Source organism: Echiichthys vipera (genome assembly GCF_963691815.1).
Source record: "Echiichthys vipera genome assembly, chromosome: 2".
Taxonomy (NCBI): Eukaryota; Metazoa; Chordata; class Actinopteri; order Perciformes; family Trachinidae; genus Echiichthys; species Echiichthys vipera.
The window spans coordinates 12,414,348-12,551,477 of NC_139827.1; the positions used below are offsets into that span (position 1 = coordinate 12,414,348).

The following is a 137,130-nucleotide window of genomic DNA, read 5'->3' on the forward strand; positions in this document are numbered from 1 at the left end:
ATTTAAACCCTCAACTGTTCAACTCACGTGTCCTCCCCATATCTACGTTTTATCAGAGGGATTTAACAGAAATGCTTAAGTTTGGAGAATGAAAAAATTACATAATACAAAAACCTAAAACATTTTGCCGATCAAGCAACACAGTCCCAATTCAAATAATTTACTGTTACGTTTTTTGTCCTCCCGCGTTTTATACATATGGTGTGACCTGATTTATTAAGAAGAGTAGGTTTAAAGATGTAAAAACTGTGTAGCCCATTTTCACATTAAACTAGTTTAATAAATTGCTAGTGAATATGCTTTATATTTCATCAGTGCATCAGTGAAAATGTCTACCAACACTGTCCTTCTGTCTGCGTGTGTAACTCTCCTCTGAAAAGACACACAGGACACAGCAGGAGGGAGTTGAAATGCTCTCTCTCTTTATTGACTGACACGGCTGATGAGGGCCCATCCTGCACTTTGGCAGGAGGGTAGGCAAGCATGCAGAGGTGGCGCCCACCAGGATGCGAGGAGGGGACGACATGGTCGTCCTTCATAGATATTCCATGCGTGGCTTTACCCTCAGCTGCCCTGTCAAGGTCTATGTTTGCCCCTCCAAGGGGGCTGAGACAGGGTCATGGATGACACCGGCCTCTTTGCCAGACGTGACAGCACAGCTGGGCCGCTTAATGACAGAGGGGTCTGGCCCAGCACACACCTGCCCATCCTGGGCAGGGCAGGGGACCTCACGGGGAGAAAGAGGAGCCGCTGCCATGTTCGATGGGCAGATGTTCTGGAGAGGAGACAGAGGAGACAGCTGCACTACAGGGACCCCTCCATTTCTCTCCTTTCTCCAGTAATTGAAAATCATGTAAAAGGTCAATTGTGTGGTACAGGCTGTCCCTCTCTGCAAGTTGTTCCTTTAAGCCAGAACATGACAAAAACAACACTGATTGGATGACAGCTTTTGAAGCAATTACTGCCTATTTAACTTTGGATGTTCATGTAATGACGATATCTGTAAACATTCCCACTGAATAAATCTGCATATACAAAGAGTTGTGGGCCATCTGTTGGAGGCCATGGATAGGGGTCCCTGCGAGAAACCCAATCATTGGGTACATTACACAGACACTGTTATGACATTTGGACTCTAAACGAAGGAGGATTGTAAGGGAGGATGTAAATAAATCTAATTCCAAACTCTATCAACATTTGCTGAATAGCCGGACAACAGCACCTGTGTGAAGAGTCCACTGTGGTACAGGGGGTCAGTGCCTGTCCTGATTACTGACAGAGTGACCCTCTTTCTGGATTTCACTCTGATGAGAAGTGGCAAGGTTATAACCTCCACAGAATTGCTCTCTGTTTGTGGTTGTCTTAAACAGAACCATGTACAGAACTGTCACACACTATCAGCCTCTGGAGTTCAGCAGAGATTTTTAGATCTTCGTAGACAGATTAACGGTCAAAATAGACAATGTGGACTCATCAAGTAACACCAAACAGGGAAATTAGATAAACTTTTACAAGAAATATGGTGTTTGACCTTGAAGTACTAGAATGCTTGACATACATAAATGCAAGTTTTTTGACAACTGGAGAAGGTACAAAACGTTTAGATTCTCAGACTGTGGGTTACAGTATTTAAACAGTGAGTGTGTCAGTGTTGGACAAAGAAGTGTCTATTTAAATATGACTCCCCCAACATTTATTTCAATTCAAAAGCTTGAAAAAGTTGTTACTTTTAATGAGAAACATGTTAGGGCTCACCCACAAACATGTGGTTTTAAGGGAACTCTTTAACATTTTAACAAAAACAAGTGCTGTGACTATAGTACCAGCACAAACAGGAAGGAAACAATATATTCCATAAACTCCCCCAAATGAGAATGTTATCAATAACACTTGTGTCTGGAGGAAAAACAAAATGAAGCTCTTCAAGATGCATGTTTCTGGTCTGACTGACTGTAGCCTTTTGCCAATAACAATGTTACCCGCAATCAGGATCCAAACCACACACTCTTGGCACGGCACACTGTCACAAATTATGTTTTGATTCTGACCAAATGCTACGGCTTCCTGTCTGGTGCTGTTTTCTCTTACTGTCTTATTTATCATCTTAAACCAAATGCACACTAAGGGATGTTGTGTTTTTCACTGCAGAAGTGACACTGATGGGGCTCTTTCATTTGCAATAGTCAAACTATGCCGCATTGATTTGCATTTTCTTTACCACTTTTAGTGCACTGGCTGAAGCCAACCTGCGATGACGTCCCCTCAAAGAAAGCTTTGCTGCTAGACTCAACTTATGTTTGTGCAGCAGGAAAGCAGAGAGAAAGATGTTTTTTTTTTTTTGTGTTCAGCTCCAAGTTTAGTTTCTCTCCTGTTTGTACTTTCAGTTATCTGTTTTATTTTACTTTCATGTTTCGCATTCCGCCGTATCGGAGTTGTGTTAAGTTACTGCTGATAAAAACTAATTTCTTGCTTTGGCTGCTTCACAATAAAAAGTTTAAATACCAATATAACAAGGGGAATTTTAGGTTTAGAACTTATAGGAAATTAAATGTGTTTATCCACAGCTTTACAATCATCGGCTTCTAAATCGAAAAAGCAGTCATTGGGAAGAAAGAACAGGAACGTCTGTAGTAAAATCCTACGTCTGGGAATTCAGGTTCATGGTTCAGGTTCAGGTTCAGGTTTATGAAACTAAAAATACTAACTACTAAAAAACAAAGACAGCCACAATTAGAACTATAGAGCCATAGTCCCGAAATCCACACAACTGGAGCCACACTTTCAGGTAGCCGTGTTGTAACAGAAACATAAATCCCTGCCATGCTGGGCCGACGGGCCGAGTCAAATCAAGCTGTGCCGAGCCAGTCCATGTGTATGAAAAGACTGCATGAGTAACATATTTGTTTTGTTGGATTTTGCAAACTCTCATCCAAGAAACATGAAGAATGAAAGAAACCAACACTATCTGCGCTCATTAAACCCAATGTAATTCTGTTTTACACATTGTTGTTTCATCATTGACTTCACTCCTAATGGTCTTCTATATCTTGAAAACAAATATATAACCATTATTTCGTGTCGAACATTGGTGTCCTCGTTGACTGCCGGCAAGTAAGATGGAATACAGCAATTGCATTGGCCGATTTATCTGTTGTGTCACATCAATTTTGCACTGGCTTAATGCTGTGTTGATTATTTGAGGTCGGACTCGAACAACATTTGCTAGCATACACTATGCTGCTACTGCAGCTGCTGATTCCGAGAAGAAGCCACTGACTGGACATGACTCGACATGACGTAAGACGGCAACGGGTGCAGTGCGCACGTGTGGTTTGCTTACAAATAAAAGTGAAAGAAAATGTTTGCCGTGTGGGAGTATAACACTGTCTCTGAGAAAGATCAGCGACAAGAGTGAAAAATGAAAAACACAAGAGGTGAAAGATACATAGTATATTTGTTTCTAATCCATTTTACATTTAATTATATATAATCTATGTTTCACAAAAATAATGCATTTGTAAATACTGAAAAAATGTTTTAACTGAGTGGGTACTAGTTATATTGCAGGCTAAAAAGGCTTTTTAAGCAGTTATTATTCACACAAAGTATCTTCATGTGAAAGAAGGTTATAAAAAGGCCGCTTTATAAATGTGTATGATTTAATTTGTGCTTATTCACAGATAAAGTGATTAAATGTTGAATGAGTTTATCTTTTATATAGAATATTTCTTTGTTTCCCTGGTGCAAAATGGGAAATAAATAGCAACAAAAAAAACAACATCAATAACAAAATAAACATGGGTAACGACAATCGACCCAATTGTTATTTTATACATCTGTACTGGCGTATCTCTGATTATCTCTAATCACTCCTTAAACCACTCGGCCCCTAAATTTAAGTATGCGAGTGTGTTTGTGTGTATGCCATTTGTATGAGAGTGTAACTGTGCAAGTGCATGTGTGAAGCACACCAGAATGCACATTTCAAAGGCAAGACAGCTCCTGGGCTTGCTGAACTTTTGCTTGTTATCAGGAGCTGAGGGTGAAATGGAGAGAATTGATCTTTTGTCTACTGGAGGTGCACTCCCTTGGGCTGGGCCGCTCGCTTGCTCACTCGCTTGGCTGCCATGCAGAGGGCTCTCTTTCTCATCCTCCCTCCTCACCAACCTCACCCCCCTCGTTCACTCACTCTCTCTCTTTCCCTCTCTCTGCATGGCGGCTGCCTCTCCTCCAGCTGACACTTGTCCTGCCGTTACTGGGAGAGATGTGCGCTGAGCTGCTGACACCAGGATTGATCTTCCTTCTTTTACCCATAAGCTCCATATCAAGCTCCTGGAGACTCTGGAGGAGACAAAGAATTGGCGGAGGGGTGGGGATAAGGAGTAGGGGAGGCGGCCGAAGAGGAGGGGAAAGGAGGGAGAATATTGTCAACTCATATCACCTCTTCAAACTAACAATGTTTGGTGCAGCGAAGGAATAGAGAACACAAAGTTGACAGTTTTATTGGTGTTGGTAGAAGGAAGTTCACTTTTCTTGCTAAATTGTTGCTCAAAGTGACACCACAAAACCAATTACTCGGTCTGCAAATACTGCTAACAGTAGTTATTTTTCATGAACAAGTCTCAATGTTAAGCTATTCACTAAAGTGAACAAGAAGTAGTAGTATTAAAAACAATGTAGCGGCATCAGTCTGTCAAAAAGACCTCAAAACTTGCCAATAAGTTAAATTAGAAGATTGCTGTGCTCACAAGATGATTTTGAAGTTATGACTTATGCCAAAGGTACTTTCAGCTATGTTTGCTTACCTCAATTATATTTATTTTGTTTTGACGATTATTAATAATAAGTTTATTATGCTGATGGAATAGATTTTTAAGACATGGTAACTTAATCATTTGCTGCATCTTTTCTTTTGCTGTGAATGTGGATAGAGCGAAACATAATACAGAACACATTACAGTTAACTCTGTAGTCCTGTTTAATTCATGTGTTGCTTTATATATATATATATATATATATATATATATATATATATATATATATATATATATATATTGGGAAGTTTTCCAAGCCTTTACTATAAAAGACAGACAGGAAATGGGGTGAGAGAGAGATGGGGAGACATGCAGCAAAAGGCCATAGGTCAAAGTCGACCTGTGGTCGCTGCCTCAAGGACCTCCAGCCTCTTTACATGGGGCGACTGCTCTAACCACTCAGCCACCGGCCGCCCCTGTGCTTATATTTTTTATATATCTGGTGCTTACACATCTCACATGCAACGATTATGAGAGGAAAAGGAAAAGAAAGCTTTTTATTGGCAACAGAACCAAGTTAAAAGGTAAATAACATTTGATTGAAACTCGGGCCTTTTAAATGATATGACACTGTCTGTGACAATGAGCGTTAAATTGTATAGAACGCCTCTTATTAAGGTATTTAATATAATAGTTAATTATTTAATCTACATATGTCAAATTTGAGGACTAACATTTCAAAAAGTGTCTAAATCGATTGATCAATTTCAGGGCTGCCAGATCCTTGTGATTGGCAAAGGAGCTGCTGCTGCTTTATACTCGTAGTTAGGTAAAAAAAATGTACTTCAATATTTGAATTTATTCAATATTTTTGTGTTATCAATGTTATGAAATATGACACTTTTCTAATAGCATGCTGCAAACAATGGTCTGAACTAAAATTATAAAATAGTTGACAAAGTTTTGATTATTATTATTATTATTATTAGTAGTAGTAGTAGTAGTAGTAGTAGTAGTAGTAGTAGTAGTATTATAAAGCACAGGCGGTAATTATGTCTGATCTTTCCCTAAACCAAAAATAAAACCTGGCCTACACTGGTCTAGTTTCAGGATATAAAGGAAGTTTAAAGCATCAAAATAAATAATCAAAACGAAACACTAATGTTAACAACATGCAGACACGTGGTCGGTTTTTATCTATTATATAAAATGCTGTTTGTGGTGTTAAGTTGTATGTTACAAAAACCCCTTTGTGCAAGGTAATAATTTCTTAAGAGACAAAACAAAATCCAAATTTCATTGATATCCGTTGATAGTTTTTTTATAGTACCCCACTAACTGACAGACAAATAAACCACAGAGCAGTAAATACAATCACAAACGCAACACAATCTGCTTGGCAGATGTAACAAAATAAAAATACCGTGTCTACAACTGAAAGGTTTAAAATCGTATTGGGCTCATAATTAGACTGAAAATAAAAACTGTATAATCATAAAGAACAGGATCAAACATTAAAAGACTGTATGACGCCGCAGAGTAAAGGAGGTATTCTCAGTGGCTCTTGTGGACTTCTGTTGTGATTGTAAGTCCAGGCATCTGAGTGGATTTGACTGGGGATCTTTACAGTTATTACTGTGTGTTATTGGCACCGCGAGGAGAGCAGACCTGGGAGGAAGAGTTCAGGGTGGAGGGCGGGGGAAGTCTAGCAGCAAACATGATAATTTGCAGGTTAGCCAATTTCAGGAGGCTGGATGGCCCGATACCCTTGGTAAGCATCCGAGAGCAGCGGAGACCACAGTAAAGCAGGGAAGGGCCGTGCAGGAGAAGATGAATCAAGTTTAATAACAAAGGGTTCTAATTGCCCCTCCCCACCCCCCACAACCCCGCTGCCCCACCTCGGAGCTGAACTCTAATTACGGTGAGAACACAGTGCACTGTCACCCAATATTAAGTTGTTGAAGAGCGGGACGAGATAATCGATAAACACTTTAGTTGTGGAGGGGGGTGAGAGAGAGGAGGGGAATAGAGAGAAGAGAGAGAATGAAAAAAGTAAGATGCCCCTTCCATTCAGTGGGAACCAGCAGCACCCAAAGCCCTCCTGGCTCATGAGAACACCATTGGGATGGTCCAAGAATGATTGCAGAGCAATAATCCTGAGCGTACCGCCCCTCTTCAACATCCTCATACAAACACACATACCCTAAACACTAACTCAAACGCACAAACACACACATGCACGTTCATGTGAGCATACAGCACAATGTAGAGCCCCACCTTCCCCACGGGCTGCCTGAGCACCCGTGCATCTGAGAGGAAAGGTGAACACGGTCACCCTAATTACAGGGGCCCCAGCTCTCTCACACACTAACACACACTCACCAGGCATAACTAAAGACAGGCCAATTAGGGCGAGGGGGAGATAAGGGAAGTTTTATTTGTATACTAATTAAGCCCCTGATGAAATTCAAAAGGGAGGTGGTGAAGGGGATTGGGGGAGGGAGCGGACGGGTAATTGTGTGTTTGAGAAAAGGTTGCTTTAGGTGCGGTTATCTGAGAAGCACAGCCTTGAGATAGTTGCCCCCTAATCCCATGCTGAGCCCCGGCACGGCACTGCAAGGTCTCTCATAATTTGATCTGTTACATATGAAATGGCAGGCTCTGACAGCGAGATCATCATCAGCGTTTATTGTCTATTTGGTCGTCGTTTCAGCTAAACATAAAAGAAAGTTGTCATGCCAAAGAGATTTTTTTTGTTCTACTTTGAGCTAAAAAAAAAACAAAAAAACATCCTCAAGACAATGTGGATGAAATGCCAGCTTATTTGTTAAACAAATCCAGCATTGAGAATATTAAGCAATGTGCACATATGCTAAGTAACATTTGAGTTTATAACCAGTGAACCATCATGCACAACACCAGGAAACATCTTGGGATAGTCTCACCTAAATGGAATGAAGCCATCATAGAGGTTAGTATTTACACCTTTGGGTTTCCTGCTATGAATAAAGAAAATCTAATCGCACAAACGATATTTCACCCAGCAGATAGACTGAAGTAGTGAACGTCAGTAATCAAGTATTTCAGCAGCATCGTGTGACGCTTTAAAGCAAATCATGTGTGTGGGTCTGTGTGTTTCCATGTCACATTGCTTCATTTGAAGAGTTGTGTGGGGCCTGTTGGGAATCATTTGAGACACATTTAAAATCCTGTACAGAACAACATTTTTTTAGTGCTTAGTTCTTTTTATGAATTCCTCATATCTCAGACGGATATACACTAAGTTGCCAGTTTATTAGGTACATCTAGCAAAAACCAATGCAGTCCATAACAACAACTCTGCAACAAAGCCTGCATTCGAGAAGGTCATAACGTTCAGTATTTGTTAAAGCTGCTAAAGAGCATTTTGGATGACAGAGAAGTGTTTCTAATATTTAGCCTTTCGTCACTGTTATAAATGGGGTGGACAAAATAGTAGTCAGTGTAGCGTAATACAATTCAACAGCAACACAAACAACCGTCATATAGTTGAATCAACACAAATGAAACTGAACTTAGCAAACATTCACAATGGTAGGATTTACTGACTGTTGTATTAGACTACATTAGGGACTTATATATACTATACAGTTGATGTCCTGATAAGTTTGGGACTAGCCATCAGTCAAACAATGCCAGTCCTAGAAGATAAACTACAACAGGGGTCTTCAACATTTTTTAGGCCAAGGACCCCTTAGCGAAGCAGGGACCCCCTACTTCAAGTATTGTATCAAACTGAGTTGCAAATTAATCTGGGCCTAAAGCTGCGATCAGACCCTTAATTGCAAGAAATGCAAGCAACACAACGCTTGATCTTATTTGGATCATGGCTCCAATCGCGTGTTTGGAGCGTTAGAAACCTAGGCAGCAGAGTCAGTTAGCTAGCAGCTACCCTTAGCAAGACTGTGGTGGCTAGACCGGAGATACACTTCACTCTGCAATAGCGGCGGCTTTGGTAATCCCCTGGACGTTATCAAGGACAACGTTAGCGCCTCATTTACCACAATCTCAATGCTGATTGGCTGACGCACCACGGTGTCACACACATCGCCTGAAAAGTTCAATATTTTCAACTCGCTTAATGGGCGCAATGGACGCGCTGGACACAATTGACACAATGTCGCCTGTAACTGGGTCTGTACATTGACTTTGTATGTAATCTTGTCGCAACCGTCACAAGCCTACACACACGGCTTTTTATGGTGCATATAATACTAAGATATTACAAGATCATTATTCCTATTCATATATATTTAAACATCATATGTAAATGTTGAACTGGAATTAATTTAAATTTGTAAGGCATATTGAATCCTTTAGCTCAATTGGCTACCTTAGAGGCTACCTTGCCTATCCGGCTGTTAAGTCTGACGTCGCATCCTTTCAAAATACGTTTTCGGGTCCAAATGCTCCGTTGAAACAAAACAGACACAACGGCCGAACATATGAACAATTATGATCAACTCTCTCTTCAGTTAGACACCTTTTTCATCCATAAGAAAAAGGGTAAAATTACAATTACATTGGATCTGTTCAAACAACAGATAACACGGCACTGCAGTGCTGTAGAAATATAGGCATACCTTGAATAGCCGGATAAGCCAGTAAGCCTATCATCAAGGTAGTGTAAATATATTTATTTATTTATTCACAAATGTATCTTTGTTATGAATACATTGCAGTCATGTTAATGGATAGTTCAGACATATTTTTGGAAAAAAAGAAAGATTATCAGACTATTTTTTGGACCCCATGCAGTAACTCTGAGGACCCCCTGGGGGCCCCGGACCACATGTTGAAGACTTCTGAACTACTAGTCTGTACAAGGTCAGCAACAACAGATTTCAAGCTTTCCACCAAACTGACGCAAGTGAGGTGGTGCAGTACTACTGGGATCAAATCTAAAGGTAGCATAGCTTCCTCTGTGTAACCTAAAGTGACAGGTGGTTTACATAAGGCACAGTTAAAGTTTTGTTAACGTACATGCATTTAGAAAACACTTTAGCAAGCTAACGTTTTATGAACAGCATGTTTGTGCATTACGTTACTTAACGTTACCTGTCCGGCAAATATAACTCCGTGTCAGTAGGTCCAAAGCTGCCTCCGCCTTTCAAGTGTCACACCAAAGTTCACTGGTGCAATAAAACCGAATTTGTGACTTAATTAAGTTCCAAGTAAAATGTTTATTGTTGCTGAACGTTATCCTGCCGTTAATCACCAGGGGGATCCCCAAAGATGGTGGTCAACGTGAGCGTCAGTTTGTATGACGTAAGAGCGATAATGTCATGACGTCATTCATCTCGCAGATTAAAAATATGCTTCTGAAATTATTGCACAGATGTTATCCTGTTAATTCTGTTATTAGATTTATGTTACATTTTGATCTGCTCCTTTCGTCACATCACAGATGAAACAACACAACATATTTTAGTCAAACACACAATTACCCTCTTTTTAAACAGAGAGTTAGGTATATATATATATATATATATTTATATATATATATTTATATATATATATGTATATATTTATATTTGTATAACTCAAACTCAAAATTGATTTTCTTTTCTTTTTGGTATATATTTCCTGTCAAAAAGTTGTTTGTTATTAATCTTTCTTTTATTATTCGCTAAATTGTTTACACACACCACCAAACTTGCAAACCAGAAATCCAATTTTATTGTTTTCATGTCTTACTTTAACTCCTATCTGGACACACTTATTGCACCAACTGCAAAGCATTTGTAATGAATTTGATCTGTAATGATTTATGTAATTCAATCTTTTGTTTTATATATGCACTACCTCAAGCTATATTGTTATTGTTACTATTGCAATATTGTTTGAAGATTGAACGGTAATCACTGTTGTAAGTATATTTGTGTAATAAAGATTCAAAAAAAGGTTAATTTCTTGTTTTTACTAGATAAATGAAAATGTGTCTATATTGCAAGACTACAATGTATTGCTTGTAGATTTCGGATTAGAGCCCCAAAGTGCTCAGTGTCAAATAGAGGAGCACGCTATTATCGAATACATATATAATATTGAACAGTTTGTTTATTGTCAAATATAGGCCTAACCGTAAAATGAGAAACATTCTCATAATATTGAAATTATAGGTCTTAATTTTACAGCAACAGGCCTAAGCAAGTCTAGTTACAAAGTAGATTTATTTAATACTGTCATACAATTATCTTATCTTTTTGTAAGAAAATATTAAATACATGATTAACTTGGTTTCCATGTTGCGTCTAATAATCAAGGCTTATTGTATTAATATTATGAGAATATTTCTGATGAATATGACACTAGGCTTAAATTTGTGTAAATTAAGTGTTTCATAAAACAAAAAATATAAAACACAGATGGATAAATAAATAATTACAGTGTCTCAGTAAACAGGAGCACTTCCAAGAGTGGAGGTCCATCATTAACTCTTCTACTTCAACCATCTCAAGACATTGTCATTAACAGTTAATCTTAAAGCAGTTCTTCAAAGATCAACCTGGCATTCAGCCGCTTCATCAGAAGCAGCGTTTCATCCCTTATTAGAGATTAGCTTCACAGAGACCCCCTGTGATGTGTTGTCACAGTAAGCCATGTTGGGTTGGGTATCAAAGTGGGTGCCCCACCGAGCTTTTGCAGAGCTCCCTCTTTATTGGCCTCAAAAAGCAGACCACATGTGGCAAGATCTTCAAAAAGTCAAGCAATCTGGATGATTTGACAGTTCGCAGCAGGCGGCTGTGTTGCTCGTTTCTGAGACCAATTCTTCACTGTTTCTCCACCGTTTTGCATAGCTTCAAATTGAATTTGCCAACCAGCATATAAAAATATTAATGATGTAATAATTCAAGACCAAATTCTTGCGATGCACGATATACTGTCTGATGTTGAGTGATAAAGGGAATGAGATATGACCCTAATCAGTGAATAAAGACACATTCATTCATATAAATGCGGTATCTTTTACACTTATAAAACACAAGTGTAAAGTTTTGATGTATTGTCTCAACACGGATTAAACTCAACCGTGAATGCCTTTTAAGACAGACTTTAATGATGATTTAAATATTCTTACTGTCACATCCTACCATCAAGTCGAGTAGACTTTTAATTTCAAGACGTCATTGAGATTCAATATCACAGTCCAGCAAGGAAATTATTTTCCAACTCTCTGGATTTCTGTTGACAATCCACTTAGTTTTAGAAAATCTGGATCAACTTTCACAAGACAGATTGTGCTGAAAAATGACTATTGAAGATTTAGACAAGTGATAACATTTAGCAATGACCATTTGTGAATCGTGGATTCACTTGACAGAGAGAGGGATTGGGGGGAGATTTGAATAATTCATCCAAGTTAAACCCATTAAGAATATCCGTGTGGACACTTTTTTGATGTTGAAGACAGTGTATGATCTTAGGGTGCTTTCAGACTACTCTAGCTTTACTTATGGTGTCTGTTTTCCCCTGAAGCGACAAAGATCAGCTGGCTCTTGTGTTAATTCTGTAGAAGTGTACAGTACAGAGGTCTTTGCTACAGACTTTGCAGTTAAGCTCCCGTATCAGCATTTTGCAGCTCTCCACGCAGCCTGAATAACAGCCTGAATAATGTCAGAGAATGACAAATTACTTAAATAAATTACTTGGTAAATCTTTCACAAAGTGTATTTAATAAAAATAAATGGGCATGAAGAAGCTCCTACTGTCAAATGACTGAGTCATCAGCTCAAAACTTTGATTAATATCCTACTTATACCTCAAAAGTTTATCAGCTTCATAAGAGTATCACTTGAAAAAAAAAAAAAAGCCCATGTGAGAATTGCCACTTCCTACTCTCTTATTAATTCATATGAAATTAATGTTGTTTACTGATTTTCTGCAAACACATCCATCCAATCTCCATCCATCTGATAGGTTTCCCCTCTTGAATTTCACACAAATATTTGGAGGTGATGCAAACCCCAGCAACAACCACAGGGTCAAAACAGGGTTGTGATCTCTCAGAGAAACATAAATCATCAAAAATCTCTCAGAGTACTCCACTGTGAGTACCAGACAAAGAGCGTGCATGGGAGCATTTGAATGAAAGGTAATTCAACACGGTGCTTGTCATGGATCGCAAAGAAAAACAACATCCAGCAATCGCCTCCTACAGCATAAGAGCTGTCAGAGCCTTTGCGTTTTTGCCCAGTGGTCACTCACACTTTTCAAGGCAGAGCTCTCGACTAGGCCCCCCCACAGTGAGAGTGAGAATCCGAGAGTAGGTGGTTTGGCGTGTGAAGCAGGTGAGGCAGAGGCTCACCCTTGGGCCCTGACTGTTTCACCCAACATTGACATTGTGCTTTGCTCTCAGGCAGGACCTCTGCAGGCCTAAGGCATATTTAGAGTGTACATTTTAGATGTCCATCATCCAATGTGAGCCTCAACAAACTCTCAAAAAGCGTATGAGCTACAAATGACTGCTTGTCAAGCATGCAAGAAAAATGGTAGAATCAGTCTTTGCTCACATATTCAATCCAACAGGGATTAAAACACGACACTTGTGACCTCCTAGTGATTCCTTCCTCCTTCGTTATTAGCCAGAGACCACTAAGGAGAGCACTGGAAAGCTTCCCACACTAGAGCCAGCGACAGGCCCTGCACAGAAAAACTGCCAGGGAAGCACAATAAAGATAATTAGCAATGAGACCACTAGCCGCCTGTAGCCCCACCACCAGCAGCCCCGTATCCCCTGGATATCTCACCCCCTTCATCCTCAAACTGTGCTTAACTCACCCCCACCATCTCCTCTCATCCATTTAACCATGTTCAGTATCTGTCAGTCCAATACGCATCTCATACATGGAGTGTGTTAATGTCTTCAGCGAGTGGAGCACTGTTGACTGGTTTACTGTTAAAGGAATATCGTGACATTTTAGGGAAATAGCTTATTTGCCTTCTTGCCAAAAGTAAGATGAGAGGATTGACATATGTTTATTTTTCTAATTTCTTATTTCATTGTTGGTTTTTTTTGTATTTTAGAATCAAATAGTTCTTTTTCTGTTTTCATACCTCTTCAGCTGTGGAATCACTAAATGGTGCGTGAATAATACACCAGTTTCTTAAGTTGTTTTGTGCGTTATCAAAGCAGATGTTTTCCTTCGTGTGTATGTGGGTCATTGCACGCTTTACAGTGACTTATATTGTTACATAGTATAAAGAGCGAGAAAGTCTGCATGGGGAGGAGGACAGAGTGGATGGATGGGTGTGAAACCAAAAGTCAACACTGACTTTTTCGTTGACTTCTTACTGTAACTTACATAATAAACTTAATTGACAAAACAAAGTAAGACATGGCAATGCCTATTTTAACTCAAACCATGATATTTTCCTTAACCTAACTGAGTTGTGCTGTTTAAATTCATGTTAACCACATGTCCACAGATGAGCTGGGGGAAAGTACAGGGCATTAAAGGATATGTAAAACATTTCAAATACGTTGACATGACACACAACATGTCATAAAAGTGAAGTGCTATAGAAACGCCTTCCCATGAGATCATGCTGACCTCTTATATTGTCTCTGTGTCTAATGACGAAGCTAGCTATAACTTCTTAAATATGAAGTCATAGCTACCAGCCAGTTAGCTTGACATAAAGACAGGAAAATTACAACTTGCGTGCAGTGAGCGTTAGAGGTGCTGGTAGGTGGATTAGTTGCCTTTGGATAGTCAGGCTAGCTGTTTTTGTCTGTATGTGAAGCTAAGCTAACTTCATACTTTTTGACAGACACTGTAGAGCTATATCATTCTTATTTGGCTCTCAGCAATTAAGAAAATAAGTGAGTTTCCCTCAATGTACCACTTTAATTCCATGCTTCAACAATGGACTCTCTGTCTCGGCTTTATAAGAAAGCGCAGAGAAAAAATCAGTTAAAAAAAAAGAAGCAAGGTCGTCTGGTGTTTAGCAACCCATTACTGGACCCACGACACTCCACCATAATCGCAGCCCTTTAGCCATGTTACCTCTGTCTGAAAACAAGGTAGTGTAATTTAGAATGCATTTCAGAGCAATTAAAATTTCTCAGGCACAATTACTTATTCCCCCAGTGGGGCTGCCTCAATCAGTCTATGTGTGTAATGGGTTTACGGCCTTGACGCGGCAAACATGTCCTGCCTATCTGCCTCGTGCTCTTCTCAAGGCTGTGGTTATTAATTGTGGCTAAAGTTGATAAATAAAATCACCAGTGCTCTTAATGCTAATTAGTGTTTGAGATAATATTTATGATTTCATAAGCACATATTTCTCCAAAGGCACAGGCATTGTGCCCCCTATCCATCGGTCATAGGCTGTCTTGGATGTAATCTATCTTTGGGGAAAGGAGAGGCCGAAAGAGGGGCCAGAGGAAACACAGGCAGTAAATACTAATAGTACTTAGTGGGTACTTTGGGAGCAGGCGTATTTCAGGCTATTTATTGAGCTGGGCTACTAAAGCAAAGATACAGGTTTTTATAGAGAGAAGTAGATGATAAATGGATTATCCTTAGACATGGGAAACATGCAAACATTCAAATATTTAAAGAAGCATTTATATTAAGAACGGACTGCTTGACTACTGGTATGTGGAGGGGTCCGCTCATATTGAAAATCCAAAAGAGAGTTATCACCTGCAGTTCCCCCGAGGTCTATGGAGCGTCTTTGTTTTGGTCTACTCTCACTGATGTCTTCAGTGTTATTTCCAGGCAGCTGTTTTCAGCCAAAAAAGCTCTGCAAACTTATTGTATGTTACCTGTCCAGCACCAAACAACAGACAAACAACGTTAGTGACTATAGCTGGGGAAGATAGTGAAGCTTTTAGCAGCTAAAGACCCAGATATTTCCCTCAGGAGTTAGCAGAGACCAAAACAGATCTTAAAGGAGAATGAATATTGGACACACATTTCTCTGGAGGGCTGAAACACAACTCCATATAGAGAAAGTGAAACAGAAAGAAAGAAAGAAAGAAAGGAAGAAAGAAAGAGTCATTTAAAATCCCACAAACATTTGTATCAATGCTTATAATTAAAAAAAAACAGCGTCTGAAAGATTTCATTTCTTGACAGTAGGCTGTTGTGTTGTTTAGATAAGGATGGTGTCTAATATTCTTATGTGACTTTAAAATAGAGAGTTGGTGAATATTATGGATTTTAAGTAAGTACCTGCGCTGTAATATTTTCATGGGATCTGTATTTTTTCTAAGCTCTCACAGTAGACTGAGGATGGTTGTTAAACTTAGTCACTAAGGTTTAATTTCAAAAAGCAAGTGCTGTGGTGGCTGCAAATTAGTCTTCGAGTATGTGAATATAGTCCTGGAAACATGGTTTATTTGTTTCAGAAAGACAGAGAAGACAGAAAAAGGAAATGTTCTATGAGAGATTGTATTGAGTTACAAAAGCTAATGGGAAAGAGACTAAAATGGACATTATGTCATGACTTTGGCTCTTTATTAACACAAATGTTGCTTGTATCTGCTGTATGTGTACATTTTTGGCATACTTGCAAATGTTTCAGTGTTGTGTTTACAGCCTGTTTCTCTTGCTGCAAATGTCCAAACAATGTATCTGTTTTTGTAGGTTTAAAGTAGCTGTATTTGAAATACTGGGACTGGGATTGCTTCCAAATTGCTCTCACCCCAAAACACAGCCACATGCACTACAATGCATCGCTGGACAATCTCCTAAAACAAACAACAGAGAAGCTCTGATTTGTAAATGAATGTTCTGAATATTGAATAAACTGCACTGAAGGATTAATCATGGTATATATCATGTAGATTTTGGCTTTTAACAATTGTAGAGTAAAGGTATCAGTAGATTTCTTCTACTTCCAAAAATGTACTGATGTGACTTAACGTTATTTTTCTCTGTTTTGTTTCCAGTTACAGAGCAGCTTTGTATGGCTTGATCCATTGTGGCTTTCCCAGTACTTTGTAGCCTGCAGTGTGCTGCTGAGATAATCTTGACAGGAACCACTTCCTCTCACTTGCCCGGTGCACAGACATTGAGAAGCACTTCAGCTACTTTTTAACATCACAACATGTTAGTGCCAGTGGCTCACTGGTCTGACTATTGATCCAAGTCACCACATCAAGGTGAGCATCAGTGCTGCAGAGTCCATTGTGGGACCTCATCCTGAAAGAGCAGAGCTGTCCACAGCTCTAGGCGATGCCCGGAAGAGTGACAAGTGCTGAAACCACTTCAAGGGGGCTAACAGTGCCCTCAGCCCTTTCTAGTCCCAGCTTCAAAGCCGAGAGCAGCCTCTGGCAGTTCACCCCCTCCTCTCTCTCCCTCTCTATGGTCCTCTGGGGTACCTGGTCCTCTTCTCCTCTCCCAGGGCCGTCAATGTCAAAGCATGAGTGAGTCCAGTCAAAGCTAGTCGCCCCCCTTCAACACACACAATTGTTTTTTTTTCTTTCTCCCTTTAAGTTTCCTCTTTCCCTCTGATGCACAGGTTCCATCCCCTCTGCATGACTGGCCCTCACTGACAAGTGGAAATCAGAGAGATCCTACTGGCAAAAGATGGAGAGTGAAGAAGACTTCAGAAATGTGTACCCTACAGCTATCAATGTCCTGAACTCCAGAATGAAGACACCAAGCACATCTTTTCTGCTATAAACTATAAAAACTAGTGAGAACATGTTCACAAAAAATTTAAAGGGAGGTTAGAAAAAAGGGTTTGCTGCATGGTGATGTTTTTTTTTTGTGGACTTTCTAAGATAAATAAGTGATAGAAAAGAGAGAAGAGAGGGAGCTTTACTTTGCCAAAAGGGACCTTGGGTTTTGCCCTGTGGGCATGGCAGCATTCATTTTCCTCTTTCCTCCGTTCATATTCCCAGCCGGTTTCCGGAGTTATGATTGAGTTTCACATATTGGAGTTATATCTGGCAGACAGACTTGTTTATCTGCTGGGGCTGATAACTGCACTGGCCTGAGTATGAAGCAGAAAGCAGGGGGAGGGAGAAAGAGAGTGGGAGGGAGAAACAGACAGACAGACCACTCATATATTCTCATCTCTTCCGGTCTTTTCTCATTGATTTAGTATGTCTTCATCAACAGTCTGAACCAGGTACAGCTGTTTTTCTTTATCTCACACTCCAGCTTAGACCTCTGGTATGGACTTGATGGGAGCACCCACCGAGTGTCAGTCAAAGCAGCTGGAAGTGGACTAAACAAGGCCGAGTACATCATTTATTGGGACGTATGGGTGCCATATTAAAATGTTTCGATAGATTGTTAAAAAAAAGAGCCGCATTTCTTTTGTCTATTGTTTCTAAGATTGAAATGTTAGAGTTTATAATGTAGTGTCAAATATCAAAGTATTCAGTACAAACATTACTTAAGTTGAGCTGGATGAAATCAGAAGTGCAACCAGGTTTTCACTGCAAAGACACTAACTGGGAAATAGAAGGAACTGGTGACAGAGGGCAACACACAATTTGGCTCAGTTATAATCTCTCTAAACCTTTGGTGTCACAACATTTTCAAGACAGAGTCTGTCAAGGACTGGCTGCTGATTCCAGTTGAAAGGAAAGTGAGAGAAGGACACTTGGGGAAGGTTGAGAGAGGGAAAGAAAGAAAAAAGAGGACTGAGGGAAAGCGAAAAAGAGAGGGCAAGCAGTGCTTGCTGGACCCTGACTGCGTGCGAGGCCTCAATTATTCATGCGGCAGTGCACATGTCAAGAGCCCACAGACAAGCACAACAGCAAGGCCGAGCGCAAATCAAACAGCGCATCCGTGGGCAATGCCCACAATGCACCTGGAGGAACACAGCTCGGCGCATTTCTCTGTTGTTCTCGGATAAACAGAGAACAAGGCTACCTGAGCACTGCCTGATTCTCCTCAAGAGCCAAGAGCTGCTGGAGTAGTCTTTGTTTTTGTTTTTTCCCCCCACTTTATTTACTCACTACTTTTTTTGGCAGAGCTGTTGGTGCCAGTGGGTCCCATCTTTTCATGGCTCATTAGCCCACTGTTTCGTTCACACTATTTCTCTGAACTAGCTATCATGCCCTTAGTGTTGTTTTAGTCCACTGCCTCTCTTTGCTGGTCCCCAACATGTCTACATTAACTAGCGGAGGTTTGTCTCCTCAATTGCTGGAGGTTAACAGATGGCTCGAGACATTCATTCTCATCTTGCCTCACTGTCAATTCTATTTTTTCTCTCCATATACTCTCAAGCCTGCTCCCAACACACACATACAGACTTTTTTTTTCAATATTATTATTGTATTGTTCAAGGCTAACATGCAGCAGCAGAAATGTAAGCTAATCATTCAGAAAATACTCCAAATATTCCACTCTACTGTAAATATTATGTAACTTTATACTTCTACTTTTTAATGCACTACATTTGTCTGTGTGAAAACAGGGCTGTTTTATGACTCACAAAAGGTTGACGTTTGGTTCCCACTGGACAGTGACACTGCAAACATATGATGGTCTTTGATGCATTACTGTACAGTAAACCACCCAACACCTGAAATATTAATCCCCAAAGATCATATACAGTATATTTTAAGTATATGGCTAAAGTAATTTTATTTTGGATATTTTAAGTACTTTTCTGATAAATGACATACTTTAACTTAAATAAAAGTATGAAAGCAGGTCTTTGTAGTACTAGTGCATTGCCTGTTCAGATAAGGCCGATTGCATGGCTTTGGATATTGCTGCTTGCAGTGTTGTTGTTGTTGTTGGGGGGGGGGGGGGGGGGGGGGTGCCTGTTCTGAGTATTTGACCACTCAGAGTGTGTGCCTGTCCAGAGCAGGCTGATTGCTTGGCCCCTGCCACTCCGGAGTCTGAGACAGTTGCCCACATCCTTGGGAAGACTGTCACACATGTGACCATGTTTTTACATTTTTAAATAATGAATTACCATAGAAAGATATTATAATAAATATATACAATTGCACATTTATTCATTTGCTATTCTGCCATAAAGTCTACTTTTACTGGTGGTGTTGTACTGGACCGCATAATATTAAGAGCTCCTCTGTTTTCAGCTCAAACACTGCTGACTGCAGATTTCAACAATGCTTAAAATATATTATTGGCCAAATCCCTCTGTGTTTGGATCCTGAACTTAATTTTCACTGGCCTGACAGACATGATATGTGCATGGCACAGGTTTAAGGAGCACAGTGCTCTGGGAGAAAAAAAAAATCACTTTCTTGAGACATCATTTTACCGGTCAGTGAATCCCATTTCTTCCTTCGTAGGGGATTCTAACCTGCAGTAAAGGCAATAATGTTTCCTCTGGACCTGCACTGCTCAACATCAATTTAGACTTATTTTCCAGGGAGGGCACACAAGCTCTTTAGGCCATTTTAATTTTACTGTGAATTTCCCTTCCCCTTCCCACCCGTGTTTGCTTGGTCATGCAACATTAATATATTTTTTATTGGTGAAAATAGCTTTTTGTTTTTGGAGGTTCAACTTGAAGCAGCACCAAAAGGACACTTGCAAAGGGGACTGTGAGGATGCAAACACATTTTCTTCTTTCTTTTATATTGAATGTCCATATACAGTGAGACAAGCTTCACAGGAAATTAACTGCAATAGCATGGCTTCCATGTGTGTCTAATAAACCCACAAAGCAACACTGCCACAATGTTTCCGGTGTGGATTGCTGTGTTTGAGTTTGTGTTAGCTGAAGGCCCTCTTATTGTTCTAATAAAGGGTTTGGGAATCATTCTTGTTCACTGTCCAAGATATGCTTCTGCTTGTGTAGGTGAGTGTCTCTATGTACACAAATACAGATGAAGTACATAACTCACACTTTCTATCCACCTGCAGTTTGTTCTCATACTCTTGAGAGGAAAGTGAGAAAAATACCAATATCAGCACTAATACTCTCTGGATTGTGTACCATATCATGGTACAACATTTCTAAATGGGATCATAAAATGATTTGTCTCTCGCAGTTCACTCACTCACTCACTCACTCACTCACTCATCTTCAGCCGCTTATCTGGGGTCTGGTCGCGAGGGCAGCAGCTCTAGCAGGGGACCCCAAACTTCCCTTTCCCGGGCCACATTTATCAGCTTTATCTGGTATAATCTCTCCACCTAGTCCTGGGTCTTCCCAGCTGGACGTGCCTGGAACATCTCCCTAGGGAGGTGCCCAGATGGCATCCTTACTAGATGCCCGAACCACCTCAACTGGCTCCTTTCAATGCAAAGGAGCAGCAGCTCTACTCCGAGTTCCTCACGGATGGCTGAACTTCTCACCCTATCTCTAAGGGAGACTCCAGCCACCCGCTTGTACCCACGACCTCGTTCTTTCAATCATGACCCAGCTTTCATGACCATAGGTGAGGATAGGAAAGAAGATTGACCGGTAGATTGAGAGCTTTGCCTTCCAGCTCAGCTCTCTTTTCGTCACAACAGTGCGGTAGAGCATCTGCAATACCACCCCCGCCGGGAACCAAGACTGTGCGTGGAGGTAAGCCCCACCAGATCTGGCTGGTAGCGCTCCACCTCCCGGACAAGCTCTGGCTCCTTCCCCCACAGAGCCAGCCTCTGCTGCCCGACTGGGCTCCGTGGCACTCATCGGCAAGCCCTCCGTCTGGGCCTGGCTCCAGACGGGGGCCCCGGGCTTCCTCCGGACAGGGTCTCTCTTCCTCTTTCTTGTTCTTCCATAGAGTCTTTGTGAACCATTCTTAGTCCGGCCCCTCGCCTGAGACCACTCTGCCATGGGAGACCCTACCAGGAGCACCAGGCTCCAGACAACACAGCCCTCAGGTTCACAGGGACACACAAAACTCTCCACCACGATAAAGTTCCCGGAGGGGTTCACTCTCGCAGATCAGTGTTATCTTAAATGAGTATGATCATGAGTCACAACTTCGGCAATTAAAATCTGTTTTAATGTGCATATGGGCATGTGAATGTTTTAACAATGGGTTGAAACATGTGAGAGGGTTCTTTAATATTACCCAATAAACTGTAAATAAAGTGCATGAAGAGCTTCTGGGGAAGATATGATGTGATTGAACATTATTTTGCACTGTATTGTAGCCTATATCTTGTTTGTGTAAACTACTAGACTAGTTTTTATTTTATTCTACAGGGAATGTTATGTACCAGACTATTTCTTTGCCAGTCGCAGTTACTTCCTGGAGTTTTGTCGTCACCATTAGGTTGCCAGGAAGTCACTGCATTCGGCCAAAGAGTCACATTACATCACATTATAGTAACGGACAGACATGACAGTGGTGTCCGTGTCTCATATAGCACACACATAAAGCAATTGAGCATATTTCCCAAAATGTTGTAGTATTTCTTTAAAAACGGTCTAAATTACAAGACAAGAAATGTCTGCCTTCTGTATTGCCTTCATATTCAAAAGTGATTACTACTATTCTTTATTGCGTAGTGTAAATACATGTTTAGAATGAGAAACTGAGGGTAGAAGGATGCAGTGAAATTATTTAAAATGTGTGGAGTAGTAATTAGTACAGCCTCTGTGAACTGCTAGACTTGAGTTAATCACACCCTCACTGAGGTGGCATTGACCAGATAAAGATGAACACACACGCACACACACACACACACACACACACACACACACACACACACACACATACATATCTCTGCATGCAATCAAAACAGACTCACTCTACCAAGTAAACACAGTCGGCCACGTCGGTCTGCTGTGTGGACAGTGAAAGCCAGCACAGCGGCGTGCTGCCCTGTGATGGCACCAGTGACTGCTTTATCAGCATCCCATCATTTATGTTGTGTTAATTAGGTCCCTGTGGCTGGCTTGTAGCAGTGGCTGGTCCCGTGAAGGGAGAAAAAGGATGGAGGCGAGTAAGAAAAGGAAGGGGTGGTCCTCACAGACACAGTCACATTAACATGCCCTCAGCAAAGGCACCAAACTGAGATACAGGCATGTCATAATTAATGTTAGTGAATTATTAATGCAGCTGTACTCAATATGTTTGTGTGTGCAAGCTGTTGTGATTTTTGCATGTTTCCCCCTTCGCCTCCTGTGATTTACAGAGTGAAACATTCACTCTGAACTGCCTCCTTCGCATTCTTTCAGCGATAAGGACGAATGTCATCATCTGGAACTCAGGAGGTGAGCTCAGCTGCCGCAAGGCCCCAAGCTCCGCCATACCTGCTCATTAGCTCAGGCCGAGGTCAGCGGGTCAGGCAGGGGAGAACTGCAGCAAGCCGGCGCCACGGTGCACAGGGGCCGACACAAAGGCGGCCATGCAGGCCCTGCTGCTGTGTTGTTAGCACACAGTCATGCTGCAGAGGGCCGGTGCAGGTCGCACACTATGGTCCACTGCGGCTCCTATGAGGATCCTACACGCACGCAAGCACACAAACATACACGCGCGCTAAGCTGTGAACAGTAGAATACAAAATAGAGTACACTTATAGAGAGTACTTCACAAAGGGGGGGGGGGCTTGCACACATACGTAGTCACGCACACATAAAATGGAAGGCTGAGTGGTGTTAAGATCCATATTGACAGAGTGGAATCTCATAAGCAGCCCAGATCTCTCCATATGTCAAATATTCCTCTCTGTGCGGATCATTCAGTTTTATTAACTTGCTTTAAAATTCAATTGCACAAGAGATTTAACTCTTTTGTGGACACACACACACACACACACACACACACACACACACACACACACACACACACACACACACACACACACACACACACAGGAGGTATTATTACTGACAGAGTGAAATACAGATTAAAGGACCAATCTTACATTTTTGTGACCACATAAATTTGAGTTAAATCCACTCATATATTTGAGGAGTTTGATCTACGGATGAAAATTATAAGGTACTTAACTTGAGCATTTCTATTTCATGCCACGTTATACCTCTACTCCGCTATATACTAAGGGAAATATTGTACTTTTTATTCCACTACATTTATTTAACAGCCAGTCAATTTACAAATAAAGACATTAAAAAGATAAGTTGCATTATTATTATTATTATACATTTATTTGCATATTTACAGATGTATTAGTAATATTCACCCAGAAATATAATATATAATGATATAACATTTTCTATATTGAGTGATTTCATGTTTGATAGTTTAAAGGAGCAGTGTGTAGTACTTAGTGGCATTTAGCTGTAAGGTTGCAGATTGCAAGTAACTGAATACCCTTCCCCTCATCACTCCCTATCCAAGAGTGAAGTTAGTAGAACCTACCGTATGCTGGCCTTCAGGTAACATACGCAAAAGGCGCTCTCTTGAGGCGGTGCTTGGTTTGTCCATTCTGGGCTAGTATAGAAAAATGGCAGTGCAACATGGCAGCCCCCAAAAAATGTTAGTTTCATGGGATTATACACATTATACAAGACATAATAATGAATATCACAAAAACAGTCACTACTATTGGGATTTCACATGTAATTTCATGTGATCTTGCATTGAGTGTTGCATCACTTGTGATACATTTCAGAAAATAAAACATGCAGTCAACAACATAATTTATGCATCTGAAGCAATGAGCAAATAGATATGCCTTTTGAACACACATTACAGAGGCATGGCCTGACAAGTAGCAGTTTTATTTTTTCTTTTACATACCCTATATAGCACGTAATAAATCCCCCCCTCAAGACATTTAAATTGCTAATCACCACATAGCTTTAATATCATACAGACAATAAATAATTTAGACAAATGTCCAGTCGGCATAATTCATTAACCCTCGCTCAAATCCCTCTTTATTTCCAATATGTCCAACCTTGAAACACTTTAATCCAGCGATGTTAAATGAGATGAAATCATAATTATGTCAACAGTGGCTGTTATTTAAACCAGATCAAGGACGAGAAGGACTGCAGGGATGGAGGGATATAACATGGATAGGCCATGTAGTAGGCGAAGGAGGAGGAAAGGGCTGTAAATGGGCCAAATCCTCCTAGACCCTTGGCACTTTGAGGAGGGTGTATTTTAAACCCATAGACCAGGGATGTCTTTATGAACTTAAAACTAACCTTTAAATGAGCAGAGAAAATATAAAACAGAATCTAGGCTTCGAGAGAGAGACCCTTTAAAGCAAGTTGAAACAGATACAGACCATTCATACTGGCAGGCTAGAAGCTTTTTGTGTTTAACTGTAACACCAACATTCATACAATTTGTCTGATAGTACCGCTGGAGCCGAACGCAACCCAACGCAACAATGTTTACCATTTGTGCATTGGTATTTGGCATTGTCCAAGCACTGGAGAATTTTGCAGCACCCTTGCATCAGTGAGCTTCTGATAAAGAATTAAAGTTTAGCTTTTCTCCTGCTACAAGTGTAAGCAAGATGTAGGTAAAGTGTTCAGACCATAAACAATGTGCCTTGGAGTATCTATAACTATGCGGACAGGAGTGGAGGAGTCATTGATGGAGAGAAAATTGTTATTTGATAGCAGTCTAAGTGTAAATCCAGATGACTTTGGCTGGGTGTGGAGGGGGTGTGTGTGTGTGTGTGTGTGTGTGTGTGTGTGTGTGTGTGTGTGTGTGTGTGTGTGTGTGTGTGTGTGTGTGTGTGTGTGTGTGCGTGCGTGCGTGCGTGCGTGCGTGCGTGCGTGCGTGCGTGTGTGTGTGTGTGTGCATAATGGCCAGAATCGCTGCCGTCTGTGTTTGTGCAGCAGCGGGCCAAGAGGAGCACGTCTGCGTCGTAGCCACAACCTTCAGTGCCCTGCCCATGCATAGCCACCTTAGCCTGACTGCAGAAGTACAGGAAAACCACGGCAGGAATAACAAGTCCAAGATGTTGGATACCATCAAGTCTCTATCCACAAAAGTCAAGAATCAAACTGAAGAATGTCAATGTTTGTGTAGTGAGAGAGAGAGAGAGAAAGAAAGAGAGAGAGAGAGAGAGAGAGAGAGAGAGCGAGAGAGAGAGAGAGAGAGAGAGAGATGGAGAAGACATCTTCAAATATACATTTATTCAGAGGCTGTGCAAGATCAAACAGCTAAATTGATCTGCTCTTCCTTCAGCCCTTGCTCTGCACTCTTCCCTCAAATCCCCCTTCTCACCAAGTATTGACTTTCCACGTGGGCCATCGCCACGACGACTCCACTGGCCTGCTGTCACCTCTCCTCAGGGCAGAATCCTGACTATTATGGGATAGGGTTCATTTGACTGCCTTGGGGCAAAGATGTGTTCGGAGGAGATCACAGAGCCCCATTCACATACACATTCTCTCTCATCCACACACTGTTTGCCGGGGCCCCCTTCAGACTACAATCTACAGTCTAATTAAGAGTATGAATGCGAGCCAAACAAATGCTACAATCTTCCAGGATCCTCTTGCCAAGAGGAAATCGGACCTCTCACCGTGACCCATCAGATTTAATTAATCAGTCAGTTTCTTTAAATTGCTTCTTTAGGCACTTTTAGGAGACTTCCAAAATGTTAAATGAAATTAACAATTTAAAGGTAGGAAATTTGAGGTGGCACCCTATCCAGCAGTAAGTAATTCAGTTGGTTTGAATTTGTATGAAAGGTTTTGATAAATTATTGTCAAAGAAAATTGTATATACAGTATACACATGTGTACATACAGTATATACATACATATACATATATCTTTATATATATATATATATATATATATACAGAAATCCGTCAGTAAGATATCTGTATATCTGTATATGGTTTTGTGTCATATAACTTATAACTTGTGACTATATCAGCAGTGAAATGCGAAGCCACTATATTGCTCTTTCACAGTTTTAATGCTCACATAATGCAACATGATTGGAAGTGCATTTTATTCTGCAGTTGGTTAGAGACTACGAAACACAATTCATTTGATGCCATAAGTGAAGGAGTGCTGTTGTGGTTGGATGGACGCTGGGTTTGGTCCAGTGGTGCAGATATGGATGCAACAGCTCCTGTGGAGGCAGATCTCAAATTGGTCAGAGAGGAGGATCAATACCACCAGGAACAGATAGAGAGAATGATGGGCATCCCAGGAATCTCACTGAAGTAAATTACATTAGAAACTCAGACACTGATTCATGGTGAAAAAAAAGTAGAGGAAGAAGGACAAAACTGCCAGAGGGAGTTTTTTCATGATAAGTCAGCCTTTAAATGTATGGACTGAGGATTTGCTGGTTTAGGATTTAGTTTTGGGAGTGTGATTATTGAGACAATTGTATTGAAACAAAGTTGAAAATGTTATAATAATCTGAGAAACAGTTTATGATTGTTCATATTACTTATATAAAACTTTTAAATAATATGTTTACAGGAAGTGTGGAAGAAGTATTTAGGTCATTTGCTTAAGTAAATAGCAAGTAATGGTATTAACAGTACTCATAATGCAGAAAAATGCCCCTGTGAATGCTAGTTTATGTTATTGGATTATCAAACATGATGCATTAATGTTTAAGTGTCATAAGCTCATCGTATACTGTGGAAGCTAAATTCTGCAAGTAACTAGTATCTAAAGCCGAGTTAAAGTATAAAGGCACATAAAATGGAAAGCTGAGTTCAAGAACCTCAGATTTGTTCTACAGTACTTGAGTAACTGTACTTACATTACATTTCACCACTGGCAAGAAGTGAGTAAGGTTCTCACATTTGTGTCAGAGTCGTTTGTCGAATATAGGCCACAAATTTAATTTTTTTTTAAAAGTCCGGAGTAGAGTGTGTCTGTGCTCCAATTCCTTGACCTAAAGCTCCTCCTCTGGTCAGATTTCTTTTTAGACGGCCGTCTGCTGGTGATCATGATCTCTGCTTCTCTGTAGTCCCTCATGTTTGGTATCCACCCCCAGCCTCTCATGTGATGTGACAGTGTAGAAGGAGGTGACCAATGGGTGGCCCCTGTGAGAGCCGGCTCAGAGGTCGGCCGGTCACTGTCCCTACGAGGCAGCCCTGTGGCGGGTCACCTGCTGCCCGCTTTCCACTCGTTATTTATCTCTCCTTGACAGTTCATTCCTCTTCCTGTCAAAACCCCTCCTCTTCCATCTCCCCCATTTTCTCCTCTCCTCTGCTGAGTTTGGCACCAGCCCTCCGATCCTTTCGCCAATACCGGCTACCCGGGCCAAGGCGTGCTGTGTCGACCCCTTCGCATCACTCCCATCCGGGTCATATGACATCCAGCTTCAGGGGCCTCCCTAACGATGGGGGCCGGGCCACGGGCCCATAAGTGAAAGTCCAAAGTGTGTGAGTTGCTCTGGCCGGCTGGAGGGGCTCCTCTCAACGGTCCACCAGAGGGGTAATTACTTCCCCAAGTTGGGCTTGGAACTAGACTTCTTGCCCCCTGAAGTCTCCGTGGACTGACCGGGACGCAGTACCCCCTTTCATTAGGAGAGCAGCTTATGGTGGGAGAGCTGCAAAACCAGACAAAGTGAAGGCCCTCCTTTGGCCGGTGATAAATTGGTTTGCCTCGCAGACAGGGAGGGGTGGAGAATGACACTCAGAGGACATGAAGGGGATGAGGAAGTCACAAATACAGTGCAGGAGAAGAGGGATTTTACAGATAAAAATATCTTAAGATGAAGGTACAGAAGAGATGAGACACTAGATCTGTGCAGTTTGGCCTCTATTCCAGGTGTACTAGCTGGGGAGCACACATCAAGGACAGAGCCCGAAGTGTGAGCAAGTGGTGGGCATTAACATCAATGTAGCACATGGTAATAACAGGAAAATAATTGGTATCATGTTCGCTCAGTCACTTAGCCATGATTATCCCGGTTACAGGTTTCTATACCTTCCACTGCCTCCCAGTGATCATAGCCGGTATAAAGTGACATGGTAAGAAGAAAAGGAGCCAAGTGAACATGTAATTAGCAAGTGGTTTCATGTAAGTGCTCTTTGATTTATAATTCAGCATAGAGAGAACCCCTGCTACCCAAGGCTAGTGCTCTTCTGAATTAGCCCTGCGACTGGGAAAGGCTGCAGCAGGGGGAAAACCTGACTAATTTGTGCTCTGTTTGAGGTGGGTTTAAAAAGGGAAGGAGACGTGAGGTCCATACCTGGACCTGCTAGGCCTCAGATCATAAAATATGGCATTGGGAGGTTTACGGATTAACTTTTATGTAGGCATCTTTCTCTCTCTGATAAGACGGAATGATGGTCAGAGTTGTAAATGACTTTGCAACTGAACTTTGGAGAGAAAAGTTTGATAAGATGAAAGCTGCTCATTTGTAGTGTGACTCACAAGCAAAGCACACAGTGGCATTTGATTTGTTTGTAAGTGGAAATGTACTGAAAGATGGTGTTTTCAAGCAGAACCTGTGTTTAAAGTCATTTTCAATGGGAGTTGAGCAGCATTATTCCTACTCTAACGGCATCTTTGATAAGGGAGGCTTTTCTGTCAGCAGTGGCCTCATTTTTCCTCCGCTCAGCTTGGTACATATACTGGATTCTCTTTGGTCCCCCATGGGTCCAGTGATCCCCTGATCATCCTATATTCTGACGCCCTTATAAAGCTAATGTGCTGATTTTACGTTTTCAACCTGCCATGATCCCCCACAATCCCCTCAGTTCCCTCCGGTTCCGCTTTCAAACTCAAGTGAGGATCCGCTGCCGCTTTGATCACAGTCCCCCGTTAAAGGTTTAAAACGTCTCAATTCCTGACGATTGTTGGGGCCTCTGTGATTTACGTTAAGCATTTCCCCATGCCCCCTGTCCAAATTCACCACTCCTAAATGAGGTACCCACTCTCCCAGCTTCCCATCCCAGCGCTGCTTTCAAGTTCCCCCGATTGGGTGCCGCAGCTGTAAGCCCTAGATTTTGTCTCCTCCATCTTTGTCAAGCCCATTTGCCAAATACAAAAAAGACCCAATAAGCTAGGTCTTCATTGCTGCTTTCCAAAGTAATCCCCAGATCTCCCACTCTCTCAAAAATCAATGCAAAGGTTGGGATGAGGTGAAAACTCCCTTCTTAACTCATCGAGCTGGGAAGTGATAGTCTGAGGATGACTTTTTTTTGTAATCATTGTGGCTCCATGATGAAACTAATTGTCCTATTTCATGCAGCTTTTCAGCTTTTCAAAATGTCCTTTATCAACACACTTAGAAAACATTAGAAGAAGGTGTTGATACTGTGCTGGGAGTCGTAAAATAAGCTGGTAAGCTGAGGTAAGAAGAAGAAACACTCCAAAATAAACTTAGAGCAACATAGTTAAGTGCTATTGGGTGATGTGACAGCAAATAGTTACTTAACTTAGAATAACACCCTACTGGAGTCCTCTTTCTCACCACCTGTCGAATATCGGCCCAATAGTCACTCACTTTTTAGCTCCTGAAAATAAGATTTGGGTCACTCTGGCTCTTTGATGTTCGACTTTCTACACCAGATTTGTTTTGGCTCTCTGCCATTTCATGCAGGGCAGGTATCATACAGTTGGCTTGTGTGAGCTTGTTTGCTGGAACAGGTTCCCACAATTTATGTGGAGGGTTCAGTGAAACCCCTTGGAATTGGACTAAAGACTAAAGACTTTGGAAAGTGGGTAAAAAAAAAAAAAAAGGTAGATCTGGTTGCTGTTTTTTGTTCGATCTGCAACTTTTTGATTTGATCTGAGTCAATTTGATAATTAACATCACAGATATTATATAAACCTGCAATCGTTTTTATTTGCAACTTGGAAGCAACATAAACACAATATTGACATTTTAACAATATATTATATGAAGTAGTTCTGGTAATCATGTTAGCTTACATCACTTTATTTGACATATTTCTGGCCTCCTGATGGAATAAAATCCAGTATTTACCGTCCTTTTAGCTCCTTTTTTGGTCTCTACCAACTCCCAAGGGAAACATCTGGCTTTTTTCAGCTAATACTATGTTCACCTGATAGAGTCGCAAACTTCATCTGGTTGTGTTTGGTGCAGATGTGGTTTGTATTTTTTTTCTGAAAACAGCTGATGACAGTGCTGATAGTAAACTAAACTAAAACATCAAAGTTTCTGTAAAATCAAAAAAATAGCCATGTTTCCACATATTGTTATGCACATTCTTAAGTATTACCTTATGCAATCAAGCTTCCTTAATTGTGTTCACATTCGCTTGAGGCGTTTTTGCCTTTTGTGTAAAAGAGTTGATGCCCTTCATGGGATATGGACACACCTTAGTAGTAGCGAACATTTAATTCACATGCCTAATCAGCTGTTTCCTCTGTCAGGTCAGCGTCTTCTCAGATATTCCCATGTCTTCGTCTGCGGACACTATGAAACATGGCCAACAGCTGACATGAAAGAACAATTCAAACTTGCCTGAAGCTCTCTCTCCATCTTTCTCTTGTTTATGCGGTTAAATGTCTAACGAGACTTGTTTTGTTTCTGATCAGTAACCTCTACTTCTTATTATAGCCTATAGCGCCAACTTTAGACGAAACTACACTGTAGACTCGTTTATTTGCTTCAAACCAGTTGATGGAAATGTTTTTAATCTTATCTTACCAACGAAAAGTTGGAGTGGAAACATGGCTACTGAAACACTTTGAAAACTTGGAGCTGAGAGGAACTGAGTCAGGTGATAGGTCTCTGTAGTAGTAACCCCATTCACATTACACATAGTCATTTGATTCCTTGATGGAATTACAATATTGATTAGGAGCTTTAATGGTGTTTTTTATGCAAATAAACTGTTTCTTTTGGATTTCACCTCAGAAACAACAGTTAGCCATTTGTGATTAAACCGATCCAAACTGCTACCTCTGCCTCAGTGAGGTCTGGTTGAAAAAGAGGGCTAGTGCTGGGACAGCAGTAAATCTGCCAGCCAGCCTTGGCTAGTGTCAGCCTGATGGAGGCTCCAAACCAGTGGGGTGGGATGTTCCGTTACAACCCTCTGCCCTATGGTCTACCGTCATAATTAATATGTTGTTGTATCAAAGTTGAAGTATTTGCCTCCAAAGTGTCCCGCGCCCAGCCCCCTTATTAAAGACCTGACCTCCAAGCAGCTGAAGGTTGCTCTGCAAACTTGGCACACCCCCGAGTGAAAACATCTGCTTTCCTCACAGGCAGGACCGCCACGGACCCCATGTCTCAGCTTGTTCCCACAGCTCAGAGAGAGAGCCCTTCCCCTGTCCTCACGCACTGACCCCCACATTTATAACCCCACCCCCACCGCTGTTGAGACCTCCTCAAGCCTTGGGCCGAGGCCTGGACCTCTCCATCACCTCACCCTCTCCCCCGTCCATGTAGTACCGTGCCAGTGTGGTCACTTCACTGCTGAGAGGACTGCTCCTGTCTTGTTATCCCCACATCACAGCCTGTCGAGAGGGAAGGGAGGGATGGAGGGGGGAGGAAGGAAGGAAGGCATGGAGGGAGAGGGGAAGGAGGCATCTGCGCTGCTCCCACAAAGCGGCGACTGTTGGAACGCTGACAGAAGCATCTGTCATCCCCTGCCTTCACACACTCACCTGCTGTCCGAGGGCCTGACTCTTTCTGTCTTCCTCCTTTGCTCCCTCTCACTCTCTCCCTGCTCGCTCCTGCTTTTTTGGTGATTGTGTGAAGCTCTTCGACACCTCCTTTAGAAATCCTAACTCCCTAATGAATCAGAGCCCTCAGGCAAGTCTACGTAAGCGAACAGAGTTTTATTAAATATGTTTCGAAACTTTCCAACATGCATAGGCGTAGGTTTTAGGGGGGACACAGAAGACACGGGTAACAAGTACCATAAGATTTCATGCAGAAAAGGCATGACCTCAGACCTGAACAGTGGTTTAATATGTGTCCCCCGAAATGTTTAAAAAAAAAAAAACCTACACCCTTGCCATTATGTACTGGAAGAGGATGGCCTCTGTACGACAACTCTGCAGAAGTAGGTGAGATTCTGCTCTGCCAAGTCCTTGCCAAATTAAGCAGTATTTATGAACAAATATTGCTTTGGTGCTAATGAATGTACTGACCTGTCTTGCGACTACTTTATCATTCTCCAGTGGCACCCCTGTTCATTCCCATAACATGCTGAAGGGTTGCCAGCAATAAGGGGAAAGATGCCAATCCATGTGTATGACACACACACACACACACACACACACACACACACACACACACACACACACACACACACACACACACACACACACACACACACACACACTCAAGGACACAATCACTCATTCAAGACCAGGGAAGGTGCCCTTCTCATAATGTCACGTAGGAAAGATATAAAAACCCAGAATCAATGATTGTGCACAAAGTTTGAAGCAGAAAACCCTTACTACATGTCCCTCAGTATTGATAATTAGACTTAGGACCGAGGACTTAGAGTGAGCTCTCTTTTTCCCTGTTAAAGTGTTTTTGAGTTTTTCCTAGACAAAAAGAAGGTTTTCCCAAAAAGAAGGCTTATGTTGTATGCTGTATATATTGTAACGCCTTTTAAGGGCAAATTTGAATTGTCTTAACAGCATAACTGGATATTGTCATTCTAATAAATGTTTAAAATTGTAAATTAAAATTGCAGTCGTTATGGCTAAGATTGCAGCTTTATCGTTGGGACACTTTTTGTTGACCAATATGCACATTTGCATTAAATGGATTTTAAGTAATTATTCCCAATTTATGTAAATCAGAGAGTTAAATTGATATGTAAAATTGACATATAGTTACCATTAGGTATAGAATATATATATATTTTAGCATCAATGTGTTGGATTTTAAGGTTGAATTAGTTACTTGGGGCCATTAGAGGTCAAAGAGAAATCAGAACCACGGATAGTGCTCCGAAGGTCAAAGTGCTGAAATGTAAAAACACCAGCGAATAGGAGCTGTCTAATCCACTGTGGTGCTGAAATTACCGCTGGCTTTACCAAAAACAAAAAATTTGTGCAATAACCTCACAAGACCCGCTCTCTCTATGCAACAGTCTATTGAATCCCCTGTATGGACACAGTGATGTCCCAGATAGTTCTGTAAAGCCATCCAATATCCAGAAATGTTAGAAACCAACTGCTAATAGCGCCTTGTTATATCCTTAAGTTTGATGTACTGTGGAGTAATATTTAATTTAAAGTATCTTGTACTTATTACAATATGTATTATCTTATGCAACTTGCACTCTAATAATAAAATAGAGTATTCATGACAGAGCCAAACATTGTTAAGGCCTGCCTAGTGATAGATTGATTTTGTTTTTAAGTGTGTGGCCTATCCAGCTCCACTTTCTTCTCCTTTTTAAAGTTCTTGTTATTGATTCCCGTGACTTTTGTTGTTTGATGTGTTGATCCTGAGCCCAAGTGTAGCAGCATTTCTTTCTTTTTTTTAATGTCATGTCTCTTGAATCTGTTGGTGAGTGTGTGTAAGTAGCTAATTTATATTTATTATTTAAAACATCCATTTGTTTTTATCATTTATTCAGCAGCTCATGATCCGGTACATGTCACTCTGATATTAGAGACTCAGAGGTCAGTTGAGGGCCTGCAGCTCATCTGCCTGTGTGTCTATTCTGTAGATCTAAGCTAAATGTTGTAGAACATGAAATCTGACTGTTCTTTTTCTGAGTTGTCTTATCGGCACGATGATCAGAGGGCAGCACTGAAGTACAGGGAGGTGATTTTGAATGGCACTGGTCATATATAAAGTAGCGTCTCCCAGCAGGTGAGTGAGGACGCTGAAAGAAGAGAGGCAGGTTAACAAATGAGCGAGGAAGGATAGCAGGACTTTGTGGCCCTCGGAGACAGAGTGGGTCGGGATGTTCTGCCAACACCTCGTCTGCCAGGGTGAAGGATACACACACACTGTCATCTCTCTATCGCTCTATCCCCGGCCTCTGTTACGACCATGTGTCTGAGCAGGAACCCCACTAAGCTGGCTGGGGTCCAACACCAAGGTCTCTCACCTCGCAGGCTGGGCAGGGGGCCTGGTAGCGCCTGTGAGTTATTCCTGGGCATCGACCTGCAGGTTCAACCTCGCTCGTCTCCTTTTGTCTCATCCACTCGCCTCTGGCCCATCCTGGCCCAGCCTGGCCTCCTCTTCTCCCTTATCCCCCTCTCTGGGTCCCTGTGGCTGATGAGCCTGTCCTTCAACTATCAGCATCTTCTATTGTCTTTAAGATACACACACACACACACACACACACACACACACACACACACACACAAATTGAGCTTGTATAGACGTGTGGCCACAAAGGTCACCTTCATATACTTTCACCATCTGCAGTGTTTTATTAATATAAAGCACTTCAGAGCTTGGTGGCTGACCTCTATAAAGATGTTCTCGATTATTTCTTAAATATGCCCTAAAGTGTTTTTTTTTTAGCCTAGATAGCATACCTTAGGAAAACGAATAAACAGACATGTATTAAGGGAAAGTTTTGGATTGTAATCAACTGTTTTTGAAAATCCGTCAAATCCGACCCGGGGCCCTTTCATGTCTGCTGTATCTATCATAAAGACAAACAGATCCACCAAAATTAGTCTTTTTAAGAAATACATTTTGTAGTGTCTGACATTTAATAGATTTATTCAAGGAAATGATCAGATTAACTGATAAATAAAACAAATATTAGCTGCAGCTCAACTATAACAGTTTAAATCTTGTGAAGATGGACCCAGAGTTTTGACAATCGATCAGCTGTGCAAAGAGCTGTTACAGATGCATTACAGGATATGCAGAGTAAACAAAAGTTCCAACTGGTAGTTTAGTGAGATGCACGGCAGTAAAATCACAGTGATATATATTCAAATGAGTTTTTATTGAGCATTTAATTAAATTCAAAGGGGCTTCATTTGCATGGAAAACACACGTTTACATTGACGAAACAAGTGTGACACCACGTCAGTAAATTATAATTAGTCACATCAGACTCCACCAAAAAAAAAAAAGTTGAGTTTAGTTTACTATACACTCTTGATTTTATGTAGCAAAAAAAAAAACCCTGACATCAATGCATCACTTCTGCTTTGCTGCACTGTGTTGTGCCTCATCTCGCCACTGGAGGTCACTGAATACCAATCAAAATGGTATAATTTAAAGACGTTCATATTTTCTCCATAACTTTGTCTATCAATCTAACACTTGTACATAACATATTTCTTTTAATTTTGTAATTAAGCATTTAAGATTGATTTTATGAATATATGGAAAAAAATATATAGAAAGATATATAGATATATACAATAAAATAAAATAAAATACAAATAGAATAAGCCTACATTAGCTGTGAACCAAAGTTGTTATTAAAGTTGGATCCTGTTTTCCATGCTGACCTCTAGCAGGTTCCGCAGCATCTACAGTGGGACGTCTAGGTTCAGAGACAGTTTCTTCCCCCTGGACATAAGACTGTTGAACACTCACAGACAATAAATAAACTCATCTATGGAAAGTCCCCCACACCCCCTACCCCCCAGAGAATCCTCTTCCTCATCTTCATTAGTTCTGATTGTGTAATATCATCACTGTGGCACTTTACCCCTGTATCATTGTACTTTTCATGCATATAATATTTTAACCTTTCTTAATTTATGTCATCTTTTTATATTCTGTATTTTCTCATCTCATCTCATCTCATCTCATCTCATCTCATCTTCATCCGCTTATCCGGGGTCGGGTCGCGGGGGCAGCAGCTTTAGCAGGGGACCCCAAACTTCCCTTTCCCGGGCCACTTTAACCAGCTCTAACTGGGGGATCCCGAGGCGTTCCCAGGCCAGTGTGGAGATATAATCTCTCCACCTAGTCCATGGTCTTCCCCGAGGCCTCCTCCCAGCTGGATGTGCCTGGAACACCTCCCTAGGGAGCAGGGCCGGAGTGGGACTCATTTTCAGCCCTGGAGTTTCATACCTCAGACCGGCCCACTTTAGATCACGACCTATTATATTAAAATAATGTAATTATAACTTTACATGTTAAGCAAACAATAGCGCACTGTTCTCTAAAGCCTTGTAATTCCTACTGTAATTCTTACTATTACTTATGATCAAAAGTATAACTGGCCACTACTATCATTGGGGCAAAGAAAGTGGTTTTATGGGAACTGATGCTTGCTTGTTCACACACTAGCTCACCTGTTTCTTCCTCACCACTGGCTCCTGGCTCTGCCTCTGACTCTAAATCATAAAAATGTTCATAAATCTCGTCACAAATCTCCCCTTTTTCAAGTCAAAAATTCAAGTCAGTTTCATTATTGTAGTGCTGAATCCTCTATCATCATCAATTGCAATCTGGGTCCAATCAGCTCTCGTTTACATCTTCATGCAGTGTTTGTTTACAGCCTGCGCGCAACGTGATTCCCGGCCAAACGTTAGCGATTGGTTATGGCAGATCCAGAGTGGCACTGGGCAGATCCAATAGTTTTAAATTTCAACAGACACCTGCCTTCCAAGTTAGTTAAAGTCTATCAATTGAGTAGGTCCAGACTCTCTGTGCAAAAGAAATGAAGTACGAGTCTGGTAGGACCAGGCTAGGTCTAAACCATACTCTTCATTATCTCATCTCATCTCATCTCATCCTCATCCGCTTATCCTGGATCAGGTCTCAGGGGCAGCAGCTTTAGCAGGGGACCCCAAACTTCCCTTTCCCGGGCCACATTAACCAGCTCTAACTGGGGGATCCTGAGGTGTTCCCAGGCCAGTGTGGAGATCTAATCTCTCCACCTGGTCCTGGGTCTTCCCCGAGGCCTCCTCCCAGCTGGACGTGCCTGGAACACCTCCCAAGGGAGGCGCCCAGGGTTCATCCTTACCAGATGATCCTGAACCACCTCAATATTCACTTAATGAGCAATCCTACCTGCACACTCTGGACCTGTGGGCTGATGGCTGGTGCTTGGTGATGCATCTTGTATCTGAGGGGCTACAAATCCCCTAAAGTTTGTGGCCAGTTATGTGGCGTTGCATCATAATATTATTTAAATTATGTAACGTTAGGTTAGACAGGCCATAAGAAATTATTATGCCAATTATTAGTAACATTCAGGGTTGCCACGGTATGCGGTATTACCAGTGGTTGAGGCCAACACCGAGTTATTTTGTATTATTTTTTTCCAGTAATAAAAAAAAAAATCCGGTCTTGTGTGGAACGCGGAAGACCGGTTCCACACAGCAACGCCGGTAAACAAACCCCGCGAAGCCCAATCCCTACGAGAGCTCCCCGTGCTACGGCCATCCGGAGGCGCACAGAGCTTTTGGCCGTGATATTATACTATTATATGATCGTTATAAGACGCTGTCACCGAGAATTTGCGCGCTGCCAGACGCTGTCACCGAGTGTGAGAGGAGAGTTGCCGATTTTTGCACATTTGGCTGCGTCTGTCTCCAGAGCTTTTCTCTTTTTAATCCTCGCTTTTTCTGCGCCACCCTTGCTCTTTTTATTTTCCATTTTGGGTTTTTATTTTCCTTGTACATCTGTGGTTGGAGCTAGGCAAACACCACTGAAGTGTGCGGACTAGTGCACGACACGTACGTTACATCAGGCTGCGTCTGCGTCAGTGCCTTGTTGGTGGCCGTGCCCTTAACCTGCGTCCGCGTCCCAGTTTCATTGGCATGATCTAACAGACCGCCAGCTCCCTGATATGACCAGCGACAGCGGTAACAGCATACACGTGATCCCCACTCCACTCAGTGCCATGACTGAACACCGGCACAAAATAAATAAAAATAATAATTGAACACCGGCCCTCGCGGCCCAAAAGTCAGACCGGCCCACCGGGAATTGTCCCGGTCCTCCCGATTAGCCACTCCGGGCCTGCTAGGGAGGCGCCCAGGGGGCATCCTTACTAGATGCCCGAACCACCTCAACTGGCTCCTTTCAACGCTAAGGAGCAGCGGCTCTACTCCGAGTTCCTCACGGATGGCTGAACCTTCTCACCCAATCTCTAAGAGAGACTCCAGCCACCCTCCTGAGAAACCCCATTTCGGCCGGTTGTACCCGGGACCTCGTTCTTTCGGTCATGACATTCTGTATTTTATATTCTGTAAATATTGGGATATTAGATATGTTTATGTGTCCACTCTTCCGTCAGCCAAATTATGTAAATTTCATCTAATATGTGCATAATGTGAATTGAATAACAATAAGCAAGTCTAAGTCTGCAGCATCAGTACCAAGCAGCAGAGAGGCGCAGCTGTGGAGCTCCCACTCTGACTATTTTCAGGTACCAAGAATATCGATGATTTAAACAAAACCGCCAATTCACAAACCTAAACTCACATTTTATGAGTAGCACACTTCTAGAAAGGGAATGTCATTGTAACTTTGCCCAAACTAGTTTCTTAAGTCAACGACGTTTAGGGTGGCTCTATCTATTTGCAAGTGACGTTGTGAGAGCGCATGCGTGGAAGTTAACGCCCACCTTTTCCCCAGCACGTTCGTGATGACACAGTCTGTGGGTGAAACCAACCCAGCGCTGATGTAGACGATCTTCGTGGTGTCGAGATGCCGAGCACGGTTACTTTCACAAATGCTTGCACCTAGAAAATCCCATTTGACCTAATTATGACTCACACTTTACCTTCACAAGCATTTAGTCTCTTTCTAAAAAACATTAAAGCTGTTGTTTCTGCTTTATAAAAATCAACAAAACAGGTAAACGCTAGTAGTTAATGTAGACTCCCCCCGGTCCTGCCATATAATGGTACAGTCTGTCGACGTCCTGCGCGGGAGCGGAAAACGTGCATCCGACTGTGCTGTGTTGGAAAGGCAGTGTTGTGTTTTCCTGGTAAGAATTAAACATCCTTTCTTATAGACTTATGTACAAACTACGGGTCGGTGGAGGGGATTGTTGTAGTGTCAGTAGCAGCTGCAAGGTAGCAATCATGCGGAAATGTTGCTGATGAGACGCTCTGCTCTGCTTACATCTTGTTCACGCGTGTTAACTTAGCTTTTTAGGGATTACCAAATGTCACTACGATGCAGTTGAGTACAATTAGTGTATGTGTGTAATACAGGACTATTTGAATGAGGCTGAACACGACTGTCATGTTTGAATGAAGTGTGACTCCAGAGGATGTTGGTGGTGGTGGTGGTGGTGGTGGTTAGAGGGAGGGGCACTGAGTGGATGTGAACACGTTTTACATGCCTAAATAGATGATGGATGCATCTCAATATTGATTAATTGCATAGCAAATATATCATCCACATTTTGTCTCCAGCTTGCTAATACGTGTAGCTCAGCATGACTCGAGATTGGAAACCTGGTGATCTGATCTTTGCTAAGATGAAGGGTTATCCACACTGGCCTGCAAGAGTAAGTATGGAGCTTCATCATCGTCAAATGTGTTAATAAAGAACATGTCCTCACAATAAGACTAAATATGCTTTGCATTAAAATGTATGTGCAAACACACATCCAACCAAAAGACAGCTATAAACCCCCATCCACTCCCACAGACATAGACCACAAACGGTAACCAAGCACACACCTGAGACAACAGACACACTTTCATATTGAATGTGGATTTTGTAATACAATAGTTACACGGCTATAACTCCATGTGCTTTTTCCAATTTTTCTCTGCCAGATTGATGAAGTTCCTGACGGTGCTGTGAAGCCATCCAATATCAAGTTGCCCATCTTCTTCTTTGGCACCCATGAAACGTTAGTAAACCCACTTCTAGCCATCTTTGTTATTATTATAGATAGATAGATGTACATTTACTTTATTTATCCCAAATTGGGACATTATTTTGCTCCAGCAATAGGCTAAAATAATTTTCCCCTGGGATTATTAAAGTATTTCTGATTCTGATAGGTTATATAGAACCTGACTCTCGCCAGGTAAATTTCGTTCCGCCTTGTTTCACTCATCCATCTGGGATCGCTTGACTGGGAAGCGTTTTCAGGAGGCTGGGCCTTATCAAAAATCCTTGCATATGATTGGATAAACCACTAGTCCGTCATCCATATTGAAGTGCTACTTCAACCACTCGCATCAAAACCAATCTGTGACGCTGATGAGAGCGACGGGCGAAAACATAGTTTCCACAAACACGCTACGTCACATCTGTGAAACCCCGTCAGGCAGTGCTGATTGGCCTGACCATTTTTTGCGGACCCTGAAATCCTTCTGCAATGGTGCGATCCCAGATGGTCGAGTGGAGCAAGGCGGAGTCAAGACGGAAGCAAGGCGGCAGCAAGGCAGAACGAAAGTCCTCTGGCGATAGTCAGGTTAGGTTATATATGCACTCCACAGAGAAAAGAGAAATGTATATCACTAGGAAATAAACTAAAATAATTAATTTTAAAGAAAACACGAGAAGATATAGGAACAAAACTATGTTGTGATTGAAAAAGTCAATTTCATACTAAATTCTGTGGTGTCAAGTTGGAAGATTAGACAACATAAGAATTGTTTATGCAAAATAATCGTACCCTTAATGCGAACATTTCAGTGTATTTATGAATCTTAATGGGAATGGCAGTGAAGAAGAAGAAGAATTACTTTATTTATCCCGCAACAGGGAAATTTAATTTTTTCACTCTTATTATTAATCATGTTACACACACACAGGCCCGAAATACACACATGCACAGACAGGACCTACACATGCAATTAACGAGAGATGTTAGAGCGAGGGGGCTGCCAGTGACCGGCGCCCCGAGCAGTTGGGGGTTCAGTTTTGAATTAAATGCCCTTATACAGTAAGTTCACAACATATGTCAGTGTTAAATGGCTTCATTTATGTCGCCCTTTTATCCTGTTTTATTTATTAGGTTGTCATTGGTGTTCTGTTGAAGGTGTTTCTCTAAATATGTAAATGTTTGATGAGTGGCTCAATAGAGTTACCTGTGTCTGTGCTGCTCCATCTCACCGTAAACACACGCTACATTTTTAATAGTTTAAAACATATTTATTAGACAGACATTGTGGATTATTTTCTTTCAAACAGCGCATTTCTGGGCCCAAAAGATATCTTTCCGTACCAGCCCAACAAAGAGAAGTACGCCAAGCCCAACAAGAGGAAAGGTTTCAATGAAGGATTGTGGGAGATTGAGAACAACCCAAAAGTTGAGCTCACTGCACCAAAGGTATATCGTTCTCCTCGGTCTCCTTCAAAGACATTTTTCAGTATTGATGTAAGGATTGACTGCACTTCAGATTCTAATCTATGTCCCTGAGTTTGACAGTTTTATTGTAAATGCACTTGTCTTTAATTTTATCCTCATACTCTATCTAAAACTGTATATGGGCCACCAAAATTTATTTTTATGTTTATTACTTTTTTAGCCACCTGAGGGAAGTTGGGATAAACAAAATAGCTGGTTCTGGTCACTAGTTGTGTTTTAATTTAATGCAGTCCATTTCTGTTGTTGTTGTTGTTGTCGTCATTGTTTACAGCCGGTTCCCCCTGAATCTTTCACTGGAAAGGATTCGGACAGCAGCCCAGAAGCAGAGGAGGAAGCCGACGACAAGGGGATAAAACCCAAAGTGAGTTTTTGCTCTTCAAATCTGTCATTCACAAATAAATATTTACAGTCGCTTCACTACATTGACATGCTACTGGTTTGTTCCTGTGTTGTCAGCGTCTTCCTTCTTTTGCTGTTTTTTCCGTACCTTCTCCATATGTATCTGCTTCATACTGATTTATATATACATATATATATATATATATATTGTATATATAAATAGCAGTGCAGGCAATAGCTTACTAAATGAATAGTGTAATTTTGTATTGATAGATTAAAAGGCTTGTACGCTAAGGGTAGTGTGTGGAACAGAAGGATTCTCGCTAACTTTTCTCCCTTTCAAGACTCGTTTCACCCCACCACACTGCGTCCTATGCTGTGTCTTGGGTGCATTCAGGTTCCAGGAAGTGAAGCTGAGCAGGAGAATGAGAATGAGGAGTTGGAGGATGAGGAGGAGGAGGAGGAGGAGTTGGAGGAGGAGAAGGAAGGGTCTCTGATGTCTGAGCAGGGTCCTCAGAACCAGGATGTACGTACTTTGCATGCTGGGATCCCCGGCACAGGTTGCCGCCCCCCCCCCCCCCCCCCCCCCCCCCCCCCCCTATCGGAAAGCATGTGACACATGGTGGTTTTTCAAGCGGTGTTTGTTTCTGTTTGACTCTTGTCGGTGGCCACAAACTTGTATTGGTGCTTGATGATTTGATTAGAGTGCGTGGTCTGGGTTTTCTGTATTGATGCCACAGAGGTGAGGAAACAGTCCCTGTGTTGCCACTAAATATAAGGTTAAATGATAAGCACGGCTGGGTCTTGATCAAATTGATTTAGGTTTGGGACTTTAACTCAGTGTGTGACGAAAACATTTCTTCTTCTCTGCTTTACCACTCTGAGACCCACCTCACAGCTTGTATTATTGCTTTCAATTTCCTACATTTCCCTGTCCACTTATTCACAACACTACTGTTTAAAATAAGTTCATTATATTCTATTTTTGCATGGCTTTCTGTGTGCTTCGGGACATAGGTAAGTTGTTTATGTCTTTTGCTCAGGATACTTTTCTCCTGCTGTCGTTTCAATATTTTAGTCAGAAACTGTGTCCCAATTCCTTACTGTATACACTAATTAAAGCCAAAAAGTCTCAATACTAAAAATATTTTAATTTACAATATTGTTCTGCAATGCATGACAAGGAAATGGAGGAGCCGCTCACAGCTGCAAAAAAATGATTACAGTTTAATATTAATGGCGTTCCAAAGTTTCTTTTGTTTTTAGTATAAAACAGTCAAGTACTGTTTACTTACATTTTTAATGTATTATTTGTGCAATTGGAGCGTTTGGAATTTCGACACAGCTGCTGTAAATTAATTTCAAGAGTGTAATATCAAAGTTACACACTAGATGGTGGTATTGATCCAGAAATTTAAACTGTCCTTGTCAAGCAGAGGGTAAAAAGGGACCAATCAAATCCTCCCAAGAAGGACCGAAATGCTAAGTTGTCCACTTGACATAGCATCTGTTGCTGTTGTAATAAAGAGAAATACAAAGACAGTTAAAAGTCAGACTAATCATATTAACAGAAGGTGTCACATTTCAGGGCTCGACACAGAAAGAAGATGTTCCGAAACCCAAAAGAGGGAGAAAGAAAAAGGTTGGTTTTGTTTACAAATGGGTTTATTTTCAGTGAGCATACAATCTATAAAGCGTTTGTAGGACGCATTTTATAAGATGGTATGTTTTTTTCCAGAGCGATGCTGAGCAGGAGACTGAAAAAAACGATGCTCCTGCTAGTCCTGTTAGCCCCTCAGGTAAGCTCCTGACGGGGGTTCCCTGTGACTTTGGCACTCCATAATGCAGTTTAATGTCTAAAACCATTGCAACATTATATACAGAGTTCTAAAGTATACTGGAGATCCTTAAAAAAAATACTTGAGTTTGAATGTGGTATTTTCAAGGTTTGAGATACCAAGTCTACTTACAAACAGGTGTTACACATTCTAAAACATGAAACTTTGTTGTCTGAATTTGCTGTCAAGAAACGTAATTGTGGTTGTTTATAGCACAACGGCATCTAATTCAATTTGATGAAGAAGTGCAATAATCCGTATAAAGTATGTGCTATGCTGTATGTGAATATGTAATTTACCACAGTTGTAAGGTGCTGGAAAAGCCTGAAAATGCACCTTGAAATTCTTGAAACATGCTTGAATTTAACTTTGGAAAAGGTGTAGGAACCCTCTATATAAAACTAAAGATATCTTGAATTAGAACTCACTATATGAACGCACTATATACACTATATTGATCTCTCATACTGTAGTTCCATACATTACCTACTATGTGGGGGTACTGTATCGGGAAATGCATACAAAACAAACACTTATCCAGTTTTATAATAAACCAATCACACACTATTTATTAACTTACATGCTTTAAAAACCCTTTCACATAATATTTTTTCTTTTAATTTAATGCCTTATTGTTTGTTTTAGCATTGTATCAAATGTTATTTCGTTCGCAGTAGAATTCTTCAGCTCTCATTTTGTATGAACTGGTTTTACGGTGAGTTTGTTTGTGTCTCTGTGACTAGGTGCAGAGGTTCCTAAACGAAGAGGCAGGAAGCCCAAGAGTGAGAAACTACTTTTGCTCCAGCAGCAGCAGGACCAGCAAGGCTTAGGAACCGAAATGTAACTACGTAGACGCAAACGCACACAATGCAAAATTCTCACATGAGTGTGTGTTTCTTGATCACCACCTTTGCCTGATTGACGGGTCTTAAATGATCTGTTCCAAAAGGAAGAAACAATGCATAATTATTTATTTTTGATCATATGCCTAATTATGCAGAGCAGACCCGTTACCTCTATCCCATAGCCCCCTAACAGACCCTTTCTCCCACATTAAGGGAGACTACTGAGTCAGACAGAAAGAGAAAGAGAGCACCAGAGGTGTCCAAGAGTGGAGAGGAGGAAAAGAGCAAAGGAAAGGAAGCAGAGGGGAAGGAGCTTGAAACCAAGAAGAAGAAGAAGGACGAGAGCTCCTCCGGCTCTGACGATGAAGAGGCAGGTGTCCAGTCCAACGTGACGTCTCCTCATTAGAAATGTGTGTCAACAGTCAGTATGATGCTTTCATGCACATGCTTTTGATTTCTTTTCATCCCAGAAAAACAAAGGCAAAAAGAAGCAGGAAATGGACAAAGATGTGCGCCGACGGAAAGCGGATGAATTGAGAGAGTACGTATACATGCGATGCCCATCAGAAGTTACCAAAGCCTGCAAGGATGTTGTGATATTGCTTATTCTATCTGACTAACAACCAACAATCCAGGAATCCAGGAATATTTAAATTACAATTCTATGAAGAGACAAGCTAATATTTGCAAATCAATAACCAGAAGACTGTTACATTAGCAGTATTTTTAACTCAAGAAATGTCGTGAATATTAAACGGAATAACAAAATACGTTTTATTTTATGTATCAGCTACTGATTAAAGATGTAAAATAATCACTAGGGGAGAAGTATATATATTTTTGACATGGCGTGGTTTTTTCTCTCTTGCAGGCCAAACAAAGACGAGGGGAAGAAGAATGAAGAGAAGACAGGAGTCAAGAAAAAAGGCGAGTGCTTAAGTTCAAATACACACAGTGCTGAATTACAGTACCACCAACTTGTGTTGAGAGAATTAGAAAATCTTAAAATCATCCTTTTTGAAGCAAATGAAATGAAAGATAAGGTCATGATAAAGGATCACACAATGAAATGGGCTTGTAGGCACTTGTTGCCCTTACAGGGATAAAGTTGTCTTCCTAGCGTCAATTTGATTCAATGCAATGCTTGAGGTAGTGGGGGGAGTTAGGTTGGTGCTATGATAATGTACAAACAAATAACAGCACAACAGGATGTATCAGTAGTAGCAATATGGGACTCTCTATGTGTTGGACCAGTACCATGAAAACAGGTAATTTTATCCTAGCCCTGTGTCATTAGCTTGGTACTTTTCATAATAATTATGAAAACAAGATAATCCAGATAGATAATTATTCTATTATCCTCATTCTTTTTAAAGTGATGCAATTTTGCCACTGCCTAACAAAAAGGTTAAGTTGAGATTTCAGTAGATTTTGGCAGCGCACTACATTATATTTATTTTTGGTCTGTTTTTATATCATTATTCAAATGTGTATATATTATTCTTTTTCTTTCCTTTTTTTAACATTTTTTTAAAAATGTTAAACATGTTTTCCAGCTAATTATTTTTAAGGTTCATTAGATGGATGATGTTCCCACTTCCAAAAAAGTTGGGACACTTGTGTAATGCATGAATGAGAAAAGAATGTGATGATCTGAAAAACATTGAAACATATTCATTTGAAAATGGCACAAAACAACTCGTCAAATGTTGAAACTGAGAAATGTTACTGTGTTAGGGTCGTAATATTAGCTGAACCATTTCTTTCATGTTTTGTTTTTCCACAGAGATGTCAACTGACTTAAAGCTCCAGAGACTGCACAGTGAAATAAAGATTTCCCTGAAGATTGACAACCCTGTAAGTCCATCTCTCTCCATTCAAATCAATTTTTAAACAAAATAAACAAAGATCAGACACTCGTACACTGCAGTGTTTCATCTCAGTTGTGCATAAAATGCCATGAAACTGAAAGCAATATAAGATGGATGGATTCCTTTCAACTGAATAGTCTTTTAGAAGTGTCTTTCCTCTTATACTGCCCAAAGTACCGTGATTAAACCCTAAAGGTCACACATGTATGAACGCAGGTTAGTGCTGCTGCTCAGTGCTACATCATGTGTTTTGTTGCTGTGATTGGTTGAAGGGCTATTCAATTTATTTTCAATTTTTCTGAATCCATGCCACTTTTTTTGTCACCAGGATGTGAAGAAGTGCTTGGAGGCATTGGATGAGATTGGTGCCCTTCAAGTGACGACCCAGCACCTGCAGAAACACAGTGAGCTCATTGCAACGCTCAAAAAGGTACTCGCTCATCCAAAATCGATTTTAAAGTAAGACCCTTTGAGTTGAACAATCACAACTCCACTAGTGTTTGTTTGTTTCAAAGCACTTTTTTTTAGTGTGGATGCATGTTTTTCTTGTAGATTCGCAGATTCAAGGCCAGCCAAGACATTATGGACAAGGCCACCATGTTGTATAACAAGTTTAAGAGTATGTTCCTGGTTGGAGAAGGTGACTGTGTGCTCAACCAGGTGCTCAACAAGTCTTTAGCTGAACAGCGGCAGCACGAGGAGGCCAAGAAAGGAGCGCTGAAGAGAGTGGAACAAGCCAAGGAAAACAACTCAGGTAAAAAATTGATTACAGATTAAATTATTTTTCTTGTAAGTTGTTTTTATGTCACTTACTGTCATACAGGAAGTTATTAGTTCATCCATACTGAGTCTTTTAGTTGGATGGAACAGAGAGGCAAGTATTCTGGGTGTACACAAAGAATTTGTTCAGTAATTTGTAGGTTTAAGAACAAAATATACATTTCAGATGCGTGAGACATTTGGAGTAGTTTTCTCCACGGATAAATAGTATATAAATTACAGTAGGCAAATACAATAAATAGACTTATAATACCTCTGATAACATAAAATAATTCTATCTGGAGATCAAAGTGTTCTGGACATTGATTTTCTGCCTGGGCAACAAGCTTTCAGTAAGTCTGCTTAAACTTTTGGTCATAAGACCTTTCTTTTTCACTGAAGCAGCTTGTTTCTACTTGGTGATTTGGTTACGCGGGTGCATGGTTCATTATAATACAGTGTTACTGGGCCGAGGGATGATCACGACTCATAGGTGAATGAGTAATGATCAAGAAGGTATTTGTGTCAAAGGCCTTATTTCAACCAGGGTTGAGCGATTATTAATGAATAATCTGAAGATTCTTTTGATTAATTGTTTGGTTTATGAAATGTCATAGAATTATGAAAAATGTCCATCCCAAGATGATGTCTCTAAATGTCTTATTTCATCAGTCCAAACCCCACAGATTAACCAATAACAGAAGAAAATCTCCACATTTAAGAGCCTTTTCTGCCATTATTGCGTGAAAAGCGATGAATTCATTATTAAAATGATTGCCGGTTGTATTTCTGTCCAATGACTATTGAATTAGTTGACTAACTGTTGCAGCTCTAGTTTCCATACAGATGCATTCGGCACCATGTATACCATGAGCAACCATGATGAGAGTCCATGATGTGAGCATACAGTATAGTGGCAGTTAGTGTTAGTTAGTTCACCCAGAATTCATTCTCACCATCTTACTGCTGCATCTTCCTTTTTTTGTTACCACCACTCTTTTGCTGTGTTCTTTTATTAGGAACATTGTTTGTAGTTGTTTGTATGCTGATGTTTTAATTTCAACCACAGTTCTTGCATTACACGTACATATTGGATATCACTTAGGCATTGTTACATATTTAATAAGGGAAAATAAATAAATCTAGGCAGATTTGTTTGTTAGCTATATATACTGTGGTCTATATCCTAAATCTGGAGGAACTGCTAAGATACAGTGTGTTTAGAAAGTCATGATACCCTTTTGAAATAGTCACCTTTTTTGTTTTACAGTGAGAAATGATGAATGAATGAATGCATATATATTTTTCCTGCATGATTTACACATTTTACCTTACAACATTAACGTTTTGTTTTGTTTTTTTCAAAATTTCTGAAAATTACTAAAAAATTAAAATCTAGAATAGCAGGGTTGGAAAAGTGGTGAGTCGACAGATTTAATACTTTGTGAAGGCACCTTTTAGCTTTAATTACAGCCATCAGTCTGTTTGGATATGTCTCTACCAGCTTTGTGTGCACCTAGACTGGGGAATATTTCCCCATTCTTCCTGCAGAACTGTTCGAGTTCAGTCAAATTCTGTGATGAGCGGTGATGGACTGCACTCTTCAAGTCCATCTACAGATGTTCTTTAGGATTCAGGTCAGGGCTCTGACTCGGCCACTCTAGGACATTCACCTTCCTCTCCTTTAGCCAATGTGTTGTTTTTCTGGCGGTGAACCACCATTTTTAAGTGTCTAGCAGAGGGCCGCAGGTTTTCCTTAAGCATTTGGTTGTACTTGGCAGCATCCACTTTCCCTTCAATCCTGTCCAGTTTCTCAGTCCCGGCTGATGAGAAACATCACCACCATGCCACCACCATGCTTCACGGTAGGTATAATGTGTTTTGGGTGGTGTGTTTGCTTTTCACCAAACATAGCGCTTAGAGTTCAGTCCAAAAACTTCAACTTTGGTCTCACCTAACCATATGACCTTTTGTCACAGGGCATCAGAATCTTCAATATGTTATTTCTGAGACTCAGTGTGACATTTTTCAGAAGAGGCTTCTTTCTTGCCACCCTACCATAAATGTAGAACTTGTGAAATTGTGTTCACGTGCACAGATCGAACAACCTTGTAACTCCTTCAAGGTCACCATGGGCTTCTTGGTAGCGTCCCTGATCAATCTTTTCCTGGCTCGATCGTCCAGTTTGGAGGGGCGGCCCGATCGAGCCAAGGTCTGGGTGGTGCCATATGCCTCCACTTCTGGACGATAGTCTAAACGATACTCAGAGAGATAGTTAAAGCCTTTAATATCCTTATCCTAACTTGTGCTTATCCACAACGTTATCAGGGAGCTCTTTTGAAAACATGGTGAATTATTTGTGTTACCATGCACTACCTGGAGTGGAATCCTCAAGGAACAGCTGATTTTATTCTGAAGTAAACTCAAAAACACCACAATTGATGTCAAGTGGAGGCCAATTAACTTAGTGTGTAATCTGGAAGGTGATTGGTTATACCTGAGAATGTTTATAATGGTTATTCTAAAGGGACTCATCACTTTTCCAACACTGCTATTCTAGTATTTCATTTAAATGTTGTGAGGCAAAATGTGTAAATCACGCTGGATTTTTTTCTTCTTTTTTTAAAAATGTATTATCATTTCAGGCTGTAAAACAAAAAAGTGACTATTTTAAAGGGGTTTCATGACTTGACTTAAGTATACCTTAATACTAAACACATAAACACATTTATAATACTAAAACTGGCTGGTTATCATAATTCATGATAATGATTATAATTGTGCTTATGCACAGGAAGAGTAAAATAATATAGAGCTTCTTTTCTTTGAAGTATTTTAGCATGTTAATACAGCGAGGGATGGTTTGGTCAGGTGATTTAAGATAAAGCATGTCATAAAGCGTGTCAGCTAGTTATGGTAAATCAAGTATGAGCAGCTGAGCAAAGTATGAAAACCAACCACACAACAGAGACATTGAAGCTTTCAGTCAGTTTCTTCTATCCCTTCCAGGAGGACATCATAGGATCCCTGTGGTTGTCAGTAGAAACACAGAGTGCAATCAAGTGGTCCGCAGACACAATCTTGCCCTATTGACGCACTATGCACGAACTTTAATTACGCTAAAATGCTTCCCTGTGAAGGGTCTTTTTCTACAGCAAGGCATGCATAATGGACGGAAAATCGTGCTTCTCTTATTAAGGTCATCACATGCTCCTGCGAGTTCTCTGCTCTGCTGTGTTTTAGGATGTCTAGTGATGTTCTGTCTGTCTCTCTCTGTGCACGGTCTAAAGACAAGATGACGAATGGTGATATAAGCCCCGCAGAGAAGAGGCAGGAGACGGAGAGAGAGAAGCTCCTTGAAGAAACATCAGTTGGAGAAAATCCCAGGTAGTTTACCCAAAACTTATACAGGACAAAACTGGTGTTAATGAAGATTTGGCTCTCTTTTTTTTTTTTTTTTTCAATATATGACAAGAAAAGTAACTTGTACAGTGACAGTATAAAGACAGGCATACAGAGAGAAGGGGAGATTTGAAACACACAACATGAACTGTCTATTTGCTGTAGGTTTGCACTGGGCATTGGCTTTTACTTTGTGATGTTCAAAATTACCCCCCAAAACTGTATAAAACCAGTTTATTTTTCCTGCAGTTTTGTCTTGGGTCCCCTTTAAGTACTACATTACAAAATAAAAACATGTCAGCTGGATAAGAAAACACTATCTTAAAGTATAAAGGCCTTGAGACACCTGGGGCATGACAAATAAACAACACTAATCTGCAAAATGATGGTATGTGAATATTCATACCGGTGATGTGCTCAGTGTGCCAAATTGGCTCAACAGTTACACAGTATAGGGCTTTTATTGTGAAAGGTAAGACCGTTAGGTGTGTTCTTTGTCATGGTTGAAAAGGGGAGTGAAGTGTGCTGTCTTGAATGGGACTACAGAGCTTCTGTGTTGTTTTATAATCCTCATGCAAGCCAAATCTCAGAATTAAAAAAATATATATATATATTGCTTTTTCGCCTTGTAATATTCCCTACCCTGGGCTTTCTGTCCTCTCTCTCCTCCTGCCTATGAACCGTAAATGGGTCTTAGTGCGCCATCTTGAACGTGAACTTGATGCTAGCATCGCTGCTAACCCCCCTTCACTTTAATCTGCAGGGGCAAGACATGGGAGCTTAACACTCAACGTCACACGCGCCACACTCTCTTTCTCGACCATGCTTAGGTTTCCATGCTTAGACTCCAGCCGGGCTTGCAATACATTGGTAGAAACCCTGCAGCTCTTTGGTTACTACTGAAGATGTAAATCTTTAAAAACAAGGTTTAGTATCTAGTTTCATTGTTGGAAACAGAGCAGTCATTTCCTAAAAAAGCAAACAGAAGAAGCCACTCCACACTGCCAATACTGTACTATTTGTTTTCTTTAACTATAGTGCCCCAAAAGCTCAGGAAGAGTCCACTTGAGTGCTCTACATACCTGAAGAAGGAGAAGGCCTTTGCTGCTGTGCTCGTACAACCTTTGTCCAACCGGGGCTGACCAACTGGAATCTTCTGTCCAGCTCCTTTTTGATGACTGATAATAATCACTGGTTTCCAGTTTACTGACTGTTTCTGTCAGAGTTGCTGCTTAAAGGTTTCAGTTCATCAAACCCCTCCATTCCCGAGATAGACTGACTGCATATTTTATTTTTTTACTTTGTGTAATCTTTCCCTTTCTGACACCCTGTGTCACACCTGTTGAAGTAACGACTGTGTAAAGAGTAAGAACTCTGCAGCACCTTGAATTTAGATCTTAATGAGCATGCTCACATAGACGAGGTTAGCACATTTGGTCCTGTTTTTCAGTTGGATTAGATGGTTTTCATTGTACTCAATCATTTTATGTGCATTTTTTACATTCACAGAACCAACCGTCCTAACTTCACATATAGTTTATTTGAAGTGCAGAGGTTTAGTTGGTAGTTAGCGGTGCCATTATCATGTTTAATAATATTGGCTGCATAGACATTTTAAAGATTAACAAAAGACCTGAGTTTGCCAAAGTTTATTTTGCCAAGTTTTCAAATATATGTTCAAGTGTCTGTTTTTAAAAAGTCCTGTTTTTAACCTAGTTGTAAATAAGAGTATTTTTGTGCCTGTCTGACGACCTGTTTCAGCATTCATTAATAAAGTAGTACATACATGCTTCATACTTCCTTTTGTCTTTTTGGTTGCACAAAAATCATGTGGTAATCTCAAACGTTGTTGTTGTTTGTATGGAGCAGAGATTCTCAATCCCCTTACAAGATGGAGAATATACTGGTGACTTCCCAACGTACAACCACTGGGATAATTTGACATCACATGGGATATGTTTTAAACATAAATGCAGATTCTAACCTTGATAGATTTGTTAGAAAATAACTTGTTTTATTTACTTTTATAGGTTTTTAAAATAAATGCTTTATAGAAATGGGACATATCTGATTCAATTCCAGGATCAGATTCTGATACTGATGTAATTTCAGATTACATTCATATTTAATACAAAATTGTGATAAAATGCAATTTTTTATGCAAAAAGATCTCTCGTATCAGTATATCAGATATCCAAATTCTGTTTTCAGGACCGGAACTGAAAAGACGTGGGTCTGTGCATCTCTTAATAATTTGTTGAACCATGAACCCTTTTGTGGAAAAGAAACCTTTTTACTGAAATAATTTAAACGAATCTGAAAAATTGTCACGGACTCCAGTTTGAGAATCACTGGATGCTGTGACATCTCAGTTTTCAATGAATGGTTTATAAATTAAAAAGTGCAAATAAGTTTTCACAGTTTCACATTTCTCAGTGAAACACTTTTCCAGTAAATATTACCGTTTATTTTAAACACAAAAGTCTAAAATCAAAGCATAATTGTCCAAAACTATTTCTTTTTTTAAAATATGTACAATTCCAAAACATTTTCTCCCTGACATATAATACATTCAACTGTATCATACAGCATTAAATCAGGGATCTGATCCAAAGAAAGACATTAGTTAAATGCCCCACGGTCCACATAGGGATAGGCCAGGAAATCTCCCAGCTTGTTGCCTTGAGCGTCGTAGTGCAGCATCCGGAAGCACTTGTCACAGAAGAGACACGGGTCACTCGGCGCAAACTGGTCATTGGTAGTAAACCATCTGGAAAGAGTCAGAGAAGTTAACGTATTCACAGTTTGAAAATGTCAAAGCCGTTAATGCATTGCTGATTTTGTTTTTTACATACCTCCCAATGTACACATGGCAGACGGCGCACTTTTGGGTGGTGACCCTGTGCTTGTGGGTGAGAAGCGGATACAGCTTCTTGTCCAGGCAGTCGTTCTTATGAGTCAGTCTGTAATGTGTCAAAACAGAGGGAAAAAGGACCCGGCCCGCTTCTTAAGTCTGAGTGAGGAGAACACAGATTCCTCTCACATCTGTGAGACTGAGAGCTGCTTTCAAACATTTGTGCATCCATTAGTGCTGTCAAGTCTTGTGAGAGCTTTAAATCCTGTCTGACAACGAAGTGCTTTATTTCAAAAGGTTGTAGTAATTATACAGAGATTCAGGAAGCCTCATGTTTCAGTCTGTACTGACAAATCAAAGCCGCATATATAATTGTTGTAGTGGTATAGTTTTAGGTATGATCAGGGGTTGATCGGGACATCTTCCAAACCATGTGCATGTGCTCCAAACTCACAACAAGCACTTAATTCATTAGTTGCAACCAGATCAAATTCAGATGTTTATTGTGACTCCAGTTATACAAGTACATATGAGGAGCTCTTTTCCAAAACGCTATAAATCAATTTTAATAGTTTTCAGGAAAATCAAATTTTTTACCTAGACCCACACATTTTGTTAATATTCAATTTATCTTGTCAAAATGTTTTTTATGGCTCAGTCTGAACATGTTGAACGGACGGACCAAACAAAAATATCTCCCGCTTCAGAGCGCCGCCATGTTGGATCGCATAGAACGCTCACTGAATTCTGATTGGTCGAGAGGATGTATCGCATTTAGGCTAAAAATAGGTTTGGCGCTGGTCGCGGTTTGGAAAGGAACTGCATCTTGAGACCATTTTAAACAGGGAAATATAGCGATTTGGCATGAAACATTGATGAAGCAGAGAAAAGGTTCTGTATACAGCAAAGTGGCATGACTAACTCATTTTTTTTAAATTTGGCTTTTATCTCGTTTTGGAAAAGAGCTCTTCATATAAATAAAAAGTAGACATTGTTGGTGTGATGAGAGAGCAGCTTAAATAAATCTAGGTACATATTTTTTGAAAAAATTCAAGGGGTCACCAGAGTCTTTAAGATTCATCCTCTAATCTGTGCACCAAATGTACCAATCCATCTTGTATAAACAGACATATTCCACGGAATAAGTGAAGAAATTGACCTGCTGGTGGCACTGGATTAAAAGTCAGAAGAATGAATCCTCCAAAATCCATGAATGTGTGTACAAAACAGTTGTTCAAACATTCAAGGCTGGACCAAAAGTAGTGCAACAACCGACGAGAGCCACATGTGGTTACATATAAAATAAATGAAATAATACAAGATACTGGAAAAACAATAATATAAAATATAAAACAGAACATTGAATACAATTGTAAAAACTACAAGTAAAATGAAAGTAAGGGTAGACAAGTAATTATTTAAAAAAAAAAAAATCATATATGATGGTTATTTCTGCTCTGGGACAATAATAAAGAAGCTGGATGACAGATTTTAACAGCTGCTGAACAGTAAGAAAAACACACAGCACTGACCTGACATCTGTGATGATGACGAGATGTTCACAGTCTCCCTGATGACAGTAGAGGTACGGGAAGCCTACTTTCACTTTCAGATCCACAAATAGTGTGTCCTCCATCTTGGCCTGGCTGTAAGGTGGGAAGTTGCGGGCCTTAGCCCATTCAATGGTGGTCCTGTAGGGTAAACACGCAGAGGGGACATCATAAGATCATCAAAGAAATAACTGTTAAAGTCAAACTTGACGTTGAACTTCCAGTGTGTAATAGTCTCCATATTTATCTGTTACTTTCTGAGAATGAACACCATCACATCGTTTCCCAGTACATCCCACACAGCTTCGAGAGGGTGAATAGAAGTGCAATGTTCTGCCCCAAATACTCCAACCACAGTCTCTGGTCTGCTTAAGAGCATGATTAATTATTTTAGTAGAAGTTGCTCTAACTCCCTTTGGAACAGACACCTTAATCTGAACAGAAATCACAAGGAGTCATTGATCAGGAGTCAATAATTATCCTGTAAAACCGCCCTTGTTAATGCTGATTGCAAAAGCCAGAGTTAACAATAGGACCACAGTGGGAAAAAAAAAGACAAATTCTGCAGAAGAGTGTAAAAAGAAAGCCATGTTCTTACTAATTTTGGCTGCCCATAATCTTGTACTGTCAGATCTACATTCTGGTATAGGGGGGAAAACGCTTTGTGCTGTTTGTGTAATTGTCTTGGGTGACGTTAAACCCCAGACGCAGCGACAGCGCCCTTGGAAAATAAGGGAAGGAGAATGCCTGCTGTCTGGTGCGTTGCAGGCATTATACATAGACGTAGTCAGCCCAGCCTCCACAGTAAAGAACAGAGAAGATAACAACACACCGTGGGTGCAGATCCCATGTCCCCCTGAATTTCTGAAGAATATGAATTGCCCCCGCCAAATAAAAATACCCTAAATTATTCAAAATTAAACAAATGTATTTTCAGACTTCATATTCTTCACATTTTAGATTCACATTTAAAATGAAATGATTGAAATGGTGGAACAAATAATGTTTGACAAATATATTTCTGACTCCACATTCCATCTCTGCTCTCCTTGACTACAACACAAATGAACAGGTAGTTTCTTACACAGACGCTTTAAATCAATGAATCATGCATAAAGTAGTTCCATACACTGGCCCGAGGCCCTTAAAATTATGATTTACTAATATAACAGTTAAGTAAGCAGCGGAACTTACTTACTTGGCTGTTTAGGACAAATAAACAAGTAAGGTAAGCACAGTAAATGATTCCATGTGCAGTATTTTTTGAATGATACGGCAAGCCTCTACAAGGTTGTGGTTTATGTCGGCATGGTATGAGTTGCATACGGGCAACAACAACCAAAAGACTGTACCCCTGCAACACACACAGGGAGAGTGGCTTCATTCTCTGCTCAGGATGCCTTTACTCCTTTATGTTTTTACATAGAAAAAAGTTGTTTTCTGCTATATTGATGTTCTGAATGTCGTATATCACCTTTAAATGATTTGCTTTAACTTTAACTTTGGAGAGAGCCAGGCTAGCTGTTTCCTCCTGCTTCCAGTCTTTATGCTAAGCTAAGAAAGAAGCTCCTGCTTAAACCACAGACATGAGAGTAGTGTCAATCATCTCGGAAAGAAAGTTAATAAGGGACATTCTCAAAATGTTAAACTATTCCCTTTAAATGATCAGGCAAATAGGAAATTCAGTCAAACTGAGGGCAGTGGGTAAACAGTAGCTTAGCAGCTGATTATAGCGAGTGGTGATAAGTAAAACTTACATGCTGATGTCCTGACACTCAGGGTATCGCATGTCATTATAGAAAACTCCTTCGAAGAAAAAGAAAGCTGACTTGTAATGATCCTGAAACAGAAAACATGACAATATCATCTCCAGAAGTAGGAGTTGGTCTTGTGAGCAAATATTGACAGAATTAATAACACACAATAGATGCTTTTAATATTCTGAAATGAAGAGATGCGTAATAATAATGTTCCCATGTCGCTTGTAATCATATGAACGGTATGTGTGCTCACTTTGCTGATGAAGTCTGGAGCTATGTCCGGCGTGTTGCTGAACTCTCCACACACTTGCAAGTCGCTGACACAGCAGATGGCATCCCTGAGCTCTGCCAAGCTGTGGGAGCCCGTCATTAGCAGAGTAACGTGGGGTCTAACGTAGCTAAACTGAGGGGGAGTGGAAGGAAAATGTTAGTGCCATGGAGACCACATATTTAGAGAGTTTCCGGAACCCTGAAAAAAGGTGAAAGCTCACTTTGTCATAAGTAGCCGGGTAGTAGACGTTGATGGTTAGAATGACTTCTCCTTCAGGGACCATGTCAGCCATGGCTTCTGGTTTCCTACCGACAGTTAAGCGCTCCTGGAATCCCAACAAAGAGGACATTTTACTAAGATACAAGAATGGTTACACAGGCATCTCCTCTGTCAAACGGAACAATATCTATTGTACTCCAATGGACCCACCAGTTCATCCGCGTAGAGGTCGTGTCTGTTCTTGCTGACTTTTAGACAAGCTCTGTGATCTTGTTTCTTTTTTCTTTGTCTGTTAAAAGCAAAACCACAGAGCATTTAATGTGTTAGTGTTTACCTGCTGCTGGTTTATCTGAGACACAATATTGTTACAACTAAGGAAGAATCATACACTAGTGTTCTCAGCGTCGGGTCTGGAGGAACAACTTCTGTATCCGGCTGCTCATCCTCAGGATGGCAACGGAGTGAGTCAAGACTTGAACGGAAAACATGAAGACAAAGTCATATATATAGTTTGCAAACATGGTAAATAAAGGCAAAAGGAAGCCTTTAACAGACTACCAAAATAAAATATCCTATGTTACAACATAACTCTGCATGTGCACAACTGTACAGTTACACTATAGATCCTTGTAAAACAATATACGATTCATGCAAGTGGTAGATTTTTTGGCTTTCTGTTGGTTATTTGTTTGACTTGCAGGAAACTGAACTTCAAAAATTGGTTTCAAAATGTTAGTGTGTGTTACTCACACACCTGCCGACAAGGCGGTGTGGCCTTGTGTTGTGTTATCATCGTATATTTCAGTATTCTGCTAATTTATATTCCACTGCAATGTAGAAGTAGTAGAAGGGCGTACGTCCTCTCTAAAACGCTGATGAAACGATGATGCCCTACCATAAAGTGTTTCATTTTGCACATATTTCAGATCACACCTAGTAACGTTGGCAAATATGGAGATGCTCTTTCCTTCCTATTAAAAGTTATAGGGGGATACAAATTATTTTTATACTGTATTTTCTGCGATTTTTGGTCTACTACAAAATATTACCCCTCTCTGAAACGCACAGATGATGTCCTACCATCAAGTGTTTAGTTTTGCACCTATTTCAGATCACAACTAGTAACGTTGGTAAATATGGAGAAGTTCTCTCTTTCAAAGTAAAAGTTATAGGGGATACAAACTATTTCATACTTACGTACATACGTATTTACTGCCGTTTATGGTCTACCACAAAAGGTATCTCCTTTCTTTCACGCACAGATGATGTCCTACCATAAAGTGTTTCATTTTGCACATATTTCAGATCACAACTAGTAACGTTGGTAAATTTGGAGATGCTCTTTCTTTCCTATTAAAAGTTAAAGGGGGATACAAATTATTTCATTCTGTATTTTCTGCGATTTTTGGTCTACTACAAAATATTACCCCTCTCTAAAACGCACAGATGATGTCCTACCATCAAGTGTTTAGTTTTGCACCTATTTCAGATCACAACTAGTAACGTTGGTTAATATGGAGAAGTTCTCTCTTTCAAAGTAAAAGTTATAGGGGATACAAACCATTTCATACTTACGTACGTATTTACTGCCGCTTTTGGTCTACCACAAAAGGTATCTCCTTTCTTTCACGCACAGATGATGTCCTACCATAAAGTGTTTCATTTTGCACATATTTCAGATCACAACTAGTAACGTTAGGAAATTTGGAGATGCTCTTTCTTTCCTATTAAAAGTTATAGGGGGATACAAATTATTTCATACTGTATTTTCTGCAATTTTTGGTCTACTACAAAATATTACCCCTCTCTAGAACGCACAGATGATGTCCTACCATCAAGTGTTTAGTTTTGCACCTATTTCAGATCACAACTAATAACGTTGGTAAATATGGAGAAGTTCTCTCTTTCAAAGTAAAAGTTATAGGGGATACAAACTATTTCATACTTACGTACATAACCTACGTATTTACTGTGGTTTTTGGTCTACCACAAAAGGTATCCCCTTTCTAACACGCACAGATGATGTCCTACCATCACGTGTTTCATTTTGCACATATTTCAGATCACAACTAGTAACGTTGGTAAATTTGGAGATTCTCTTTCTTTCCTATTAAAAGTTATAGGGGGATACAAATTATTTCATACTGTATTTTCTGCGATTTTTGGTCTACCACAAAAAGTATCCCCTTTCTAACACGCACAGATGATGCCCTACAATCAAGTGTTTCATTTTGCACATATATATTTCAGATCCTAACTAGTAAGGTTGATGATATAGATACTTGTGTACTTATAGACTACATACCTTTACTTGTAAGAGAGTATTTCAACACCTTGCTACTATAGTAGTTCTTACCCTACTAATACTTAGCCAATAAAGTTGATTAATCGTGATAAAACTGTATTGTAGTTTCGGAGCTTGAAGATTATTTCAGGCTGACTTTCAACAACAAAAACATATTAGGTAACATATTGTGTCATACTAGTGACATGTGATGTTTTATGAACCTTGTTTTCGGCTGACACAATTCGTGTTTGCTGTTTAAAAACACTGAACACGGTTGCTAAGCGTTGACGTTAGGTAACTAGGCTAACCGTTAGGTGTTCGTTGGTGTGACGTTACCTGCAGATGGACTTGAGTTCGGCCATGGTCTCCGCACTGATCCCCATCTCTTTTACAAAGTTAGCATCAAATGTGTCGTCGTCCTCCTGATGGTAGGAGTAGAGACTCGGCTCCAGTCTGTTTAGCCACTCGTTTCTGAACGAACCGATGTGAAATATTTTGGTGTTAACATCAGTGTATTCATATTCTGGGATGTTTGTGTTTGGGTCTGTCGACTGCTTGGATGCCGCCATGTTTTCCTACATCTGAGCGTTGTGCATCATGGGTAATGTAGTTTTACGACTAAGGCTTCAAACTCGAAACTTCAAAATACCAGAGGACAGGTTATGACTGAATCTCTCCAGATTAATTTGATTTATTTATTGTTTAAATATATTTTTATATAGATTTTTATATTATATTTTAATTCATATATTTTTGCTTTCTTTCCTCCTTATTTTACAAAATGTGCTTTTGTAACTACTGACTCAAAAAGAGCTGCAAGCAATTATTTAAAATATTTTTGAAACAGGCTACTTTGTATGGTATTAGCCTACTCAAAGGTCATACAAGTAATAGGTGATGATGTGATTAATATGTGATGATTCATATGATGATTGAGCTGCCTTCTAGTTAAAGTTGACTATATGAAAGAAAGTTTTAAGTAATTAGCATATTTCCAAAGGAATAGTAGGGTAATACTATCACAATTTGTCTATTATTTTAAAATATTAACACACAGTCAGTAGAAGAAACCCTTAACTTATTATGAAAATAATGAAAATCTGTAATGAGTGCACTATAGAGCTCACAGTTCTGCAAGAACGATTTTATTTAATTGTGTTTAATGTACTTAGCACTTTCTTGTGAAGCCCTTTAGTGCGGCTCAGCCGTTTGTAAATGTGCTATATAAATAAGATTTGACTTGACTTGACAATTTTTGTATGCAAAAAGCAAAAAATGGAGAATCCACCCCAACACAAAATGTACAACTTACTCTTCTGAAAGAAAATGAATACAACTGCACAGGTTTATTGGTGTGCCTGTTATCAGTGTTGTTGAGAGGGGACCCCTTTGTCTTAAACTGCCTTAAAACATATTAATCAAATCACAAAATGGCTTATTTTACAGCGATGCAGGGTGGCCATACTGGGATTTCAGGAATAGCTCTCATGTTTGACCTCATAAGCTGCCCCCATTTGCTTTTGAAACTCATTCACCTTCAGGTCCTTTCTATGACGTGTTAAAATGAAAAACATAAAAAGAAGCCTGAGAGAGCAGTGTGTAGTGCTGCACCGGAAAACCAAACCACCAGAAATAAATAGTTATGCAGGGACATCACATGCATGCAGATAGCCAGACATGGAAACCAAATCTACGTAAGACATCCCTTGTGTTTTCAGAATGGCATCACAGTATTGAGTGGACACGGAGCAGCTCAAGGAATTTGTCCCTGAGGACATATGGTAATTTGTGATGGCAACGCCTTTCCCTTGTTTCGTGTAAAGAAACTACATTAATTCAGGTCTCGTACGGTTTTGAGGAACTTGTACAGTACTTGACTTTTTTTTTTTCATTTTATGCTGCTTTTTTTCTTCACTTCAGAGGGAAATATTTTACTCCAGTACGTTTACCAGATACAGCTAAAAAGGGACAGTTACAGTTCAGCATACATGTAGCCGACAAGCATCCATTATTTCACACAAAAAAACGTCAAAAAGATGAATTCAAATGTGTTCAGCACTACTTCTTTTTTTATCAGTTTCCTACCCCATGATTAATTAATCTTATGGTCCCCCCCAAGATGTATCATATGGCCCTTTGGAGGGGGCCCGACCCTTAGGTTGGAAATCAGTGGGCTAAAATACCAAAGAATATAAAACAGCCATGATCTCAACTGACTACATAGATAAAAATGCTATATACTCATTGATTCATCAGTAGGTATATTAACTATGTTATGTTTAAGAAGTAATTTTGCTTTTGATACTTTAAGTTTATTACATTTTGCTGATATATATTTTATTTTACTTGTACTTGTAGTATATTCACATTGCTGAATGAATGTTGGTGATGTTTGGTGGCTACTACTAGTTTCTTCCCCACTGGTCCATCAGGAATACCCACTTTACACTTTGTCCTATGTACGTCACGTATCATCACCTTTTTTATTTTTATTTTTTTTAATTTTTTTTTTGTTAGCTGTGTGCTCTTAGTCTTGATTCATATTAATTGGTTTCACATGGTCATTTAAGCGACAGCTGTGGGTTGGACTTGCGAAATTGTCTAAGCCACTCCTGACTCCCGACCTTATAAATACCGAGAGAGTCCAAAGCATCATTTTGTGCGAAGTGAAGGTATGAAAAGAGCAGAAAAGACACCACCCATCTTAAAGTAGAGACGTTTAGTGCAACTTCCTGATTTCTGACTCAAATAACAGCATCAAAAAATGGAGACGAAAAATGTCAGTTCGCTGCATCAGGTAGGTAACGTTTTTTTTTTTTTACTCCAACTCTTCTACATGTGTTTGATAGATAGAGCTCGAGTTCTCTAACAAAAATCTTCCCCGGCTATTTTTAAAAGCTTTTTCGGTCTCTTCGTTTTAATTGAATCATTAATCATGTGTTAGTTAGAGGGGGAGCGAATTTAAGGGGGTAAACGTTGCTATTCCCTTAATGCAGGGAAACAAATCAACTGTGTGAAGGGAATTGAGGCGATTGAGTAAGTCGCGTCAGGTGTGTTCTTGCTTGGTTGGAATGGAAACCTGCAGCCCTAGCGGCCCTTTCCTGGATCAGTTTGACGACCCTGCCCTAATGCATCATGTTCAGAGGTCTGAAGGATGGGAGATCACATTTGACTCTCCTTGGGGCGGCAGTAGCTCAGTCCATAGGTGACCTAAATTGGCTGGGAACCGTAGGCTCACTGGTTCAAGTCCTGGTGCGGACCATGCATGGAGCGTGGACTGGTGGCTGGAGAGGTGCCAGTTCATCTCCAGGGCACTGCCGAGGTGCTGTTGAGCAAGGCACCGGACCCCCAACTGCTCGGGGCGCTGGTCACTGGCAGCCCCCTCGCTCTAACATCTCTCCTTAATTGCATGTATATAGGTCCTGTTTGTGCATGTGTGTATTTCGGGTGTGTGTGTAACATGATTAATAATAAGAGTGAAAAAATTCAATTTCCCCGTTGCGGGATAAATAAAGTCATTCTTCTTTTCTTGAAATTAATAAAGTAACTTAACGCACGTGGCTATGCCGGTTAAAATATTCTCTCGCCTCACCGTTTTAAATATTGCAACCATAGTTTAACTTCCAAAACTGTCTTAAAATGAGGTTTTTCTTTGTTAACCTTTTTTTTTGTTTGTTTGTTTTGTTTTTAGATGGACCTAAACCAAATCAGTGAGGAATCAGTGTAAGTAGAATTATGCTTTATTTGAATGGTTTTACAGGAATTTGTGCATGTGTTCTGTGTTTTACATTTAGCTGTGTGGCTACATAGCCTAAAATAAGGAATCAGACAATGCTAGATATAATCTTTAGCCTTGAATCTGGGTTTTCATGTTATCTACTCGTTGTAATTCACCACACACACACTAGAGGTCAGTAGTAACATCTTACTGATATTTTACTACCTATTCATTCTGAAAATTGTGCATGCATATACTTTAAACCCCCTGTTTATCACACTTGCTAACGTGTGGTTATTAACCCATTTGTGGTTTAACCATTTAGTGATCTGTGCTTTCATTCAGATTACCTGAAATCAGTTTGGAGCCTGCACTGAAGGAGTGCTCCACCGCCCTTGAGCTTTTTCTGAACAACAGGTTTTCTGATGCTTTGGCTCTCTTAAAACCCTGGTAAGCCAACAACACTAACAATCTCCAGCTGACTCTAAATCTTGGTGTATAGCTGTTTTATGCTCTTTTTTAATTTTTTTATTTTTTGGTTATAGGCATTTGGCACTTTGTTTAAAAAGGAAAAAAAAAATTAAATTTGTCCCCTTCAGGAAGAGTCAGAGCATGTACCACGCAATGGGCTACAGCAGCATCTTGGTAATGCAGGCAGGCATGACATTTGAACCAAAGGACATGGATGCTGCCATGGAGTCACTGAGGGAATCCCTGCAGACATGTCAAAGGTATGGCTAAACGGTCGCATAAGTTCAGGCTATAAGTAACCACTTCAAAGTGGGAACAACATGTGGCATATAACATTCCTGACATTCATTGATCATAAGAGTTAAGACGCTGTCCTGCTGAAAATATCTTTTTATTAAACTGTCACCATATACTGTGTTTATTAAATTAGATTTCGGAAGAAAACTTCAATAGTGGAGACGTTAACCAGCCTGTGGTTAAGACAACCAACTGACAACCTGACAGAAGGTAAGTGATGAGCTCTCAGACTCTGAATCTATGACAATGAGGGGGGTACGAGCCAAGTTAAGTGATTCATTAGAAATAATGAAAACGTATACAGAAGGTGGGGGTTGGGGGATGTGGAGTTTGTGAAATGCCAAAACTTGGAGGATGTGAGTGACAATAGAAACTAGTTAACTTTGCATTAGGGTAATTGTCCCTCCCTGACCTGAGGCCTCTGCACACAGAAGGTGAGGAGTCACTGATTACAGTTTAGGGTCACAGTGACTGAGATTTGGTTCAGCCTTTTAATATCAAATTTCAATGCACATTGTGTTTAACTAATGTTTGCCACTCTGAAATGTTTTTTTTTTTTTTTTCATTTTATCTTAACCAGCATGTGACATTTCATTCTTGTTAACAGAGGAGATGCATGCTGAGCTGTGCTATGCTGAAGTTCTGCTGCAGAAAGCAGCGCTCACATTTCTGGATGAGAGTATAATTGGCTTCATCAAAGGAGGGATGAAAATCCGAAACAGTTATCAGATTTACAAGTAAGAAGGTTGAAGACTGAGAAATGGGGGGAGGAATCATTGTATTTAAGTATATATTTCAATGATGTTTTCTCCCCCAACTAGGACTTGCCAGGACATGGTCGATGTTGCAAAAGAAATGGGACAACAGCATAGCACGCACATTCACTTTAAGGGTGGTGTCAACATGGGCATTGGATCATTTAATCTGGTGAGAATTATAAAAACAGACGTGCGCGTGCGATGTCTAAATGAACAATGTAAGTTTTCTTAATTACGTAAGCCTAACCAACTTCTTAACATACTTTTGTTCTCAGATGCTGTCTCTGCTCCCATCCAGAGTCCTCAGACTGATGGAGTTTTTGGGCTTCTCAGGAGACCGGGTAGGTCACACCCCCCCAATAAAACTTAAGCTGTACTAATGGTGTTTCCATAGTAAAAGTTTTTATGTCAAATCTAAAGAATCAGTTGCTAATTATCTTATAGGAAGTAGGTCTGTCAGAGTTGAGAGAGGGAGCAGCCAGCAACAGCCTGCGCTCGATCCTCAGCACCCTCACTCTGCTGATGTTTCACCTCTACATTACAGTGATTCTGGGTAAATTTCTTCAAGGAATTTAAATCCGTAGATGAACAGCATTTCCTCATTATCTTAAGACTTGCGGTCAGACTATTCTTATTCTGCTCATGTTCTTCCCTTAGGTATGGGTGAAGGAAACCTTGTTGAGGCTGAAGCTCTACTGGAACCCTACATTGAAAAGTTCCCTAATGTGAGCGGTAATTTTTTTGTTTGTTTTTGTGCTTATTCTTACTCCTGTTAGATGTTACTATCGGCATTAATTTGTTTGTCTTGTCCCCAGGGAGCTCTCATTCTTTTCTACATTGCAAGAATTGCTTTACTCAAAGGAAAATTCAGATTTGTGAGTACTGATAATAACTGGCCTAACAGGATGTGTCTACAGCTCAGTTTCTCTGAAAGCTAATGAGTCTGGGTGTCTCTGCAGGCCCAGGAGAAGTTCCTGGAATGCATCGCAGCGCAGCAGGAGTGGCGCCAGATTCACCACCTGTGTTCCTGGGAGCTGATGTGGGCCTACTCCTTTGAACAAAACTGGAGCGAGGCGTATCGATACGCTGACGTGCTCTGCAAAGAAAGCAAGTGGTCCCAGGTAACAAATTTAAATCTTTTTCTGGCTGTTGCAAAGCTGCTCATGTATTATTGTTTAAGCCTCCTCATGACATGGCTCTTCTCTTGCAGGCAATCTATACGTTCCAGAAAGCCGCCATCCTGAGCATGATGCCAGAGGAAGAAGTGACTAAACTGGGAGAAAATGTGGTGGAGTTATTCAGGTGTGTTAGGTTAACCATTATTTTCACAACAACAAAAAAATCATCATACAGTAACTATGAAACTTGGTCTGTTTGTAGGCAGGTGGATGGTCTCAGACTGAGGATTGCTGGGAAGTCGATTCCAACAGAGAAGTTTGCCGCAAACAAAGCACAGCGATACTCTTCTTCCAACCCTGTGAAACTAGTCGTGCCTGCTTTGGTGAGGATTTGTTTGTACTCCTATTTTGACCCTGGTCTCCAAACTATGTTTTGTCACAAATAAAACACAAGAGGTGACACGGGAGATGATGTAGTGTCATGCATGACAGGATTTTTGGACGGATCAGAAATAAAGACTCAAAGTTGTTGGAGGCGGATTTGCAGCAATACTGTGAAACAAAAGGGTTAGAAAATTTAGTTTTGCAAATGCAACACAAACAGTAAAATTCCTATTGTTACAGGCAACACCTTGTCTTGCACTCATTGGCTTTTGGACTCCCCTACAGGTCCTGATATTTAGCCTTCCAGATTTGCTCCTGATCTGGGGCTTTTGTCGGGGAGCTCCAAAAGCTGTTGGCAAATCAGGGCTAAAGTTGTGCAGTGTGAATTGAGTGTACATGAAATCACATAAGGGTTATGTCATGTAGTCTTAACAGTAGGATTGTACTTTTACAATAACTATCTTTTTCCTACAGGAAATGATGTATGTATGGAATGGTTTCACGGTAGTTGGCAAAAGACCTGAGTTGACGAAAAGCATCTTGACCACCTTGGAGGAAGCAGAGGAGCAGCTCAAAGATGAACCAAGTGAGAGGAGCAGCAGAACTTTAAAACACCAATATGTTTGGTCTGGGTTCTATTATCTATTTTGGCACCAATGTGAAACTAACAGCATTTATCTCACGTGTAGACCCATCTGAGTATCACCTGGATGACCAGTGCGTGGTCCAGCTGCTGAAGGGCTTGTGTCTAAGACAGCTGGGGCATCTGGTCCAGGCTGAGCTCTGCTTCAATCATGTCATTTCCAGGTGAGGCCATGTGAATGCCATTGTAAGACACATTCTCAGGAAACCCTGGTTGCAAAGAGTCTTAACCATGGTTAAAAAATTTGAAATTTCACTTTGTTGAAGGAGTTTTTAATAATGGTGCATCCTCCCATTGTCCTTTTTTATATTGTAATACATTTAGTCGTGTATATATATGATGCATAACATATGTAGATACTACTGTGTGGTAAGTTTCACGGTTTCTGCACAACCTAAATTTACTGTCATAGTCTTTTGAGCACTGGTGAATAGACCCACTGAAGTGACTTTGATTTCCTATTTTGTTGCAGTGAAAAAGATATTAAGCACAACAACTACTTGGTGCCATTTACCATGTATGAGCTGGGCCTGTTGCACAATCAGAGAGGTGACAATGACAAAGCCATCACTGTGATTGAAAATGTCAAGTAAGTGTTTTTAGCCCATCCACAGACCTCGGTTACATAGAGTTCCACATTTGTGAATTGCTTCTGAATGTATAGGCAAATTTTATAAAATATTTATCATATTTGCTCAAACTCACTATATCCTGATGGCACTACAATATTAATTTGTGAAAAAAATGTTTCTCTGCCTCCATCTGGTGCTATTAATGAAATCTGCAAAATTGAATTGCGCCCAGAGGAAAAAAACAAACCAATCAGCTTCAAGGACTCAAATGCAGTGTCCATCACTGCTCATGAACTGTGATCAAACTGTCAAACTAGGCAGCACCGATCAAATGTAAATCAAGATTCAGTTACTGCTTTGACTCTTTATCACCACAGATGTTTGCAGAGATATACTGTATCTTAGTTTTCTGTTTATGTAAAAATGATCCAGCTGGTGCTTGGTTTTGACTGTTTTCAACATGGCAGTTGGGTCACCAACTTTGTCATTAGGGGACTGGCACTGTGGTAGAGACTCCTCCGCTCTGATTGGTGGTTTTCCATCGGGTGCTGGAATCTTGCCTATGGCATTTAAGAAATCTGTCTCATGTACTACTGTCAGGATATACTTGGACAAAATATGAGTCCTTTTTTCTTATCTACTGAACTTTATTTAACACAGCTGCCCAACAAAGTGAAACTCAATATGGCCATGTTGCACAAAGAGCTGATATGTGATCTTATTTGTAGGATGAACTACAAGGACTATCACATGGAGTCGAGGCTACACTTCCGCATCCACGCAGCACTCAACACCATGGGCTCTTTTTCAGCTAAACTCCCCCCTTCACGCACACCAGCTTAAGAGACTCCAAATCCAGGATGTACAACAAAAAACAGACGAGCAAACCTGACATGGTCTGTCAGCTTTCTCTGCTGCCTTCAACTTTTAACCTAGAGCAAGAACTGAAGTAGATGCTGCTGGCAGCTTAGTCTGAATGGCTTGAAGATTACTTTATTTCCATTGCATTACATCTTGTCAAACGGGGCAGTGTAAACCTTAAACAATGAAAAATGTTGCAAATGCATGGGTCAAGAAGGAAGAACGCTCGGCTTTCATTGGATTTAACACTTTCTCTTTGCAGTCTCCAAAAAACGTAATGTCCAGTATTAGACTATTTTAACTGTCTTACTTGTTTTTATGATATATTATCAATATTTTAAGGATGTTTCCATAACTTGTATGCTCTGGTTCAGTCATTCTACAGCCAACAAATGTTCTTGAAAAAAACTTTTTTCCTTGTGCAGGATGAATCATCTGCTCTGATAAATAAATAAATAAATAATATCAACCCGAACAAAGTCTATGAATCAAATGATACCCTATATTTAATTGTGGCACAATTGCTGAGAACTATCCCTTAATGTTTTTATGGAAACTGTGTACGGTAAATTGGACTGGCTATCTTATTTCCCTTAGCACCCTGGGAAATTGTATCATGCTGATTATAAGTTGATGCTTTGACTACCACTGTTAACCCAGACAGATCTGCTTATCTGTATTTTAAGTGAAGGTAGACCTCTTTGGTGATTGTAGTGGGTTTTTTTTTTTTTTTTTTTTTAACTTCTGGATGACCAAAAGCTCTAGATTTTACTGAGCAACAGTAGATGATAACCTAATTAATACTTTTTGGACCAGCCCCCTGCAGCCTAGTCAGCCACTAACAAGTTGTCTTTCTTTCTTTGACTTCTTGTTAACAACAATATGCTACACAGCAACCACAAAAATAGAATTTTAAAGTATTAAGACAGTAATGACAGACAAATGCTTACGGGGAAAGTGGTTTTCCCTACATTTGACACCTATAAGTCAGTGTGATCTAGACCTGGGATCTGTTTCACAAAGCGGGTTCAACAAACTGAGTCTTACCCTGAACTGAGTTGATCTACTCTGAGATATGAAACTGAGTTTTCGGTTCCAGAACGGCTAATTTGCGTCAGGCGCGTACACCACGAGTATAAAGAGAGCATCAATGGAGCCCTGATTCAACAAGTCACCATGGCAACGGGGAAGAGGGCTACGCTACCACTGGAATTGGATATATTAATGCACTCATACGGTGAGTTTCAGCACGTTTTTCAACGAAGGTGTAACAATGCTGCAGCAGCAAAAGAGGGAGACTGCTTAGGAGAAAATTGCTGCTCGGGTCAATGTGTAAGTTTAAATGTAGTCCTTTGCAATCACAATATCACAGGAGAAACTGCTTGAGTGGCAGCCTATTTATTCATTTCATTTAGGTTCAGTCCTGTGGGGGAGAAGTGCACTTGGCAGCAGCTTAAGGTGAAACATAAAAACTTTGTTCAAACAGGTTAGACCTCAGCACAATCTCCCCAACATTTTTCACACACACGTCTTCTCATCTATCATGTTCTGTTAATTAATTAAGCCTATTTAAACTAACACAGACTTCTACTCAGCCAACAGAAAGAAAGCAGATGCCTGTAAAACGGGTGGTGGCCCAGACCTAGAAATTGAAATACTTGAGCACAAGTTAGAGGTAGGTGCATGGTCACAGGTGTATGATGTTAATTATGTCAACTATTAGACATTAACTAAACTAGCACTTGTAGTTGCAGGAAATAAAGACCAAATGAAATGTGTATTGTGCCTTTATTTGACTGCTGTGGTGGTGGTGATGGTGGCGACTCAATCACTAAAGTGCTGATGGCATATGGTGTCTCTGACTGCGCTGCCATCCAGTATAGCTGACGGTTGGATGGGGTCGTCATCAGGGTCTTCAATTTGTGGGGCAGGGTGTTGCTCTCCTCTAATAGTGGCAATATTATGAAGAACAACACATGCCACAATAATATCACAGGCCCTCTCAGGGCTCACCCTGAGGTGACGTAGGCACTGGAAACGAGCTTTCAGCAGGCCAATGGTCATCTCAACCTGGGCCCTCGTCCTGCAGTGAGCCCGGTTGAAGTTCTGTTGGGGGCCTGGTTCAGGGTCAGGGTAAGGGGTCAGCAGCCTTGGTTGGCATGGGTAACCCATGTCACCCAGCAGATGGCCATCAAACTCTCCTGTGATGTAAAGTGGATACATTAGAGATTATTAAAAGGAGGGAGACAAGTTAATTATACAGTACTGTTCAAATCTTTCCGCTGCTTACCACGTTGCAGTCTTTTACTCAGGTTAGACTCCTGATAAATCCTTGAGTCATGAACAGACCCAGGCCACTTGGCCTCCACATTGGAAATGATGTGTGCAGCATCACATACGATCTTGACAATGCAGAGAATGACAGATGATGAGCTATGATGCAGTCTTTAACATTTTGAAACTGTAGTCAATTCACATGTACCTGCACATTTAGGCTGTGACTGGACTTCCTATTCACATAATCTGCTTCTTTATGGGATGGAGCCGTGATGGGGACGTGTGTGCAATCTATGCAGCCAATGACACTGGGAAATCCTGAAAGAAGTTAAAATTGAACTGAATCGAGAAACTGAGGTTGCAGCACAATGGCATTGACAGAATATTATTCAATACTACTTTAAAGTATCTCTACATCATTCACCTGCAATCTTGTGGAACTCCTCTTTGATGGCGCTGACAGGTTTGTGTCCAGGGAAAATGATAAAGGTGGGTAGTAGCCGTTTCAGGGCGAGGCACACTTTTCTGACCGCTCTGCAGACAGTTGCCTTACTCAAGTGCTCTGCATCTCCGACGTTGTATAAAAAACTTCCATTTGCAAAAAAACGCAGGGCAACACACAATATCTGCTGGGATGTGAGAGCATGACTTCGTTTGGTAATGTTGGAAATGTAAGGACGTAATAGGTCGTGTATGTAAATGATGGACTGTGACGAGAAACGGTACCGCTCAACAAGATAACTGTCTGGAAATGCAAGAACATCTATGCGCGGTCTGATAATCATCTCCCGACGAATATTGAATTCCCTGTGAAGTAATGCTGCACCTTCATCCACGGGATCATCAACAAAGGGGCACGCCATGGTAGTGTAAATAGTCGCTACCTAATATAACTTCCAAAGTAGGCCTACTGACTGAGTTTTGCAATGATTCTCTCAGAAAACAGACGGAACTATAGCAGAACTATACTACGACAAAACTCGCCTGCTGACTGAATGAGTGAGGAAATCAAACACCGTGTGTGGCTGAAAGAGGGCGGAGACAGAGAGAAACTCGAGGTTTGCTGAGAAAAACGTGGTCCCGACCGGGTTAGTTTCATAGAGGGTGTTACCATGGTAACTGACTGAGGGGTCAAGTTACCTCTCTTTGTGAAACAGGCTAGAGTTACACCCCTTTGTGAAACGGAAAACTCAGAGTTCCCCTCATTTCAGGGTAAACAGACTCAGAGTTTCCACTAAACCTGCTTTGCGAAACGGACCCCTACTTCTTTGTCATCTGTCTGTAGGCTGTACAGTTTAGGAAATAAGTGCAAAACAAAAACAAAGAATGATGCAACGTCTAAATGCCACTTTCCATTCATAACAAAGACATTAACATGCTGTATACATATATAACAAGAGGAAGCAAGGTCCAAGATATTATAAAGTCCCAAAAACCTTCTCACACGGTATCACGGACTTTGCTGTCAGCGCTGGTTGACCACGTGGTCAGTGAGATGATCAGCTGACTCTGCCGGGGGGAGGAAGAGGGACGAAGATGGAAGGAAACAGAGACGAAGCAGAAAAATGTATAAATATAGCGACGAAATACCTCGAAGCCGGAGATAAGGAGAAAACGTTGAAGTTTCTTATCAAAGCAGAGAAGCTGTATCCGACTGACAAAGCCAAAGGTAGGGCTGTTTGTGATTGGCTATCGTTCACCTAGCGACGGACCAACTGCACCGGGAATCACCAAATGCTAGCTAGTATAGCTGACGTTGTTAACATCACTAACGGCTTACGCTCACAGCCAGGTCCCGTAACTGTCTAACAAATATGTGTGTGATTCGTTTACGTAGGTCAAGAATATACCGTGGCTTTAAGTCAGGAAAGTAAGCAACACACACCAGAGTTAGCGTTAGCTTAAATTGTGGGCCTGTTAGCTAGCCTTGCAAGCGCTTCCCTGTAGTGCATTTTTCAGTAAATGTGGGTAAAAAAGGGGAAGTTAAGTGAATAAGTATTAGCCTGCAGTTTTTGTCGCTGTCACTGAAGTATTGTAATGCTTCAGAATACCAACAACTATCACACTTTAGCTTGTTAAACGTCTATTTGCCATCATTCATTCATTGGTGAATGCTAGCTGTCACTCATTGTAACGTCTCCAAAACTAGCTGTCGTCTTACTTTCGCTTCAAGTAACAGACGTTGACCTACTTTATCAGTGCTGCGGTGTAAATGCCGTGGATTTATGGAGATTTCAACAACAGGCATATGGAGCCTCAAGAAAGGATGCAGCTGGTCAGACCACTGCCAATCCTTTAATTGAATAATTGACCCAGAGTATAATATGCTAATCCAGGACACAACTGTCTGTGAGATGACTGTAAAGTAGTAGGCCTAAGGATGGTACTGTACTTTGGGTTGTATTTCTAAAAAGCTCTTTAATTTACAGTATTGTGAGTCTACCCTGTGTCACAGGCAGTGGTGGCCTTAGCTATGTTTCACCCCTCTCAGTTGAAATAATATTGTGGAGGCTAAGCCTAAACTTAAAGCCCCTGAGGGGCTTGCATAGACTCCGGGTTAAAAAAAATGACACGCTCACCGTAGCACAGCTGTGCTGTATTGAATGAAAATATCAGAATCCAAGAGTCAAATCTGTTACAGAAAATGCTGTAAACATGGCATTGTTGCCTCAATATGTTAAGAAATGTAAGAGTGTTATGGGAAAGAGATTATGGTCGTGCAAGAGCCAGTAGTTGTGTGCTTATGTTCTATGTGGCCGTGTAATGATAATTAATGCATTATTAAACAATAAGGAATATTATAACAGTTAAAAGCAAATGAGAGAGAGATTATGAGGCTGCTTTGAGTTTATTTTTGCGTCACTGACCATTTCCTGACATGGATAGCAATCTTGAATGGAAGACTGCTGGAGGAACACTGTAAATAGTGAAAATGAGTAAATATAATAGGTTGGAGAAGGTTTAATGAGGCTCTGTGGACACTCCAAAATACAGGAGACACATTACAAGTTAGCTTTTTTTATTAATTGAAAGTCCTATCACTACCTGCAATGAAGGTACAGTAGGCCTATTTTCCATTAATACAATTGTCATTTCAGTTTGTTTAAGGGTCTTCCTTGAGACTGCAGTAATTTAGATGATACTAGTTTCTGTCAAAGGGATCTGGTCAAACAATTGTAGAGTAGTTGTTAGTTTGTAACGTTTTTTTTAATGATCATTGACAACTTAGTTATGGTCCACTAGCTACCTGCTGGTTGAGCATTGGCGGCTAGATTTTAATTATTTTGATTATGCAAGACAAAACTCTGTGGTCTGTGAACAAAATTCCCTGTACACTTGATCCCTATTGTTGCTTTTAAAGGTGTCAACCTGTGACTGGTGTAAAACAACCTTATGTTCACATTTAGTCACATTTAGATTGTTTTTGTTGGTGGTCGACGGGAAGGTAGACTTTCATTACCTTTTTTATTGTGTTAATTCATTTCATTTCATTTGCATTAGACAACTGTGATAATTTACCTGACCTGCCACCATGACACTGACCAGGTCACATCCAAAGTCAACTTGTCTTGCATTGCCCACGTTGCATCACATGCTGTTTATGCATGATTTGCTGGACGCATATTATAGTAGAAATTAAATGATTATCTAAATGATATCTAATGTGTCATGTGTACAGGAAGAATGACAGGCTTGCAAGTATTTTATTATTTAGCTTCAGATGTAGCAGTATATAAACGCTGGCCCACTTAAAATCATCATGCCATTTGTTCACTGCACCCCAATAGTCGCATGCAGCTGGTCCAAAGTGTTGAGTTTTTAGTACGACTCTTCCTTGTGGTTTGATCTACTATCTTCGCTCTGTGCATTTGTAAGCTTCTTCATTGGGTGACTAAAGCCAGTACTTCTTATTCTGTACCGAATGTGATTTGGTTGGCTGTTGTCCTGGCTCAAGTGAGGCCTTTATTCACTAAGCTTAAATTAAGAACTATTTAAAGGTCTGAGCATTGTTCCAACTAGACTTTGTAAAAGTGCACCTCACATCATGACACTGTCTCAGTCCTGTCTTTCTAACTTGGGCTACTTGAAAATCTTTCAGCTTGTAGTAAGTAATTGTAGCACTTTGTGCTTTTGTGTCTGACCAAAGCTATGCAGTTACCCTGATGATTGACCTCATTCATGTATAATCTACAATGACACTTTTTAACTTAAAGTTTATACATTGTTTTTTTAGGATAATACTACATATTATACATTTTTAAGAAAGTTGTTTAGGCTTTGTCACTTGCAAGATACTGAATGTCATAATTTGTCATTTAATTAATCTTTTACTTCATCCTCTCTTAAGCTTTGTTGAACGCATTAACGAAGAATGGGAGCTCAACGGGTAACGGTGCATATCGTAGGAAACCAGCAGAAAGCTCAGAAAGCCCTGGTGCCCAGTCGGAAGGGGGAAGCCAAGAGTCTGGAGGAGGCGACTCTTCTAAAGGCTTCACCAAAGACCAGGTTGAAGGAGTGCAAAGGTGAGAATTTTAGGATCCACTAGGTCTTTCCTCTCATGCTATATTTCTTTTCACGCTGATTGGTACTGTAATATGTCCCACTTTAGTTGCCTATTTTGGTTCTTTCCTACAATTGGCCCTGTGACAGCAGTACTGTTTCTATCATACTTGACTGGCCCCTTTCATCTGTGGCTGCAGGAGAACACTGTAGACTCTGCACTGTTGTGCACACACAGCTAATTGTCATGGGAACCTCTTCAGCTTGGTGCTTTGCCCATAAGGGTATAAAGTAAGAGACATTTAGCAGTGTGAACTAGATACCAGGTAACTACTACATGTTCCAATTATAGATCACGGAGATGAGACTACAGAGAGAGGTAGTCGGTCAGTTTAATTCATAGATAAACATGCTGCTCGTCATTAGTCCAAAGGGTTTTTATATGAAATCTTTTGGGAAAGCCTAAGTGGGTTAAAAATGGTATCATGTCTTTGAAGAAAAGGTAAGACCGGCTTTGCACTATGTTTACATTAAAAAATATCTCCCATGTGACCTCATTAGTAGTCTTACTCCAGTCATGATTCAGTGATTGGTTATTCTGGCTTACAGTGTGGGTTTAAGAGCCCGGACACACCAAATCAACACAAAAAAAACTAGCAGTAACGAAGGCTGAATGTTGCATTGCCTCACATAGCCGGTGTCTCAGAAAAAAAGTTGAACACATCGCAAATACAACAGCCAATGGGCAACTAGCATGTATGTCCTGTGCCTGTGTGAGAGGAGATAACTTTACACCCGCAGGCGCAGTAGTCTGGTGGCGGGGAAAGAGAATTTAACACTAAAGGTAAACTCAAGAAGAAAGAACATTTTCTCCCCTGCCTTTCTGTGGAGTGGTCAAAAATGATCCACGGTTTTGTGTTCAACTGCTTCACTCTCTGTCTTTCAGAATAAAGCGGTGTAAGGACTACTATGAAGTGCTGGGTGTCAGTAAAGAAGTCAACGAGGAAGAGCTAAAGAAAGCCTACAGGAAACTAGCGCTCAAGTTCCATCCAGACAAGAATCATGCACCAGGAGCAACAGAGGCCTTTAAAAGTAACTTCACTTAATTACCCTTCTGTACTGATGTATTTGAGGTAAAAATACTGTATGTAATGCAAATGTTGATTATCTTAACATTGTATTAGAGGATAAAAGAGACAAGAAAGCAGTATGCGAAAGGTTGAATACACAGTATTCACAGTATTGATAGTATTGACATAGTATTAACAATTGGAAACCCGTGTCCTCCTTCAGAGATTGGTAATGCATATGCAGTGCTGAGCAACCCAGACAAAAGAAGGCAGTATGACCTGACAGGAGGAGAGGAGCCGAGCAGCCCGGGTCACTCACATGGAGGAGGAGGAGGAGGAGGCTTTGACTTCCACAGGGGCTTCGAGGCTGACATCACTCCTGAGGATCTCTTCAACATGTTCTTTGGAGGAGGCTTCCCCTCTTGTAAGTGAACACACACGTTCATGATCTCCCACTTCTATTTGATTAGTGTTTTATCCAAATTTTATTTTATCCAAGTATTAAAGTGACAGATATAACCAGGGTGTTTGGTGAGTGTTTACTGCTGCACCCTTTTCTTTTCCCTGACCCTGATTTTCCATATGATGCGGAACAGCATGAACACATAGTCTTGAATACTAATCTCTGTGTAGGTGTACTTTGGGAAATCTCCCACATCCTTTGTACCTGACCTCACTCATAATATTTTTGTCTACAGCAAGTACACACACCTTCACCAACAGCAGATCGACCTATAGCCATCAGACGAACTCCCGACAAGAGAGAACAGAAGAAAGGGGAGATGTATGTACATAGGTTCAGACTTTATATTATAAAAACATTTAAAGCATTTTATTTGTACATTGATTTAATTTAATGTGCACCCTTTTGAAACATGCTTTCACAGTACATTATCTTATGATGTATGTTGTTGAAAGTGTGCTTTGTATTTCCTCAGGGTGGTTTCTCAATGTTCATCCAGCTGATGCCCATCGTGGTCCTGATTTTAGTGTCAATACTGAGCCAGTTGATGGTGTCCCCTCCACCCTACAGCCTCTATTCTAGACCGTACGTGAACACACACACACACACACACACACACACACACACACACACACATAAATAGATGTTTCATCCCTTCTTGCCTGCAATTTCTTTTATTCGATGTTGTTATTGTGAATGTATTTAACCAGTAAAAGCAGCATCAAAACAAAATTTTCAGACATTTCAATCAGGAGATAATTCATTCATATTGGCACGTGATGATGAAAGAGAAAAGGGTTTGGGGATTAGACCCCATCGTCATCATATCAATCATAATACATTTAATTTATATAGCGCTCTTCTGGACTCAGAGTCGCATATTAGGTTAGAGAAGCCGTGATTATTGTAGGATACCGCCGATGGAGTCCATACTGTGATTGTGATTCATGAAGAGGATGCTGAGATCTGAGTGGATGAGAAGAGGAGCAGGCTTCTGGTGCGCTCAGACCTGGGTGCTGGAGTTGATGAACTGGAGGTGAACAAATGATTTGCACTGAAACAACAGCCAACAGCAACAGAGAGGAAAAAAGCAAAGATGTGATTGGCTAATAAAGATTGTGGCTAAATCTGGATGGTTTAATTAAAAGAGTAAACACCCCTAATCAGCTGATGAAGGGGAGAAAGAGAGGAAAATTAGTGAGTTATATTAGATAGTCTTCCTGGTAGAACTTACACTTGGCTACGTGTAACAGTTACATGATTATACAAAATAAATAAGACTCAGATCATGGTATCCTAGATCACATGGGGGCAAAAAGCTCAGTCAAAGCATCTACAACCTGATGTGCCTTCTTCCAACTCCTATAATCGATTTTTGAAAAGACAAAGAGACCAGCTCCCCTAGAGCTAGATCAGTCTGCAGAAAATTCCAAGCCGCAGGCAGCATACCTAAAGGCCATTTTTCCCCATATCAAGTCGGACGTTGGGGACAGATAGCAAGTGTAGGTCTTACAGACATGTCACAGACTGGAGAGTGTAAATAAGGATTTGCCAGTGATTAAGTCTACGGGTGATAGAGGCTAACCAGCATACAGTGAGCTATTGTTTGTGATCCGAGGTAAATTATCACTACTTTTTGTAACATTCACTTCATATCTGTCGAAGTGGTTACAACATGTGATGTCATGATTTATTACCGGTCAACAAGGCTGTTTGACAACTAGAAAGGATCTACCTTTATACCTTTTAACATGTACATGATCTCTCCTCCAGGTCCACGGGTCAGACCGTAAAACGACAGACAGAAAACCTGCATGTCGACTACTATGTCTCCAGGGATTTCAAGTCGGAGTTTAAGGGCTCAGCGCTGCAGCAGATTGAGAAAAATGTGGAGGAGGACTATGTATCGAATGTCAGAAATAACTGTTGGAAGGAGAGACAGACAAGTGAGTAACCATGGCAATAATACACCCTCAAAACTAGCGTACTAATTTACAATCAATGTCTCTGCCTTGCACTTTGTTTCATCACCCATGTTTTTCTTTGTCTCATCCAGAAACGGACCTGCTGTATGCTGCTAAGGTGTACAGGGATGACCGAATGCGCAAGAAGGCAGAACTTATGACCATGGATAACTGCAGGGAGCTGGACAGACTAAATAACCTATTCAGAGGCGGATGAGTTGGACGCTTTTAGTTCATGTAAATGTATATGAATAGATGTGTATGTTCATGTTTTTTTAAGGAAGAGTCTTTACACTAGGAGCTAAATCTTAATGAAATAATTTATCTCTATTGTTGAAGTTTAAAAAAATGTCCCTTTCCTCATATCCCTCCGGCCCCTCAGCAAACGTCCTCAATCCATCCTGACCACTCCAGCCTTGTTGTATCTTAATGAACCAATCTACACATGCCGTAGAAAGCCTCCTAGACATTTTCTTTTCTTTCTGTTTTTTTACTCTGTGCTTGGTCTTCTGGAAACAAGACGGACAAGGACACTTGATTGTAAAGGCATGTGCTTCGAATAGTGAGAACCCAAATAAATCACTGTCTTAAGATCAACAAAGAGCTTTCGGCATCATCTGCTTGACCTAAAGATAAGAGACTTTGTAGGTTTGTTTGGAGTTGCTGTTCTCCGGCCAAATCCATTTTGTGAAGAACACGGGATCAAAGAAAAGAAAAGAAAATAACACAATGCTTCCTCTAGCTTCCTACTCACCTCCGAGTGTGGATGAAGATCAGTGGATCATGAAGAGATACCTTATAAATATGCTACTACAACATTTTATGTCATCGTCTTCATAATGTGAAGTTGGTTGGGACTGAAGATGGAAGGACATTGAAACTGTTATTCATGAATGGTTGTACATTTTCATTTTGAATGTTTGAAATTTATGCAGTTATTTAAGACACTATAGAAGGAACAAAGTTTTTCTTCAACGCTCGCCTAATCATTTAAATAAAGTAAAATTATTACCATAGACTTGATTCATGTGTCTCTGATTCAAATGCTAAAGGGTCAGTTGGCCAAAATTAAAAAAAAATATATATATATTCTCATATCAAGTGGTGTATATAGCCATGCAGATAGTGTTGGTTTTATTTGCCTGTGTGTTGAGACGGAGTTGAACCACAAGTACATTTGCACAAGTACTGTTCTCTTCTGCAATGCTGGCAATACGTGTGTTAGCTGGAAACCTTTACCCATGACTTCCCCTAATTTGCATTATTGATAAGAATACAAACTAGAGACCATCTTGTGAAAGGATCACACAAGCTTTGATGCCAAGTCGGGCTGTGAAATTATGAATTCTACTATGGTGAAGGCGTGTCCGGCCTTACCCTGCCTCCATTTTTCCCTACTCTGTCTCTGATCAGCTTACCCTGATATTCTTGACCTAACTCCTAAAATCCCCCGTTGCAGTAGCTCAGGAGTTGCCTCAGTGATTAGAATAAGCAATAAATAAAACTATTCCATCTGAACTATTTTCCAAAATGAAACTCTTGGTAGGGCATACATTTTGTGGGAGACTATAAATACAGTCTAAAAGAATGTGTATCTTCCTATAACTTTTGCTAGGAAAGCAGAACCGTATTTTTATTCACCAAGATTTTTAGACATCTAAAATATCTAAAATACCTTAAAAATACTGCCTACAGTAGATCAAAAATGTCTGCATCAACCTCTTTCAGAGTCAATATTGAAGAAGTGGTTGTGAGGTATGTTGATGTTATACTGTGGCAGCACCAAATAAGCCTCCGTGTATTTTTATAATGATAAACATACACAAACAGTATAAGAATCGTATGGGGGTGGTCCATCATGTGTGAACAAAAGTTAACATTTGTTTTGTATTATGTGACAGTGTAAGAGTAGGATTTTTGAGGGGAGATGCCCTCAAATAAATGAATAATAATGTATACATTATTTTTCCATATATTCATTATATTTCCATTTGTATGTATGAAACAATACTATAATAATAACTATAATATAATATATGCGAATATAAAAATACGGACTTTTTTTTTACTGACGTTGCAACTTGTGACATAATCTTCATTGGTTATCAGCGGTCACGTGGCAGCGTGCAACCAGGAAACAGCTGCGGCGGGTGGGCTTTATATATGTATGGGTAGGCTCCGCTCTCTTACCTGCTAGTTGCCTATTACACTGGGTAGTGGAATGAAAGCAGTCAAAAGTGAAACCTGAGATGTCATCGAGACAACATCTTAAGGAATAAATCAGCTGAAGTTAATGTGCCGGGAAACGCTGCTTTCTGGCTCTGACGTTATGGACCACAGCTACATCTGTGTGTTTCTGTTGGGTTTGTACTCTTGTGGATGTCTCCCGCGTGTATCTGCCTGCAAAAAAGAGCCGGAGACTCCTGACTGGAGGATGACTCTGAAAACTATCCGTAACGGAATACACAAGATCGACACGTACCTGAACGCAGCACTGGACTTATTTGGTGGCGATGACGGACTGTGTCATTACAGGTGTAGTGACGGTAAGAAAGCGTCTTTATTTATTTATTTTGTCATAGTAAACAATCAACATGTCAAACACGTGCAACTGAACATAACTGTGCGCCCTCTTGTATCATTCTGGTTCAATGATGTTATTCATAGCTGCTCTTTTCCTTGCTATGTCGTGTCCCAATGAATGAGAGTGGCATGAGACCAACTTAATGAATGTTTAGTTTATGCAACACTTGTGATCCAGAGGATTTGGCCTATATCATACTCCCCGAGCTGCACAGTAAGCCATTATATCTTGGTATACTGATGCGGTTATCTCCTGACAGCAAGATAATCGACTGTGGCAGAGCAAGAACCATCTTCACCTTTGCCCCTCTCTCACAGGTTACAAGCCAGTGCCCCGTCCTGGGTACAAGCACTCACCACCCAACGGATGTGGCTCCCCGCTCTTTGGATTTCAGGTAGTCTGAAAGAGTTTGAGAGCAAAAACAAATGTTTGCCAGGGCATGCATGTTGGAAATTGAAATGCAAACATATTAAACATTTGAATATGTAAGAATGACAAACCTGTTTTCTCTAGTTTGACATAGGCATCCCATCCATGACCAAATGTTGCAACCAGCATGACCGCTGCTATGACACCTGCGGCCATGAGAAGCACGACTGTGATGAGCAGTTCCAGGATTGTCTCGAGACCATCTGCAGAAATGTTCAAAGGACTCTGGGATTGGCCCAGAGTGTCAAAGGTAAGAAACCGAGTCCATGGACTTCACAGCATGTGCGGACTCAAGGACGTTTCTGTGAAGTCTGTGAGCGCTGAGGGCAGTTCAAAATCACAATTCATCCAGACCACAAGGGGCCTCGAGTGGACTGCTTGGGGTGCAGACTCAGTCATGTCTAGATGGTAACACAAAATTCGCATAAGTCTTGCGTGTTGGTTAAATTTCTCAAATGGTTATGGTTAGGCATTGAAATATTATGGTTAAGGTTAGTACAGGTGGTCGGGAAGTGAGTCTTGTGAGAGTTTTTGAATTTTTTTTACAAATCTAGGGTTACCATCTAGACACAACCCCCAGACTTCACTGATTTAACTACCCACAATTCATTGCAATACCAACACGACATTGTAGTTTTCCCAATTGCTGATTAAAAACCAAACAAACTTGTCATAAATGTGAAAAACAATTACTGTATAAAAGTTACTTTAATCACATAGGTCAGAAATAATATTTAACCACATCATGAAAGAAACCTATAGAGGAATAGGCTGTAGGTCATCAAAATGCATTTTATTATTGCAGCATGCCCATAGACCGCACAGTGTATGAGCATACCCTATAAAAGCTGTGCAGTGTAATACCAAATACATCTATGGGGAAAAATGACAAATAAGTTCTTTAATGATCACTAGGTGCATGATTGTAATAGTCACTCAAACGTTTCCACAATGCGTGAAACGGACTTGAGACCCGTCTATTAGCAATATGACACAGTATGTCCAAGTGAAGTTCTCGAGGGCTCAGTCTGCAAATACGGAGGGTAAACGTTTGGATTCGGTGGATGTTTAGATTAGCTGCAGGATGAGATGGATTTGCATCCTCTATCAGAATCAGGTGATCGTCTGCAGATGAGCATTGATTGTCAAGCACAATGTGCCTGGCAGTGAATTTTAGAGGACTTTGCACACAGGCAAAGTAGATGAGCTTTCAACTAGGGCTGCAGCTGTCAAATATTATTCTACCAATTATTCCATCGATTAATCGGAAACATTTGTTTAATATAATTGGGGTAACTGGGATAGGCCTATGCTTTCAGCGCTGATGCTGAATCATCGATGGCATGCTGTGGTATATCCGTTTTAGTTTGCAGTGGACATGTTGCACCTTCTTTTTTAAGTATGAAATGATCCTCGGCCTATTCCGGGCTGTAGTGGTGTGCATCCGCAAAAAACGGTCTCTGTGGAACAATGATCCCTGCGCTTAACAGGCCGCATAACAAGCGAGATGGGAATTATACAGAGATTTTTGCCTTGATGAATTTTTTAATCGATATCTCGAGTAATCGTTTCAGCCCTACTTTCAACATTCACTTCTCTTGCATTCTTGGGTTGTTTTTTTGTTCGGATTTTGATGATTTAAGAGTGTGTGTTGATGTCACAGTAGGAAAAGCACAGGTGTAAACAGTTAAATAGTGGTGGCTGATTCCATTTAGCAGCTTCAGGGTGATGGTATTGTGCGTGCTGGCACACTGTCACATTTTACTGGGACGCTTTAATAGAACAGAGTCATTGTCAATGTTATTAGTAACACCTGTGATTTTCCGACTACGTCTGCTGTGAAAGAAGCTTATATTTTGTACTCTGTATACTGTAAACCCCCCTCCCATTTGTCTACTGGTTCAGTGGTAGCACTCGATCAGTGGGGGGAGTTTTTAAACAACATTTAGACACGTATAGTTACAATTAGCGCAACACAATTGTTCATTCATTCATTCATCTTCAACCGCTTATCCCGGGGTCGGAGTCGCGGGGGGTGCTGGAGCCAATCCCAGCTGACATCGGGCGTGAGGCGGGGTACACCCTGGACAGGACGCCAGTCTATCGCAGGGCACACATAGAGACGAACAGAGACAGACAACCATTCACACCTACGGGCAACACAATTGTATACAATAATGATAATCTAATGGGCAGGTGCACCTGGGTAGACATTGACATTTATCTTTTATAAAAATCGACAAATCAATTTTCGCAGTAGTGCAAGGATGAATAGAAAAGTTACAAAGATTGTGCAAGTATGTGTACAAACAGTTGTGAAGCGCAGTATGTCCAGTAGAGGGCAAAATAGAGCTACTTTTTGTCAACACTCTAAATCTGGATACTGTTATCTGGATCGGAACGGCCATAATTAAGTTACCATTCAATACTCATAAATACAGCATCAAGCTCATCCTGTCTGTCACAAATGAAACTAGATATGATTTGATAGAGATTTTGAAGTTCTACGCTGCTGTGATTGTGGATATTGGTGTGAGGCATTTTTCATATTATTCTTCAAACAAAAGTAAACTCTTAATGAGGCTTTAGTCTACAACAAGAAAGGCATTTTATCAATACATGCTATGTTAAATGCACACAAATGTTTTTGACTCATTTACAGTAATGTTTGAGCAGGCCAGGTACCTGTTTTCAGACCATTCCCTCTGTTGTGTATTAACATGTTCTTTCTTTCCCTCCTTGCAGCCTGTGAGTCAGCAGTGACTCTGCTGTTTGACGCTGTTATGCACTTGGGATGTAAGCCATACCTGGACAGCCAGAGGGAGTCCTGTGTGTGTCAGTATGAAGTGAAGAAGGAACTGTGACACCGCAACAGGCTCCAGGCTCCAGACTGTGGAACGGACTGACTCAGAGCGACAACACTTACAGAAGGATGCCCCCAATAAATATTTCTCTTGGGCTTGTAGATTTCTTCAGGAATAGAGCTTCTTTAGCCTGCACTGATTTGTGTCCATCACCTCCCGTTATTGGTTATAAGACAAAGTGAATGTGAAAATACCTAGTGGACAGTTAATATCTTTCCTATGCAGTTAATTATTTATTTTGTTAATACTGTGCAATGTGTTTATCCTGTGACGAACTGGAAACAGGGTGGTCAGGGTTTCCCTGGCTTTTGGATCCTTGGGTAGCAGCTAATATTTTATAATATTTTATTTTATCAGTTTGTAAAGTCCTAAAACTTCCCCATTGTGTTCTGTGGGGAAACAAATAACGTATTGAGCAATGGTTATGGGTAAAACAGATCCTGTGAATGTAGCTGTTCTTTCAAGGAAGTTCCTTTGGAAACTAAACTGACTAAGTTAATGGTTTCAGACCTTCGTCTTCATTTTCCTGGTCACTTCACCGCAAATTGATATGGTTCTGTCCAGGAAACTTTCTATGAATTATTAGGAAATAATGGGCCGTAAAATAAAACATTACTGCCCAGTCACCTGTGCCCTAACCCTGATAGAAACATGTGATGAATAAAGAAAACCATGATGTCTGTTTTTACAACTACAAAAATCTAGGTTTTTCCTTTTTTTAATGTATAAAATATTTGTAAAATATAACACATATAGACTCCACAGATAACATTGTGGAGAAAACCTGTGTTAAGAATTTATAAACAATAGAGAAACATGTTTTTTATGATAATTCTGTGTATCAGTTATGACCGTTTTTGTAGAAACAATATTTCTTGTAAGCAGCATCCAGAGTGGAGTCCAGAGACCACTGAGGATCTGTGACTCCGCTCCCATTGATCCCTCATCAAAAAAAGAGAAACAGCTTTTCTATAATTTATTTGAAGTTGATGTAAGATAAAGCTTACAGACAAAAGTCTGGATTAGGTGTAAAGCTCTCCTAATCTTGAGCTGTACTAACCCTAATCTCACTTTCATTGGTTATGATTTATTAAATCCCTGTACTTCAATACTTTAAGACATGTTGCCCCAGGGGAGGGGTCAGACTAAGAGTGATTCACAACCCCGTGAATCTGCAAAGAAGGAACAGCAGCACCTCGCCTAGAACAGAGAAACTGGTCTGCCTTGCAGAGCCAGACCGTGGGAGGGAAGCTGGCAGATGAGCATCTGGGGGCTGGGCCTTGACCTAAGGGGCCCACAAAGATAGGCACTGGGATCAGGTCTATTCCCCCCCCCCCCCCCCCCCCCCCCCCCCCCCCATGGTTCCTGCCTCTGTTTCTCCCTCTATGTGTAGCATTGGATCCACTGGGCCCCCAAAACCTTGAAAGGGACTGGACTCTCACCTTTTCTGGAATTACATAGTGAGATAGTAAGAGGCGTCGGACACATGTGGGGATCCTAACTGACAGTTTTACTCTTCAATGTTGACTCACATGAGCTCATAAATTAAATTTCATATTTCTGTTAAAGATTTTGAAAATGTTCCAAGCTCTATATTTGAGAATACATATTAGGGGACAAATGTGTCTTGCCACCTGGCTCTATGTATATATGGATATGCTTTGAGGCCTTTCTTTTAAATTCTTGGAACAAAAGTAAATGTACCTGTTTTCAAACCAGCTCACCTGTTCCCTTGTGTTCTTCCTCTTATGTATTTACCTCTTGGACACCTGTGAGTCAGCAGTACCTCTGCTGTGTAAGGCTATTATGCACTTTCTTTCAGTGTAAGACATACCTGGCGACCAGAGGGAGTCCCGTCCCCCCCCCCCCCCCCCCCCACACACACACACACACACACACACACAGACACCACTTCCACCATAAAAAAAAACATATCACACTCCCATTGTTAACCCTCCTCTTATCCTAAGGGTCAATTTGACCCCATTTAATGTTTAACATCTCTAAATAATGTCATTTTTGGGTTTGTTTTTTTTGCTTTATATTTATGACTTTTCATAATTTTATGGGGACAACTCATAAAAAACCTAAAATTGGCATAATTATATATATATTTTTATTGTTCTTATCGTACATGTACTTGTCGCATCGGTGTTCCTTTGGGTCAATTTGATAATCTGGATGATTTAATCATTATTATTATCGTCTATTTTACAATTCAAATATTATATGAGGTCAAATTCATGCTGCTGTCCTTGATAATGGACGTTACTTTCATTCTAGATATTACAAATAACACAAAATAGCACTTCAAATAACAGACTTGCTTTAAAACACACACACACAGAAATCCCTCCATGCAATTTAAGATCAGTAAGATTTTTCATTTTGTTAAATAAATTCATAAAGTACCCGACTTAACTTGAGTCAAAAATTGATTATGATCATTTTCCAGATGTTTAAATTGCTACGGTCAAATTGACCCCTAGAACAAATGGTGTTAGTAAAATTTGAGGGCAACAGGAGGGTTAAATGTGTTCCAGTAGAGACTGATTGCAATCATTAAACACACATGGTATCTCTATTGTTTGAAATGAAGATAAAGGCAATATATGTCAATTGTTTCTGAAGTTAAATTACATTTCGGACTTGTTTTTAAAACCCCAAACATGTCCCGGGTCAATTTGACTCAAGGGACACGAGAAGGTCACAAAAATGAAGACTACACAAGGGTTAAATCCCCGTACTTCTGTGTTAAATGAATCGCTGCCGCAATGTGGCAAACACGGAAGTCCAGCCTGGTGAGCTTTGATTGACAGGCGTGAGAGCCAATCGTTTTCTCAGGTTCTCACTTTCGGCCAATGAGATTCAAGGGGGGAGGAGCTATGCCCTGGCTCATCGGTGTTGCTTTGACAAAGCAAAAATCAATGATCATTTTTCCAGTGGTGTCAGTTGGAGTGAAGACAACCCGTGAACATGTCAAACACGGCACAAGACAGCAGTGGAGGTAACGAATTTACATATATGTTTTTTTATCAAAAGGATACACACGCTGTGGACTCGTACGTACGGCATTTTAGAAGTTGGATAAATAAATACTATGACTTTTAATGTCCGAAAGGCTGATGAGTGAAGCTCTATACCTTTAGTAAACAGGCGTGTTTTTCTATAGTTTACTATGTTCCTACATAATAATCAGCATGGCCTTACCGTCTTCTTTCTCTTCAGTCAGTCACTAGTGAAGTTAGTTAGCAGGTTTTTAATGCCCTTAAACATCCTCTGTCTCTCTCTCTTCCCAGGAAGTGTTGCTAAAGGCAACAAAACAGCAACAGACAGGGCGGGTGAGTGGTGTTTTTTTTTATTTCACTTTTTTTGGATAAAGTTTGTGAACTTTTACAAACGTTTTTGGGAATTGTCTTTGCTCTTACCAAAGCAAAAGTGAAACAATTATGTTTTATAGTTTCTCAAACTACCTGGATTATTACTATACGTCATGTAGACAGGGTATAATTTCCCCATATTTACTGTTATCTTTTGTCATTTAGAAACTGATAAGAGTAGAATTATAACTGTTCTTTCTTTTTGGCTGGAGTGAAAACTTATTGAGCATCAAATATGAGACAGCCCAGCTAGCAAAATAGTATTGTCTTGATCCAGTTGACATTCATCCTATGCTTATTAGGTAGACCTGAATACAGCCCTGCTATAAATACTTTACTTTTATCTTTACTTTGTTCCGTTTTTGTTGAAGCTGTTTTAAAGAGGCGTTGATTCAATTGTATGATCACTTCGACGACTGTGTTTTGTATGTGCTGTTGAGTTGTATTGTTATGCTGACAGCTGTTTCTCATATTTTCTTTTCCAGACAATTTTACAGTATATCCTTGAGAGTTTGCTAAATATAAGATCTGTGTAAATACTGATGAACATATTTTGCAAGGTCAGATAATACCTTCCGAGTTGTCAAACACCCCCCTGCAGTAGCTGCTGCCTTTAGCACACAAAGTCCAACCTACGTATCTGCAGGGTGGGGTATGGAGGTGTCACTTTTCACCTCTGTTCTTTTAGCAGCCTTTTCCATCTTTCTCCACCTGTCACCCAGCTATTGAATGCCACGAGGACTCTAAGCTGATGGAACAATGGCTGCTTGACCCCATACCATCAGCAGTGGAGCATTTTGTGCACCTGTAGTTGTGTTGTTTAACAAAGAAGCATTAAAACTTAATCCACCTCTGTTTTTTCTGGCAACTTCAATCACATATTCTAAGTACTTGTGATATAGCTGAAAAAGTCACTATTAAGGATGAGATATAATATCGCTTGAGGAACATATCGTATTGCTTAATCCCATTTCTTCTTACTCATGAAAGTAAAGTACACGGCCAACACATCAAACATGCATAGCAACTTTCTCACCTTGTACATGACAGGAAGATTTACATAAAACAAGTTGGTTATGCCTGTTAAACACTGAAATGTGTACATTAGTTTTACATGTGTTTATTATCTTTTGAGAGAGAAATGTGTATTTTTTGCATTTATCTATATATTTTTTTAGTGTGTTGTACATTTCATTGACACAGATTGTTTTATCTCAGTTGTTGTGCAGTGAATCAATACATAGTTCTTGCTTTTTGCCTTTTTAGGCGTGATGAATTGTATGTGATTTATCGTAGATGATTGTCTTGCAATGAATCGCTGCATCCTGATACCCATCGTTTTCATGATAGTATTGTATCATGAGTTACTCTGTGATTTCCCTTTTGACTATAGTCTACATTGTTGCGTGGGTTTTTCAAATATGTGTTCTTTTCTATAGCATGCACGGAGAACCTAACAGAGACTGATGCCTTCATCAGAAGGTAAACTTTTTCTTCTTGTTTGAGTGGTTATTACCTGGAAATTCACACCTCCCTCTGTTCCATTACTCCACCTAATGTTGTTTCTGTGCTCTTTTTTTTATTATGAAACAGCTCTTTAGCTTTGGATCCTGCAGAGGAGTACAAGATGGACAACAAAAAACGAGGCCTCGCACTCATCTTTAATCAGGAACGCTTCTTCTGGCGCCTGGGGTTAAGTGACAGGCATGGAACCAATGCTGACAGATACAACTTAGAAAGAAGGTATAACGTCCCAGCCAGCTGCTGGAGAGAGGACATGAAAGTCTGCAACTGTGAGCTGGAGAACTTGTCCGTACTTGTCTGTTAACTGCAACTGTGATTTTCTTTCACCTCTCTTTCAGACTGAAGCAGCTAAACTTTGAAGTGAAGGCTTATGATAACTACAAGCAAGTGGAAGTCTTAGATAAAATCAGTGAAGGTAACGACATGCATGACACTCGAACGACACATCAAAACATCATTACTGTAGTAAATTCTTGCCTGTATTCTTGTTGTCCTGTTTATGCAAATATAACTGTCAGATCCAACATGTGATATGCTGTAAAACGGGCTACTTTTACTCTTTCAGTAGCGAGTTAAACAAATATCCAATGTCCCACCAGCCGCAGAAGCCAACCATTCAGACGCAGACTGCTTTTTGCTGGTCTTCCTGAGCCACGGCGAGAATGATCACGTTTTCACCTACGATGGCAAGATCAGCATTCAGGATATCACATCTCTGTTTAAAGGAGACAAGTGCAAGAGCCTCGTCGGAAAGCCAAAGATTTTTATATTACAGGTACATGCAAACAAAACCCAATCAAATCCATTAGTATATGGCAACATGCTTTTTAATGCTTGGAAATCTATAGTTCATAAAAAATGCAGTCAACGTGAACGTGGCTGTTTTTCTCACAAGGCATGCCGCGGAGACAAGCATGATAATCCAGTGACTGCCTGTGATGCCGTGGACAGTGAGCTGAAGACAAATGAGGTGGTGGTGGACGCCAGTGCCGTATACACCCTCCCTGCTGGGGCTGATTTCATCATGTGCTACTCTGTGGCTGAAGGTGAGCTGGCCGGGATGTTTTTAAGCTCTTAAAGTGTAATTCCAGTGCAAAATCATGGTCCATCAACCCATGGTCTTTTTCGGCAATGGCAACAATTATGTCTGAGCTGTGTCTGCGTCACTTATTGATGTTCCCTGGAAACAGTTTCTGCTGTCGTTTGTGTTCTGTATTTGTGTTGTCTCCATTGTGCGCATACTGTACGTTTTCAAATTATTGAATTATTCTTAATTTGCTTGTTTTCTCTATTTGCATTTATTTTCATAATTTGCTGTGTGTTTAGCTCACGGGGCCACCGTACATTTAAGTCACTGCAAATGTCCTTTTTATTTCTGATTCTGATTGCTTTTCAGTCAATAACAATCCTGTCCTGTCATCTGTGTTGTTTGTTAAGGATACTATTCCCACCGGGAGACCATCAACGGCTCCTGGTATGTCCAGGATCTGTGTGAGCTGCTTCAGAAGTATGGGGACTCCCTCGAATTCACTGAATTACTGACGCTGGTCAACAGGAAAGTGTCGATGAGGAGTGTTGGGAACAGTAGCGACCGTAATGCCATTGGGAAGAAGCAAGTACCTTGCTTTGCTTCGATGCTAACCAAGAAACTCTACTTCCGACAAAAACAGTAACAGTTTCAGACCGATGAGTCATAAAATGAGCTGTTTTTAAAAAAAATCAATATCTGGGAAACAGGATTTCCTGGTAGTTTTTTTAGTCCTCCACTGTATTTTGCTCATGAACATTATTTGAATCAAACAATCAGCAAATTGGCAGCCGTAGTATTTACAGTGAAATTAGGGCTTATATCACGTTGTATCATGCACTGAAGAAATATGAATATACTTAGCTCATGTTATTTGATATTGTAGTTTCCTTCATCATGTAAAGTTTCTTCTGGAGAAACCGGTTTTCTTGGCGGGAGAAACCGGATTTCTTGGCGGGGTAAAACCATAAACTGGTTTATAAAGAGTTTTTACATTTGCATGGCTGATAAACAAAATCGGGAAAGTATCCGTAGACGACAAATCTGATTGCAGACCAACTTCTAGTAAACATGTTACTGTATCTGATTTTCTGGGTTATCTGACCCAACCCCCCTTTCCATGGGAATGTAAACATACAGTAGACATTATCTAATGTAATACAACCGCTTGTTTGTAGAGTAAAAAGCAATTCATTTATTGTTTAACCGTAAAATATCCGGCCTCTATTTTTCACAACTCTTTGATCTGACTGAAATGTGAAGGGTCCTTGCAAAAATGTGAACAAAAACCACCTCTTTAACATAATAAAAGTTGATATTTTTACAAAATAAATCATCAACCTTTAGAGAAAAGAGCAGAGGCGTCAATAGCAACCAAATTCCTTTTATATCCCTGAAAACCCAATTTGCCCCCAGAAGTCGAATGTAAGGGTGATTTCATAGCCAATACTTATTTATAAAAGTAATGTTATTTTTGTTTTGCTTATTTGTGATACAAATGTGTTTTTCTCAAATCTGGAGTAATTTTGGGGACCGTGATGGTATGGTCTTGTACTGGCTCAATGAGGGCTACGGTGCTTGCCAGCGGGTGAAAGCCAACCTCAGATTCACTCGTTTTGGAACAAACTTTGTCCACCATTTTTGTAGCTTCCTCTTGGTTGAGGTTTACGCCCAGATACGTCCCAAACACAGCAAAATGAAAAGAAGAGAAAATTCAGGCAGAGGAAAAAGTCTCTGATACAAACACTGACACATTGTTGTGTGCGAGGAAAATCCTTCTCAGTATGCCTTTCGGTTGCTCCTGTTATTTTGTCAAACCCATGTAGATCCGTACACATTTTCACACTTTCAACTAAAGGATTACTATGAACCGGAACCTTTTATCACATTTTGCTTGCTTTTATTGATCCAGTTTAAACAACTGTGGTCAGTGTTATTACACAAATGGTGCCTTATACTGCAGCCAACTTTTTTTTTTCTTAACAAGGCGAAAATACGGTAGAAGTTGACATTTCCGGTGGCCTTGCACAGAAAAGCTTTCCTTAGATCAAACATGGTCTCTGAGGAAGCTGGAAATTTCAGATGAGTGTTTTTCTTGACTGAAGTCCGTTGCAGGAAAGTCTACAAGCCAAAAAAAAATACTTTCCAACTTACTGTATCTTGCGAGGCAGGTGACATAACAGCATGAAAACCAGGTCACTAATGATTTTGGCCACATCAGGGTTTAATATCTGTCGTGTCGAGGTACTACATAAACATGCCGTTTGTATTCAAGCTCACGCCATCAAAAAGGGAATTTATGTTTGTGCTGTTCTTTGTGTTGTAGCAGTTTACAGTACTACATTTAATAATGCGTATTTGCACCCGACATAGCAACAAACATCTGTGTGGAAAGTACCTCAGGGAGGAGGCTATACTGTGGGCCTGAACACTTCTGTGTCACATGATCTATGACTCAGGTAAAAGCAAAGCTACCAGCACACATTGATCCTGTATTTTTGTGGTCTTACTGTTGTGACTTTGTATAATCAAATCTGTGTGACATTTCAGTTGATTATGTTGTATAAAACTCATTCTTTTTGTGGCAAAAAGTGTATTCATGTGATGTCTTTATTTCACCTGTGCCCTGAAATCAACACAAATTCAGGGTTTTCACTTGTCTTCCAGCAGTGAGTACAATTACAACAACCACAATAATTCATCAGGCAGACAGGAGATTCTCCTAGTGTTCGGGATATACTTTTTATTTCAATAGTCCTCAGTGTTTGTACTTTCTTTCAAAGAAATAACTGGCATCATCATCAAGACAGTAAACAATACACAATGATATGGATTCCAGGTAAAAAGGTGCCATTATCAAAATAAAGCAGAACATAAGTTTATTTTTCCTCAGGAGTGTTTTAAGTGTGAGTGACCATTATTTGCGGCTTGGCTTCGTTCATGGCTTTGGCTGGATCTGTTCAAGTGGTAGCTGAAATTGAGTTGGATATTTCAGACGTCTCAGGTCCTCCTCCACCTGAGACACAGAAAACAGTCACACAAACCACTTGTTATTATCACTAATGATTATTTCAGCAGGATTTTCAGAGGGCAGACGGTCATTGCTATAAAATTTGGTTCATGTTAATCTCAGCATGAATTATATAATATCGGAATAAGTCCTTAACTATTAATTTAGTGCCATCATTAGGTCAAATATAGACTTGGGTTCATATTTGCAAAACTAATGACATTCCCATCATCCTCTGCTGTACATTCTGTTGAGTGCTAACTAGCAAACATTAGCATGCTGATATGCTAAACTACAATGGACTAACATGGTTACAGTTATACCCGCTAAACATCAGCATGTTGGTTTGATTGTGAGCAAGTTAGCATGCTGACATTAGCTTTTAGCTCAAGGCGCTGCTAGCATGGCTGTCGATTCAGTTTGTTTGCTAATAGACATCTTAAAGGTTCAATATTATGGTCATTATCAGGTTCATGCTTGTATTTTGGGTTTCTACTAGAACGTGTTTACATGAATTAATGTTCAAAAAAACACATTACTTTTCTCACAATGTCTGTCTAAATATACCTGAATTAACCCTCTTTCTGAAATGTTTGCATGTATTTGTGTCTGTCTCTTTAAGCCCCCCCCCCCGAAAAAGCCCAGTCTGCTCTGATTGGTCATTTAAAGGCAGTTTCTGAATATGGGATGTGTGCATTTCTCTGTGGACTGAGCATTTTGATACTTCTGACAATATGGAATTTTTAAGAAAACACAATAGTTTGTCTTCCATCTTTGCGCTTACATTTAAAGTGCTGAAATAGTTTAATTGTAGCATATGTGAAGTTTACATGTTCTTTCCTCTGTATGTATGTATCTGTATGTGTCCAAAACATGTGTGTGAGGTACACAGTGACTCTAAAGTGTCTGTATCTGTGAATCAACCAACCTCAGCCAGTTCATTCTTCAGTTCATTGTATTTTTCCACGTTGAATTTCTTCTTGCTGGCCCCCTTATAAAAGGAATGCAGGAACTGTCTGTCTTTAACATCTGGGTATACATAATCCTGAGGGAAAGATTAAAGCAAATTTGCTATTAATCTGGGCAGGAAAAACGTATTAGTTCAACAGCGCTTCAGGTTTAAATAACTATGTTACAGGAGTAGTTAAGAGTTAGAAGAGAAGATTAATATCACTCTCATATCTGTTAAATATGAAATTACAGCCAGAAGCTAGAAAGCAGTTAGTTTAGCATAAAGACTGGAAACCGTTAGCCTGGTTCTGTTTCTAGAATACATAATCCGCACCTCTAATGGTCACAAATTACTGTTTGATCCATACAATAACCTAAGCTTAAAACCAACAATTTGTGGATTTATGGTGTGGAATGACTTCACAGAGTCTTGTCGTCACCTTGAAGTTGCCTGGCAAGCAGCAGAGACATAAAGTGACTGAGGCTAGCCAATAACTAGTCCAGCATTTAACCCCATATATAATTTTCTGGTGCTGATAGGTTGATTGTGTTACCTTCCTACTGAGACAGGCTAGTTGTTTCCAGAGGATCTTCCCTATGTTCCCAGGACACAGGTCCCTTGGTATAAACTAACATTGGAAGTGATTGTAGGTTATAAACTGTGGGTGATTTCAACATATTGACCCAAGAAAACCTACATTAAATATTTAACCTTAAACCATTTGAAAGATCTCCTTAATGTGCCATATTAAGACAATATTGAACCAGGGAATATTGGACCCAGGGAACAGAGATTCGCTCCTGTCTTTGTGCTGAGCTAAGCTTACTGCTGCTGGCTGTAGTTTCCAACGTAATGGGTGGACATAACAGTTCTAGTGAGATTCTCATTATACTAAAAAGGCGAATTACCCAAAATATTAAACTGTTCCTTTGATTTACATCAGTCAACAAATGGAAAAAGAACAAGACTGAAGTTTTTGTCTTTTATCCAGGAGACTTGCCTGTTTGGTAAGGACATAATAGGCGAAAGCTCCAATACTGGTGCCGTAGGTGATGAAGTAAGTGACGGGCTCCATTACATCCCATGAATAGACCCACCAGGTGAGCCAGGCCAGAGCGCCGCCCTGCACAGATAACAGTGCCATGCCGGCCCAGACAACCCTGGAGCTCTGGAAATCTGCTGTATGGGAAAGCTGTGCCTTCATCTGTCAGAGTCAGGCAGGACACGAGAAGGGATGCGTTACCAGCCAATAAAGATGAAATGGTATTGGTTCCTTTCAAAATAATCCTAAAAACGGGATTTAACGAGGGAAAAAGAGGTTTAATGGCATACAGATGTTTAGACACATCTCATACCTTCTCCAGAGGTGACAGCTCCTGTTTGAGGTTATCCAGTCTTTCCAGCAGCTCCCTCTCTTTCAGCAGGTGGTGTTCAGGCAGGTGGAGCGCCGTGTGCAGCAGATGCACAACATGCTTCATGTCCTTCAGCTCCATGGCCTGCTGCTCGCTGGTGCACACTGCAACAGAAGATCCAACAAGGTGGATGAAGATGAGAGGAGTTGCTATTCATCAGCAGGCCTAAGTTGTAATTCCTAAGCAGACAACATGAGGACGGTTTATGACAGGAGAGAAATGTGTTTGTACCCTTTTCAGGAGAGCAGACATGATAGACTGCATCATTGATGACAAGCTGGAAGTCCTTTTCCATGAGGGCGTCTAGCAGCGTAGTATTTGCTACAGGCTCTCCATCTGTCAGAGAGACAAATGTCCAACTCAGTACTTTTATTGCAATCATATAACTTTAGAGTTTTTATAGCCCAGCAAAAGGTTGTTAGACAGACATAAACTTAGTAAAAATACAAAAAAAGAGACAAAAACAATTTACTTGTAAAAAGAGTGAGTTGAAACAAAGTTACTCATCGCTGCAGAACTTGGGTCATATTTCCTGAAATGAAACCTAACAAACTGCCTCAGGTATTGATTTTAGGACACTTGAACAATGAGCCTGCATGTGTTGTGATGCATTTAGGTTCGTGTAGAAGGACAGTGGATTACTACAGAAAAAAAGCATATTTTTCCAGTCAGGAGAATGTGAGTCACACCCTGTACTTAAAATGCACTGCAGGGGCGCTGCATTGTAGACCAACATGGAAAGCTAAAATACTTAACTGTAGCCGTCTGTACATCACCTATTGCGGTGGGTTCCCAAGATGATTAAAAGGGAAGAGAAAATATATATCTGTATATATATATTTCAGCCTTACTTGCTGATATACTTACCTCTTGAGGCCTCTAAAACTCTTTCCAATTAAACCACCCCAGCCAGAATTGCTGAATGATTCATGCCCACATTTATGAAGTGCTCCATAAATTTAGCACTGCACTCCTATAACTTTGCGATGGACAGTTAAAAAAAAAGGATGAAAGAAAATTGAGGCAGGACAAAAAACAGTTGCCTATATTACCCACAATCCGTTTGTTCAGAGATTTGGGTGTGTTATGCTAGTAGCGGCTAATGAAGCCCCAACTGAACCTGATTTAAGATTTTAATTCTCTAAGGTAAAAAGACTTTAAACATCACCTTTTGGAGCCATGAAAGGTTTTATATAACAAACAAACAAACCCAATTTGACCAAAAACTGGGCTCATTTGTTGTATAATAGTGTTATACTAAGCCTGGAAGGTATATTTCAGAGAACTGTTTTGAGCTTCAAAGCAAACTACAATGAATTACTGCTCTCTCAAGTGTGCAGAGCTGGTTAACCATTTTAAACATTTAGGGTGGATGTTAGAGCAAATTAGCAACAGTGGTGAAAATGAGTTTATGGTTTGTAAAATTTTATTCAGCAGGCAGTGCCAAACCACTCTGTGCTTTCACTCCTAACAGACCAGGTTCCAACAAAAATGGTTAAAGCTGACTGACTTAAACCTCAAGAATGTGACCGGCCTGTTTTGTGCATAGCTGCAGTAACACACGTTGTGTCTTACCCTTGGACAAAATGGAGGTGGTGGCTCCGGGGTCCTCCTTCTGCAGATCTGAGATCAGGTCTCCTACGCTCATCAGCATGGGTCTGAGGAAGAACAGACACTTCTCATTCCTGGAGGGCAACGGGACCTCCAGAACCAAACGGCCATGTTTGTACCTCAAAGACACATCTGCAACACAATAAGAAGGAAATCATTGTCTATGCTACATGTCTTGTGCACTGATTATCAAGTCAAGCTCATTGATGAAGCAGAAGCTGTTAACATCAGAAGCAGGGGGCAGCAGTGTGACATAAAGAAATGTATTATCATGTGGATGTAGTAACAGTACATTACCACTGGAGGGTGTGGGTGTACTGTAGAAAAGAGCTTGACAATTTCCTAGTAGAGGCAGCCTCTGTTGAACCTGAAAGAAATAACAATAAATAGAAAGAAATAGTAAAAAAATAGAAGTACCAGCTTATTCAGTTAGTTCTCTGTACTTAAACTACACCCCCCCTCCCTTGGTAAACTGGAACACTGGAAAGTAAACAGACCCAGAGCATCCTGAAAAGAAGGATCTGAAAAAACAACAAACCACATCAATTGACTTTTCTGGGCTTTGGCTCTGAGAGCTTGGACGCTATTAAGAATTTCTTCATAACAATGGGTGGCTTTTGAAAGGCTTTACACTCCCTTTTCTAACTGGTGTTTAATCTGACCATCTGATAGTACAAATTCTGCTGACTAAACCTGCTCATTTTTGCTGCTGCACCACTTCCTTAAATGATCAGCTGTAGACTTTAATGCTTTATGAAATGCCTGTATGTCTCTCACTAAGAAGTACTATCAGGTACTCTCCCACACTTCTGAAAACAGAGAGGGCATCCAAAGGGTTGCACTGTAGTCTTTTTCAGTTTAACATGAAAACTCCTAATTCTACTCAATATTTAAGCCCCTGGGACGTGCTACAAAGCAGCTATTTTAGCATGACACCACACAGTAGAAAGTCAGCTTAATATCTCCATAATGTCAAACAAAACCAACACAAATGTACTAAATGTAATAGTAATAGCAGCAGAAAAGTAGTGATTCGTGATAATATGTCCTCCACTTTCCTTCTAAAAGCTCTCCACACTAGCTTACTGTTGTTGAAACACTAAGATAAATAGGAAATAGTGTAGAGCAATCTTATTTCAAGGTGCTATCGATCTGAGAGCCAGAAGGGTCCAACTGATATCTGGAGATGTGACAGCCCCTCTCTCACACCTCTTTGTCCTCCAGGTCAGCTGGGAGTTCAAGCTATATCCCATTAAAGAGGAGCGAGGGAGCCTTCCATTTTCATGGGCTGAGAAAGCAGACAGGCCCTCAGGCAGAGTGATGGAACGGAGGCCAGATGTGCAGAAGTCCCTCACACTCCACTGATCAGGAGATGAGGCTTCAACAGGAAAAACAATATTAACAGACAGTACAGCATGAGTAACTGTCTTCATGACCAGAGGCTTTTGTGTGTGGTAGGGCTGCACGATTAATAAAATATTTATCGTGATCACCATTTTGGCTTCTTGCTATTAAATAAATTGACAACCCTAGTGTGTGCTAACATGAACCACGAAGGCAACAACTCATACTAGACAAGCAGAGAGAAACATTACAAAAAGACGGCATGAAAATGTTTTTGCTATCTGGAGATAACCTCCATAATAGTGTGTGCACCACACTGTAAAGGACAGTGTGATTTTATAAATACTCTTTGTCCAAGCAAACCAAAGTGTCCAATGAGGCACAATTTAAGCTGTTGGGCTTGTGTGTGAACTCCAGATGTTACTGTGCAGCTGAAAGCTGTCACAGAGCTTTAGCACCTATGCACCTATGCACCAGCTTTTACTCATGAAATACAACTTCAATATATAATCCATAAGATTTTCATCTAGTTATTTGTCTTTTAAGTTCATCAATCAGAGTGAGTTAAAATAATGGTGACTGATCATATGACCCACTAATGATATCACTTGCCTTTTTGCTGAGTAATCAAATCTGTGTGTCTGTGGAGACATTCCCTCCCTATATTAAAATTTGCCGCCAAGTTAGTGACGCTGCTGACAGTGGTTGGTCTGCCGGTTATGCTGCGTTCACTTGTAATAGGAAATTGGAAACTCCCCACTTCTGAGCCAGGCTTGTAGTAAGGGAAGAAGTGTAACAGAAACATGTGTGGATTTAAACATAGGGTAACATAGGGGGCGGACTGAAGGTACAGAGGTGAATGTGTGTCATTAAAGTTTACAAAAGAGCAAAAAAAAAAGTCACCACACATAAGGACCGCACACATGACAAGATGGAGAGCTCTGAAAGAACAGGCTAACCTGCAGTTACACCTTACCGCCAAAGAGGCCGCTAGGAACAAGGTATGTCCAATCTTACGGATTAAGACTTTAAGCTAAATCTTTCAAATATAATTATCTGTGTGCCAGGGATATCTGCCATGGTATAATTGGTATAGATAAATCTTTGGCAGTTGACAAATTTGAAATATCTCACTGTCATTATATCACCCATCTGTGGTAGAGCTGTGCAGAACCATGCTGCCCCTGGAGACTGGTTATTCTGTGACTCCCTATAGTTAACCTCAGAGGGAGTAAACCCATTACCTGTATGTCAAACAGCCTGGAACAGCAGCTTATAGCCATCGCCGCAGCACCTCATTAAACTGAGTGGTGCAGGTGCTGAATGCCAACACATGCAGTGGATGCATGACAATAAAATGCATTTAACAAGTCACTCTCATCAGCAAACACTTCACGTCAAAAGAAGCTTAACGGGGGATTGAGTTGAGCGCTGATTTTGCTCATATTACTAATGTGAAAACAGTCCATCTAAGCAAGGAGGGGGAAGCTAGACAATTTCTCCCTTTTCTGATTGTGCGTGTGTGTGTGTGCACGTGTGTGTGTGTGTGTTTGATCATTGACCATAGTCAATTCAACGGCTGACTGAATCTAGGAAGTTTGCATGCTATGTGCACAAATACCCATACCATTCTAAATCAACAGAACGTGGTTACTCTGGCAGATAATGCAGCTTGAGAGCTGTGTGATGAATAATAGTCCATTTCTAAAGCCATGCTGCTGGCCAGGGTTATTACTGTCTGTAACACACTGCATTAGAAATACCCCTTTGATTTCTCTTACCTACATGTGGCAGTTACAAACGATGTGACACAGTAGTACAATAATACCCAAGAACAATTTGGCAACAATATGATTTATGTTTGGAGCAAACATAATCTCTATACAATCAAGTGGGTTAAGTCCAATGTGACAAATGAGCCCTAGTATTGAGCTTTTTTTCTTTAAACAGACTATTGAAAAGCAGCACCCAAAGACAGACATATAGGTGCAATAATGTTTTTTATGTGCCTCAGTAGAGAAAGAGTGTCCACCACAGCAGGGGTTTGAGATCAAGGCTAACATTAGCATGGTGACATGATCCCAGCAGATAATCTTCACAGTGTTAACCATCTTAGCCAATGACTGTTTGAAGATGGACGACTTGACTGTTTCATCGCCCACTGATGGCTAGCTGCAGTACAGGACATAAATCCTGCCCCGTCCATGTTAGAGGATGGGACAAAAAATATCAGTACACACATCAAATACATTTTTCCCAAAGATGGTTTCTGTCATTTTAGGTAGTTTTTATGCTGATGTTAGAGTGTTTTTTTTCTTAGTTTTTTTGTTTTTAATTAGTTATTTGATCATGATCATTCTAAGGATCATTTATCAGGAGAATTTTAGATAAATTGAGGTTATACCTCAAGGCATTTGTTTTGCATGCTGATTAGTCAAAACCTGTTTAGATATGCAAGATGTGAGGCTGACAGACAGTTCGATTATAAGCCTTCCACCCAAATGCAAGACAGCTGCGTTACAGTTACTGCAGTTCTGCTAAATGAAAAATGTCCAACCTCAGTGCTATTCATGATCTATGGTTTCATTGGGGCTACGCCCATGCACAGAGGCAGACACACCCATAGATCACACAACAAAGGGTTGGAACAGACTGCAGGTTAAAGTCTCTATTGCCTGAACAAGCCCATGCAGCATACATAGCAAACACACAAGGCGATCACACCCATGCCATGTCACAAGACACATACAGCCTGCAGAAAGTAGTGCAGAGGACTGCTTCTCCACATGACGACTCACTTCACCACTGGCTTCTCAACTGAACATTTGTTTGCTTATGGAAACAAAACACACTTCTCAATTATACACAACTGATCAATATCCAGAGCGCAGGGGGGCTGCAGAGTATCCATTGTCCTTCCTACATTTTTGAGCTACACTGCACTACACTGCTCCACAACGGTTCTTTCTCAAAACGATCTGCTGAACGTATATTTGCCCCTTGAGCTATACATTTGTTATTTATGCAATGCCATCAGGGAGAGAGGAGTGAGAGAAGAATGAGCAATATGTTGACAAACAGCCATCTCCCTCCTCTGCACTGAAGCAGGCCGGGGCTTCCTGCTCAAGCAACGATCAGGGTTATCACTGTGACAAGCAGCCTCATTTTCCCAGCACGTCTCTCCATCATTAATTCTATCACAACTGAGCTATGGCCTGTTGCATCAAGACTTCCTAAAGATATCTGCTCCCACTCCCATCAAGGGTTTGACCCCACTAAGGAAATAGAAAGGGACTTTTCTGCACACTCAGATGTGATAATAATGTGATAATAATGTAATAACTTACAATATCTTGCAGGCATGATTTAAAGGAGGAAAGGGAAAATCTGTGAGGGTGGGGTGAAATATGAGGGCGGCTAAGAAGAGAAATTGAATTACTTCCGGTTTCCATCATAAAGAACAGCCGGCACTGTACCATGAAAATGATTTGCATTGAATCATTTGTCTTCTGCCATCAAGTTAATGATGCAGTCGCGTTACGGGTTGGAGGAAATACAGTGGGACGAAAAGGACTGCGGTACAACAGCACGAAGGTGGTGGAAAGAAAAGGTGTGTGTTTGTACAGCGCCTTTCCTGACAGTAGAACAAATAACATGTTTGGTAGAATCAGACTGTTAAACATACTGTAAAATATGTATCTTTATCAAGGGATAAAAAGAAAAGAATAAAAATATGGAAGCCATGGATGCATAATATTACTATAAATCAAATGCTGGGTTATTCATCACATCACGGGAATGTGAAGATGGTCCTTAGTGAAGCAGGTCTAACGTGATCCTCTAAGTTATTCTGACCGTCTCATCTGTGTCTTTAATGCCACCAGAATGGGTGGTGCAGGAGAGACAAGACTTTTATTTATCAGTACCACACTTTTGCTCTTATGCAGCCTAAATACTCCAAGCTTAAATCAGCAAACATTTCTTTACCCTGTAGCCTAGCTTAACAAAACATAGGAGCTGAAAGGAGCACACTGATTAGGTAATTTAGGTTCTGTTTGCTAAGGTCAGATTTAGAAGGAGCAAAAACAACTCTACCAAAGCAAGAAAACAAAAAAACGACAACCTCCAGTCCTGAATTAAAATACAAAGCTGCCACAAAAACTTGGCCTCTGCCAGCTTTGGTGAACAAATTTCCCTTTTGGCCAGCAATGCATCTTCCCAGGATTACGCAAGGACGAGAAGTGCACTCTAACTAGTTTGTCGGATTAATAACTACCTTGAAGTCACTAAGGAAGTAAAAGTTTCACTTGTGCTGTTTTACTTTTAAGACTCTCTTGGATTCCTTTGTCCTATGAACACATTTAAACCATCAGTACATGTTATCATACAGCCTGGTCTCACTAAAAGGCGTGTGAATGACACGCTATTTCGCTTAAGCCATCTCGCGTATAATTACAACGCATGTCCTGTTTTTTGCGTGTCATTTCACGCCATGTAGTCTCAATTGACTTGTATAGTGCAGAGATGGCGTTGTCATTTCACGCACAAATGTCATTGAGGGAAAACCCACGTGTTCGTATTTCTCCGCTACTTTCCGGAGAAATACGAAGTGGTGGAGCTTTCTGTCGGTTGTTTTTAAATCAATATTTCATGTGAAGGATGGCTGAAATAACGGGCGTGAAATGCCCTAACCCTAACCCTAACCCTTACCCTAACCCTAACCCAGACCCTAACCCTAACCCTAACCCTGGGGAACTACGGGCGTTAAATGACACGCGAAAAGCTTAATATGCGTAGACATGCACGCGAAAAGTCATGCAAGTCATGAAAAGTGGCGTGCTATTTATACGCCCTCCCATGAGACCACGTTGTATCATATAGTATAATGCAATGAACCTTAACATGCTCGATATTGGATTGTTATCATTAAGACCTGTTTCAGTAAAGTCATCATCATCACACCCTTATACCATGGTCTGGGTCGTGAATACAAAAGTCTGATTGGTGACTATATAGTAAGGAATAATGAACGAGGGAAGGCCAGAACCACTCGACGCGCTAGTTAATCTTGTTGATTACATTCAATTTATGGTTTGCCAAACGTTCTTGCTAGCAGCTTTTTGGATCATAGAATTATCCCTTCTTTGCCAAGTCGTATCTAAGCTTCGTCTTATTTACATTTACATTGCATAAGAATCTCGTGGGATGGTCATTTTTGTTCCAGGCACTAGTCGAACCCTCAGGTGTTACAAGGGAAAGTGGGTTATTTGAAAAAATTCCCAGATTTTTAGTACAAAGTGCATGAATGAATTTAATAGTCTAACACCTTTTTCTTTGGCAAGTGAACATGGTATGTGTGGGTTGATGCCCTCTGGGTTGTCAATAATCAGTGATTCATGGACTCTGCACAGGCTTATTGATCCCACATAGCGTGTGTTGTTGATAAGACCGAACAGAACTAAGTCACATATTTATGCTCCTATTTTAATCACCAAGACAATACACTGGATTTTATTGCCTACGCATATGTCTATAAGGTATCGATAATGACTTGACTCAAGCAGATTGCAAGTCAAAGCTTTACAGCCTGTGCTAGACAAAGATATTCAAATAGCCTCTCTCTAACTGACTGGTGAGAAAACTCAACTTTTAAAAAATATTCCAAGAGTTGCATAACAGTTTCTTGCCATCATTACTCATTTTGACGTTTCATGAAAGACTGAAAACCAAAACCCCATTTACACCTGGTATTACCTTGTTCTCTGTATCTAGATACGAGTAAAGTTACTTAAAAAACGACAGAGGAAACATTTGCCATTTAATTTACATCTTGTACAAATACGTGTCCTTGTTATTTTAATATGCAATTCACAGATTGACTTGCAGAGCTGAATATGCAAATTAGGTGGGCGTGACAGAACATCAATAAACATGGGGTGTCCCAGGTCAAGGGAAGCAATACTGGTGTACTGACGCTACTGTATTGATGCTACTGATTTATGACAAGAAAACACAATGGAACAAGCCCCTAACCATGCCTGTCACCCCTCCCCACGGGTATATGCTTCTTGACCCAGATGATGCGTTAATACCAGGTGTAAATGGAGTCTAAACTCTCAATATAGCTCTGTTGAGGAATTTTTCATGCTGATCAGCGATGGACCCCAGAACGAGCCCCCGATATCTTCAGAGTGTAACACGAATCTGAAAGACTCCCTACGGATTTTGTCCACATGCTTCTTCCAGGAGTTCATTCCTATTCTATTTCTGTGGATGCTGCAGGAAAGAAAAACAGTCTCTGGCATGGCCAGGCTTGACACTGAAGAAACTGGCAGTCAGACAGAAATGAAACCTCTCCCGTCTTACATTATAATGCCAGTCCAGATGACAAAAGATGCAAGACAGCAGATGGGGCCAGCTGTCAGACAAAAATGTCAGTGACAAGTAAAGCTTGTTTCAGCTGCCATGACGTTTTGGCCCTTATGGTTTCTGTGTAATAGACATTTGTCTCTATTTCAAGCATATATGTTCTAAATATTTCAGCACACTCAAAGTACAATCGTATAAATGTATATGTGAAGTAATGGCCATTACAACTGAATAGTTTCCTTCTGATCTCTTCATGTATGATTTTGAAACCGTGCCCGTACTTGTTTTGTTTTCACAATGTGCAGTGTTGTCACTCCATGCTTAAATAAACCTTAGTTATATTTGGGGATCTCTGTCAAAAACGTGGAAGAAAATACTTCATAGCTGTCGGCTTCCCATGATGTGTCTTTTAACAGTAGCTAGCCAGGTAGTCACTAACATCCAGGAGTCACAGAGCAGAGTTAGGGCGCACTCACACTGTCCATCCGTACTGTGCCCTATGCCTTAGGGTACTTGCCCCCCCCCCCCCTCCCTCTCCCCCCACGAGCCAGGCTCGTTTGTACTCACACTACCTGGGCCTCGGCGGAATGCTTCGTACCTGCCTATACGTCATCACACCGTAACATGTCACACGCGTTGATCGACGTCATCGCGATGCGTCGCTTTGTCAACAAATGTTTCAATAGACCTCAGAGTTTTTGTGCGTCTTGTCCGACTGTTTTTGAATATTTTCAACCGACCAAATCTGCAGTAAACACGCCACCTCTGCATCACACCAACGTGAACCTTTCGCCGCCGTTGTTTTAAATGTCCGCGCATGGTCCCTCCTTCTTCTTTCTATGTCCGAACAGGCGCACATAAAATGACGTCAGAACCGCCGTAGGCCTCGTGCTCATACACGTGCGCATGCTCATGCTCGTACATGTGCAAACGTGCTTTTAAAAAAGGCCTACCTCTCCCAAACAGACCGGGGCACTCACACTGGTCAAACCAACTAGACTTTAGTGATGGACAGACCTGGCAAACCCACTACAAAAGCCAAGCAGGACATTATATATATATATATATATATATATATATCTTACTTAAAACTATTAATATGTTATCTACCCTCTCAAGCAAACAAATGTGCTTCCCTTCCACTTTTCTCTTTATGACTTACTGTAAATACAGACAGCAAACAATGACTGCCCTGCTGCATAAACTCAGTTTCAATTACTGTCAAATTGCTGTCCGTATTTCTGCCCTGCTTAGTAGTATTTTAAGCTCCATCATATTATACCTGTAGCATTACAATGATGAGTGTAGAAAAGGAGAAAATTACCTGACATCACTCACTGGCATAAAAGACTCCCTAAAGGTTGTCTCGTTAAAGTTAAAGTGTTTGCCTTGATGTGGCTTAAGTGGCAATCTTTTACTGAGGACACCACAAAAAATCCTGACAGCAGATAGTGCTAAAGATTTGATCTCCGCCAGACTCTCAGTGGATTCACAGTTTTTTAAATTAAATGTGACATAAGAGCAGCAGTGCGAGCAGCCGAAAACTACCACTCGATACTCAACTCATGTCTACTTGCACTGACCATAGTTGTTTATAGTTGCTGTTAGAAACAATGTATTAGCAAAGATCTATTCGGCAAAATATGGGGAAATCCATTTTCAGTTGATTATCCACAACCTAGAGCGATCCCTGTTATACTGCTTCCTAGACGTACATCTCATACAAAACTGACAGCTTGCTCTCGGGATTCCTTAAACTGTTTTTTTTGCAGCAGCATTTATATATAGTCTGTCTTCAGCTGTTGTACCAGCCATTCAAAACAAGCTGTGGTGCAGTCAGCCTTTCAACAACACACTTATGACTGAGAGCTTTACATTTTGTCCAATATCTAAATCTCAGTTGTTGTTTATTTAATCAACCTTGGTCAGGATATTACACAGCACTGAATCAGACTTTCTGATATCGCACCTAAAATCTGCCTTTTGATTATCAAACACTCACCCAGTAACAGTAGGTTATGGGGGGCTTTGGGATTTAAAGATGTTAACACTGTAATTGCAGGGACCCTTGTTGTGTGTATTTTAAATCGGGTCACATACACGGCTTCCGCTGTATCTGTATCAGAGGTTCAAACACAACATACAGGGTTCCTACACCTTTTCCAAAATCAAAATCCTTTTTCAAGCATGTAAAGGTGCATTTTTGTGCTTTTCAGCACCTTACAGCTGTGTCAAACTACATATTTATATACAGTATATTCAGTATACTTATTATTGCACTTGCTCAGCACATTAAACTAGATGTTATTGTGCTATGAACAACCACAATTATGTTTATCTTTCTACAGAGGGGTGACAAATTAAAGGAAACCAATGTTTCATGTGTGTAAGTAGACTTGCAGTTAGAGCTGTAATGATTGTTTGTCTAATGGAGAAATATGATCATGAAATTTGGTTTTCAGTCCGTCAAATATCTTCTTTTCTCTGTGTTTTATCATATTTGCCATCCCATATAATCTAAATTTCAAGCAGTTTCAAGCGCTTTTTAATTTAAAAATCCTTTTCAAACCATGAAAACACCACACTAAAATTCAAGGGTTTTCAAGGATTTCCAGCAACGGTATGAACCCTGAACATAGAAACATTGAACTAAACACATGTTTATTTTAACACAAAAATATAAACTTTCTTTGGAACATACTGAGCAAGTCAATGAGTAAGATCTGTTTTTAAAATGTGTCTTTACTCTTAAATGTCCAAATGGGCTTTGCTGCTCTGGGAGTATAGAAACACTTTGCTTACAGCATGTACCTTGAAAAGAGGAAAACTGAACCGATTATATGTATGATTCAGTCTAAAAATAGAACTCATCTTAGTCATTCTTGCATGCAAAAGTGACTCATGGCAGCTTGACCATCTAACGGAAATAATGTGTTTTTCCACAATCCCTCAAACGTGTACGCCGGCATTCACTCAGTATGAAGATGATTGATTAGCTTGGCAAAACAATAAGCTCTGTTCTGCCTGCACTGTGAGAGATTTGAGGCAAACACTTGGGAGCAGCCTGCCCATGACATAGCTGGCCTCTGCAATTTCTGGCAATGGGTGATAAACTGGGCAATAAAACACAAAATGAACTGACCAATTCAACAGTTAATTTTTCATTAAATGGTTGAGTAACCTTTTAGTGGTGCTCTGATGCCATGTGGGGTTTCACTACACCCACAACTGTATACATTTGATCATTTCTGCAGACAGAATTTACCCTGCATCTTTGATAATGGCGTGGACATCATGATCAGTGTTGAACTATAAAGACAAGCCTTATGATGCACAATTCTGGCACATGATGCAATAAGATAGCTTTATGCTGTTAGGCTGCAGAGCATACAACAATGTCTCTTGGGATTGCAAAGGGCAAGGCAAGTCTCTACTTAAAGTTTAAAAGTATATTTAGCCACCTACTCACTGTTCCTCAGGGAGTAATTGAATGAACACTGCTTTTAGTAATGAGCTAATGTACAGTAGTGGTCAGTCATACACACTTTCCAAGGCTGATGGGTTTGATCGCTCATGTTTCCAAATCCCTGTAGAACTAGGTAATGCACTTGATATTTTTTGTTGTTGTTATGTATGACAATTACAGGACACAGGAATAGAGAGTGACAGGCAGACAGAAATGTGCCTTTCTCCACAGTGAATACTTCCATTAAGGGGAATGTGAAACACTGTTCAAGCACAGGTAAAAACCAACCAACCAACCTCCTATTTGTAAAGTTTACATATCATTTTAGACTGGTCAGAAGGCCTGATAAAAAAAATCCTACATTTCACAGTGCAAGTGAACTATTCAAATCCACCACAGTAATGCTAAAGTCTACAATGTTGCGTTCAGAAAGCAGGAAATTAGTTCATCAACGAAATCTTGGTTACTTTGTTAGTTAGTTGGTTAAAGAGTTGTACGGGCGGTTAAAGGCGAATTAAAGTAATTAGTCAAAGGTTAATTTACCTGTCGAAGAAATGTAACCGGACGAGTAGTTTTGAGGCCACAGTGAAGAGGCTGAATACTTCCCAAAAGTCTCGCCGTAAGTTTGCCGACCATCCGCACTGAAGCCATCGTCCGCCGTTAAATAGCTGTGCAGTTTAGGACATACCGGGTAGAGATACTTCCACAATATGAGTCTCGAAGCACGGTGTTCCGGTTCAAAACGGGTTGTTGTCTTTGTGAATACAAACAGATGAGACGAAAGCTACGGGACAGAGGGAGGAACAACAGCCCCGCCTGAGCTGCATACCATTTCCTCCCAACAACATGCACGGCCCGGTGTCACCCTCCGCTTTCCTTTTCTCCCTTTTTCCTTCTCGTCGCGCTGTTTTTGCACGAAACAACCAGCAGGGAGCAGCTAACTGAACGTTATGTGTTGTCCCAAACCCAAGTGAAGGTGAGCGGACATACACTGCACCACACACCGACCATAACGTGCTAATACGCATGCACTAGACAGAGAGTTATCAACATAAGGCTCCGGGACCCTCACAGGTCCTCCTGGTCTCAAAAGCCCCGGACCTGTTGACAGAGGCGATTCTAGAGTCTGTTGGGGCCATGGGCAAAAATTCCCAGGGGGCCCCTTAAACCAGTGCTCATTATAAATAATCTGACACTAACAAAATTCAATTCAAAAAGTATTTTCAGTTAGTAAGTTATTTTCAAAATATGAATACAAACATAACAAAAAGTTGTTATTCAAGCATATTAAAGCTATGGTCTACATACTGAAAATCAGTTTACCCCCTGAGACAGATTTGAAAAAAGCATCTCGCCCCACATGGCTAACATGCAAACATGTGTTGACATAGCCGTTTATCAGACAGACTAATGGAGGCTATTTATGTAACACCTACGACAATAAAACGCAAAATTTACCTGTTCAACAAAAAGTCTGCAGTATCAGCATCTGTTTTCAGTCCCAAATCCTGGTGTAGCCTTCTCCACCGGTCAAAGGAATGATGTCAACTTGTCTTTGGTTCCTATGTAGGTCACATTTCTGCCTTTTCCTCAGTCAACTTACGTTTTCTATAACCTACGCCGTTGGGGCGAGCAGAGGCTGGTTGCTGGTATCAGTTTTTTCCTTCTCCATGGTAATATTAGCTCCGGTAGCTGAGCTGCTAATTTCCCAAACTAATTAAACACGCAGTTGACAACATTTGTTTGATCATATTCTCTGAAGCCGACACTATGCGCCGATAAAACAACATAAATCACCCGGTTACAGAAAGTAAAAACGTGCCTCTACGTGCAGGTAGAGCCTTTTTTTTGCTGTTTTTTTAATTTCCTGTCTCTCTCCACTATCACTATTAAAAATATTATTATTTTTGCAAAAATCCACAGCGCCCGTATCATCCTGTCCACTTAGCGCTGAGTTGACTCTCAGTCATAGTTTGTACACACGCCACAGAGCCTTTTGTCAACTAGCAATTAGTTTTAATTAAAAGGCACAGTCTTGTTAATGATTATTGGCATAGAGCTTCATGCATCATACATTTAATCAGTCTGATTGATTCCTTGAGTTTTTCTCAAACCAAACCCTTCCCTGATTTGTAGTTATATGGACTTATTAGTTATTTTCTTCCAGACTAATCAGAGAAACTCAGCTGTGGGGTCAATAGTAGCCAGAATAATTTGCTCAGCTCTGATTCCTCAGAAACCCCAGAAATCCCATGGTGGAAAAAATGCCATTCCAGAAAATCACATTTGAATCTGGTGACTGCAGATCACTCATTAATATTTAAGCATTTACAGAACAGTCTCAGGTTCTACAAATCATTGTCAGTACTGGGGAGAGGATGTACATATCCATCATACGTACAAACTGTTAGTGGACGTGTGTTGCTGTTAATTCTCGTTATAAAAGGCATGTTTCCTCAAGTGAGCTGATGCTTATAGAGACATTACTTCTCTCTCTAAACCCCCAGACTAAAAAATATCTTGTCTAGTAAAACAGACAGAGAGAGAATTATTCCTAAAAGCAGCTGTTCATGTGGCAGACTTCCTTTTCTATATGCCATACCCTACAAAGACCAGTGCACTGAATGGTGAAAGTAATCAATATTCCCAGAGAGAAAATGAAGGCTCAATCAATATGCTTTTGGCAAGAAGGTTGTTGTTGCAAAATAACCATATGTTTTTTTTTGTCTTGTTTTTTTTTTTACAAAAAAACTGTAAGGAAATGCTGTACATAATTAAGTTCACATCACAACAGTGTATTATAAGTGTCATTCATCATGTGCAAGCTTCCCTTTAACAGAGAAACTAATTCAATTGCAGAGAAAGTCTTCTGTACAGTTACTGTACTGGTGAGCTCACCTGCTGCCAGATTTATCTTCACATTGGCCACAAGCTGACTGAGATAGACCACATTCAGCTCTCCAGCTTAATGAAGTAATCTATGAGAAGTGTATCAAGTATCTTTCCCTAATGAGTTGGCTAGTGTGCGTTAGGCCATTGAGAGAAGCGGCACTTTAATAACAAAATCTGCTTGCGTAGAGATTCTGCTGCGAATTAATCATCGGAAAGCATTGTGTTGCATGCAGCAATTCTATATTAGTGATACAAAAGCTCTTTGAACTTAAATTATATCACCACTTCTGGTTTTACTGTAGCCTTTAATTCTTAATTGCTCTAATAAAAAAAACAATTCATGGAAGATTTTTAGAAGTGTTTTACCTTTTGATGATGTTTTCACAGTATATTATTATTATTTAACCCACTGGTTTTTCTATTGAAGGTTGGATGACTCTTGGAGAAGCTACTCAGCTCCACAGTTGTTGGGATTGGCAGACAAAACAGCAGACTCACACAAACGGCCTGATGGGTGAGTTTCTACAGTATCTTTTACTCATCTTTTAGGGTTTCTCTTGTTCATTAGACTAAGGCTGCCCTCTAGTGCAGTTGGAGTAGCATTACAAAACCATAATGCACAATAAACACTCTTTACAGCTGCTACAGATGCTGAGCTCAAACAAATAAAAATAAAAGGGGGTTCACTTCTAAGTGTTGATATCCCCCTTATTGAGGGATATAAACACCTAGTCTTATACAACAGATCTAGCATTAACTTTGTTGAGGTGTTGCTGTTTAAGAAGAAGAATTACTTTATTTATCCCGCACAGGAAAATTGAATTTTTCACTCTTATTTTTATACATGTTACACACACAGGCCTAAATACAAGCATGCACAGACAGGACCTATACATGCAATTAAGGAGAGATGTTAGAGCGAGGGGGCTGCCAGTGACCAGCGCCCTGAGCAGTTGGGGGTTCGGTGCCTTGCTCAACAGCACCTCGGCAGTGCCCAGGAAATGAACTGGCACCTCTCCAGCCACCAGTCCACGCTCCATACATGGTCCACACAGGGACTTGAACCAACAACCCTACGGTTCCCAGCCAAATCACCTATGGACTGAGCTACTGCCGCCCATTAGACTGACGATAAGAACTAAAAGCGATAGCAACATTACAGTACTCTTTATAAGGCTTACACTTTTTTGTATTTAGCACCATCTTGTGGTATCAAACAGTCAGATGCTCTGAATACGTTCAACTGTCATAGTTTGATAATTACATCATAATGTTTAAAATCCCCTGTAAACATTACACACACATGCACCTCTCAATGTCAAGATAGATTGCATCTTCAGGAGCAAGTATGATATATGTTCAAATTAACTGAATTTACAGTTTATTGATAATAGTTTTTTAGAAAAGATAACTGGGAAACCTGATAGCTGAATGTTCATGCATATATGCATGATCACAAATGCCTTGTGGACCAAGTCTCTGGTTTGATTCCTGGCTGGCTGGACTGTTGGTTGTATGTCATTCCCCTACTCTCTTTGCCCACATTTCCTGTTTCTCTCCACTATCACTATTTAATAAAGTTGTAAAAGGCCCCTAAAATAATCTTTTAAAAAAGATAACTAACATTTTCACAAATGTTTCCTTCAGTTCTATCAGCATATCACATCAAATCAAAACCCCCCTGTGTTAAGAGACTCTTCCACGCACAGAGGCACATAGGCTTAGAGACAAGTTAACCCTGCATTTTTAATGTCTGCAGACTGATTATCAAAGGCTTGTGGAAAATTATAGATGAACCATGACAAGTCAAATCCATTTGAGTTAATTAGACAAAAAGACACATATAGAGAATCCAGAAAACTACTGTATAACCTTCATATGTACCAGTATTTTCACTTAAAGTGTAGGGTACCTACAGTCAGTGATGGAAGAAGTACTTGGATCTTTAAGTAAAAGTTGCAATATTGCAGCGTGCAAATACTCTGTTACAAATGTTCAGCTTACTTAAATAAAAATAGACAAGTATTAGCATTAGAACATACTTAAAATACCAAAGGAAAATGAGTCATTTTGCAGAATGGCCCATGTCAGAATAAACTGGATTATAATTATTGATGCATTTATTTATTTATATTATTTGTTTACCTGACAGTGACAATGCACGACAAATATGTTGCACCAGAGATAGCTAAGACCTCATTTAAATCTGTAGTCCTTGGGTGGGCACAAACACAATGGGAAGTAATCCAAAACAGAGTAGACAAAATCACAGTAAAAAAGAGAGAATCAAAATACATATATAAAAAAACTACGTTGCAATGATGTTACACCGTTCAAAAATATTAAATCAAGGCATGAATTATATAATTAGTGTAATCATAATAGCATTACTTAGTCACTTTTCACCACTGCCTAGTTGTTATTTAGTGGGTTGTGTGATCAAAGTTACCCTATTAGATGTCGATGTAACATTACAGCACTTCTTCTGTGGTATTTGGATAGTTTTGATCCACTTTTTACAGATTATTGTCATAATTCTAACCAAAGGTTCTCTATACAAAATATAGCGCATTTCAATGGAACGAAATGGTATACACTTCCTTCACATGATAATTGCAACTTTAGTGTCAGAATGACAGAGATATGTGGCTTGTGAAAAATCTGTCCAATCAAATCAGAAGTGTCTGATTTGTCTCTGTTTAGGTGAGTCAGGTTTGTTTCACCACTGGGAGTACTCCGTGTGATTGGTGATCCCACACGGATGACCCTAAATAACCAATCAGAATAGAGGAATATCTGACACAGTGTATCAATGACTGCCTTTGAACTCCTTGATTCATATTTGATCAGCGCTGCCTAGTTTCAGTTTGACTGGAGTTCACGAGCGGTCATTGACACTATGTCAAAGACTCCTTAGGTGTGATTGGTTGTCGGTCGGTCACGGCGAACTCTGGCAGATGCCATAAGGAACACCAGGTGGAGGTGGAAGTACATGATTTTGTCCTAGATTTTCTGTCTCATAGCGCTGTCAGATACAGTGTCCGTTGCTGTCAGATATAGTGTCCGTTGCTGTCAGATATAGTGTCCGTTGCTGTCAGATATAGTGTCCGTTTCTGAAAAAAAGGAGAAAAAAATAATTTTTTATAGAAAGCTACCTACTTCAGCTTTAACTGGTGTAACTCAGGGTTCTTGCTATAGTTAACTGTAGTTGAATGTATAGTATGTATCCCCCTTCCAGACACATGTATTTATATGGCAACCAATTAAAACCCTTGACTACGCCCCGTTGACCTTGATTTAACTAATTATGAATCAATACTTTTATCTGGCTGCACCAGTGATGATTAAGGTGTGTCCTATTAAAGGGAGTGAATATTTATGCAAACATGTATTTTATATTTGTAATTCATTTAGAGATTCATAGAGATCTGTTTTCACTTTGACATAAAGGGTTTTGTTCTGTCGATCATTGTCAAAAAATCCGAGTTAAATTCAGTTTTATCTGATGTTGTAAATCAATAAAAAAATGAAAACTTACTAGGTGATTATGTTTTATGGTCTTTGTACCTCACTCACTCATCCATAATGGGTGAACTGTTGACCTAAGATGCTGTATGTTTGACGTGTCCTGAGCTGATTTCTAGCATCAGAAAGTTTTTTCCGGCCATGTTACAATATGTGATTGATATAAAAAATAGTTGGAGATGTACATTCTTGTGAGTGTGTGAGTGTGTGAGTGTGTGTGTGTGTGAGTGTGTGTGTGTGTGTGTGTGTGTGTGTGTGTGTGTGTGTGTGTGTGTGTGTGTGTGTGTGTGTGTGTGTGTGTGTGTGTGTGTGTGTGTGTGTGTGTGTGTGTGTGTGTGTGTGTGTGTGTGTGTGTGTGTGTGTGTGTGTGTGTGTGTGTGTGTGTGTGTGTGTGTGTGTGTGTGTGTGTGTGTGTGTGTGTGTGTGTGTGTGTGTGTGTGTGTGTGTGTGTGTGTGTGTGTGTGTGTTGACTGAGCAGAGGCAGTAGAAAGTGGAGGGCTGTCAGAATCAGAGGGAGGGGCTGTTGTTTGAAGTGCTGGGGAGTGTAGAGCCGTGGTAATTGTGTCTGACGGGCGGCGATAATGATGAGGCGCAGATCAGATCAGCTGCAGATCCCCTGCGTCCAACCCCCCACCGCCTGCCTTCACTTTTCCCTTCTCTCTTAATTGACCGGGCCGCGTCTCCCCCGAGCCCCTTTGTTATTATTTATTAATAATTCATCACTAAATAATTCACACTCTTGGACTCGCAGTGTTAATTGAGGCGGGTAGGGTGGTGGCGCTGGTGGGTGTGTGAATGTAGAAAAGGGGGGAGGTAAAAAAGTAGGGAGGAAGTGGGTCTTCCTCAACTTGTAGAGCAATAGAAGATGGAAAAGGTTTGTTTTGTTGTCCATAGGGATAGGGCTTTGGGGAAATTGAACATTACAGTTGTTCATGTGGCGTGTGTGTGTGTGTGTGTGTATGTGTGTGTGTGTGTGTGTGTGTGTGTGTGTGTGTGTGTGTGTGTGTGTGTGTGTGTGTGTGTGTGTGTGTGTGTGTGTGTGTGTGTGTGTGTGTGTGTGTGTGTGTGTGTGTGTGTGTGTGTGTGTGTGTGTGTGTGTGTGTGTATGTGTATGTGTGTGTGTGTGTGTGTGTGTGAGTGAATGAAATGATGAGGTGAATGAATCAAAAAAATGTATTAGGATCATTTGCAAAATGGCATGAAGGGAGGTAAATAGATACATTTTTAATCTGGATCTGACATTGTATTTAAGTGGGAGAAGCACTTTGGCTGCTGAGTGTCCATCAACTTATACATAAATACTTAAAAACAATTGGTCCATTAATCAATATTTTCGATCAACAGAAAAGTTATCAGCATTTTTTTTTATAAATAACAATTTTAGTCATTTTTCAAAGTAGAAACATCACACATGTAGATTCCAGCTTCTTTTCTTCTTGTGACAATAACCTGTGGGTTAATCAATAATGAAGAAAAACGTTAGTTGCATCAGTACCTATAAAGACTCCTGACCTGTAGGGAATGAAAATGTGAGTATAACGTACAGCTACAGTTATATGCCAGTATAAATCTGCAATAAACTTATTGTATGGGCATTAAATTGAATTGACTTGAAAACAAATGAAATAAATACAGATAGGTTTAGTAACAGAGAGTGAAATAGAAAATATACATAGATACAAATACAAGAGTATTTGGAGGACACTGAAATGTCATTTTTTCAACTGAAAATTGTCCCTCTGGGCACATACATACATTGGTCACTGTAATAAATTCTTTGTTTTTTATTTTGTTTGTTTCTTGTCACTTTTGAAGCAGTTGTATTAGTGGTCTATTTAAATACGGGACTAATTGTTACAAGTGTGGCGCTTTGTGAATTCGATGGTTTTTGATATAAGTTTTGGCTTTTGTACAATTTCTGGTAGAAAGTCTAAATTTGAAGCTGGCTGTCTACACCAACAGCACCTACATTACTGACCAAAACAAAAGGTGTGTTAATATCAGTTTGTAATTCTCTTCGGTATAGCGGCCTCAAAAGTCCAGTGTCTGTAGTGCTAGAATAAATATTAAAGTGGTTATACTACAAATATCACTTACTTTTATGAAATCAATACACAATAAAATGAAAACTGCTACTTAGACTTACATTATAATGGATTTTATAGTTATAGATCAGGGCTGCCCAGCCCTGCTCCTGGAGTCATCAAGTGTGTTAGAGCAGGGAGAAACCTAAAACATGCAGGACAGTGGCTCTCCAGGAGCAGGATTGGGCAGCCCTCTTATAGATCTAGCATGTGGTTGTGCCTGAGGAGGATGTTGTCGGTAACAGTCTTGCATTCAGCAGCAGATCCGTCCAGTAGAGGTCAGCATCAGATCACATGTGTTTGTAGAGCTGCAGTTAATTTGGAATCGCATGCTTTGTTTGTGTTACATTATTCATGCAACCTTTCATTAACACCATAAACAAATACAAATTGCACAGCATACAGGGCATCATGGCAGTCACACGGTGCCAAGGAATGTGTTTTTAAGAAAATGCTTGCTTACTGTATAATATTCCTGAGAATCGCACATCCTCACCAAAACCCCGCAAAATATGAAAAGGGTATATCTTAGACCTTTTGTTGCCTCTGGCTGAATAGTTCATCACACTGATTCCAGTGTTTTAACATTTTAGGATGGATTCAAAATTGAAATGTTGACTCTTTCATAACAAGTTACAAAATCATCACCATCACCACCACCACTCAATCTTCCTCAGACTCAAACACTGGCACTGTTTTGAGCGCTCGTCTTCAGAGCATTGCCTAGTTGCTAAATCTCTTTTAAGCAGAGCAATGCAGTATATCAAAAAAATCAAAGCAACTCTGAACCCGGTCTTTTAAAAGTTTAGATTTTTTTTTTTTTGTTGGGGGAAATTTCTGGGTTGGGGGGAAAAACAAGTTTGTGAGAAAAAAAAAACCTCCCCAGTTTATGTTTCTTTGGGGAATGGTTCATCTGAAGCTGTCGACAAGGTCCATACAAGTCTCCTGCTACCACGCAGCATACAGGCTGTCTTTTATGCTGTGGTGGTTTGGGACCAGAGAGGAAGGGCCAGCAGAGAGGAATCTGTCTAGCTGAGCTCAGTGTATACACTGCATGTATTTTTGTAGACATCGCCGTACACTTCACTTAATCTAAGAGTACATCAAAGCATCCTCTGCTCCTCTTCTTCAGCTAAATCCTTCTCTGGTCCTTATTACCAAAGTGCTCATAAATGCCTTTGGGGAGTTGAGAAGAGGGAAAAAACACAAACAAAAAACAAACATGTTTGCTTTTATCTTTCAAATAACTATTTATGCTGGTACAAATGAGCATTCTGAGAGGGGATCATATTGTATCATAGTCGGTGAAGATGTAAAGATTCACGCTGACTGAAAAGAACAAAAGGAAGAGTGCGTACAGCAGAGTAAATTGTTTCTGTGACGTTTGCCAGAATGTCATCATCGCTGGTTGATTAAAGTGGGCTGCCAATCCCGAAAATTGCGCCTTTTGATTCAGCAAGTGGTTTCAAAAAGTGCCAGCAAACATGAGATTAACAAATGGCTTGCACTAGTCTGTTTTTGATTCATTTTTGATGGCTCTGATGTGAGCATCGGAGTGAAGGGACTGGTTGTATACTTCAGTGGGCCGCTTGGCCGAGGCCGGGGAGTAAACAGGCTCTCAGCGGCACAGGAGTCTTTCCATCAGGATAGAGTGTGTAACCCCATGGAGATCCTAGAGAGTTCTGAAGCTAGAGATGGTGAATAATAGAACAAAGTGAGGATGAGTCTTCTGAGGTTCCACTGCTCTTCAACATCCCTCCATCGCAGGGAGAAGGGATGTGTGAGAGAAAGATGCAGAGAGCACTGATCGCTGCAACTTCCCCGTCCGGCCTCACTAAACTATGAAGAAGTTACCTGACATGGTTTCTCTCTTACGAAGTAAAACACACCATTACATCACCTAAACTTTCAGAAAACAACTGTTTTTTTAAGCTGACACAATGACAGCGACACATAATGACAAAGTCTGCATTCATATGACAGCATCCAAACCTAATCCCATGGGTGTGTGGGGCCCTTCTCCTTTATTCTTTTCTCTTTTAGCTTATAAAAAATTCACCACAGGCACCCCCCTATATCTTTCTTCTGTGCATTTCCAACACAGAGAACTGACATGCGGTAAACGGAGAAATATTCAAAGGCAGGCTGGGTGCTGCCTGTCTCCCACAGGGGTCTCCTTTTTACCCCCTCACCACTGCTGAGAAATCAAACTCTTTGGACGTCACACAGGCCGATTGAAGTTTGGTGCCTGCTCTGGAGCGGTCCCTTGCCCGACGATGGCAGCCGTCATTAGAGCTGTCAGTCGGGCCTTGGCAACGGGGCAGCGCCGCAGGGCACCCTCAGGGCCCAATCAATGCTGGGGTCCCCAGGAAAGGGCCATCAAACGACCCTGTAAGACGATGCTGTAACTCTGCGTCGTCGAGCTTCGTGCTCATCCCCCATTGATCGCATGATTAATAGCACAGCTCCACACTTCCAGCCCTATGTTTTTGAACTCTGATGCAAAGCTGTGGTCTTGTATTTTTAATCATTGACTTCCCATTGGCACTGGTATGGAAATGTGCACCCTGGAAGTCTATATAGGAACTGTCTTATTGAACCTCTAATAATGAAGGAGAATGAAAACTTCTCTCACAAACAACTCCCCGGTAGTGGCAGTGGGAAACAGGAGCCAATTGTTATTTTTTTGCATCATTTCAGTCTGCTTTTCCCAGTGTGTTGCAATTACAATGAGTCACATGATGCAATGAAAATAAATGAGCCAGTGGGTGCTTCTCCGTCCAACAATCTCAAATCCTGGAACAATGCGATATCCACGAAATCACAGTACACAATTCAAATACAGGAGCAAACAAAACCTAAACAAAACAAAGCAACCGTCTTTGAAGAGCGAAAAACTCAGACTGCCTAAGTTCCTTTCAACAATATACAGAGTGCAATATTCTCAGTACCAGTATGTTATTCAGAGCGTTCCTCCAAATATTTGGAGAGAAGGAGGGGAGATGAAACAGAGATAGAACAATGGGACTTTGGCGTTGTTATGGCGTTCGTGCACCTCGCCCCGCCAGCCCTTTGTAGTGTGTGTTGTGTAGTGTCCGTGTCCCCAGTCGGTCCCCCGCTTGTTCTGAGTCCAGGTGGGGTCTCAGTCCCCATCCCCCCACTGCTTATCCCCAACCCCACCCCCCATCTGCCTTTCTCGCACACACCTGCACCATCAGTCATACACAGACACACACCTTTTCATTTCAAGGCATCCAAAGATTAAAGAGTCATTACATTGTATGCATTTTAAGCAGTTTCTAAATGAGTTGTTCAATAATAGTCTTGGATCAGTATGGGTGCCTGTAATCCTGACTTTTCCCTTGAAATAATTCACCCCTCCATAATGTTAATAACACTGTAAAATATTCTGTTTGATCGTTTGGTTCAATTCAGTGACATATAAGAAGTCTCTTGATTACATAAGGAGCTGTACTTTATATATACATATTGCATATACATATTAATTAAATCATATATTATTGATTACAAACAAGATCACTGCTGTCAACGGCTGTGCATAGATGAAGAAGGATAAAGGATTTTGCTAATTTATCCAGGCTCTCTTCTCATGGACATGCGTAAAATATTCTCTCTGGTCTAACAGTGAACAGCTCTGGAAAGTTGAGCAGAAAGTTTCCCTCATTTTAAATGCATTTCATATGTAAAAAAGTTGCCCTTAAAAGGCCCAAAAGCAACATGTTTAAAAGTGGTAAGATATCAGTTTCATTTTATCTCACGCTCACATCAAATCCACGAGATAAGCCCCTCAGTACATGACCCCCCCCCCCCCCCCTCCCCTCACCAGTGTGCAGTACCCAAACAGACCACTGGGTGATGCTGAGATGTGTGCTGCACAAAAATGAAGTTGTTGAGTCTGGAACAAAGAAAAAAAAGTAATGATTTCTCTGTCAGATATTTGACTTTGGGTACAGAGCGTTGCTCCTGTTCTTAGCAAAGGGTGATCATTAGCAAGTAACAGGTGCGGTAGACATCTTTTATCCAGCAATCAATAGCAAATAACAACAAAAATGAGGTCTGACCTTTATTCACTCTGCAGCAGCATCCCAAAGGAACGACAGGTACTCGGGCAACATGCACCCTCCTAGCAATGCATTAACGTCCTACAGGATGTGAAGAGTGCAAGTGACTAAAACAAATAAAAACAAAACCTTTCTTCTTTTAAAATCGTTTTAAATATGGATTGAAAAAGAAACACCTTTCAACACATGATCAATAAATTTAGCTATTAAGTATTACATATAAATCGATAACCCTCCCTCTCTCCCTCTCCTCTTATGGGGGAGTTGAGGGGGTGTTTTTGGTCAGCATGTATAGGCTGTGTCTGGTGGAGGTAATCCTTGGTGATCTGGCCTAATCTGTCACAGATACGCAGCTGAAGCGCAAAGAAGCTGTGAGAGGAGAGTATGGGGGGGGGGGGGGTGAGGGGGGGGCTGGATTATGGCAGAATGTCTGCATTAACTCACTGGCCTTATCTCTTAAATGCTCTGCGAAAAAAAACAGCTTTGGCTTGTAAACAGGGAAGGGTGCAGTGTAAAGCTCCGATGTGTGCGTGTGTGTACGCAGCCGTACGTCTGTGTGTCATGTGAGTAGAGCTTATTTCATGCTAGCCATACAGGCCTGGGAAATAAGTGGCCCTCTTATAGAGAGGAGCATTCCCAGTGCCACCTTGTGCTAGTTCACACCCCAGCCTTCCTAGCTCCTTAAAAGCCTGACAGACATTCTCAGGTGGTTCAGTCTCCATTTCTCTGGTTGGGCGCAGTGACAGATTTTCTTCTTTGAAAATAATTTCTTGATTGCCAGACTTAGAAATCAAATCCCTCTTTGTCCCCATATCTGAGAATTATGTGCTTTTGACATAATTTTTCCTGTTGAAACCACATGCAATTATGATTTACACGGTTATTGTGGAAAAATAACTAATTGGAGGTTGTTGCGGATGAAACTGTCTCACATGTCGAGTCGCGCCCTGGTTGGGAGCCTGATTTACCCAGCAGCACAGGAACACACACATCCTTCGCAGTCATAAACACGTACAAACACCAACGTGTCCACAAACAACTGTTATAAAACTGATATGTTGATTGATACAGACGATGGTAACTCTCCCCAACACAAACAGCCAGAAGCACGCACAGTCGTGCGCTCATGCAGTCCCTCATCTCCAGTCATGGGAGGGTCACCCCTTGGCCCCTGAGAGAGAGAGACTGTGTGGATGCTCTCATGTTTATGTTTGGGAGATTAGCAATGATGAAAGAATGCCTTTTCAAGTCTGGGCTAGAGGGGCCTGTGTTCAATGCCCCACCCTTTCACCACACATGCACACACACAAACACACACACACACACACACACACACACTCCTGTGCTTGTGTGTGTACATGCATAGCCATACCCACTCACAGACACGTGTCATTTCGTCATCAATCCCTGCACATTGGACTTTATAACCACCATATGTTCACCACATCCAAAGATTTGCAAGATTGCAGAAACATTTGCCTCCAAATCCATGCCTGACTTTGATTCAGTAATTTCTCGGGGTTCAGGATCTTAGTCGCACTGTACATGGAAGCTGCACTGACAATTCACCCTCATCTATCCTCTTCCCTCTCATCTTTCCCTTCATCATTGGACCCCAGTGAAAGAGCCTCATTGTTCTAGTCTGTCTGTATGTGGTCACAGTCTTTTCTCTCTCATTTTCCTCCTCTCGGTCTCTTGCAGCCATATGCTTGGCCCTCTTTGGTGTTTCTTCATCTCCTCTCCTTGTGGTGTCATGGATTATAATGTGACTTATTCATTTTTAGGGGTTCCCATGCCAGGAAACGAGTGCAGTACTCTCCATTTTCCTTGTCATTATCTCTCCCCACCAAACTAAACAGAAGAAGTTATGAGGTTTAAAGCTGTCTCTGTGTCTGTCTCTCTCTCTCTCTCTGTGTCTCTCTGTCTCTCTCTCCCCCCCACTCTCCCTCTCTCTATCGGTTGTGGATTTGGATTAGGGAATCCCTCAGTTTAAGGGGACAACATGCTTGGGCAATTTGTTTCCCATTAGCTGTAATATAAAGCAGGGTTTTCCAAACAAAACATGAGTACCAATGGGTGAGGCACTCACCACATAGGCCTCTCCCAGAAAAATGATCTAAAGACTTTTTAGTCACAGTCCCATGATCCTATCCACTCTGGAACTATTCCATTGTCTGAAATGCATCAATCACAGGATTGTTTGACCAGGTATTACAGGCTCTATTGTGTAACTTTTCTTCTTTTATGCAAAGCTGATTCTGTTTTCTTTGGCTCCTTGACAAGGCCCCACATGACAGTTTCTCTCACTGCAGAGATTCATGCTCGAGGAACAGCTCACACTACACACCAGAGTTCTTGCTTGTCTTTAAACTAAACACTGACTAAACACTTTGATATTCCCCTGATTTACTTTTTTTTAACCCCGGCATGATGACTGTATCCAGCTACCTCCTTTGTAGTCTCGGCAAGCAAACCGTTCATTCATCAAATTGTAGGAACCACAGATGTAATTGAAGTTTTTAGTACGATCACTGATTCTGGGGGGGCCCTAGCTGTTGGAGGCAAACTCCCTCGGGTCTTACCTACCAAACAGTGGAAAGCACCTTTTTCACATGAAGTCATGAGAGAGAAGTTTTTGCGGTGGAAGATTGAGCATCGGGGAAACAGAGGTGTGCTGTGAACGTACTGGAAACTACTTAATTAAGCATAGATCCAGATGATAGTCATTATCTCTTGATTGGCTTGATAATGTGTTAGCACTGGGAGCCAACGTCCTGTTCGTGGCACACAAGAGCAAAGGAAGAATACAAGCCAAAGACAACAAAGACGGACATATCAAGGAGGTATAAAAGAATGAAGAGGATGAAAAGTGGTTGTAAAACCAGCTTAACCTGGAGGCACTGGCCTAGCTGCCTGTGTGCAACATGATAGGTTTTTTGTGACAGCTGCTGACACTGCTTGATGTGTAGACTCGCAGAGGTTGTGGAACCAGTAAAGAACTATGGGAGAATGGATGCGTGTGTGTGTGTGTGTGTGTGTGTGTGTGTGTGTGTGTGTGTGTGTGTGTGTGTGTGTGTGTGTGTGTGTGTGTGTGTGTGTGTGTGTGTGTGTGTGTGTGTGTGTGTGTGTGTGTGTGTGTGTGTGTGTGTGTGTGTGGTCGGGGTTGGCATGCTTATCCAAAAATGCCCCAAGGCAAATGATACACCATCCTCCATTTTTAGAATTGTTACTTGGAGATTAAATTGCATTCCAACGTGCCACTCGCTCCAAGAATTAGATGTCTTGTGCGTTGTACCTCACAGTTAGCGACACACAGGAATGTGATGTCACAGGGAGCTGACCTATATCAGCATGCCCTTAATACAGATCGTTAACACTGTAAGAGCAACGGCCTTTCCTTCTCTGCCGCACAAGAACAGTGCTCCATTATTTGTCTTGGGCACAAAATAAGGGAAAAAACATATTGACTCAATCAACATTGTCCTCATGAAACTTGTATGAGCTGTTAGATAAACATCCTGGATGTATTACACAGTATATGCCCCAATATAAAGCCTATAGAGTGATCAAAGCTGCAGTATGAGAAGCTGGTCCATATGTACAACAGGATATGTGTTGGGACAGTTTGTTGATGTGGATATACATTATTTGTTGTACATGGGGAGCAGATGGCACTACCATTGACCCCTCCGTGTGTCTTCCTGTCCCCTTGCTGAACCACAGCGTGAGGGGGCCCTTATCTGGTCAAACTGGGCGGTGGGGAGGGGAAGACTTTGAAGGCACGCTTGTGTGGCGATGCAATCAGGCAGACTGCTGTAGGGCCGCTCTAACCCCTCCTGTCCAATAACCCTCTTTGCCCTTCTTCTGCCATTCGAAGCCATACAGTGATGCGCATGGAGCACGCCAAGGCTCCCTGGGAGTTGTTTGAGCAGCAGAAGCTCCAGGACAGGCCTTGGGAATTATGTGGACGGTATCACGTAGAGTCCTTCCTATTTCCCAATAACAAGTAAGATCTCATGGACAATCTCTAAGCGATAAGACACTTACAAAAACCCAAGGGATTTGTTGCAAATTTTCCACCCTAGACAGAAAAATAAATAGTGATTATCTATAGAGACAATATGATCCCAGTGGCCCCCCTTTACCCTCTGCAGGATACAGATAAAGCTTCTCAGATATCGATGAAAAAAAGTGATGGCTGCTGAGATGCATCACATGAACAGTAAATGCAACTGGATGTACTGTATACAGTAGATCCTAAACAAGGCAAAAACCATTGTATAAATGTTTTGGGCTGCTGACAAAAACTGTGTGGGAATGTCTTCAAGTCAAGTAATTTCATTTCATTGTTGTTATTGCACATAATGTATTTTTTGGTGGGAGAACAGTCAACGTTGAGCTGTCAGTCAGGTATTATTGAAACCTTGGCTATAAAATGTCACTCAAGCCAAAGAAAGCTACTGCTTCCAGTTCACATGTGGTCCGTGGAATATACAGTAAGAACATTTGCATGTTAGCAAAAATGTATGCCAGCTCTCCCAGATTTTTCCAATTATTTCTCGTGATATAAAAGACATAATTTCATCTAGCTAACCACTGTGATGCTTTCATCTTCCGCTAATATGTTCCACACTAGCATTGTAACAACACTCTACCACTCACAGATATTGATTTGGATTAGGCTCTGTCACGTTCGGGGATTGCGTAAATGAGGTTTCTTTTTTTCTTCTTCTTTATTCTCCCCTCACTCATTTTCGTTCCCCCTCTCACTGTCACATCTCCATGCTGCCTCCACACAGGCCCTTTGATGTGCCTGCTTTAATTTGGAGCTTAATGGAATCTGTGGCACTGCTGTGCCTATCGGTGGCAGGATCACAGATCCCAGGGTTCATTGCGGTATGCCTCCATTCTGGTGAGTGGGTGTCAAGATAGCCGTGAAACAATGGAGGAGGGCCTGTAGCCCTAGGAGACAAACTGCATTTCCAATGCAGATCCCAGAGTATCGGAAGCCCCTGTCGGGTTATTGCCAGTGTGTTTCACTGGAGGAAATCCCATCTGTAGCTCAGTATTACAAACAACTGTTGACTTAACAAAGGCAAAACAAAGCAAAAAGCTGTTTTATTGATTATTCTCGATATGCTGGAGAGTTATGTATGAAAGAACGGGGAGGCAAAAATTAACAAAAATAATTAATAGGTTATACAATAAGACTAATATGTAAACAATAGCGCAACCAGCAAAAATGCAATAATAAGCAAAAATGATAATAATGCTTAGGTGGCATTGGGGTTTAAGTTGCTGACAGTAATTGAAATCTCACTGGATCAAGGTTAGCCAGGAGCCCTTGTTGCAATAATGGTATACAGGTATATAGCATCTATGAGTCGAAGCAAACACATACACATACTACTGTTAATAAATACACATTCGTTCAGCACAGCACATTGTGCATATACACATACATCTCTGCAAATGTCCTGATGTGGAGAACAGATTTCTCTCGCCACTAAATTGCAATTGGAGCCTTCCTATATATGATATGAAAATTTGCTATGTTGACAATAACAAGTTCAGCAAATTCACAGCAACCTTTAGACTTTCCACATGTGTCTTTTTCCACATGTTGGTTTTCTGCAGGAGTCTGGACAGTCACTTCCAGCGTGCCTGCATCTGTTTGAACAAATCAGCAGGACTTCCTCTATGGGATATGCTTTGGCTGTAATTTCTGAAACATGCATGTTTTATAGCCAAACGTTTTGGCTCATACAGTTTAATGTATGCCCTCAGATGGCGAAAAGATCATGTTGGTTTTTTTTCGTGTGGCACATACCATCCTGCCCTTTAGTATGCAGGTTGTGTTTTTTTAATCACTCCTAATGTTCACAACCATTTGCCACCTTGCAGTGGATCACACCTTGTCTTTTATTCTTACCAGCTGTCTCCTTTGTAGATTTTTTTCCTTCCCATTATCTGGCCATATTCAAGTCTCACTCATAATTTAGACCATCAGGCTCATAGAAATGACTGCCCAGAGCCCAGCAGTGCGACTGAATCCAGAATAGATGTCAGGGATTTCACACACCACAGTCCAGACTACAACTTTCAATCCATGGGGGTTATAAATCAAAGCAGGTGGTTTCCTCCCCAAAAACCTCTCTACAGGATAGAGTGCTTGGGGGCAGCAGGTTATGAGTGAGTGATGATAAAAGTATGGCCATAAATCAATTCTTCATCCTTATCAAAGGCATATTTCAATTGCTCTATGTACCGTTTAACTAGCATGCTAGTAAAAAAAAGAGAGACAGAAAGAGAAGGAACTTCCATCTGTGTGTAGAAAGAAGACAGGATCTGGGATCTGAGACCTGACGAGATTACGCCCTCAGCCATGCATTTGTACAGTATTCAAAGACACTGGCAGTCATGTTCAGACAGTATGCTAGCAGGGGGAAATCCCCCAATACAGGGGCCTTCATCTCTCCTCACATCGTCAGCTTAATGAACTCTGCTGCATGTAATGGCACATACAGGAGCTGTGTTGGAGGTGCTTCTGTCTTTCATCCATATTTGTATTTGATGTGTGCCTGCCAGATCATTATATTGCAGGGAGAGTTGTTTATGGCTTTGAGGTCCTGCCTTTTTGGTGGTGGATGTGTTGCTCTCTGCCTTTTTATATAGTACTACTTGCATCACAGGATCCGGGTTTGAAGTAAAAGATTTGAAATGTGTTGATGTTAACCGCAATCAATATATTTATATGAGGCCCGTGGCTATTAATATTACACATTTGTTTTGTATCAGCTACAAGAAAGCTTTGTTCACTTGACCCCCACACCCCCCAGGAAAGGAGACCGTATGGAAAAGTTGCTTTGAAAGCTGAGACATTTTATTTTCACCCCACTGCTTACTCAAAATAAAAGACATGTATGCACAAAATCTCTGAAATGTTAATGCAATCTCACTTTGGGTGAATCAACAAATGGAAATTATGAATGAATGCAGCGATATAAAATGCATTGACTGGCAGTGTGTAATTGAGTTCTCTTGTGCACAGAAATGAGATATTGCCAAACATTTCGTGCATGTGCACGTTTTATATTTTCAAAGCTTTGGTTAAGAAATTAAATATTTTTTTAACAGTCAAAGCAATTAATTCTCTGAAACAGCCTCCATTCCTGTGGGGTTCAGATTATAACATTGTACATGTATTATTACTAGCTCCTGCGTGTTTTTGATGTCTGACAACTCCACATACAAAGACATATATTACACTTGACTTCAATGCAGTTCAAAGTAAAATATATATATTTTTTCTTGCTTACAGTGGTTTGAATACTCCTCATGCAGATCAAAGCAGAAAAGTTCAATCTTAACTTTGGCCAAACTCAAATTCCAATATACCCGCAGGCATGTAAACAAGATTTGCTTTGTTTGTGTAATGTACCTTATGCTACATCAAGTTAGAAATCAGCCACTCTGGACCAACTGCTGTTGCTATAGTGAGCTCTCACTTCCTGTCATCCCTCTGTGAATGAACTCAGTGATATTTAAGAGCCATGAAGATAAAGGGCATATGGGCAAATTGCTAATACCATGAAGCAGTTTACTGGCTGTTGGAGCATGCTCTCTTGGGGCTTTGATGTACCGACATACAAACCTTTATGGCTGCTGGTGGAGACACCATAGTCAACCCACGCTTCAGGACCTCAAGCTGAACTGTTTGCGCTCTTGCTCGTAAATCGATGTGTGTAACGAACGTAACAATGAAGCTGCTTTAGCCGAGCTGTCCGAGCTGTCTGTTCCATTCAAATTTGACAGATGAGGAGGTTGGGGAGCTGCAGCCCTGGCTCTCTTGGCCCTACCTGTGCAGGAGAAGCCTCTCCCTCTGATGTCTGTCTGTAAATTGACTTGCCTTCTCAGGCTTTGACCCTGATGTCTGATGTAAGACCCAGACACCCACACATCAAAGGGAGCTGGGGGTGGGAGAATGGATTTCTATTTTGGAAGAAATATTGACTTTAGGCACTAAAGTGATGAGGCATCCAGCCTTTCGTATCCTATGTGATGTTACAGAACCTAAAACATTTTTTTTCTCTAAATCAAACTATAATAAACTATCGTGGGCAAGGTGCTGTGATTTTGGATGCCAAATCATGAATTGGGTCTGTTTTGCATTATTTGGCAGTTTTTCATGAATGGATATACTGTAAGATCGAGCCAAATAATGGACTATTTTGTCTTCATATGCTTTGAGCATATAGCTCACTAGAAACAGATGTGAACAATTTTTAAAGATGTTTTTGTTTTTATTGTTGTTGTCTTCATTATAATGTTATCTTGTTTTTTTTAAATCAGCAAATGTATCAGGCTTTTTTAACATAACATCTGAAAATAGTAAAATCCCAGAGCAAAAGATGACATCCTCATATTACATACTTTGTCTTACCCTACCATGTTTAATAATAATAATCAATAATATAGCAGCAAATCTTTTGTAGTATACTGGAAGAAGTATAAGCATTTTACTTTTAAGTACCAATACAACAGAGTCAATATACTTCATTACAAGTTAAATTCTTTATTACTTAATTTTATAAAGTAAAAGAACATAATTATCAACAAAATCTACTTAAAGTACTCATTATCAAGAATATCTATTACTGATTACTGACACCTGAATATGTAATGTTGTGTAGCTAATCAAACCGGTTTAATGATTTTTCTTACTGTAAGACAGTTTAAACTATAACAATGCATCATATATTATGTCATGATCAAATGTTTTTAAGTCAAATCTTAATCGGCAAAGCTCCTTGTGACTATAGATTTCTGATAAATGTCGTGGAGTAAAAGAATTAAGTTGCAGGAAATGAAAATACTCAGGTAAAGTGTTTACTAGTACTTGAGCTTTACCTGGAAAAGCTAAATCAAGAGCAACAGCTCTAAATCTATATATCAATTCAGACCCACTTGAAACTTCACCATTTTAAATGTAGGGATTTGGATTTGAGAGGCTGAATCCTGCAGCCCAGTATCAACAAATGGGACCCAGCTGTAGTCACTAGAGACAGGAGCCACCTGTTGCTTTATCCTGCAGGCCCATTCTACTGCAGCATAAACATACCTGCACTGCTGTGGAACTGGCTCATTGGGGAGAGGCTGAACATACGCACACACAGAGCACAGAACCAGTTCTTGAGGCCTACAGGTGCTGATGTGACTGATTATGTCAGAACAAGGATCGGCTTTGCTGGATTCCAGTAAAGATTCTGTTGAGAGGGGCTGTGGTGAGTCACTCACACTGCCAGGAAACGCTGAACTTGCAGCCCGGCAGTTTACTCCTTTTTTAATATGCAGTTAGCCAGCACTTCATTTAAGTGCAAGTCACGCTCGGTCATGATATACAGTATATATATACACGACAATTAACAAGCAATGGCTTTACCTAAAACTAACCATTTTCTTTGTATTCAATTTTAATTTAATTTTGTCTGAATGTCGGAGGAATCACCTAAACCAGTTTATAGAATAAAAGAAGTGGTGAGACTGCAGACACACACACACACACACACACACACACACACACACACACACACACACACACACACACACACACAGCTAGAGTCATGGAGGCCCAAAGATAACACTAAAGCTCCTGATGACGAGACTTTACTCACACACACACACACACACACATCTAAAGGCACTACCAAAGCTCCCGATGATCTTTGTTGTGAAAAGTTAGCTGAGACTCTAGAGCCATCTTCAAGGTTCAGTCAGCCGCTGTGCTCAGAGAGGAGTTTGCTGGATGGAAAAGCATTTAAGCTGGATTCACAGTGGGGATCTCCACAAAGAACGCTCAGAAGACAGCAAAACCAAGTATTATACAGCTTTCTTTGAAGAGTGGGAAATACCAGTTGTTATGTTTCCCCAAAATAAGCAGCGCAGCACACTGCGGGTTTGTACCTTCAATTTTTCTCCTTGTACAAATAAAACTAAACATGGGGGAAACGCAAACACACACAGCCATGCATGAGCTCACAGGAAAACTCTTTAAGATTCAGGGGCACGCTGTATACATGAAAAAGCCTCAGTGATTTACTGTACTTGTACACGAGTACACACACTACACACACATGGCAAACCACTTCCTAACCCTTTACCGCTAACTAGAGTGTAGCAGTCTGAGAGTTATGTCCCTCCTCTGACTGCTTTTCTCGTAATCGCCGGCTGGCTGCAGCCTCAGCCCCAGCCACTTCGCTGCCTTGCTCAGGAGCCTCCGGGAAAACAGAGCCAGCCAGCCACCTGTGAGGTAGGCTGGCTGGCCTGTTGCCAGAACAGAAAACAGATATGAAAGCTAGTACCTGTGAAGGCGTCACACTCTAGTGCAAACTATACACACCAACACTCGCGCGCGCACACACACACACACACACACACACACACACACACACACAAAAGGAAGGATAATTCCCTTGGCCACATGAAAGAGTGAGGCGGTGGGCAGTACGCCAGGCAGCGCTACCTGGAGACAAAAGGAGCAGCACCTCTGGGGGAGTTTGATGTTCATCTGGGATTCAACATGCTGATGGATCCTGCCTGTGAGGGGGAGAGGCAGATTGTGTTTGTGCGTGCATGTGTGTACGCAGATGAATATATTGAGCCTGGAAGCGATGTGTGCTCCGAGCATGCTGCAGCTCCGTAGTCTGCAATTAATCTCTCCGACATCAGGCCTTCCCCCAGAGGGGGCAGATCTCTCTGTGCTGCTACTGATCTCTGCCGCACAGCGGGCCCGGGGGCTTGTGGGCGGTATTGGAGCTCACCCAGTCTACTCAGGCAGGAGGGGATCCACCTGAGACATGAGCGATGGCACAGTTCACCTGGCTTGGCAGGGTAGATAGTGTGATGTAAGATTAGTTGTGATTGTAGACTAATTAAGCGAAAGGAAGCACTTTAAGTAATGTCATGACATGTTTATTTTCCTCACCATTATCTTCTGCTCATGAAGCTATTTGTCATGTAAATATATGGCTTTTCACTGACCTCCTTGGTTGAATAAAAGTTGTATTCGTGAGCTACAAATACATTGTTGTCATGTGAAAACATTGTCTCTCCAAAGCACGACTTCCTTCGGCTCCAAGTCAAACAGTGTGGGTTTTGCTTTGATGACGATGCATTTTGACATTATCTGACGGGTTTTAAAAAGGCTTTTACAATCCCCTCCAGAGTTTGAGGGTGTCTCAACTCTTAGCCCTTTTCTTTTAATGATCTGACAACATGAGAATCACCAGGATTGGAAGCAAGTTTTCAAACATCAGCAATGAAAGACGAACACATGAATACACTTAAGTACATACACATACAAACACATTCCTATTTGACAAAGCCTCAGAATTAAATCATTATTTGATAAAAGTACTAGAAGGTTGAAATCAGATCGGGCATCAAAAGTTCCCAGAGCCCAGATTGACATTGTCTTGTTGTCATTTAGTCAATCGATTTGTTGATTTCCAGAAAATAAAGCCGTAATTAATTTGATAATCAGGTAATTACTTAAGCAAAAATGTCAATAGAAATTGTGAGAATGTTCGGCTTTTCTTTCCAAAATGTTCAATATATTGAATTAATTGAGAAAACAATTAGCAGGTGAAGTGTTAGTTGCAGTCTTAATAGAACCTACTGTTCAGAAGCACAAAGAGCGTACTGTCATAGAAGACGATGACAAACAAAAAGTTTCAGGGATCTTTGTTTGCTAATTATGTTTCTTTAAATGTAAAAATCTACTAATCTTAAAAACAGTAGTCTATTTTTGATGGTTTGATCCAGCTGGAAGCTTAACACTGATAACAGAGTGGTCACTAAATTCAACTCTCCACTGGTTAAAAATCAAGAGATCTGTTTAAAGGTTGTCATTGGAGGAGCAGTGACCTCTGCAGAGTTACATAATCTGAAAAAGAACAAAAAGAATGATGCACCTTTCTGCCCCTTAGTTCGGTTCTACGTACGGCACAGCTGGCAGATAGCACCGGTGGAAACGGAGGTGGTGCTGCTGCTTCTGCTGGTGCCAGATAATCCCGTGTTTATGTTTGCATGCGTATACTGAAACATGCACAGTGTCACTCCACATCAGTACAAAGGACCTGTGATTTGAGGATTACCACATCGAAGCCATGCTGCGCTTTTGGTTTCATACGGTGGGATGGCGGATGGCTGCTGCGCACCGCCAGTCTCTGTACTGTCCTAATGATGTTGTCTGAGCACTGAGGTTTAGGGATGTGGGGGTCTGGAGGAGGGGGAGGAGGATGGGGGAGGGGGGGATGTTACTTATCTCCACTGCTCCGCAGCATTTCTCTTAATTAAAACTCCTATCTGTCTCTTTGAAGTTCATAATGAGTCAGTTTGGTTATGCAGAGGAACAGGGAGAAAATAAGGCCAGGGCTGATATTTACGCTGTTATTTCTCCACCTCTGATTCCTCCTGGTAGTTTCGACACGATATTGAATATACGTTATTGCGTGTTGTGCTAGGGAACGAGAATGTAACACGTTGTTTTGGAGTCTCTTCTTTAGTCATTTACTTGAAAACAACCTAGAGGAGTGACGGTGTAAGAAATGAGGCCGATAAAAAAGAGCTAGAGCTGCTCATTTTTCATTATAGGATGTGAATGGGTTTAATCTTATCACTGGCTGCTCCTCACAGCTTGTGCTGATCTCTCTCTCTCTCACTGCACACTCCTGCTTTCACAGGCCTTTCAGATTACAGTCAAATATTACAGCCCGTGACCAATCTCCAATTAACCAAATGTTGTAGGGGTATAGTATCACCCTTGGCTCCTTTCATGCTCCTTAACGCCTTTTCAAGGGGCTTGAATATTTTTCACTTCTGTACTATGAAATATCATTCTGTTAAAGCCTCCTTACTCTTCCGCACGGCACCAATGGAAGCTTAACCTAAATAAATCAGTCTTCCTGTAATGTATTCCTAAATCAGCTTGGAATTAATTGAACCTCAAAATTGTCTTCCAATCAAGTAAATTACCACAGCATCCTAGTTTTGAAAGGCTGACCAAGGAATTTTACTGTCTCTAATTTTCCTCACAAACTTCCAGGCATTATCAAGCGTTAAATGGGCTGATCTTTTGACAACATGGACTATATGCATTTTGCTGGTTTACATGCATCTCCTTTGTGTGCGTCTTCGCGTGCTTTGGCAGTGGTGTCACCGTGACGTTTCATAATCTACCCTTTCTCTCGTGTTTACGCTTCACCATCGTGTCCATACGCTGTCAGTGTTTCAGAGCAGATAGAAAAATAATTAGAGGCTGAACATTATGGGTAGAATACATCACAGTGTAACAACAAGCAAGATGCAAACTGCTTTGCCAACTTTGTTGTTGATGAACATATTGAAGTCTCTGGCTGGGAGACTTTAAATGTTTTTTTAGTGTGCTGTGATTTGTTGACCTTCACAAGTCTGGATTTGCAAGCAAACACAAGTTTTCTTGCAGAATGATTTTTCCTCAAGTGCTTTTCTTTTCTTTCCTTTTTTTTGCTCACCATGAGATGAACCTCAGAGATAACCTGAAAGACTTTCTTTATACCTTCACTTCTCTCTTAAACTCCAGTTTCTCAAAGCTGGCATCTTCTCTGTTTTCTCCCAAGCTAAAGAAATCAGCACCTTCATGTCCTTCTATTCTTTGAGTCGAGAGAACTTCAAACGACCACCCAGATAGTGTGAAGCATGTTTGATGTCACCAGGGACTAATATTGCAGCTGAGACTGATGTAAAGTTTGGAGAAGGTGCGGTGAAAAGCTCTAAATGAGAGAGACCGAAAACAATTTAATATAAACTTGACATCATATATGGCAAATTGTGTCTTTGTGTTTTAAAATGAGTTAAGATTAAATTTATGATATTTCTGAATTGACCTTTGAAATAAGCTTCAGTCACACCGAGTCTGAGTCTGATGGATGTGTTGCTTTATAAAGACTGATGACTATGGGAATGGTGATTGTGTCTTGGCTTCTTAGTTATATGTTTTCTATTTGAACTACCATAAAATAGAGTTCTGTGGCTTTTGTTTGCTAATATAAAATTGCTTTCTATGCCTTTTTCTCTGCTTCAAAGGCAGATTTCATCAGTTGCAACTGCTGGAGTTTAATATTTCAATTCTTGAACTGATTATTCTTTGTTATGGCGCTGTAAATCTACAACAGGCTATGAACACCATGTGCAGACTGTCTTAATTGCTCCTAATCAAGCTCTGACTCAAGGAAATTAAACAAGCACTTTACAGAGCTTTTAAAGGTGATATTTGTATGCAAACACTCATTATTTCCCCCTAAAGCAGTATTAATGTATGGCGGCAGCGGAACAAGCTGTAAACACAACATTGACATATTATCACCTTATTACGTTGTTCTGGCAAATGTGGTAGCAAGGAATTGCCTACTACTTATACATTTCACAAGCACAGAGCATTGATGTGTAGTCATGTTTCTGGCCACTTCATGAATATAAGTCTAGTATTTACCCTCCTTACTAGCTCAGAGAGAAATATCTGGCTCTTTAGCTGTTGAATACTTCACTAGGTTCTCCAGCTAGTTGCACACTGTGTCTGTCTGCTATTTGGTGTTGTGCAGGTAACATACAGGGGGGGTTTAGTGCTTTTTAATAGAGAACAATGCCACTGTAAAAGAGCGGTGAGAGTGAACCAAAATCATAAAGGGAACACTTTATTTTAAGGGTCCTTGAGTTTTCCTAATAAACAACTGTCAAATAATAATCATTTATTTCTCCTGTCTATGTAATTTTTTTATCAATAACAACAACAATGGTGTTCCATTAGTAGAAAATTAATTGTAGCTTAACATACTAATAGTCTTTATAGGGCCTAAAAGGATACGGCCTATAAATAGTGCCCTAAAATCGATTGTTGTCAATGCACAGAAGGCACACTCAAAAGCAAGGGCGACTGCGGCCTGAGATAGATAGATGGTTCAACAATTTGGAAGGCACCGATTGGTTGTTCCCTGTCACATGACAACATGTGACAAGGAACATCACAGCCAGCAGATAGCATTCCTTAATTCTGTAAATATCAACTTATGTTAAATATGAAGGAGAAGTTGATCATTTTAGTGCATTGCTTACAGTCTTTGCCACAGATAATATTTCTGCTGTTCAATAATATGGTTAGCTGGTAGTGGTTGCTTAGCCACATACAAGACTTGTTATGTGTCTTAGGCCTTAGTCAGCAGGTCAGCTGAGCATAAATGTAAAATGTGTGTAATTGTAATTTAGGGTCAAGCATACAATTCAACAAATGTGGAGGATTACATTTCCATGAATATGTTTATATTTACTTGGTTTAAAATGGATGATGTATAAATACATTTTAGCTGTTTGAAATTCTTCTGAGCATCAGAAACTACTTATTTATTCTCCACAACTACTTATTTACTCTCCACAACTACAACAAGCATATCATTGTTCCTCCTTAAACCCTTAAATAAGAGGCCTGTTTTTTCCATGTGCTGTCTCACAACACAGTCAACATTTTCCTTACAGTTAGTTGAACTGTTTTAGGAAACTATTAAGAAATTTCAAGACCCCTAAATTAAAACGTTACTTTTGATAAGTTGCTGGCCGTTAAAAACAAAACATTTTTACCACAACGTTGAAATGCTCAGTAGAGATTTGTACCCATGGGTGACACACAAT

General features: G+C 40.5%; 7 protein-coding genes across 9 annotated transcripts; 5 read left to right on the forward strand and 2 right to left on the reverse strand.

The window, feature by feature from the left end:
* Positions 1-39,360: 39,360 nt before the first annotated feature.
* Positions 39,361-52,528, forward strand: psip1a (PC4 and SFRS1 interacting protein 1a). Of its 2 annotated transcripts, none has more exons than XM_083928523.1 (16): positions 39,361-39,415; positions 39,849-39,943; positions 40,218-40,294; positions 41,587-41,725; positions 42,036-42,125; positions 43,692-43,745; positions 43,842-43,902; positions 44,685-44,781; positions 45,000-45,156; positions 45,257-45,327; positions 45,658-45,713; positions 46,573-46,643; positions 46,986-47,087; positions 47,210-47,411; positions 50,707-50,803; positions 51,857-52,528. In XM_083928523.1, exons 2-16 carry the CDS (start codon positions 39,872-39,874, stop codon positions 51,885-51,887), a joined length of 1,377 nt encoding a protein of 458 aa, XP_083784649.1. In that variant the 5' UTR covers positions 39,361-39,415; positions 39,849-39,871; the 3' UTR covers positions 51,888-52,528. The 2 variants fall into 2 exon arrangements, with proteins under 2 accessions (XP_083784649.1, XP_083784650.1); XM_083928524.1 differs by lacking the exon at positions 39,361-39,415 and adding an exon at positions 42,501-42,629 and having other exon boundaries at positions 39,866-39,943.
* An 898-nt stretch (positions 52,529-53,426) lies between these two features.
* On the reverse strand, positions 53,427-60,328 carry snapc3 (small nuclear RNA activating complex, polypeptide 3; the record flags this gene model as incomplete). Its single annotated transcript, XM_083924076.1, has 9 exons — positions 53,427-53,588; positions 53,674-53,781; positions 55,205-55,363; positions 56,980-57,062; positions 57,236-57,385; positions 57,474-57,578; positions 57,683-57,761; positions 57,861-57,944; positions 60,096-60,328. 9 exons carry the CDS (start codon positions 60,326-60,328, stop codon positions 53,441-53,443), a joined length of 1,149 nt encoding a protein of 382 aa, XP_083780202.1. The 3' UTR covers positions 53,427-53,440.
* Positions 60,329-62,435: 2,107 nt separating this feature from the next.
* Positions 62,436-68,784, forward strand: LOC310952971 (tetratricopeptide repeat protein 39B-like). The gene is made up of 18 exons (XM_083921852.1): positions 62,436-62,556; positions 63,451-63,482; positions 63,823-63,927; positions 64,077-64,208; positions 64,379-64,455; positions 64,853-64,982; positions 65,067-65,172; positions 65,279-65,344; positions 65,448-65,556; positions 65,661-65,728; positions 65,819-65,878; positions 65,963-66,124; positions 66,214-66,305; positions 66,384-66,504; positions 66,980-67,091; positions 67,195-67,312; positions 67,621-67,737; positions 68,449-68,784. The coding sequence occupies exons 1-18, from the start codon at positions 62,524-62,526 to the stop codon at positions 68,561-68,563; spliced, it is 1,755 nt and encodes a 584-aa protein (XP_083777978.1). The 5' UTR covers positions 62,436-62,523; the 3' UTR covers positions 68,564-68,784.
* Positions 68,785-72,363: 3,579 nt separating this feature from the next.
* Positions 72,364-79,832, forward strand: dnajb14 (DnaJ heat shock protein family (Hsp40) member B14). 2 transcript variants are annotated; one of them, XM_083935726.1, is made up of 9 exons: positions 72,386-72,527; positions 75,207-75,381; positions 76,305-76,450; positions 76,652-76,852; positions 77,127-77,212; positions 77,367-77,476; positions 78,665-78,837; positions 78,948-79,092; positions 79,238-79,832. In XM_083935726.1, exons 1-8 carry the CDS (start codon positions 72,395-72,397, stop codon positions 79,070-79,072), a joined length of 1,149 nt encoding a protein of 382 aa, XP_083791852.1. In that variant the 5' UTR covers positions 72,386-72,394; the 3' UTR covers positions 79,073-79,092; positions 79,238-79,832. The 2 variants fall into 2 exon arrangements, with proteins under 2 accessions (XP_083791853.1, XP_083791852.1); XM_083935727.1 differs by having other exon boundaries at positions 72,364-72,527; positions 78,948-79,832.
* Positions 79,833-81,046: 1,214 nt separating this feature from the next.
* Positions 81,047-85,919, forward strand: pla2g12a (phospholipase A2, group XIIA). The gene is made up of 4 exons (XM_083935465.1): positions 81,047-81,401; positions 81,757-81,833; positions 81,953-82,118; positions 84,614-85,919. Exons 1-4 carry the CDS (start codon positions 81,149-81,151, stop codon positions 84,730-84,732), a joined length of 615 nt encoding a protein of 204 aa, XP_083791591.1. The 5' UTR covers positions 81,047-81,148; the 3' UTR covers positions 84,733-85,919.
* A 1,764-nt stretch (positions 85,920-87,683) lies between these two features.
* Positions 87,684-93,252, forward strand: LOC310962853 (caspase-6-like). Its single transcript, XM_083935454.1, has 8 exons — positions 87,684-87,739; positions 88,032-88,073; positions 89,552-89,594; positions 89,706-89,855; positions 89,975-90,051; positions 90,236-90,411; positions 90,532-90,682; positions 91,074-93,252. Exons 1-8 carry the CDS (start codon positions 87,709-87,711, stop codon positions 91,307-91,309), a joined length of 906 nt encoding a protein of 301 aa, XP_083791580.1. The 5' UTR covers positions 87,684-87,708; the 3' UTR covers positions 91,310-93,252.
* A 152-nt stretch (positions 93,253-93,404) lies between these two features.
* Positions 93,405-109,819, reverse strand: LOC310962845 (calcium uniporter protein, mitochondrial-like). The gene is made up of 8 exons (XM_083935443.1): positions 109,371-109,819; positions 97,946-98,015; positions 97,613-97,780; positions 96,269-96,373; positions 95,981-96,141; positions 95,626-95,829; positions 94,602-94,718; positions 93,405-93,679 (listed from the first exon to the last, which is right to left on the reverse strand). Exons 1-8 carry the CDS (start codon positions 109,476-109,478, stop codon positions 93,602-93,604), a joined length of 1,011 nt encoding a protein of 336 aa, XP_083791569.1. The 5' UTR covers positions 109,479-109,819; the 3' UTR covers positions 93,405-93,601.
* Between the last annotated feature and the right edge of the window lie 27,311 nt (positions 109,820-137,130).

Bases quoted from the DNA above. Each gene is read 5' to 3' on its own strand.
- psip1a (XM_083928524.1), top strand. From the start codon at position 39,872: ATGACTCGAGATTGGAAACCTGGTGATCTGATCTTTGCTAAGATGAAG. The intron at 42,126-42,500 runs GTGAGTTTTTGC...GGGTGCATTCAG, and splicing joins ACAAGGGGATAAAACCCAAA to GTTCCAGGAAGTGAAGCTGA. The intron at 47,088-47,209 runs GTACTCGCTCAT...TTTTTCTTGTAG, and splicing joins TCATTGCAACGCTCAAAAAG to ATTCGCAGATTCAAGGCCAG.
- LOC310952971 (XM_083921852.1), top strand. From the start codon at position 62,524: ATGGAGACGAAAAATGTCAGTTCGCTGCATCAG. The intron at 65,173-65,278 runs GTGAGAATTATA...TTTTGTTCTCAG, and splicing joins GCATTGGATCATTTAATCTG to ATGCTGTCTCTGCTCCCATC. The intron at 66,505-66,979 runs GTGAGGATTTGT...TTTTTCCTACAG, and splicing joins AACTAGTCGTGCCTGCTTTG to GAAATGATGTATGTATGGAA.
- dnajb14 (XM_083935727.1), top strand. From the start codon at position 72,395: ATGGAAGGAAACAGAGACGAAGCAGAAAAATGTATAAATATAGCGACG. The intron at 75,382-76,304 runs GTGAGAATTTTA...TCTGTCTTTCAG, and splicing joins CAGGTTGAAGGAGTGCAAAG to AATAAAGCGGTGTAAGGACT. The intron at 76,853-77,126 runs GTAAGTGAACAC...TTTTGTCTACAG, and splicing joins TGGAGGAGGCTTCCCCTCTT to CAAGTACACACACCTTCACC.
- pla2g12a (XM_083935465.1), top strand. From the start codon at position 81,149: ATGTGCCGGGAAACGCTGCTTTCTGGCTCTGACGTTATGGACCACAGC. The intron at 81,402-81,756 runs GTAAGAAAGCGT...CCTCTCTCACAG, and splicing joins TCATTACAGGTGTAGTGACG to GTTACAAGCCAGTGCCCCGT. The intron at 82,119-84,613 runs GTAAGAAACCGA...CCCTCCTTGCAG, and splicing joins ATTGGCCCAGAGTGTCAAAG to CCTGTGAGTCAGCAGTGACT.
- LOC310962853 (XM_083935454.1), top strand. From the start codon at position 87,709: ATGTCAAACACGGCACAAGACAGCAGTGGAG. The intron at 87,740-88,031 runs GTAACGAATTTA...CTCTCTTCCCAG, and splicing joins GGCACAAGACAGCAGTGGAG to GAAGTGTTGCTAAAGGCAAC. The intron at 88,074-89,551 runs GTGAGTGGTGTT...TCTTTTCTATAG, and splicing joins AACAGCAACAGACAGGGCGG to CATGCACGGAGAACCTAACA.
- LOC310962845 (XM_083935443.1), bottom strand. From the start codon at position 109,478: ATGGCTTCAGTGCGGATGGTCGGCAAACTTACGGCGAGACTTTTGGGA. The intron at 98,016-109,370 runs GTAAATTAACCT...TATTTCTTTCAG, and splicing joins CGGTTACATTTCTTCGACAG to GTTCAACAGAGGCTGCCTCT. The intron at 93,680-94,601 runs GTTGGTTGATTC...TCTGTGTCTCAG, and splicing joins TGAAGAATGAACTGGCTGAG to GTGGAGGAGGACCTGAGACG.